Below are 111,142 nucleotides of genomic sequence, written 5' to 3' on the forward strand. Positions count from 1 at the left end.
TTTGCAGAAAACAGGACCCACATTATAGTGAATGGAAAATGGCAATCTTCGTGGTCTGTCTTTGTGTAAACAAAATAATACTTAGAAGACAATCATGGTACCAATAATTGCTTCTAACACACCAGATGCACACTATATATACAAGAGTATGTGGACACGCCTTCAAATTTGTGGATTCGGCCATTTCAGCTACACCCGTTGCTGACAGGTATATAAAATCGAGCAAACAGAAATGCAATCTCTATAGAGAAACATTGTCAGTCAGTTTGTCAAGTCAGTTTATCACATTTCTGCCCCGCTAGAGCTACCCTGGTCAACTGTAAGTGCTATTTATATTGAAGTGGAAACAACTAGGAGCAACAACGGCTCCGCCACGAAGTGGTAGGCCACACAAGCTAACAGAACGGGACCACAGAGTGCTGAAGCGCATAAAAATCTTCTGTCCCGGGGCCTCCCGAATGGCGCAGAGGTGCTAGAGCCGTCTCTACAGACCCGGGTCGATCCCGGCCTGTATCACAACCGGCCGTTATCGGGAGTCCCATAGGGCGGTGCACAATTGGCCCAGGCTCCTGATCTGATTCTAAGACTGTTATTCAAATGGAAAACCCAGACTATTTGCATTATACCCCCCCCCCCTTTACTTAGCACTGACATTCTTACATTGGCTCTGTACACACTCACACCTACTACACTGACACTCCAAGACACACACGCTCACACACACATACATATTGATGCCACACAGACACACACTTAGACACACTTTCATTCTCTTCATATACGCTGCTGCTATGCTGTTTATTATCTATCCTGATTGCCTAGACACTTTTACCCTTACCTACATTTACATATCTCAATCAGTGGTGGAGAAAGTACTCAAATGTCATACTTGAGTATAAGTAAAGATACCTTACTAGAAAATTACTAAAGTAAAAGTGAAAGTCACCCAGTAAAATACTACTTTAGTAAAAGTCTAAAAGTATTTGGTTTTAAATATACTTTAGCATCAAAAGTAGAAGTAATCACAAAAATATATAAAAAAAATAAAAGTATAAATAATTTCAAGTTCCTTATATTCAGCAAAACAGACTGCACAAAAATTTTTTTGACAGATAGCCAGGGGCACACTCCAACACTCATACATAATTTACAAACAAAACATTTGTGTTTAGTGAGTCCGCCAGATCAGAGGCATTAGGGATGACCAGGAATGTTCTCTTGATAAGTGTGTGAATTGGACCATTTTCCTGTCAAAATGTGACACGTACTTTTGGGTGTTAGGGAAAATGCATGGAGTAAAAAGTACATTTGTTTCTATTGGAATGTAGTGAAGTAAAAGTAAAAGTTGCCAAAAATATAAATAGTGAAGTAAGGTACAGATACCCCCAAAAACTACTTAAGTACTACTTTACACCACTGATCGCAATTACCTCATACCCCTGCACATTGACTCGGTACCGGTACTCCCTGTATATCCTCGTTACTGTTCTTTTATTGTGTTACTATTTCCATTTTTTTCTTTTTTAGTTACATTTTTTTCTCACTTTTTAACTGAATTGTTGGTTAAGGGCTCGTAAGTAAGCATTTCAAGGTAAAGTCTACACCTGTTGTATTCGATGCATGTGACAAATACAATTTGATTTAGAAGTATAATTTAGTTGCTAGTGGCAGCCAACACCGGTCGGGCTTCAAGTTGAGTTATTCAATGAGAGGGGCAGCACTAAGCTAACCAGCAAAGTCACTTCCAGGAGTAGCTCAAACTGAGCATGTTATGTCTACATGACTGACTAAATTTGGCTTCAGTGCGCTATTAAGTCTTCACATAGGAATGAATGGTGTCATGTAATCAATGGCTTTGTCCATTCATATATACAGTCATTGACTTAACTAAATGAGTCAGTGGTGATGTATCCATCAATATTCTCCAATAATGCCCCTGGTCGTAACTGCGTCCCCTCAGAAGGCTCGCTGGTGATGAGATTGGAGAGCTTGATTGGTGAGCTGGAGAAGTCACTGCTGTCTGTGACTCTGATTGGTTTCAGCTCAACGGATTGCTCCGCCCCCACAGAGGGGAAATAACTTCTGTTGGTGAGGCTTGTCTGGACTGAGCAATTCCAGACTTCTGTGGGTGACTGTGGACAGTACCCTTTTTGGTGCAGGTGTTGAGTAGAAAAGGATGGGCAGGAAGGAGAGAGGGAGGGCAAGGAGGAAGACATGGATGAAGAGTAGGAGGAAGGGTGCACAGGGCAGAATGAAGAGGAGGGAATGGTGGTGGAAGAGGAAGAAAGGCGGGGGAGTTTGGGGTGAATGAGAGGCATCCTCTCTGACATGGTTGGCCTGACGCTCAGGATCTCTATGTCACTGCAGACACAGTCCCCCACCTTGAGACACCGCAGCCTCTCACTGGTCTGTAGATGTGATGGACAGAATAGAGGATGAATGGAATCAGGCGAGAAGTTGCACAGTCATTCTATCAGATTGCAAAACAATAATTGTGACTATAACATATTGTACATCCGTTTATTGCTATCTGTTTAAGGTAAATCCAAATGAGAGAAAACACCACAGACAAAGAGGCAGTACTCATCAACTTCAGACACATGAGACATATGAAAGCCTGTACAGAACTGCACAGTACCTCATGTATTTGGCGGTCCAGTTCAATTGGTTTGATGTTCATCCCAGCCGGGTACCCAAACAGCTCCACTATACAACTCCTCAGCCTGGAGGATAGCCACAGAGGAGGTTAGACAGGGTTCACATTACACTTTGACTGTTAAGGATGACATAGTGGTATGGAGGACCAATGTAAATCTTGAAAAATAAATTGTACGTGATAATGTTGAATGGATAGTGTTTAAAGCATCTCACATTTTCCAGAATAGACACAGGAGGATGGCGAGCCCCAACAGCAGCAGGAGAGGAGTTAAGATCTTAGCCAGGAGAATAGAGGCTGTCACAGGACACAGCAGCACATACTGTAACACCGGGTCATTACTACTGGGCTCAGAATGTCATGATCTAAAATATAAATGTGCTTTCAGATTTAAAAAGAGTGAGCAACACACCACATAATTGTGTGCCTACGGGACATTAGGCTATATTTTACAGGTAAAATTTTATGTCAAAATATAGAATTCCACCTAAATAGACATACCCAAAAGTTATTATTAATCTAGAGAGAGCCATAAACAATACCTAGTAATTATTGTACTGCCAGAAAGATCAAAATCTCTCCTTTCTGGTAAAAAATATATATTCATTGTGGAGGTGTATTCACTTTTGAGGACACAAAGTACACCATATGAATTTTTTCCTCTTCAACAAAAGTGGGGGTATAGGGCATGAAATGATTGAAATGCTTTCTAAATATAGTAACAATAAAATTATAAATAACTTACTATAATATTTCCACTTCTCTTTTAATTGTCAAATAAATATGATCATACTTAGTGACAGTGCAAAATTGGCACCATTTCATATAACTTATGACAGAGCGGCATGTGAAGCGGGACAACCAGAGCTTTCACGGTGTGGTGTGCCATTCACAGAACGTTCTGTACACAGAAAAGTTGGTCTGAAATCAGTCCAGAACCACTCAAAGTCCCCAATATAAGGGACTTAACGTTTAAGAGGTTTTAATTAATACATTTCAATATGACCCAGTCTGCCCCTGCCCCTAGAGTGCTCCAGCCGGAGTTTGACTTACGGATTGTCTGGGTCTTGACAATTACAGTAGTATGCGGGCCTGGTCCAACATTAGTGAGTGCACTCAGATGGAAGGTGTACTTCTGGTGCTCCTGCAGTCCTACTATGGTTAGAGACTTATTGTGGGGGTCTGCCACTGTCTTGGTAAAAGGACCTAGATACAGGAAACACTGTGTCAGAGGAACAAATCCTTTCATGACTTCTTTTAAATTGAATTGCTTGTTACCCATGTTGACATTGATGATACCCACTTTGCACATGACCTGGTGACCTCTGAGACCCTGTCTTGTGCACGGTTACCAAGTAACCAGTGATGAACCCTGGGTGAGAGTGGTCATCCTCATGGTAATGCCACTCCAGTGTCACAGAAGAGGAAGTTGTTCGAATGGGCTCAACCAGACTGGGAGACTGGACAGGCTCTATAGGTTGAGAGAAAGGAGGAAGAGAGAGAGAGGGGAAGGGGTTGAACATGAGAGAGAGAGACATCCCCTACCACTTTCACAACCCATGTCTTACTTGTCACAATACATAATCACAACGTAACCCACTCACTGAGTTCCTGGGAGTAGCCAGTGAGGATCCCCAGTAGTTTGTCTCCTTCGTCAGTGCAGCCATATATATCAAAGGTGTACCTATGACCCGCTTTAAAATCCCCTGCAAAATATATATATTGTAACTAAAAAGGTAGTGCCAGTAGGTTTTAAGTTGAAATTGATTTTGGACAGTTTCCCTTTTCTTTGTTACTACTGTAATCACAGTATTACTACACAGCGACTTCACGTACGATGTTACCTAAAAGGGTAATGGTGGTGTGTGTAAACCTGTTGTGTGATACCTGCTGGTAGGGACACTGATGTGTTTCCCACTGGCACCCTCCTCCATTGCAGAGTGCAGGAAACTCCGCTTCCTACTGTGCACCACTCCACAGTGTACCCGCAAGTGACACCTTCCTGCTCTTTCCAGATGAGGTGGAAGCCTCCGCTGGCACTCCCACTCACACGCGTGGCATTCCAAAGATACTCTGGACAAAAGACAATAAGAGAGCTAGAGACAGTCTCACACACAGAACTGCTGTAGGCCCAAAGAAGAGCAACCTGTGTACAACTGTAACAGCAATAAGACAAGAATGTTGGTTCAGTTATCAGCACAGGTATCAGCACAAGAATTGGAAAATATGTTGGTACAGCCATTTTGGAACAGGTGTTGGCACAAAGCAGGCAGGTATAGAGGGCTTGCAGTTGACGTATGGTGCCTCCTGGCGGCCATGTTGGAAGACCACCGCATGAATTCTTACGACATCAACAGCTGAGTAGCTACCCCAAATTGCATGATAACAGTGCATAAACAAAATGTACACCGAGGAGATAAGACTCAAGAACTGTCAGAAAAGCAAAGAAACTGTTTTGCATGTCAAGACCTGAACCCAGACAGCTGTCATTACTGGGTCTGCTCCAATTGTTTCATCACTGGTAAGTCTGATTTCAAGTTTAATTGTTAGCTGCTATGCTAACCAGGTGTTAAAAACAAGACCAAGTTAGCCAAAATTAGCTAGCTAGAAAGCTTGTAGTCTAGCTATTAGCATGTGTCTCAAACATAGGCAGTGCATGAGTTTCAAGTTTTGGGGAAGCAACTTTTTCACCCAAAAAATTCACCTTTAATAAAGCATTGCATGCATCTATCATTGCACTTGCATACTAATGTAAGCATACTATTCCTAATTTGATAGAGTAGATTGGATAGTCATAATTGAAGCTTGGTGGTGCAGGCCTATAGGCTATATCAGAGTCGTTTCTTTCTTTTGCACAAGAAAAATGTGGCGTTTGATAAACATGCAATTTTACTATACTTTATATGAATGGAAACAACTAGCAGAATATTTTTAATACGGGAAATCACAGGGTAGAGGCCTAGGCTTACTCTGTTGACAACCCAGACTATTTGCATTGCCCCACCCCCCTTTACGCTGCTGCTACTCTGTTTATTAGCTATGCATAGTCACTTTAACTCTACCTACATGTACATATTACCTCAATTACCTCGATTAACCGGTGCACCCACACATTGATTGACTCTTGACCGGTACCCCCTGTATATAGCCTCACTACTGTTATTTTACTGCTGCTCTTTAATATATATATTTTTACTTAACACGTATTTTTCTTACAACTGCATGGTTGCTTAAGGGCTAGTATGTAAGCATTTCACTGTAAGGTATACCTGTTGTATTCGGCGCATGTGACAAATAAAATGTGATTTGATTTGACACTGACAACAGATCAATTTAAACAACCTTGTCATTTAATGCAACCATGTAATCTAGGCCTACGAAAAGGGGATACACAAATTGTACAATATGACGTCCATCTACCCTGGAGGAGGACATTATTGTCCCAAAAAAATTCAGTTGCACTGAACCAATGATGATTTGAACTTTATTCAACTGAGGAGGTTAAATGTATGGACATCACAGCATGGGACAAATGCCTCAATGGGATAAGACAACCTGCTGTGTTGCTTATTGGTTGTTCCAGCCCAACAATAGATTGAATCTTTATATGACACCAAAACACCTGAATGAATTAAACACAACCAAAATAATCAAGAAACCCTGATGGTATAGTTGAACTGAAAAAGTGATATTCTAACAGCTGGTGTGCTTTTCATTTCTTTATGGTAGGTTCACCAGCTGACCTCTATCAAGACACCCATGTCGACTGGATTCCCACGGTGAAGATGAGCAATGCTGCAGCAGCATCAGTTTTTACTTCTACTTCGCCCTTTTCTAAATATGGAAGGAGACGGTGTCATTGGCTGTGCTTTGGTCAATCTGAATGATTCTGTTGTGCCATTTGAGTAGAGCAACTTCAACTTGTCATCACAATAGAAGTGCCCCTTAAACCACATGAATATATAACATTTAATTTGGAACAACATGTAAAAACTATTGTTCATGATATTGTAAACATACTGTACTTTAATAATAGGCTATATTGTTGTATGGGTGAAATTAAAAGTATTTTGTCATCTCTGCTTTGCCCCATTGAATAAAAATGATTTCTTATAGCCCAACTATTTTCTTTCTTTATATTTTAAACACATGTAGCATAGACAATGTAATTGTTGTGGTCGTCTTATGCAAAGCATCTTCATTATCACAGTAGAACCTCCATGTGCCACTCAGACCTTCTGGGAGAAAAGTATCTGGCTTTACTAAGTGGTAAAAGTTGTGTGTGTGTTTTAAGATTAGAATCCCATTATCTCCTGCTTCCATACATTTCACTACCTAGATTGCAAGGGTTGGCTTTTCTATGCCAGCACAAGGCATGTACAACATCTAGTATAATGATTAGCCTCATACATTGTCTACTGGTATCATTTTTATATTGAGAAGATACACATTGTTTATATATTGTTGAGATACAGTGTATAAGTTCAGCTATTCTCTGCTTCAGATGCACAATGTCAAGGGGTGCATTGCAAATGTCCATAAGGCTAATGCCATCATATTGTAGGCCAGTGGTTCCCAACTCTGGTCCTCGAGTACCCCCGACAGTACACATTTGTATTGTAGCCCTGGACAAGCACACCTGATTCAACTTGTCGACCAATCATCAGGCCCTCAATGAGTTGAATCAGGTATGTTTGCCCAGGTCTACAACCAACATGTGTGCTGTTGGGAACCACTGCTGTAGGGTGCTGTTTGGGGTACTGGAGGACTGGAGTTGGGAACCACTGCTGTAGACCTATGGTTGCATTGGCATTACATCCCATTATCAGCTGTAAAATGAGTTCACATGGCTGGTATCCTGAAAAAAATGTTTGACACTCAAACTAGAGAGCTTACAACTGAACAAAAAGGGTTGTAATGTTCATTTGAGAATGCAACACAGAAACAGAGAAATTAACAAGATTCCACCCCCTCTTTATTGCAGGATGGTGATCTGTGATTAATCAACATTGACACTAGTTTATCTTGAATAATAGTTTTAAGGCAGCAATTTAAAAAAGTTCCCTTCAAAGAATCAACACTCATATAAATGTCAAAATGTACAGTAAGATAACTCATATGTAAAGGTTAGACATGTTAGTAACAAGAAGGCTATTATTACTAAAGCATTATTTCAGGTGAACAAAAAAAAGGGTAACAGTTTACTTGACACCCATACACAACACACTGTGTAATTCAGGCCGCTACTAAACCACTACCACATATCTACAGTACTAAATCCATGTGTATGTGTGTATAGCGCGTATGTAATCGTGTGTGTGTATAAATGTGTCTGTCTGTGCCTATGTTTGGGTTGCTTCACAGTCCCCGCTGTTCCATAAAGTGTTTTTTTTAATCTGTTTTTAAATCAAATTTTACTGCTTGCATCAGTTACTTGATATGTAATAGAGTTACATGTAGTCATGACTATGTAGTACTGTGCACCTCCCATAGCCTGTTCTGGACTTGGGGACTGTGAAGAGACCTCTTGTGTCAAGTGAACCTAGCACGCCCACATTCTCATCGACGGGGCTGCAGTGGAAAAGGTTGAGAGCTTGAAGTTCCTTGGTGTTCACATCAACAACAAACTAACATGGTCCGAGAACACCATGACAGTCGTGAAGAGGGAACGAAAAAACCTATTCCCCCTCAGGAGACTGAAAAGATTTGGCATGGGTCCTCAGATCCTCAAAGGGACCTACAGCTGCACAATCGAGAGCATCTGGTTGCATCACTGCCTGTAATGGCATCCGCTTGGCCTCCGACCGCAAGGCACTACAGAGGGTAGTGCGAACGGCCCAGTACATCACTGGGGCCAAGCTTCCTGCCATCCAGGATCTCTATACCAGGCGGTGTCAGAGGAAGGCCCTAAAAATTGTCAAAGACTCCAGCCACCCTAGTCATAGACTGTTCTCTCTGATACCGCATGGCAAGCGGTACCGGAGCGCCGAGTCTAGGTCCAAGAGGCTTCTAAACAGCTTCTACCCTAAGCCATAAGACCCCCCCTCTCCACACCACTGCCACTCTCTGTTGTCATCTATGCATAGTCACTTTAATTAACTCTACCTACATATACTGTATATACTACCTCAACTAACCGGTGACCCCGCACGTTGACTCTGTACCGGCACTGTATATATTGTTATTTTTTACGGATGCTCTTTAATTACTTCTTAATTTAATCTCTTATTCTTATCCGTATTTGGTAAGTAAGCATTTCACAGTATTCAGCGCATGTGACTAATACAATTTGATTCGATTTGATCTCAACTTGCTCAATTTCCACATTATTTATTACAAGATTTATTTGAGTTTTAGGGTTTAGTGAATGTTTTGTCCCAAATACAATGCTTTTAGTTTTAGAAATATTTAGGGCTAACTTATTCCTTGCACCCACTCTGAAAATAACTGCAGCTCTTTGTTAGGTGTTGCAGTCATTTCAGTTGCTGTAGTAGCTGACACGTATTGTGTTGAGTCTCCGCATACATAGACATTTTAGCTTTATGCAAAGCCAGTGGAATGTCATTAGTAAAAATGGAAAAAAGCAAGGGGCCTAAACAGCTACCCTGGGAAATTCCTGATTCTACCTGGATTATGTTTGAGAGGCTTCTGTTAAAGAACACCCTCTGTGATCTATTATACAACTCTTTAGCCACATTATAGCAGAGGGTGTAAAGCCATAACACATACGTTTTTCCATGATCAATAATGCCAAAAGCTGCACTGAAGTCTAACTAGACAGCCAACACAATAATTTTAGCATCAATTTCTCTCAGCCAATCGTCAGTCATTTGTGTAGGTGCTGTGCTTGTTGAGTGTCCTTCCCAATAAGCATGCTGAAAGTCTGTTGTCAATTTGTTTACTATGAGATAGCATTGTATCTGGGCAAACACAATTTGTTCCAGAAGTTTACTAAGGGTTGGTAACAGGCTGATTGGTCGGCTATTTGAGCCAGTAAAGGGGGCTTTACAATTCTTGGGAAGCCGAATGACTTTAGTTTTCTTCCAGGCCTGAGGGTATACACTTTCTAGTAGGCTTAAATTGAAGATGTGGCAAATAGGAGTGGCAATATCGTCTGCTATTATCCTTAGTCATTTTCAATCCAGATTGTTGGACTCCGGTGGCTTGTCACTGTTGATAGACAACAATACTTTTTTCCACTTCTTCCACACAGAATTCAAAAGTACAATTCTTGTCTTCCAAAATTTTGTCAGATTTACTTGGATGTGTAGTGTCAGCGTTTGTTGCTGGCATGTCATCCCTAAGTTTCCTTATCCTCTCTGGGGTATGTGGGATGCTAGCATCCCATCTGGCCAACATCCAGTGAGATTGCAGAGTGCCAGATTCAAATACAGAAATACTCATTATAAAAATTCAGAAAACAAAACATATTTTGCATAGGTTTAAAGATTAACTTCTTGTGATCCAACCACGGTGTCAGATTTTAAAAATGCTTTACGGCGAAAATATACCTTACGATTATTTGAGATCACAACCCAGTTGACAAATTATTACAAACAGTAACCAGCCAAGCAGAAGCGTTACAAAACTCAGAAAGAGATCAAATTAATCCCTTACCTTTGATGATCTTCATATGGTTGCACTCAGAAGACATTAATTTACTCAATAAATGTTCCTTTTGTTCAATAAAGTCTCTTTATATCCAAAAACCTTGTTTGCGCGTTTTCTTCAGTAATCCACAGGCTCAAACGCAGTCAAAACAGGCAGACAAAAAATCCAAATTGTATCTGTAAAGTTCATAGAAACATGTCAAACAATGTTTATATTCAATCCTCAGGTTGTTTTTAGCCTAAATGATCTATAATATTTCAACCGGACAATAACATCGTCAATATAAAAGGTAAACAAGAAATGCACTCCTTCGTGATTGAGCATGAAAAAGCTCTGTGACACGTCAGGCAGGGTCCACTCATTCAGACTGGTCTTACTCCCTCATTTATACGAATACAAGCCTGAAACAATTTCTAAAGACTGTTGACATCTAGTGGAAGGCATAGGAACTGCAAATTGAGTCCTTAGTCAATGGATACTGTAATGGCATTGAATAGAAAACTACAAAATCAATAAATAAAAACTACTTCCTGAATGGATTTTTCTCAGGTTTTCGCCTGCCAAATCAGTTCTGTTATACTCACAGACAGTATTTTAACACTTTTGGAAACTTTAGAGTGTTTTCTATCCAAATCTTCTGGGCCCGAGTAGCAGGCCGTTTAATTTGGGCATGATTTTCATCCAAAATTCTGAATGCTGCCCCCTACCCTAGAGAAGTTATCTTGCCAATGAAAAAGTAATTAAAGTAGTTGGCAATATCAGTGGGCTTTGTGATGAATGAACCATGTGATTCAATGAGTCTTTTTTCCCCAAAATGTCATTTAAGGTGCCCCAAAGCTTTTTACTATAATTCTTTATATAATTAATCTTTGTTTCATAGTATAGTTTATTATTATTTTTTATTTAGTTTAGACACATGATTTCTTAATTTGCTGTGCGTTTGCCAATCAGTTGGGCTGCCAGATTTACTTTCCATATCTTTTGCCTCATTCCTCTCAACCATACACTTTTTCAATTCCTCATCAATCCAAGGGTATTTAACAGTTTTTACAGTCATTTTCTTAAATGGGTGCTTGCTTATTAGTAGCTGGAATAAGCAATTTCATAAATGTGTCAAGTGCAGCTACTGGTTGCTCCTCATTATACGCCACACACCAGCAACTATTCTTTACACCATCAACATGTAAATCACTACAAAACTTATTGTATAACCTATATTAGACCCAGCCTTTGGAACTTCGGTTTTCCTAGATATGGCTACTATATTGTGATCACTACATCCTATGGATTTGGATACTGCTTTAAAGCACATTTCTGCAGCATTAGTATAGATGTGATCAATACATGTTGATTTAATTCCTGTGATGTTTCTAACTACCCTGGTAGGTTGACTGTCAACCTGAACCAGGTTGCAGGCACTTTGAAGTTTTTTCTTGAGTGGGCAGCTTGATGATAGCCAGTAAATATTTAAATCATCCAGAAAATATACTTCTCTGTTGATATCACATACATAATCAAGCATTTCACACATATTATCCAGATACTGACTGTTGGCACTTGGTGGTCTATAGCAGCTTCCCACAAGATTGGGCTTTAAGTGAGGAAGATGAACCTGTAGCCATATTGCTTCAACAGTATTTAACATTAGTTTGTCTCTAAGCTTTACGGGAAGATGGTTCTGAATATAGACCGCAACACCGCCCCCGTCGGAATTTCTGTCTTTTCGGTAGATGTTATAACCATTTATTGCTACCACGCTTTCTTTGATTTCCACAGCGAGTGACGTACCTCCATTATTGGTTGGTTGGGTCGAGAACAGCTCCATTCTCCAGGAAAGGGGAGATCTCTTCAGGTATGAAACCCTGTCGAGTGCCGGCCAGTCGGCTGTGGAGAGCTGAAACGGCAGCCAAACTGCCACCAGACCAGAGCGGAGTCCTGCTACTGCGGTGGAAGAAAATGAAAAAGTAGGCGGCCGTGGGTTCCCCAGTAGCTTGTGTAGGTTTGCTACTTGCTTGCTAAGAGTAGCTGCTTCACTCCTGTAATCCTCCGCAAGCAAGCAGTTGCTACATTGAAAGTCAGCATGGGTCCACATTGTCCTGGAACAAAGCAAAGTAAACACAGCTCCTGCAGTGCTGGAAACATTCAATAGCGGCTTCCATTTGAGACCGCCGAGCCAACTAGGTTAGCTGGGTATTTGTGTCTCTCCCCCTATGCAGAATCTGACAGGATCCCGGGACAGACAGCAGCACTCACAGCAACTTAGCCTAAGAGCCAAACGTATAAAAACACTGTCAGCTTTTTAACCGAGGTCTTTAGTTCAGTTTTCGGCATTCAACAGCGTTCTGTCACACCCAGATCAGTTTCACCTGTCCTGATTATTGTCTCCACCCCCGCAGGTGTCACTTGTGTTCCCCAGTGTATTTATCCCTGTGTTTCCTGTCTCTCTGTACCAGTTCGTCTTGTATGTTTCCAAGTCAACCTGTGTTTTTCCCATTCTCCTGCTTTTTCCATTCTCCTATTTCTAGTACTCCCGGTTTAGACTCTTGCCTGTTTCCGGACTTTGTACCCGCCTGCCTGACCATTCTGCCTGCTAGAGACATCCTGGATCCAGCCCTCATCACCGACTTCCACCGCCGACACCCCGGTCAACCAAGTATGCGCCCAGGTAAGACACCAGGTGGCGTCCCTTTTAGCGGGGGGTACTCTCACACCCTGATCATTTGGACCTGTCCTCCTTATGGTCTCCACCCCCTCCAAGTGTCGCTTGTTTTCCCCAGTGTATTTATCTCTGTTTCCTTTCCCTCTGTGCCAATTCATCTTGTAAGTTTCCAAGTCAACCAGCGTTTTTCCCGTTCTCCTGCCTATCCGCCACTCTATTCCTCCTGGACTCTGATCTGGTTTTGACCTTTTTGCCTGTCCACGACCATTCTCTTGCCTACCCCTTTGAATTAATAAACATTGTAAGACTCCAACCATCTCCCTCCTGTGTCTGCATTTGGGTCTCGCCTTGTGCCTTGATACATTCAACAACAAACATTCGTTGCACTCTGATGAAGAAGCATTATGACCATCATAATTATATAAGCGAGATAGGCCTCCCGTACATGTCCTTATGATGGTATCAGTCAAAAAAGAGGGTTTCCTGAAATCTGCTCCTACATTCATCCCAGTCATCAGCAACAGAGCATTAGGGTAGGTGCATGTCTGACATCATTGTATGCGCAATTACAATGATAATTTCAGAAAATGTTATATGACATAAACATACTGTTGACAAGTAGGCTATGGTGTAATGGAATGTTTTGCCTTGTGTGGTAGGTTTTGACACGTATGGAGGTGTCATAACCAGCCATAGAATTACTACATTGGTAGGTTCTGACACTCTTATGTAGGTGTCATAACCAGCCACAAAACAACAATATACAGTACCAGTCAAAAGTTTGGACACACCTACTCATTCAAGGGTTTTTCTTTATTTTTTACTATTTTCTACATTGTAGAATAATAACACATATGGAATCATGTATTAACCAAAAAAGTTTTGAACAAATCAAAACATATTTTATATTTGAGATTCTTCAAAGTAGCCACCATTTGCCTTGATGACAGCTTTGACACTCTTGCCACTCTCAACCAGCTTCATGAGGTAGTAACCTGGAATGCATTTCAACTAACAGGTGTGCATTGTTTAAAGTTAATTTGTGGAATTTATTTCCTTCTTAATGCGTTTGAGTCAATCAGTTGTGTTGTGACATGGTAGGGGTGGTATACAGAAAATAGCCCTATTTGGTAAAAGACCGAGTACATATTATGGCAAGAACAGCTCAAATAAGCAAAGAGAAATGACAGTCCATCATTACTTTAAGACATGAAGGTCAGTCAATACGGAACATTTCAAGAACTTTGAAAGTTTCTTCAAGTACAGTCGCAAAAACTACCAAGTGCTATGATGAAACTGTCTCTCATGAGGACCGCCAAAGGAAAGGAAGACCCAGAGTTACCTCTGCTGCATAGGATAAATTCATTAGAGTTGAATGCACCTCAGATTGCAACCCAAATAAATGCTTCACAGAGTTCAAGTAACAGACACATCGCAGCATCAACTGTTCAGAGGAGGCCTTCATGGTCGAATTGCAGCAAAGAAACCACTACTAAAGGACACCAATAAGAAGAAGAGACTTGCTTGACTCAAGAAACACGAGCAATGGACATTAGACAGGTGGAAATCTGTCCTTTGGTCACATGAGTCCAAATTTGAGATTTTTAGATCCATCCTCCGTGTCTTTGTCAGATGCAGAGTAGGTGAACGGATTATCTCCGCATGTGTGGTTCCTACCATGAAGCAAGGAGGAGGTGGTGTGATGGTGTGGGGGTGCTTTGCTGGTGACACTGTCTGTGATTTATTTAGAACTCAAGGTACACTTAACCAGCATGGCTACCACAGCATTCTGCAGCAATACGCCATCTCATCTGGTTTGAGTTTAGTGGGACTATTATTTGATTTGCACAGGACAATAACCCAAAACATACCTCCAGGCTGTGTAAGGGCTATTTGACCAATAAGTAGAGTGATCGAGTGCTACGTCAGATGACCTGGCCTCCACAATCACCCGACCTCAACCCAATTGAGATGGTTTGGGATGAGTTTGACCGCATAGTGAAGGAAAAGCAGCCAATAAGTGCTCAGCATATGTGGGAACTCCTTCAAGACCGTTGGAAAATCATTCCTCATGAAGCTGGTTGAAAGAATGCCAAGAGTGTGCAAAGCTGTCATCATGACTGGTACTATTTGTCAAATGAGAGTGTTATGACCATATTTTGACAGGTTATGACAAGTTATGTCAGCTGTTATGACATATTATGACATGGCTATGACTGTGTCATAACGTGTTATGACGCTGGGTGTCATGTAAAGTGTTACCAAAGAAAGTCAATACCAGATGTGGCCAACCTCTCTCCCTGATCTACTTGATGAGCATACTTCTATTTCAGCCCAGAAATAGCACACTTGATAATCAACCCTTTTAGGTTTGATAAACTGAATCAGGTGTGTTAGTGCGGAGCTGGAACCCAAGCTTGCACACCCAGCAGGGTTGGCCTGCTCCAGACTTTAGAACTGTATTTTCATTTACACAATTTGCTAACATAGGTACACATGTAACACTTGGTATACAAGGATGTCCCTTTATTCTCTTGGGACATTCATTGGGACCTCTTCACCTGCAAACAGGGTGAAGAGTGCTTTGTATCTGAGGTGCTTTGTATCTGAGGACAGAAAACTTTGTATCAGTGCTTTGTATCTGAGGACAGAAAACATCATAAAGAAACAGACTGCATTATACTCAAATGATACAAGTACTGAATGTTTCTATATCTCTCGTCCTTATAGTTTCTCACTAGGGACTGGAAGTGGATAATTTTTTCGTAACATCCTCCCACAAAGGTACCCCCCCTATCCAGAGTAGCCTACTCTCCCTTCTTTGACAGCTGTAACTGCTAGCTAATCCTTTCACCCTATCCAGTGGCTGTTAGCTAGCTAGCTACCAAGCTACAAATGCATTTCCCGCTTGTGTTTTTAAGTTACAATGATAAGCTCATTGTTAGATGGTGATATTTAATTCACTTAGCTAGCTATGCCGCATGTAAAGCTAACAGCTCATTTGGGTTAGCCTACACATTAAGTTCCTGTAGCTATCTTATAATACATAGTTTAAATATATATATATATATATATATATATATATATATATATATATATATATATATATATATTTACTTACTTGAATAGGTTCTCCCACTGCCTCTGTTTTCTGGGGGTCCTTAGAGAGATTAAATAAAAGGCAATCTTCCAGAAATTTCCGGTGGTAGCAAAACGCAGCCATTCTGTAGACGATTGGAGGACTTCCATCATATTGACTCTGGTCATCCAACATGGCGCCTGGTGTGTTTGCTAGTTGATTTGTGACGCAACTGCGAGCCCTCTATTGCCACAGGTGTTGATAACTGACCTATTCTCTCCACCGGAGGTATGGTGATGTGGCCTGGGGGGGAGGAGCCAGGCTGAATAACAGCCTGGATGATCATGTCACATTGACCTGGGCCAATGGAGATCTCAGTCTGTGTCTGCTCTCTGTCCTTCCACAGGATCCACTGGCACCCCTCCTGCCTCCAGCGTACCTTGTAGCCCTGGATTTTAACACTAGATGCCGAGCCACTTAATTGCTGAGGAGAAAGAGAGAGATGTTCATGTGCTGAGATTTGATCAGCACAATGTAAGACCGCGTTCAACACTCAATAAACCAATAATCTGAACTGTCTTTCTCTCCTTGTCTCCTCTCCTTCATCTCATCCAGCAGTAAGGCCTCACCGGGGTCCAGAGCAGAGTGACGTTGCGCTGACCATGGGACAGCAATCTGACCCTCCTCCACACATCCAGCCTCACCAGGGGGTCTGCACAAAGAAGCAGGAAGTGGGTTCATCAACCCATCAATAAACCTTCAAAAATAAATAACTTCACCACTCCACTATGATAGGACTCACAGGTAGTGAAGTACGTGGGTTGTGTCCACTCTCCCTCTAGGTTCCCTCTCACAGCACAGCGCACCCTGGTGGCATAACGGGTGTTGGGCGAGAGCTGCTCCAGGCTGACATCACAACGTTCGTCCGAGCCTCCATTGCACACCTGATGCTAACACAGCCACAAGACAGAATGTCACTGGGTTTATATCAGACCCATGTGGAACATTCATTAATGCAAACTGCAGCAAAACATTTTGCAATGGAAAACAGTGGAGCTGATGAGCTAGTGTGAGCTATATTGATAATTACATTTTGTCACCTGTCAATGATTGTTTTTCTCACCATGGATGTGCTCTGTAGGTCTGCTGCTTCAGCCAGGTGTGTCGGTCTCCTAGGCTCTACTGGGTCTGCTGTGACCTGGCAGAAGAGCTCCACCCCAGACAGGTTCCCCCTCACAACCCAGGACACGTTGGCTTCAGTCACCCCTGGACTCACTTTCACTCCCTCTGGGACTGGGAACACTTCACACACACAGCATGCAAATACAATAGATCTAGATACCACTGATGATCAAAACATTGTGACACTAAAGGTGGTATAGGAGCAAATGGAGACTTTTTTCCAATGTTGTGGGTGCACACCAATATTACTCATCGAATGTTAGCCATAAACAGTGTTGTAATATAAGAGCTGTATGACATTTATCTCAGTATTTCCTGTCCTCACCTCTGTCAGTGATGTTGAAGCTGTAGCTTTGTTTCTCCTCTCCTAGCTGGTTTTTGACTACCACTGAGACATGATACCACTCTAAGCCTGGGACAGCCTGGAACCTGCAGGACCACTCACCACACTTGATAGGATCCTCAACAGTGTTCCTGCACAAACACAGTGGAGAGAGAGGTAAGAGATGTGTCTGACACGGTATGATCATTATGCCTCCACGTGCTAATAATCTGTTGAGAGAGAGAACACCAGAGGAAGCTGGTGGGTGGAGCTATACAAATTTGTGTGTGCGTGTGTGTGTGTGGACTCACTTTATGTGAAGGGTGTGTGTGCGTTTGTAGGGTTCATACAGGTTAGCAGGTCTACCAGGGTTCCAGGTGCAGATAACAGTTCTCAGGTCCTCAGTCCCGCAGCTCAGGTTCTCCGGCCTCTGGGGAGAAACTAGATCACAAACATAAAATAGTGGTGAGGTGAACTAGAAAAGGTACATTTTTTGAAGAAAATGTTTGTTCTTGCTTAATTAAGTTGTCTTAAAGGCCCAGTGCAGTCAAAAACGTGATTTCCTGTGTATGTATATATGTATCCAAACTATGAAGTTAGAATAATACTGTGAAATTGTGCAAATTATAATAATGCCCTTTTAGTGTAAGAGCTGTTTGGAAAGACCGCCTGCATTGGCGTATGTGGAATTAGAATGGAGCAACTGACTTAACACAGTCATAAAACGTATTTACTTGACTAGGTCATTCCTACAATCCAGTGCCTTTTCTGTCCCCAGGAAATATCACCTCTTATTTCGTGTAAATGTGGATTCCAAAGGCCTTTAAATATAAAGTTAGGTGTCGTTCAGCATAAAACAAAAAGCTATGGATCTCAAATAGAATTGGATGCATTTTGTTTTTAGTGGACGAAGGCGTTTTTGCCACGTCCCCTCTATTCATCAACTTCTAAATTATGAGAAATAAGCCATTCAAAATATAATATTCAAAATCTTTCTTAATTTTTAATAATCCTACTCAAAATCTCTCTTATTATCCTTTTTTCATGATTATTGTATTTATTATTATTATTATATTTAAGATTTTCTGTGTGTCTTTGATTTCACTTTCCACCCTGTTAGTTTGTAGTAAATCCTTTAATTAAAAAAATAGCCCCCCTTGAATGTTTTGATACGTCTACCGGAAACCTCCTCTTTGTTTACACCTATTCAGCATTGTTAACACCCTCTTAAGACTTAGCCCCACCCATCTCTTTAAGGATTCATGTCAGGCTAAACAGAGTGACTAAGGTAGTTTAGTAAACAAGCAAAGCTTTCAAGACTAAAAGTGCTTTAAGGTAAAAATATACTTTATCTAGTCCTTGGCCTATATCCTAATCTGATTTTGAAAGTGTCCAGATAAAAATATGATATAAATGTTTTATAATTATTAGATGATGCTTACCTAGACATTGATTGGTCATGTGAAAGAAATGCTATAACCACCCCCAGCCACATCTAGCTAAATGGATAGGTCACTATTGTTTAGACATGTACACATGTCCATGAATACAATAGATGGCCGTAATCACCCCCAGACACAACTGGCTAACTTGATGGGATGTCTTTTGTTTAGACATGTAGCTAGCTAGCTCTCTTAACACTTCTTAGGGCTGAAATCCCGTTAACGGGATCGATATGACAACAGCCAGTGAAAGTGCAGGGCACCAAATTCAAAACATCAAAAGTCTCATCATTAAAATTCCTCAAACATACATGTATGTTATACCATTTTAAAGGTTATCTTGTTGTTAATCCAACCACAGTGTCTGATTCAAATATGGTTTACAGCAAAAGCACCACAAACGATTATGTTAGGTCACCACCAAACGACAATAAACACAGACATTTTTTTCCAGCCAAAGATGGCAGTCACAAAAAGCACAAATAGAGATAAAATTAATCACTAACCTTTGATGATCATCAGATGACACTCATAGGACTTCATGTTACACAATACATGTATGTTTTGTTTGATAAAGTTCATATTTATCAAAATATGAGTTTACATTGGCGCGTTACATTCACTAGTTCCAAAAACATCCAGTGATTTTGTATAGTCACATCATTCAACAGAAATACTGTTATACACATGGAATTATAGATATACCTATCCTTAATGCAAACTTTACGGAATAAGCAAACCATGCAATAATCTGAGACGGCGCTCAGAAAAAGAGTTACAATAGCCGCCATGTTGGCGTCAACATAAACAAGAAATTACATGATAAATATTCCCTTACCTTTGATGCTCTTCATCAGAAATCACTCCAGGAATCCCAGGTCCACAATAAATGTTTGTTTTGTTCGATAATGTCCGTTATTTATGTCCAAATACCTCCTTTTGTTAGCGCGTTTGGTATACATATCCAAACGCTCATTCTGGTCAGCGTTACGTCGGACAAAAACTTCAAAAAGTTATATTACAGGTCGAAGAAACATTTCAAAGTAAGTACAGAATCAATCATTAGGATGTTTTTAACATATAGCTTCAATAAACTTCCAACTGGAGTATTCCTTTGTGTCTTGATGAGCAATGGAACGCAAGTGGATACCATGAGGAATGCGCGTGATCAGAAAATGTCTGACTGCCAGTCACCTGATAGATTCTGCTCTCATTCAGTCCCACAACACAGTAGAAGTCTCATTCAAATTTCTATAGACGGTTGACATCCAGTGGAAGCCCTAGGAAGTGCAACATCATTAATATCTCAAGGGGATTTCAATGGGAACTGTGGTGAATACATACCAAGCTCAGATTTCTCACTTCCTGTTTTGATTTCTCCTCAGGATTTTGCCTGCCATATGAGTTATGTTATACTCACAGACATCATTCAAACAGTTTTAGAAACGTTAGAGTGTTTTCTATCCAATACTAATAATAATATGCATATATTAGCAACTGAGACTGAGGAGCAGGCCGTTTACTTTGGGCAACTTATTCATCCAAGCTACTCAATACTGCCCCCCAGCCATAATGAACCAAAATCCCAACCCATAGCTACAGTACAAACGGATTGTCATAGCTAGCCACCATGCATGAAATGCTGGAGAAAGATTTTGGATGTAGCTAAAGCTAACCAATGAGGTTCAGTTTTAGCAAGCTAGCTAACATTAGGATATAACAAGCAATGTCATACTCTGAACTCTTTCACCCGTCCTTGTGATCGTCTCCACCCCCTCCAGGCGTCGCTTATTTTCCCTGGTGTATTTATCCCTGTGTTTCCTATCTCTCTGTGCCAGTTCATCTTGTATGTCTTTCAAGTCAACCAGCGCGTTTTCCCGTACTCCTGCTTCTATTCTCTTTTTGCTAGTCCTCCCGGTTTTGACCCTTGCCTGTTTTCTGGACTCCGTGCCCGCCTGCCTGACCATTCTGCCTGCCCTGACCTCGAGCTTGCCTGCCACTCTGTACCTCCTGGACTCTGAACGGGTTTTGACCTTTTGCCTGTCAACGACCATTCTCTTGCCTACCCCTTTTGGATTGATTAATAAATATCAAAGACTCAGACCACCTGCCTCCCATGTCTGCATCTGGGTCTCGCCTTGTGCCCTCATAAGCAATGCAAATACATTTCTGAGAATCAAATAATATTACTACACAAATTATACTTGTAACGTTAGCTTGCGAGCCAGCAAGCTAATGTTCACTAGCTAGCTAACAGTACTCTTTGTATTTGTATTTATTATGGATCCCCATTAGCTGCTGGCAAATTAGGAGCTACTCTTTTTGGGGTCAAGCTAAAACAGTACAATACATTCACAACAGATTTCACAACACATTAAGTGTGGGCCCTCAGGCCTCTACTCTACTACCACATATCTACAACACTAAATTCATGTGTCCGTGTGTGTATAGTGCATACTGCATGTTATTGTGTGGTTGTATGCATGTGTCTGTGCCTATGTTTATGTTGCTTCACAGACCCCTCTGTTCAATAAGGTGTGTTTTGATCTGTATTTTAAATGAAATTTTATTGCTTGCATGAGTTACTTGATGTGGAATAGAGTTCTGACTATGTAGTACAGTGCATCTCCCATAGTATGTTCTGGACTTGAGGACTGTGAAGAGACCTCTGGTGGCATGATTTGTGGGATATGCATGGGTGTCTGAGCTGTGTGCCAGTAGTTCAAACAGACAGCTCGGCGCATTCAACATGTCAATGCCTCCCACAAATACAAGTAGTGATGAAGTCAATATCTCCTCCACTTTGACCCTGGAGAGATTGACTTGTTAACTCTCTGTGTGCATCCAAGGGCCAGTCGTGTTGCCTGGTTCTGAGCCAATTGCAATTTTCCTAACTCCCTCTTTGTGGCACCTGATCACAGGACTGAACAGTGGTCCAGGTGTGACAAAACTAGGGCGTGTAGGACCTGCCTTGTTGATAGTGCTGTTAAGGCAGAGCAGGGATTTATTATGGACATCTCACCATCTTAGCTACTGGTGTTCGGCGCCGACAGAGATGGCCGCCTCGCTTCGCGTTCCTAGGAAACTATGCAGTTTTTTTTTTTACGTGTTATTTCTTACATTAGTACCCCAGGTCATCTTAGGTTTCATTACATACAGTCGAGAAGAACTACTGAATATAAGATCAGCGTCAACTCACCATCAGTACGACCAAGAATATGATTTTCGCGACGCGGATCCTGTGTTCTGCCTTTCAAACAGGACAACGGAATGGATCCCATGCGGCGACCCAAAAAAATTACTCCGAAAAAGAGGGAAACGAGGCGGTCTTCTGGTCAGACTCCGGAGACGGGCACATCGTGCACCACTCCCTAGCATTCTTCTCGCCAATGTTCAGTCTCTTGACAACAAGGTTGATGAAATCCGAGCAAGGGTAGCATTCCAGAGGGACATCAGAGACTGTAACGTTCTTTGCTTCACGGAAACATGGTTCACTGGAGAGACGCTATCGGAGGCGGTGCAGCCAGCGGGTTTCTCCACGCATCGCGCCGACAGAAACAAACATCTTTCTGGTAAGAAGAGGGGCGGGGGCGTATGCCTTATGGCTAATGAGACATGGTGTGATGAAAGAAACATACAGGAACTCAAATCCTTCTGTTCACCCGATTTAGAATTCCTCACAATCAAATGTCGACCACATTATCTACCAAGAGAATTCTCTTCGATTATAATCACAGCCGTATATATCCCCCCCCCCCAAGCAGACACATCGATGGCTCTGAACAAACTTTATTTGACTCTTTGCAAACTGGAATCCATTTATCCGGAGGCTGCATTCATTGTAGCTGGGGATTTTAACAAGGCTAATCTGAAAACAAGACTCCCTAAATTTTATCAGCATATTGATTGCGCAACCAGGGGTGGAAAAACCTTGGATCATTGTTACTCTAACTTCTGCGACGCATATAAGGCCCTGCCCCGCCCCCCTTTCGGAAAAGCTGACCACGACTCTATTTTGTTGATCCCTGCCTACAGACAGAAACTAAAAAAAGAAGCTCCCATGCTGAGGTCTGTCCAACGCTGGTCCGACCAAGCTGACTCCACACTCCAAGACTGCTTCCATCACGTGGACTGGGATATGTTTCGTATTGCGTCAGATAACAACATTGACGAATACGCTGATTCGGTGTGCGAGTTCATTAGAACGTGCGTTGAAGATGTCATTCCCATAGCAACGATTAAAACATTCCCTAACCAGAAACCGTGGATTCATGGCAGCATTCGCGTGAAACTGAAAGCGCGAACCACTGCTTTTCATCAGGGCAAGGTGACTGGTAACATGACCGAATACAAACAGTGCAGCTATTCCCTCCGCAAGGCTATCAAACAAGCTAAGCGTCAGTACAGAGACAAAGTAGAATCTCAATTCAACGGCTCAGACACAAGAGGCATGTGGCAGGGTCTACAGTCAATCACGGACTACAAGAAGAAAACCAGCCCAGTCACGGACCAGGATGTCTTGCTCCCAGGCAGACTAAATAACTTTTTTGCCCGCTTTGAGGACAATACAGTGCCACTGACACGGCCTGCAACGGAAACATGCTGACTCTCCTTCACTGCAGCCGAGGTGTTAACCCTCGCAAGGCTGCAGGCCCAGACGGCATCCCCAGCCGCGCCCTCAGAGCATGCGCAGACCAGCTGGCCGGTGTGTTTACGGACATATTCAATCAATCCCTATACCAGTCTGCTGTTCCCACATGCTTCAAGTGGGCCACCATTGTTCCTGATCCCAAGAAAGCTAAGGTAACTGAGCTAAACGACTACCGCCCCGTAGCCCTCACTTCCGTCATCATGAAGTGCTTTGAGAGACTAGTCAAGGCCCATATCACCTCCACCCTACCTGACACCCTAGACCCACTCCAATTTGCTTACCGCCCAAATAGTTCCACAGACGATGCAATCTCAACCACACTGCACACTGCCCTAACCCATCTGGACAAGAGGAATACCTATGTATGAATGCTGTTCATCGACTACAGCTCGGCATTCAACACCATAGTACCCTCCAAGCTCGTCATCAAGCTCGAGACCCTGGGTCTCGACCCCGCCCTGTGCAACTGGGTACTGGACTTCCTGACGGGCTGCCCCCAGGTGGTGAGGGTAGGCAACAACATCTCCACCCCGCTGATCCTCAACACTGGGGCCCCACAAGGGTGCGTTCTGAGACCTCTCCTGTACTCCCTGTTCACCCACGACTGCGTGGCCACACACGCCTCCAACTCAATCATCAAGTTTGCGGACGACACAACAGTGGTAGGCTTGATTACCAACAACGACGAGACGGCCTACAGGGAGGAGGTGAGGGCCCTCGGAGTGTGGTGTCAGGAAAATAACCTCACACTCAACGTCAACAAAACTAAGGAGATGATTGTGGACTTCAGGAAACAGCAGAGGGAACACCCCCTATCCACATCGATGGAACAGTAGTGGAGAGGGTAGCAAGTTTTAAGTTCCTCGGCATACACATCACAGACAAACTGAATTGGTCCACTCACACAGACAGCATCGTGAAGAAGGCGCAGCAGCGCCTCTTCAACCTCAGGAGGCTGAAGAAATTTGGCTTGTCACCAAAAGCACTCACAAACTTCTACAGATGCACAATCGAGAGCATCCTGGCGGGCTGTATCACCGCCTGGTACGGCAACTGCTCCGCCCACAACCGTAAGGCTCTACAGAGGGTAGTGAGGTCTGCACAACGCATCACCGGGGCAAACTACCTGCCCTCCAGGACACCTACACCACCCGATGTTACAGGAAGGCCATAAAGGACAACAACCAACAAGATCATCAAGGACAACAACCACCCGAGCCACTGCCTGTTCACCCCGCTATCATCCAGAAGGCGAGGTCAGTACAGGTGCATCAAAGCTGGGACCGAGAGACTGAAAAACAGCTTCTATCTCAAGGCCATCAGACTGTTAAACAGCCACCACTAACATTGAGTGGCTGCTGCAAACACACTGACACTGACACTGACACTGACTCAACTCCAGCCACTTTAATGATGTAAAATATATCACTAGCCACTTTAAACAATGCTACCTTATATAATGTTACATACCCTACATTATTAATCTCATATGCATACGTATATACTGTACTCTATATCATCGACTGCATCCTTATGTAATACATGTATCACTAGCCACTTTAACTATGCCACTTTGTTTACATACTCATCTCATATGTATATACTGTACTCGATACCATCTACTGTATCTTGCCTATGCTGCTCTGTACCATCACTCATTCATATATCTTTATGTACATATTCTTTATCCCCTTACACTGTGTATAAGACAGTAGTTTTGGAATTGTTAGCTAGATTACTTGTTGGTTATTACTGCATTGTCAGAACTAGAAGCACAAGCATTTCGCTACACTCGCATTAACATCTGCTAACCATGTGTATGTGACAAATAAAATTTGATTTGATTTGTTGTATAATTTTTTTTGTGTGACCATGACAGTTGACAATCCAGGGTTACTCCAAGCAGTTTAGTCACCTCAATTTGCTTAATTTCCACATTATTCATTACAAGATTTAGTTGAGGTTTAGGGTTTAGTGAATGATTTGTCCCAAATACAATGCTTTTAGTTTTTGAAATATTTAGGGTAGCAGTGCAGACGTGGTTTGTTGTCCTCTCATTTACTTTTCTTATTTTTTTGTCTTTTTTGTATATATTTCCATTTATTTTTCAATCTCTTTTCCATTTTTAAATTAAATATACCTTCCGGTAACCTGCCTCACTCAATGTGACACGGATCCGCTATTTTTTAAAGACCTTATAGCCAGAACCTCAATCAGAAGCTAGCCATCAGAGGCTAACCAGCTAATTAGCTACTAGCTATTTACTCATTGTTAGCCATTGCTAGCGTCCTTTACCTTCTGCACTGGCACCAGACGTTTTTTTAGCCTGGATAATACCTGCCAGCCTCGGACAGTTTGTCTCCAATACAACGCCGAATTCCTGCCGTAAACCCTGGCCCATTACTCCTGATCATCACAGCTAGCTAGCTGCCACCGAGTGACCCAGCCCCGAAGCTAGCCCTGAGCCAGGCCCACCACCCAGCCTGCTCTGTGATCACCCGGCTACTCAGCAGTTGCCTCCCGGACTCTACCCCCAACATGGCTAAAATCTCTGGACATGTGCATCGGACCATCGCAGCTAGCTAGCTGCTACCGAGTGGCTAACACCCCATCAGTCCTATAATCTATGATAGATGCCCTCAATCTCACACAAATTCTCAAGGAACCCACCAGGTACAACCCTAAATTCATAAACATGGGCACCTTCATAGATATCATCCTGACCAACTTGCCCTCCAAATACACCTCTGCTGTTTTCAACCAGGATCTCAGCAATTACTGCCTCATTGTCTACATCCGCTATTATTCCGTGGTCACACGACCACCCCTCATCACTGTCAAATGCTCCCCAAAACACTTCTGCGAGCAGGCCTTTCTAATCGACCTGGACCTGGTATCCTGGAAGGATATTGACCTCATCCTGTCAGTAGACTATGCCTGGTCGTTCTTTAAAAGTAATTTCCTCACCATCTTAAATAAGCATGCCCCTTTCAAAAAATGTATAACTAAGAACATATATAGCCCTTGGTTCACTCCAGACCTGACTGCCATTGACCAGCACAAAAACATCCTGTGGCGAACAGATATAGCCCTTGGTTCACTCCAGACCTGACTGCCATTGACCAGCACAAAAACATCCTGTGGCGGACTGCGATAGCATCAGATAGTCCCCGTGATATGCAACTGTTCATGGAAGTCAGGAACCAATACACGCAGTCAGTCAGGAAAGCAAAGGCTAGCTTTTTCAAACAGAAATTTGCATCCTCTAGCTCTAAGTCCAAAAAGTTTTGGGACACTGTAAAGTCCATGGAGAACAAGAGTACCTCCTTCCAGCTGCCCACTGTACTGAGGCTAGGTAACATAATCACCACTGATAAATCCATGATAATCGAAAATTTCAATAAGGATTTCTCTACGGCTGGCAATGCTTTCCAACTGGCTACCCCAACCCCGGTCTACAGCTCCGCACCCCCTGCAGCAACTTGTCCGAGCCTCCCCAGCTTCTCCTTCACCCAAAACCAGATAGCAGATGTTCTGAAAGAGCTGCAAAACCTGGACCTGTACAAATCAGCAGGGCAAGAAAATCTGGACCCTCTCTGTCTAAAATTATCCCCGCCATTGTTGCAATCCCTATTACCGGTCTGTTCAACCTCTCTTTCGTATCGTCTGAGATCCCTAAAGTTTGGAAAGCTGCCGCGGTCATCCCCCTCTTCAAAGGGGTGACACTCTAGGCCCAAACTGTTATAGATCTATATCCATCCTGCCCTGCCTTTCTAAAGTCTTCAAAAGCCAAGTTAATAAACAGATCACTGACCATTTCGAATCCCACCGTACCTTTTCCACTGTGCAATCCGGTTTCCGAGCTGGTCACAGGTGCACCACAGCCACGCTGAAGGTACTAAACGATATCATAACCGCCATCAATAAAAGACAGTACTGTGCAGCCGTCTTCATCGACCTGGCCAAGGCTTTCGACTCTGTCAATCAAAGTATTCGTATCGGCAGACTGAATAGCCTTGTCTTCTCAAATGACTGCCTCGCCTGGTTCACCAACTACTTCACAGACAGAGTTCTGTGTGTCAAATCGGAGGGCCTGTTGTCCGGACCTCTGGCAGTCTCTATGGGGATACCACAGGGTTCAATTCTCGGGCTGAATCTTTTCTTTTTATATATCAATGATGTCGCTCTTGCTGCGGGTGATTCCCTGATCCACCTCTACGCAGACGATACCATTCTGTATACATCTGGCCCTTCTTTTGACACTGTGTTAACAAACCTCCAAACAAGCTTTAATGCCATACAACACTTCTTCCGTGGCCTACAACTGCTCTTATACAATAGTAAAACCAAATGCATGCTTTTCAACCGTTCAATGCCCGCACCCGCCTGCCCGACTAGCATCACTACTCTGCACGGTTTTGACCTAGAATATGTGGACAACTACAAATACCTAGGTGTCTGGCTAGACTGTACACTCTCCTTCCAGATTTATATTAAACATCTCCAATCAAAAATCTAATCTAGAGTCTTTCTATTTCGCAACACGCCTCCTTCACTCACACCGCCTACCTTATCCTAGTAAAACTGACTATCCTACCGATCCTCAACTTCGGTGATGTCATCTACAAAATAGCTTCCAATACCCTACTCAGCAAACTGGATGCAGTCTATCAGAGTGCAATCCGTTTTGTTACCAAAGCCCCTTATCCTGATGACGGGTTAGGGTTCCCATTTGGGAACGATCCCTTCCGACGTTAACTGGGACGTGGCGCATGGAACGCAAAAATATTCTTAGAAATATTTAACCTCCACACATTAACAAGTGCAATAGCTCAAATGAAAGATAAACACCTTGTTCATCTAGCCAGCAAGTCAGATTTCTAAAATGTTTTACAGCGAAAACATAGCACATATTTATGTCAAACCACCACCAAAGACACAGCTAATTTGAATTAGCCACGTTGAATAAAATATGCAATCAACAACCGCAGGATTAAAAGAAAAATAATTCACTAACCTTTTGAAAATCTTCATCAGATGACAGTAATAGGACATGCTACACACTACATTTATGTTTTTTTCAATAATATGCAATTTATATCCATAAATCTCTGTTTACAATGACACCATGTTCAAAAAATGCTACTCAAATGTCCGGAGAAATTATGATATCTGCCGGAGCTAACGTCAGATAACAAGCAATACACATCATAAACTTTGACTAAATATACATGTTCTACATATAGTTAGAAAGATACACTTCTTCTTAATGCAACCGCTGTGTTACATTTATTTTTAACGTTACAGAATTTGTTCACTAGGCTATAATATGAGACGGCGCTCAGAAATTTGCATTATGTCTCATCTATCTCGGAGTCCACAGAAACCCATAATTAACACATAAATATTCCCTTACCTTTGATGTTCTTCGATCAGAAGACGTGGAAGGAGTTATACTTACCAAAAACTGCGTTTGGTTTTCAAGTTTGTGTCTTTAGGTTATCAAACACGACAAATTCCGGTCGAAATGCAGGCAAAATTCTAGTGGATGCGCATCAAAACTTCAAAATTACATATTATATGTCGACTAAACTGGTCAAACTAAGTGCAGAATCGAGCTTTAGCATGTTCTAAACATACAAAACAATCCTTAGCGTGAACAGACAAACCTACATCGTTTGGTGAATCTTGGAACAAAGAGAGCTCCGGACCCGACGTGCGCATGAAAGTGCATGTATTTTCGCGTGACCCGGAGGTTTCAGCCCGCCAAAACTCGAGGGAGCACGCGATTCTCACAACGACAGGCCCCACTAAAAGGGGACATCGCGCTGAAGAGATAGGAACTGTTCCCAGATCTGTAGCTGGTTGGGAAGGGTGGGGGCGATGACATCAAAGTTGTCCCAACTTTTCTGTTGCCAAGAGAGAGTTTGGGAGAATGGCTGCCCTGAGAGTTCTGCTTTACATAGAGACATAATTTGAACGGTTTTAGAAGCTTTAGAGTGTTTTCTATTCAATAATAATTATTATATGCATATATTAGCAATTTTTGACAGATTTTTTTTCTGTTTACTATGGGCACGCAATTCCTCCAAAGGGGGCAGTAGTCAGCCCCTCCCACCACTGCGACCTGTATGCTATAGTTGGCTGGCCATTGTTACATATTTGTCACCAGACCCACTGGCTCCAGGTCATCTATAAGTCTATGCTAGGTAAAGCTCTGCCTTATCTCAGCTCACGGGTCCCGATAACAACACCCACCCGTAGCACGCACTCCAGCAGGTATACAGTGGGGAGAAGTATTTGATACACTGCCGATTTTGCAGGTTTTCCTACTTACAAAGCATGTAGAGGTCTATAATTTTTTATCATAGGTACACTTCAACTGTGAGAGACGGAATCTAAAACAAAATCCAGAAAATCACATTGTATGATTTTTAAGTAATTAATTTGCATTTTATTGCAGGACATGGGTCCTCAGATTATCAAAAGGTTCTACAAGCTGCACCATCGAGAGCATCCTGACCGGTTGCATCACCGCCTGGTATGGCATCTGGCCATAAGGCGCTACAGAGGGTAGTGCGTATGGCCCAGTACATCACTGGGGCCATGCTTCGTGCCATCCAGGACCTATGCAATAGGCGGTGTCCGAGGAAAGCCCATACAATTGTCAGAGACTCCAGTCACCCAAGTCACCCACTGTTTTCTCTGCTACTGCACGACAAGAGTTACCGGAGCACAACATCTAGGACCAAAAGGCTCCACAACAGCTTCTACCCCCAAGCCATAAGACTGCTGAACAAATAAATCACCACCGGACAATTTACATTGACCCCCTTCCTTTTGTACACTGTTGCTACTCACTGTTTATTTTCGCTGTATATTATCTATGCATAGTCACTTCACCCCCAACTACATGTAAATCAAATCCAAATCAAATCAAATGTATTTGACACATACACATGGTTAGCAGATGTTAATGCTAGTGTAGCGAAATGATTGTGCTTCTAGTTCCAACAATGCAGTAATAACCAACGAATTACCACAACTAACCTGTACCCCCGCACACTGACTCGGTACCGGTGCCCCCTGTATATGGCCTCGTTATAGTTTTTCTTATTGTGTTACTTTTTATTATTATTTTTATTTGAGTCTACGAGGTAAATATTTTCTTAACTCTTCTTGAACTGCACTGTATGGTTAAGGGCTTGTAAGTAAGCATTTCACATTAAAGTCTACACCTCTGGTATTAGGAGCATGTGACAAATAAAGTTTGATTCGGTGTAGTAACCAAAAAAGTGTTAAATCTAAATATATTCTATATTACATTTTTCAAAGTGGCCAACCTTTTCTTGATGACAGCATTGCACACTCTTGGAATTCTGGAATGCATTTCAATTAACAGGTATGCCTTGTTAAAAGTTAATTTGTGGAATTTCTTTCATTCATAATGCATTTGAGTCAATCAGTTCTGTTTTGACATGGTAGGGGTGGTATTTAGTAAAAAAAAATTGTAAAAGACAAAGCACATATTATGTCAAGAACAGCTCAAATAAGCAAAGAGAAATGACAGTCCATCATTACTTTAAGACATGAAGGTCAGTCCATCCGGAAAATTTGAAGTCACAAAACCATCAAGCGCTATGATGAAACTGGCTCTCATGAGAACCACCACAGGAATGGAAGATCCAGCATTAACTCTGCTTCAGAAGACAAGTTACCAGCCTCAGAAATAAATGCTTCACAGAGTTCAAGTAACAGACACATCTCAACATCAACTGTTCAGGGGAGACTGTGTGAATCAGGCCTTCGTGGTAGAATTGCTGCAAAGAAACAGCTACAAAAGGACACCAATAATAAGAAGAGACTTGCTTGGGCCAAGAAACATTTGATTTGTTTAACACTGTTTTGGATACTACATGATTCCATGTGTTATTTCATAGTTTTAGTCCCACTAAGAGCAAAGCAGATTGGAAGGTGTATCGCTGCAGAATGCTGTGGTAGCCATGCTGGTTAAGTGTGCCTTGAGTTCTAAATAAGTCACAGACAGTGTCACCAGCAAAGCACGGCCACACCATTACACCTCCATGCTTCACAGTGGGAACCACACATGCGGAGATCATCCGTTCACCTTCTCAACTGTCCCCCGGCTACATCATACAGTGCTGTTGAGGCTACTGTAGACCTTTGCAAAATAGTGTATTTTAATCAATTGTTCTGTGACGTGAATATATTCAGCATAGTTTTATCTAAAAATGACAACTTTTTAAATGTTTTACAATTGACATGTTTATGAAATTCACTGTGGAGGATGGTCCTCCTCTTCCTCCTCTGAGGAGCCTCTACTGGTTCCACCCTGTTATTGCTTTCCACACTGTTTAAATAATAATTTATACAATACCAATAATATTAATACCATCAAATTATTATTATACCATCAAATGTTTTTTTTTCTGTCAACTTGTAGACTCAACTCATTTTCTGGCAACTTGTAGAGATACTTGTAGAGGTCAACTGAACATGTAAAAAGGTTGACCAAGTTCTTTTGTTATTCACTATTATTTGAGAAAAATAGGCTGGTTCTGATAATAGCATACGTTTCACTCAATAATCATTGTTTTATAATTATTTTAACGGGGAAAAATTTGTGTTATGGGTTAAGGGACATTTGATGTCTTAGAAAAATCTAAATCTAGATATATGCTGTAGATGTATTGTTAACACTTTCAGATAGTTAGTGTATGTCCCTAACAGGGAGGAAATATCTGATGGTCAATGTTTAATAAACAATCTGCCTATAATTATTAGGATTTATGTGTTTGACCAACATGTTTTTCTAAGTTTCAAACATGTCCTTTTCCGACAGAATTATATATAAAAAAAAAATATATATATATATATATACAGTTGAAGTCGGAAGTTTACATACACCTGAGCGAAATACATTTAAACTCAGTTTTTCACAATTCCTGACATTTAATCCTAGTAAGGTCAGTTAGGATCACCACTTTATTTTAAGAATGTGAAATGTCAGAATAATAGTAGAGAGAATGATTTATTTCAGCTTTTATTTATTTTGTCACATTCCCAGTCAGTCAGAAGTTAACATACACTCAATGAGTATTTGGTAGCACTGCCTTTAAATTATTTAACTTGGGTCAAACATTTCACGTAGCCTTCCACAAGCTTCCCACAATAAGGTGTGATTTTTGGCCCATTCCTCCTGACAGAGCTGTTGTATCTGAGTAAGGTTTGTAGGCCTCCTTGCTCACACGCTTTTCAGTTCTGCCCACAAGTTTTCTATGGGACTGAGGTCAGGGCTTTGTGATGGCCACTTCAATACCTTGACTTTGTTGTCCTTAAGCCATTTTGCCACAACTTTGGAAGTATGCTTGGGGTCATTGTCCACTTGGAAGACCCATTTGCGACCAAGCTTTAACTTCCTGACTGAGGTCTTGAGATGTTGCTTCAATATATCTACATCATTTTCTGTCCTCATGATGCCATCTATTTTGTGAAGTGCACCAGTCTCTCCTGCAGCAAAGCACCCTCAGAACATGATGCTGCCACCTCCGTGCTTCACTGTTGGGATGGTATTCTTAGGCTTGCAAGCCTCACCCTTTTTCCTCCAAACATAACGATGGTCATTATGGCCAAACAGTTCTATTTTTGTTTAATCAGACCAGAAGTCATTTCTCCAAAAAAAGTATGATCTTTGTCCCAATATGCAGTTGAAATCCGTAGACTGGCTTTTTTTATGGCGGTTTGGAAACAGTGGCTTCGTTCTTGCTGAGTGGCCTTTCAGGTTATGTTGATATATGACTCGTTTTACTGTGAATATAGATACTTTTGTACCTGTTTCCTCCAGCATCTTCACAAGGTCCTTTGCTATTGTTCTGGGATTGATTTGCACTTTGTTCTGGGATTGATTTGCATTTAGTACGTTCATCTGAAGTAGACAGAATGAGTCTCCTTCCTGAGCAGTATGACGGATGCATGGTCCCATGGTGTTTATACTCTTGTACTATTGTTTGTACAGATGAAAGTGGTACCTTCAGGCATTTGGAGATTGCTCCCAAGGATGAACCAGACTTGTGGAGGTCTACATTTATTTTTCTGAGGGTTTGGCTGATTTCTTTTGATTTTCCTATGATGTCAAACCAAGAGGCACTGAGTTTGAAGGTAGTCCTTGAAATACATCCACAGGTACACCTCCAATTTACTCAAATTATGTCAATTAGTCTCTCTGAAGCTTCTAAAACCATGACGTCATTTTCTCAAATTTTCCAAGCTGTTTAAAGGCACAGTCAACTTAGTGTATGTAAACTTCTGACCCACTGGAATTGTGATACAGTGAATTATAAGTGAAATAATCTGCCTGTAAACAGTTGTTGGAATTTTCTTTTTTGTCAATCACTAAGTAGATGTCCTAAACGACTTGCCAAAACTATAATTTGTTAACAAGAAATTTGTGGAGTGGTTGAAAGAAAGTTTTAATGACTCCAACCTAAGTGTATGTAAACTTCCGACTTCAACTGTATATATATATATATATATATATATATATATATATATATATATATTGTATTTATAATTTTTCCGTAAAGGTTAGGAGGTCCAAAAGGAACCACAATGACCCGACTAACGTATGCCTAGGACAATGTGAAGTGCTTTAACGTTTGTTAAATCTGCTATAACATTGCTATGAAGGCCTTATGACAGAGGTCAAGATGGGAGAGAAAACACTCCTCCATACTAACAGCTGATGAAGTTGGAGCAGTAGTTGTTCCTCTTCTCTGTTGTATCCTCACACCAGGAGTACACCCCGGAGCCGGATGCTTGTGTGATGTTTAGGTTGTGGACAGCAATGGCTGTGACTCTGTGAGTGATGTTGATCAGGGGGTAGCTGGTGGTGGAGTTGAAGGTCATATTGGTGACGTGGATGCCTCTAGGAGGGACACAGCAGAACAAGATAGTGGAGCCCTCCTTTAACACCTGCTGGTAGGGAAACATCTTGGTCTTTTTCCAAACTCTGTCCACTGTGTCTTGGGCACCTGGTTGGGGAAGTTGGAGATGTAGATTATTAGGGGTCCAAGCCCTAGAGGAGCTAAAACTAATTGAGGCTACTCTTCCTAAAATGTTTATTCAAATGTAACAAATATTGATATGAATGATGTATGTACCCATGTGATTTTAAACATGACATAATCAAGTCTATATCTCATTACTCAAGGCTGCAGTGAGCAGGTCTGTGACCCTATCTGCTGTATGGTAGCTTGACCTTTCACCAATTAACATTATTTTATTTTCGTACTATTTCCAAGCATACCCAAAACAAACATTTGAAGTTACAATATGAAACTTCAGTCCAATTCATTTGTGCAATAAGCCTGGGGATGAGGTTAAACTTTACTAGTTTAGCCTCTTTTACATAAATATGACAAAATGAATCAAGTAAAAATCCACAGCCTCTAGCAAAAGTATTGATTGAGCAACTTTGATGAGATGATAGTTACAAAGAGAAGAGGAAAAGGAAGAGGTCTTCTTTGTTAAAAATAGCAACACACAGATCTGATAACATGACAAGTGTTAGAAGCATAGCCTTTTCTAACAGACATGAACAACTACATTTCTCACCATAATTTGTCTTCCATTGGCTCCAGTCACTTGGGTCTGCATGGCTGCAGAAACGTCGTATTCTGATTGAATGGTCGGCACATTGTAAAGGCAGAGTAGACACCCAGGTCCATGTTAACGTGGAGTCACTACCGAAAGGACAGCTACTCACTTTACTCTATATGATGGAAATCAGAAATGAAACACATCATGAAAACACAGTACAGTCAAATCTGACTGGTAGTACTGATTTTAACTGTCTTATCATGTTTATTGTCCTACTGTCATGTCTTTGTTTATTGTCTTCCTGTCAAGTCCTTTCCTGTGTACATACAGTGGATTCGGAAAATAATCAGACCCCTTCCCTTTTTCCACATTTCGTTACGTTACAGCCTTATTCTAAAATGGATACAATTTTCCTCATCAGTCTGCACACAATAAAACAGGTTTTTAGAATTGTTTGCAAATATTTACATAAGTATTCAGACTCTTTGCTATGAGACTCGAAATTGAGAACAGGTGCATCCTGTTTCCATTGATCATCCTTGAGATGTTTCAACAACTTGATTGGAGTCCACCTGTAGTAAATTCAATTGATTGGACATGATTTGGAAAGGCACACACCTGTCTATATAAGGTCCCACAGTTGACCGTGCATGTCAGAGCAAAAACCAAGCCATGAGCTCGAAGGAATTGTCAGTAGAGGACCGAGACAGCATTGTGTCGAGGCACAGATCTGGGGAAGTTACCAAAAAATGGGATTCCCGAGTGGCGCAGTGGTCTAAGGTGCTGCATCGCAGTGCTAGCTGTGCCACTAGAGATCCTGGTTCGAGTCCAGGCTCTGTCGCAGCCGGTGGCGACCAGGAGACCCATGGGGCGGCGCACAATTGGCCCAGCGTCGTCCAGGTTAGGGGATGGTTTGGCCGGCAGGGATGTCCTTGTCCCATCTCGCTCTCGGGACTTCTGTGGCGGGCCGGGAGCATGCACGTTGACACGGTCAGACACAACAGGTGTCTGGTGTTTCCTCCGACACATTGGTGTAGCTGGCTTCCGGGTTAATTGGGCATTGTGTCAAGAAGCAGTGTGGCTTGGTTGAGTTGTGTTTTGGAGGATGCATGGCTCGCGACCTTCGCCTCTCCCGAGTCCATACGGGAGTTGCAGCGATGAGACAAGACTGTAACTACCAATTGTTTGCCAAAAGGCACCCAAAGGACTCAGAACATGAGAAACAAGATTCTGTTGTCTGATGAAACTAAGATTGAACTCTTTGGCCTGAATGCCAAGCGTCACGGTGAAACATGGTGCTGGCAGCATCATGCTGTGGGGAGGTTTTTCAGCGGCAGGGACTGGGAGACTAGTCAGGATCGAAGAGAAAGATGAACGGAGAAAAGTACAGAGAGATCCTTGATGAAAACCTGCTCCAGAGCGCTCAGGACCTCAGACTGGGGCGAAGATTCACCTTCCAATAGGACAACGACCCTAAGCACACAGCAAAAGGCAACGCAAGAGTGAATTCGGGACAAGTTTCTGAATGTCCTTGAGTGACCCAGCCAGAGCCCAGACTTGAACCCGATCTAACATCTCTGGAGAGACTTGTAAATAGCTGTGCAGTGACGCTCCCCATCTAACCTGACAGAGCTTGAGAGGATCTGCAGAGAGGAATGGGAGAAACCCCTGAAATACAGGTGCTCCAAGTTTGTAGTGTCACACCCAAGAAGAATTGAGGGTGTAATCACTGCCAAAGGTGCTTTAACAATGTACTGAGTAAATGGTCTGAATACTTCTGTAAATGTAATATTTCATTTAATTTTTTAATTTTTTAATTTGCAAAACCATCTAAAAACCTGTTTTTGCTTTGTCATTATGAGGAATTGTGTGTAGATTGATGAGGGAGAAAAACAATCAATTTTAGAATAAGGCTGTAACGTAACAAAATGTGGAAAAAGTCAAGGGTTCTAAATACTTTCCGAATGCACTGTATACAGTAATACAAGACAATGGTTCTCCTTGGAAACAAACACATACATAATCAATCAATTGGACAAATGGCCTGAACTGTTACTCACGTTGTGAACGATAGTGAGGTTGTCAGTGCGTCCGACCTGTATTTCATAAGTATCACCGCTTTCCCTTGTTAAACCAGTGTGATTGACCAGCCACTTCACCACAAGGCTCTGTGTAGCAACATTAGCCCGCAGCTCAGCGATTATTGGCCGAGGAGGTTTACTGCCTGCTAAAACAACATATAGCTAGCTCACTTATAGGCATGCTCTCAATTTAACAATCCCATCTGTTTCTGTGTAGATCATACATTTCATCTGACTGTTAATTGCTATGTACACTTACAATACTATACAACTTTGAGTTGACCTTTGACTTCATACAAGAAAGGTCTTACCTGATTCCAAGCAGGATCCATTTAGATATACAGAGGAAGTTAAAAGGAACAGAAGCACATGAATAAACCAGGATATACCGCAGTGCATCCTCTAACCTTTCAGAGCAAACTCTGCTGTTCAAATTAATGATACTAGTAAAAGTACAGGTCTAATGTTGAAGGTTCTTGTAGCCTCTGTTCCTGCAGACCGGTGTTCATTCACAGTCCACGCTGACTGACTGTGAGTTGGCATCCAGGAATGAGTCAGAAGTAGTTATGATATTAACATTGGGCACTGTCATTGTCAGCTGACGGGCTCAGTATTGAGCAATAATATGGTTGTTTGAGTATGAGATGGGGGAACACTAGAGGGCACTGTGGTAAAGCAGCCTTCAGGACGAAATCTGTCCAATGGCAGCCTGTTGATGGTGTGAGTTGCATGAAGTTGCCCCTGGAAACTGATCTAAGGTCAGTAAATGATCTGGGGAGGACGTCATGATGTTGAAAATGTATTATTACTGAGTAATTGCATAAGCTATTATATTGATAGTATCCTGGCATGAATGGGAACAAGACAACATGGCTAGTTACCATGAGGTAGAGCCTATGTAAAACTGTGAACTATTCACACAAAATAAAAATGCTATACAATTGCTGGTTATGCATTTTATAGTATATAGTTAATATGGCACAAGGCACAGGTTTCTTTCAATTATACATATATTACAACTTAAGGGGGAAAACATCCATATTACACAACATCAACAAAAACATAACATTATACGATGTGTCTTCCGCATTTAACCCAACCACTCTGACAGTGCATGAATACGTCACAATAAATAACAAACAAACCAACATGTAATCTGTATTTTCTCTTTAGAGTAATAAGCAAGCTCTATTAAACACACTACATCTTGACAATGGACATTTGGCACATAGTAGAGTATGGGTGCTGAGGGTGCTGCAGCACCCTGCAAAAAATCAGGATAAAAATAAAAATATTAATAAACATTTCCACAAAAGTAGTGCACTTGGCCTTTACTAGTCCTGTATTAGCGGACCGATATAGCCATCTATAGCGCATGCAACAACAACAACAAAACCACAGCACCCCCCCACATCTTCCCAATGCCCCTAGTAGATAAAAACTCAAAGAGATCCCAAAAACTCCCCCCAAAATGTGCATGTCGTCAGTTAATTGTTTTGTTACATTTTTTAACAGCTGATTAGTGAACAAAATACTAAAATATAGTTTTTGAACAAACTACACCTTTAACACTTATGAGAGTGTGTCCTATGCAATCCTGTATTTCAACGAGGGAAATTAAGACCATCATAAAAGTGCAACTACTTTTGACAAGGGAAGCACAATAACACAAAGTGCACCAAATTAAAATACCTATAGTTTTAAGGAGCTTTTGGGCACAAAGGAAAATTGGTTTGAGTAGCCAACCTTTAACGTTGCAATGTAACAACAGGTTCCTGGAGGAACCATGTAGTGGAGGCGTGGCTTAGTAAGGGCGTGGCTATAAGATTTATATATTTTTAAATGTCATTCCTGTTCAAATCTATTGTCATCACATGTTAAAGTTGAACACTGACAGTTTTGTAGCTTCATTGAGGCACACAGAGATTTAGGAGTTCCTCGAGAGCCTATGCAATTCCCAAAGTTGGAATACAATTTATTTGACAATTTATTACTATATGTAATCAGCTATGTTTATATTATTATATTATTATATTATTATTATGATTCAATCTTGTCTCATTGCTGCCACTCCCCAACAGGCTTGGGAGGTGAAGGTCAAATCATGCGTCCTCTGAAACATGAACCGCCAAACCACGCTTCTTAACACCCGCCCGCTTAACCCGGAAGCCAGCCTCACCAGTGTGTCGGAGGAAACACCGTTCACCTGATGATCGAGGTCAGCCTGCAGGTGCCCGGCCCGCCACAAGGAGTCGCTAGATCGCAATGAGCCAAGTAAAGCCCCCTAGCCAAACTACTCCTGATCACGGCCGATTGGGATATAGCCCGTGATCGAACTTGGGCTGTAGTGACGCATCTAGCACTGCGATGCAGTGCCTTAGAACACTGCGCCACTCGAGAGGCCCTATCATATATTATTAAATTGATTCAGAATTGAACCCCTCCCATCACAAAAAGGTTACGGTTTGAACCTTTACACAGGGGTTCCTCAAACAACCTCTGAACTGGAAAGGTTCCGCTCAAAAAGGTTCTTCCAGGCAGGTTTACTTCTAACAGTGTGTACGAACAGGCACCTATTTCTGATTACATACAGGAACTCAAAAATTGGCAATATACACCTGTATTTTCATACTTTCAGTCATGGCAATAGCTAAATATGAGGACCAAAAACTGAAAAAGTATACAAAACAATAAGAACACCTGCTCTTTCCATGACATAGAATAAAAAGGTGAATCCAGGTGAAAGCTATGATCCCTTATTGATGTTGCTTGTTAAGTCCACTTCAATTCATGTAGATGAAGAGGAGGAGGTAAGTTAACAAAGGATTTTTAAGCCTTGACACAATTTAAACATGGATTGTGTGCATGCCATTCATAGGGCAAGACAAAAGATTAAAATGCCTTTGAACGGGGTATGGATAGTAGGTGCCAGGTGCACCAGTTTGAGTGTCAATAACTGCAACGCTGCTTGGTTTTTCAACAGTTTTCCGTGTATCAAAAATGGTCCACCCCCCAAAGGATATCCAGCCAACTTGTCACAACTGAAAGTATTGGAGTCAACACAGGTCAGCACCCCTGTCGAATGCTTTCGACACCATGTAGAGTCCATGCCCCTAAGAAATTGAGGCTGTTCTGAGGGCAAAAGAGGAGGTGCAACTCAATATTAGAATGGAGTTCCTAATGTTTGGTATTGTCACATCTTCTCCTGCTCCTCCCTTCTGGCATACGACGTCGCCGGGATACTGACCATCGGTCCTGGGATTCATTACGCACACCTGGCACTCATCATTACTTGCACCTGTTAATCATTATGATTCACACCTCGACTTCATAATTTCTTCCCCTTTAAGTCACTCTCCTATGTTCACTCACCAGTTGGTATTATTCTTGTGTACCGGAGTGTAGCCAATGTTGTGTTGTTTTATTAAACGTTTCAAATGCACCTGCGTCCCGACTCACAGCTCCATTATTACAGGTATACTCAGTGTATAAAGCTCTATTAATGGTCAACATCTAAATATTGCTCCCCAGCGTTGATCAAAGCTCAGAATGCTTATATCATTGATCTGACTGAATTCCAATCACGCCTGCCTCTTTGCGAATGAGTGGAATCATGAACAGTGGTTTGTCCATTATGTACGCCTGGATTTGCCTTTTTAGCAGCTCATTCTCCACTCTCTCAAACGGTTAACTCTGCCCTTTTGCGGCACAGGCCGAGAGCGACGTGAAATTAACTACCCCAGCTTGCAATCGGCTCAATAGGAAACTAGTCTAGAGACAATGTTGACAGTGTTTGTGAGATGTCGGACTAAAGGCAACTTAACTGTCCCGCACTCCAGCCGTGTCTACAGACATCCCCCAAACAAAAAACGATTATCAGAGAATGAGTGCACAACTGGTAAATAGTCGCTTATAGATATGTCAGTCAGGTGGCCATCTGCTGGCAGAGACTTATTGCAGTAAGTTGAAGGTGTCTGGCTAGTTTTACTTAGCCAGCTGGAAGGATGAAGTAAGAAGCTAACGTTAAACGGAGCCTACCTCAGCAGGAGAAAAAAAACACAAAGTTGTAACTTTGCTTTATAGAGTAAGCTACTGATACAGACAGTGATGTGAGGCTAAGGCAGGCTGCAAGGCGGAAGCAGATGAGAGAGGGAGCAAGCAGAGAGGGAGGTTAGTACAGTGGTTCCTAAAGTTAGGGTCAAGGCCCAAAGTGGTGTCCCCTGAGAAAATCTGTACTAATCTTATCAAACAAGCTATGAACTCAAATGTTTCAGTATAAACATTCAAATGGCATATCTTCCCTAAAGGCCTACATTAAAATGCAAACAATACAGTACAATACAGCTAAAAATGTAATGCTTTTTTGTTTCGTCGCTTCCGGACGAAAACTCAAACCCTAGTTACAGCCCTGCATTCACATTTTTTTGGTAAAAAACATTTACAAGCAAACACACACACACAAAGGCAGAGAGGGGGTACATTGATAGATGTACATAAGGCAGTTGGCACTGCACACTTCTCTCCCATCACTCCATCAGTCTTGTCATTCCTCAGAGGTACACAATGTTCTCCTCTCCCCCATCCTCACTGTTCTTTCCATTCAAAGGGAAGTAGGCCTGTGGGGTGAGGAGAGGAGTGAGGGATTCCTTGGTGGGGAAGTTCTCCTCGTCCAGACCCAGGCCTGTGACCCCTGACCCCAATGAACCCAACAACCCCAGGGTCAGCCTGTCCTGTGGAGGGCTGAAATCTAACAGAAGAAAACAAGGAACATTATCGGCCAATCCCAAATCAATCCCTTGCACCTGCATCAACCTCTTGCCCCTCTCATATGCATTTGGGTGGATCAGAATGGACAAAATATTTGTAAGAAATATGTCTATGTTGTTTTAAAGCTTAAATTACAGTGCATTTATGGGTTATTTTTTTTACTTGGGGGGGAATACATAATTGTTGGAGTACTGTGGATCCACCAATATCCCTGTGAGCCTCCCAGGCCCTTGTTGCCCAGGGTTAAGAACATCAATTATAGATTAATAATATTACATTGTATAACATTCTTTAAACGTATTCCACGTGTCCCTTGGCCAGAATTAATGTAATATGTTGTTAGTAATGTTCATATAATAAATGATAACAATAAATAAAAATATCTGTCTGCAATACCCACAGACCCCACTTTGAGAACCCCTGGCTTAAAATCCTCTGAGATCCACAAAGGTTTGCTGTCTATGACAGCATCATACTCACTGTTGTTGTTGGGCCCCTGATGTCCTGTGGTGAACCTCCTCCTAAAGGGGTTGTTTGGGGAGCTTCCTGACTGGAGGTGACTGTGCTGGGGGTGAGCATAGTGTTGGTGTGTCAGTAATTCTGTGGATGGTTTACTGTGGGCCTGGCTGAGCAGAGTGTTGAGGCTGTTATAGAGGCTGGGCCTGAGGCTCAGGTTGGGACTATGGAGGGGGCTGTCCTGGCTCTTTCTCAGGCCAGAGTGGAGGCTCTGGTGCTGGTGCTGGTTGCGGTGGAGACGATTCTGTTGGAGGGCATGAAGAAGAGCAGCCTCGTTGCCGTCCAGGCTGACTGACCGACTGTGGTTGGACACCTGAGGGGAGAGGAGGGGGAGTTGTAAATCTCAGCAGAGCACACTCACAAACACAGACACACACAATCCTACCAACCTTCACATTCGTTCATATTTCCAATTTTTCTCTCTGTCACACTTATTCACTCACTCCTTCCTTTTCTGTGTCTCAACCACCACCTCCCCTTTCCCTCCTTGTACCTTCCCCACCCACCTAATATTGTTCACCAGACACTTCCACCCAATGCTCAGAAGGTCTGGTAGATCAACGTGTCAATCCTGACCTTCGTTAACCCAAAGAAAGAATGGAAAAAAGTCCCAGTCCAATAGAAAAAGTCCTGATCCATAGCCATTGATTATACCAGAAGCTACAAATTAGTAATGAATCTTCAAGCTTTTCCTTTGTGGGTGTATATATCCAAACAGCATGCAGAACATCAAGGTGTCAAAAGCATGGTTTCAAAAGCTAGCTAGGAAGACCCTTCCTCCTCTGATTGGTTATCGGACGGTCACGTTGTCACCGAGCTCAGAGTCGCCGACTGCTAAGTCACTGAATGTATCCTTGTGTTTCCTGCCCCCATTGAAAACGACTGGTGACTGGTAGTTTGGTCGCTAGAGGTCTGTCCTGGTATTATTGGGCCATAATCAACCACCTCCTTCCAAACCTTCCCTCGAACATCACGTCTGATGCAACAAGGAGATTTCAGCTGTTTGAGGCCATTTTGTCATTTTTATTAGGATCATTTGTTTTCTCCCACAAGATTGACACACATTGACCACACAGATTTCGATGTATAGCCAGCAAGGCATCTACATTAAGTCAGCGAACTACTGTTTAGCATCTCAAATTTAGGGGAATGCTTTTACTGTCACACACACATGTTTTCTGATTCAGAGCCACGACTTGCATGTTCAGATATTATTATTATTTAAAAAAATGTACTCCCACATAGGCCAGATTTGAGTCATTGTTCATCCAGGCTTATTTGCACCAATTAGTCTTGGGAAGGTTACCACCCACCTGTTCCAGGTCCAGCGATATCATAATAGGCAGGGAGCTCTGGCGGTTGTGTCTCCAGCTCTGGAGCAACCTGTGCTCGGCTTCCACCCTGTCCCTGTCCCTCTCCATGCTCCTCTGACCCTCCCTCAGCCTCTCTAGGTTCTGCTGGTACTCCAACAGCTGCTGCTCCAGCTCTTCCCGCTCGCGGCGCAGGCTCTCAGCCTCCAGGTGGCACTGTCGCTCGCGCTGCTTCAACAGACTCACCTTCTCCCCCTATATGCAGAAGAATAGTATTGGCATCAGAGAGATGGGATAATAGCAAGTTAAAACCTCTCTGCGCACGGAACCCGCTAGCGGGCTGAAATTCCACAACATACGGTGATAGCTACATAAATATTCATATTAAACATTCATGAAAATACAAGTGTCTCACATGTATAGAAAGCCTAGAATCTTGCTAATCCAACCGCATTGTCAGATTTAAAAAAGGATTTACTGCGAAAGAATATGATGCGATTATCTGAGCATAGAGCCCCATAAAAAACAACTATTTCAACCAGCACAGGCGTAACACAATCACAAACTGCATTAAAATAAATTGTTTACCTTTGATGATCTTCATCTGTTTGCAATTCCAATGCTCATTGTTACACAATGAATGATCTTTTGTTTGATAAAATCCGTTTTTATAGCCTAACACGAAACGTTTTGTGAACCGCTTGTGTCGTGAATTCCGTCTCATTCCATTTTCGACGACACATTCCATGTAACTAACCCACACAGAATGTGACTTTTCCCGTCATATTTGGTTTCACTGCAATCAACTGGTTTATTTGTAACACAATCAAACGTGATCGGCCATTTTGCGGGACGTATTGACTGAAAGAAACCGATTTGATGACAAAAAGTCATAACATCATTGTGCACCAATGATTTTCCCGCTGTTTCGTTAATTGACTGTCTTTTAACCCAATGACCACTGATCGTCTTGAAATCTATCTGGGTAGATAGCCAATGAGCTGAGGTAAACGGCAATAGGTCAAGTTTATGTGTTGCAAGACCAACCCATACCGGAAGGAGAAACACATATTACGCACTGCATTGTTTGGTAAACGCACAGATTCAGCTGTTTATATATCAATCAGTTTGGCGACTAAGTCAGTGAAAGCTAAATCTAAGTCTAGATATACAGATGTACACACAATTTTAGAATAAATTGATTGGGAAAGTGAGACAGAGATTGTTGTAGGACGATTCATTTAGTGATTGTGGAGGAATATTTTTTTAACGGGAGAAGACATCGTTTTGGACTGGTAAGTTCTTACCATGCTAATGCCCTTGTTTGAAATTAATAATATAAAATATGTGATTTTTTCAAAATTTTAGAAGCAATATATAAACATGTAATGTCATGAAATGTGAGATGCGTGTGTCTGCCACCCCACTCCAACCCACATGAAATAACCTATTTGAGGCTGTTGAGGGGAAGGCAGGCCCACAACAATGGCCAAAGTGAGATGGAGACAGTAGATGCAGCTGGTCTGTTGTAATATAATAAAGACAGTAGATCTAGCTGTTCTGGGCTCATATGTGAAACTATTCTAACTGAACATTTTCTTTCACAGTGACACTGACTCCGAATGGGAGTCTTATCCGGTGTCCTGTGTGAATTTAAGTATGCTCTCTCTAATTCTCTCTTTCTCTCTCTCGGAGGACTCGAGCCCTAGGACCATGCGTCAGGACTACCTGGCATGATGACTCCTTGCTGTCCCCAGTCCACCTGGCCTTGCTGCTGTTCCAGTTTCAACTGTTCTGCCTGCGGCTATGGAACGCTAAACTGTTCATTTTTACTCTTGAGGTGCTGTCCTGTTGCACCCTCTACAACCACTGTGATCTCAACCCGGCACAGCCAGAAGAGGACTGGCCACCCCTCATAGCCTGGTTCCTCTCTAGGTTTCTTCCTAGGTGTTTGCCTTTCTAGGGAATTTTTCCTTGTCACCGTGCTTCTACACCTGCATTGCTTGCTGTTTGGGGTTTTAGGCTGGGGCTATATAAATGGATTTGATTTGATAGAGGACTGAGGGTCTTCCAAATATTGAAAGTGTGTAAATAGTTACCCATGTTATTTTGTCGATGTATATATATATTTTGTTTCATATTTTGTTATCAATAATTATATTTTTCCCAATTTTGTTTTCCATTTATTTTTCTCATTTTTTTTTTTGGGGGGGGGTTGTGTTAGAATACCATTTTGGTATTTTGTATATAGTTATTTGTTTCAAAATGTATACCTTCACCAATTTGGCCACTTGGGTACATTTGGGCTACTTGTGTGGGACACCTGGGTGACTTCATGATAAATGTCATGTAGCACACTCATTTTGGAAGTTATCATTCTGAAACTTTGCACAAGTACTGTTGCCCTCTTATATTTTTCACTGAAATTGTCCCCATCATCCTATCTGAATGTTTGTTTTATCTTGTTCATTTTAAAGATGATGATACAAAAATAACAATCATATGTTTTTTCCATTGTTTTATCTAAACCAGATCTATTGTGTTATATTCTCCTACATTCAATTCACATTTACACAAACTTCAGAGTGTTTTCTTTCAAATGGTACCAAGAATATGCATATCCTTGGTTCTGTGCCTGAGCTACAGGCTGTTAGATTTGGGTAAGTCTTCAGATGGAAATTGCACAAAGTAGGGAGGGAGCTCTAAGAGGTTTTAATAAAGGCTTAAAATGAACATAATGTGCTATGGCACTCATGTCACCCTATGTCATTCTTACAGTACCAGTCAAAAGTTTGGACACACCCACTCATTCAAGGGCTTTTCTTTATTTTTACTATGTTCAACATTGTAGAATAATAGTGAAGACATCAAAACTATGAAAAAACACACATGGAATGATGTAGCAACCAAAAAAGTGTTAAACAAATCTAAATATATTTGAGATTCTTCAAAGTAGCCACCCTTTGCCTTGATGAAACCTTTGCACACTCTTGGCATTCTCTCAACCAGCTTCCCCTGGAATGCTTTTCCAACAGTTTTGAAGGATTTCCCACATATGCTGAGCAATTGGTGGCTGTTTTTCCTTCACTCTACAGTTCAACTCATCCCAAACCATCTCAATTGGGTTGAGGTTGGGTGATTGTGGTGGTCATGTCATCTGATGCAGAACTCCATCACTCTCATTCTTGGACAAATAGCCCTTACACAGACTGGAGGTGTGTTGGGTCCTTGTCTTGTTGAAAAACAAATGATAGTCCCACTAAGTACAAAGCAGATGGGAAGTCGTATCGCTGCAGAATGCTGTGGTAGTCATGCTGGTTAAGTGTGCTTTGAGTTCTAAATAAATCCCAGTGTCACCAGTAAAGCATTCCTACACCATCACACCTCCTCCTCCATGCTTCGCAGTGGAAACAACAAATGCAGAGATCATCCGTTCACCTACTCATCTGTCCTCCAGCTAGATCATTGTGCTACTCTACAGTGTGCTGTTTGTGGCTACTGTAGACCTTCTTTGCAAAATAGTGTGTTTTAATCAATTGTTTGGTGACATAAATATATTCAGTGTAGTTATATCTAAGGACAACTTTTTAAATGTTTTACAATTGACATTTTATGAAATTCACTGAGGAGGATGGTTCTCCCCTTCCTCTTCTGAGGAGCCTCAACTGGTTCCACCCTGTTATTGCTTTCCAAAAATGAAAATAATAATTTGACAATACCATCAAATGTTATGCATTTTTTGGCATCTTGTAGAGATAGAAGAGGTCAACTAAACATGTAAAAATGTTGATCAAGTTCTTTTGTTATTCACTCTTATTTGAAAAAGAATAGACTGCAAATAACTAGCTGATTCTGATAATAACATATGTCTCACTCAATAAGCACCCCCACACCATCACACCACCTCATCCATGCTTCACAGTGGGAACCACACATGCGGAGAACATCCGTTCACCTACTCTGCATCTCACAAAGACACGGCGGTTGGAACCAAAAATCTCCAATTTCGACTCATCAGACCAAAGGACAGATTACCACCAGTCTAATGTCCATTGCTCGTGTTTCTTGGCCCAAGCACGTCTCTTCTTCTTATTGGTGTCCTTTAGTAGTGGTTTCTTTACAGCAATTCGACCATGAAGGCCTGATTCACGCAGTCTTGACAGTTGATGTTGAGATGTGTCTGTTATTTGGGCTGCATTTCTGAGGCTGGTAACTCTAATGCACTTTTTTAAATTTTTAATTTTTTTTATTTCACCTTTATTTAACCAGGTAGGCTAGTTGAGAACAAGTTCTCATTTACAACTGCGACCTGGCCAAGATAAAGCATAGCAGTGTGAGCAGACAACACAGAGTTACACATGGAATAAACAATTAACAAGTCAATAACACAGTAGAAAACAAAGGGGGAGTCTATATACAATGTGTGCAAAAGGCATGAGGAGGTAGACGAATAGTTACAATTTTGCAGATTAACACTGGAGTGATAAATGATCAGATGGTCATGTACAGGTAGAGATATTGGTGTGCAAAAGAGCAGAAAAGTAAATAAATAAAAACAGTATGGGGATGAGGTAGGTGAAAATGGGTGGGCTATTTACCAATAGACTATGTACAGCTGCAGCGATCGGTTAGCTGCTCAGATAGCTGATGTTTGAAGTTGGTGAGGGAGATAAAAGTCTCCAACTTCAGCGATTTTTGCAATTCGTTCCAGTCACAGGCAGCAGAGTACTGGAACGAAAGGCGGCCAAATGAGGTGTTGGCTTTAGGGATGATCAGTGAGATACACCTGCTGGAGCGCGTGCTACGGATGGGTGTTGCCATCGTGACCAGTGAACTGAGATAAGGCGGAGCTTTACCTAGCATGGACTTGTAGATGACCTGGAGCCAGTGGGTCTGGCGACGAATATGTAGCGAGGGCCAGCCGACTAGAGCATACAAGTCGCAGTGGTGGGTGGTATAAGGTGCTTTAGTGACAAAACGGATGGCACTGTGATATACTGCATCCAGTTTGTTGAGTAGAGTGTTGGAAGCCATTTTGTAGATGACATCACCGAAGTCGAGGATTGGTAGGATAGTCAGTTTTACTAGGGTAAGCTTGGCGGCGTGAGTGAAGGAGGCTTTGTTGCGGAATAGAAAGCCGACTCTTGATTTGATTTTTGATTGGAGATGTTTGATATGAGTCTGGAAGGAGAGTTTGCAGTCTAGCCAGACACCTAGGTACTTATAGATGTCCACATATTCAAGGTCGGAACCATCCAGGGTGGTGATGCTAGTCGGGCATGCGGGTGCAGGCAGCGATCGGTTGAAAAGCATGCATTTGGTTTTACTAGCGTTTAAGAGCAGTTGGAGGCCACGGAAGGAGTGTTGTATGGCATTGAAGCTTGTTTGGAGGTTAGATAGCACAGTGTCCAATGACGGGCCGAAAGTATATAGAATGGTGTAGTCTGCGTAGAGGTGGATCAGGGAATCGCCCGCAGCAAGAGCAACATCATTGATATACACAGAGAAAAGAGTCGGCCCGAGAATGTGGCACCCCCATAGAGACTGCCAGAGGACCGGACAGCATGCCCTCCGATTTGACACACTGAACTCTGTCTGCAAAGTAATTGGTGAACCAGGCAAGGCAGTCATCCAAAAAACCGAGGCTACTGAGTCTGCCGATGAGAATATGGTGATTGACAGAGTCGAAAGCCTTGGCAAGGTCGATGAAGACGGCTGCACAGTACTGTCTTTTATCGATGGCGGTTATGATATCGTTTAGTACCTTGAGTGTGGCTGAGGTGCACCCGTGACCGGCTCGGAAGCCAGATTGCACAGCGGAGAAGGTACGGTGGGATTCGAGATGGTCAGTGACCTGTTTGTTGACTTGGCTTTCGAAGACCTTAGATAGGCAGGGCAGGATGGATATAGGTCTGTAACAGTTTGGGTCCAGGGTGTCTCCCCTTTGAAGAGGGGGATGACTGCGGCAGCTTTCCAATCCTTGGGGATCTCAGACGATATGAAAGAGAGGTTGAACAGGCTGGTAATAGGGGTTGCGACAATGGCGGCGGATAGTTTCAGAAATAGGGGTCCAGATTGTCAAGCCCAGCTGATTTGTACGGGTCCAGGTTTTGCAGCTCTTTCAGAACATCTGCTATCTGGATTTGGGTAAAGGAGAACTTGGAGAGGCTTGGCCGAGGTTGGAGTAGCCAGGCGGAAGGCATGGCCAGCCGTTGAGAAATGCTTATTGAAGTTTTCGATAATCATGGATTTATCGGTGGTGACCGTGTTACCTAGCCTCAGTGCAGTGGGCAGCTGGGAGGAGGTGCTCTTGTTCTCCATGGACTTCACAGTGTCCCAGAACTTTTTGGAGTTGGAGCTACAGGATGCAAACTTCTGCCTGAAGAAGCTGGCCTTAGCTTTCCTGACTGACTGCGTGTATTGGTTCCGGACTTCCCTGAACAGTTGCATATCACGGGGACTATTCGATGCTATTGCAGTCCGCCACAGGATGTTTTTGTGCTGGTCGAGGGCAGTCAAGTCTGGGGTGAACCAAGGACTGTATCTGTTCTTAGTTCTGCATTTTTTGAACGGAGCATGCTTATCTAAAATGGTGAGGAAGTTACTTTTAAAGAATGACCAGGCATCCTCAACTGACGGGATGAGGTCAATGTCCTTCCAGGATACCCGGGCCAGGTCGATTAGAAAGGCCTGCTCACAGAAGTGTTTTAGGGAGCGTTTGACCGTGATGAGGGGTGGTCGTTTGACTGCGGCTCCGTAGCGGATACAGGCAATGAGGCAGTGATCGCTGAGATCCTGGTTGAAGACAGCGGAGGTGTATTTGGAGGGCCAGTTGGTCAGGATGACGTCTATGAGGGTGCCCTTGTTTACAGAGTTAGGGTTGTACCTGGTGGGTTCCTTGATGATTTGTGTGAGATTGAGGGCATCTAGCTTAGATTGTAGGACTGGCGGGGTGTTAAGCATATCCCAGTTTAGGTCACCTAACAGAACAAACTCTGAGGCTAGATGGGGGCGATCAATTCACAAATGGTGTCCAGGGCACAGCTGGGGCTGAGGGGGTCGGTAGCAGGCGGCAACAGTGAGAGACTTATTTCTGGAGAGAGTAATTTTCAAAATTAGTAGTTCGAACTGTTTGGGTATGGACCTGGAAAGTATGACATTACTTTGCAGGCTATCTCTGCAGTAGACTGCAACTCCTCCCCCTTTGGCAGATCTATCTTGACGGAAGATGTTATAGTTGGGTATGGAAATCTCTGAATTTTTGGTGGCCTTCCTGAGCCAGGATTCAGACACAGCAAGGACATCAGGGTTAGCAGAGTGTGCTAGAGCAGTGAGTAAAACAAACTTAGGGAGGAGGCTTCTGATGTTGACATGCATGTAACCAAGGCTTTTACGATCACAGAAGTCAACAAATGAGGGTGCCTGGGGACATGCAGGGCCTGGGTTTACCTCCACATCACCCGCGGAACAGAGAAGGAGTAGTATGAGGGTGCGGCTAAAGGCTATCAAAACTGGTCGCCTAGAGCGTTGGGGACAGAGAATAAGAGGAGCAGGTTTCTGGGCATGGTAGAATATATTCAGGGCATAATGCGCAGACAGGGGTATGGTGGGGTGCGGGTACAGCGGAGGTAAGCCCAGGCACTGGGTGATGATGAGAGAGGTTGTATCTCTGGACATGCTGGTTGTAATGGGTGAGGTCACCGCATGTGTGGGAGGTGGGACAAAGGAGGTATCAGGGGTATGAAGAGTAGAACTAGGGGCTCCATTGTGAACTAAAACAATGATAACTAACCTGAGCAACAGTATACAAGGCATATTGACATTTGAGAGAGACTTACAGCGAGGCATACAGTAATCACAGGAGTTGAATTGGGAAAGCTAGCTAAAACAGTAGGTGAGACAACAGCTAATCAGCTAGCATAACAACAGCAGGTAAAATGGCGTTGACTAGGCAACGGGGCCGACAGATAAAACATAAACAAGCAGAATGGAGTACCGTGATTAATGGACAGTCCAGCGTGCATCAGCTATGTAGCCAAGAGATCAGTGTCCAGGGGGCAGCGGTGGATGGGGCAGGGGAGCTGGACTGGCGAGTGTTATCCAGGTTGAAAAAAGTTAACAATGACTAAATAGCTTGTAGCTAGTTAGCTGGTTGGCTTCTGGAGGTTCTTGAGTGTGTTCTAAAAATTAAAAATAATTAATTAATTAAAAATAATAGCGATTCCGTGTCACATTGGGTGAGGCAGGTTTCCGGAAAGGTATAAACAGATTTAAAAATCAAAAAGAGAAAGTGAGTATGGGTCCGGTGCGTGTTTGGGACGCGGCGATTCAGACGGTTAACAGTTCGTAGGCCCGGGCTAAACAAGCTAGCAGTTAGCAGGCCTGTGCTAACAAGCTAACAGTTCGTAGGCCCGGGCTAAAAAAGGTAGCAGTTAGCGGACCGGGGCTAGAGAAGCTAGCAGTTAGCAGGCCGAGTTTAGCAAGCAGGGAGATAGCGAGGGCTAGAGAGTTGGCCTTTGGGGACGTCGCGATGGGGTGAGTCTGTTTATTCCTCTTCATGCGGTGACATCGATAGACCGGTCGTGGGCCCGGGTATTGTAGCCCAGGAGTATGCTACGGTGGTAGTACAGGTGCGCTGGCCGGGCTAGCTTCACGCTAAGTGGGTGGAAGCGCTAGCCAGGAGTAATCATCCGGGGTTGCGGTTTAGCTAGATAGCTAGTTGTGAAGATCCAGCTGAAAAATGTTCCGTTTGCGGTGGGAATCCGGGGATGAAAAATAAATAGGTCCGTTATGCTCTGGTTAGAGTCGCGTTGTTCGAGCTGGCGAGAGCTTTCCGAGCTAAAGGTTAGCTGAAGACCGGTTAGCTGAAGACCGCTAGCATAGCTGGTGGTTAGCTGGCTAGCTTCAGTTGAGGGGTTCCGGTTCCGAAGTAAATATAAATACTTTAGGAAAAATAGCTACATTGGGTGAGGCGGGTTGCAGGAGAGTATTTGGAAGCTTAGGTTTAGCAAAATGTTTTTGAAGAGACATGCTAAGAAAAATATGTAAAAAATGAAAAATATACGATATATACAAGGGACACGAGACAGGACGACTTACTGCTTATCCTCAGCAGCAGAGGTAACTCTGAATTTCCTTTCCTGTGGCGGCCCTCATGGGAGCCAGTTTCATCATAGCGCTCTATGGTTTTTGTGACTGCACTTGAAGAAACTTTAAAAATTCTTCAAATTTCCTGCATTGACTGACCTGTCTTAAAGTAATGATGGACTGTCGATTATTTTTGCTTATTTGAGCTGTTCTTGCCATAATATGGACTTGGTATTTTACCAAATAGGGTAATCTTCTCCATACCACTCCTACCTTGTCACAACACAACTGATTGGCTCAAACGCATTAAGAAGGACAGAAATTCTACAAATTACCTTTCAATAATGCACACCTGTTAATTGAAATGCATTCCAGGTGATTACCTCATGAAGCTGGTTGAGAGAAGGCCAAGAGTGTGCAAATCTATCATCAAGACAAAGGTTGGCTACTTTGAAGAGTCTCAAATATTTGTTTAACACTTTTTTGTTTACTACATCGTTCCATATGTGTTATTTCATAATTTTGATGTCTTCACTATTATTCTACAATGTAGAAAATAGTAAAAATAAAGAAAAACCCTGGATTGAGAAGGTGTGTTCAAACTTTTGACTGGTATGAGGGGCTTACGTAGTGTTCTCTTTGACCTAAATCTCCTATCAGATTGTGCCTTGACAGTACTATGTCACCCTATGTAATTCTAAAGTCAGTGTTATGACAAGATTATGCATTGTGAGTGCTTACCTGTTGTCTCTCCCTGGCCAGGCACTCTCTCTCCCAGCGCTGCTGGTCCTGTCTCAGCCTCCCCTGTAGCTTCTGAATCCCCTCCACCTCCTCTCTCCTCCTTTCCACACTCATCCTCTCTACCTCCTCCTTTTTCTTCTCAGTACTCCGCTGTTTCTCCTGCTCCTGGGCCACATTGCCATGGAGACAGGAGGGGGTGTGTGGGAGCGGGTGCTCTAGCTCCAGTAGGAGGAGCTTTTGAACCTCATACCAGCTGTCCTGGATGGTCACAGCTGCCTGCACACACCAATACATGGTATTTACAAACAGACCCTTTGGTGTAGGCGGATCTGAATTTATCAAAATAGGTTTAAGTAATTTGGTGATGGCTATAAGTAGCCTTCCAGGCTAAGGGATGCTACCGCCAGGTGGTTGTTTGGGCACTAGGGTTAAAGAGTGTGTGACGTTTCTCACCTGCAGACTGTAGAGCAGCTGGGTCAGGCTCTGGACACTCTCTGCCACCTGCAGGATAAAATATGCCATTACAAGAGGACAGACAAAACTATGAAATCTGTTGGCACTCCTTTGCCACACACACACACACACACACACACACACACACACACACACGTTCTATCCTCGTGGTGACCTAAAATTAACTTCTATTCAAAATGATATTTTCCTTAACCTTTAACACTAAACCTAACTCTTACCACTGACCTTAACCCGTAACCCGAATCTAAACCCTAAACCTAAACCAAACCCTTAACCCTAACCACTAACCCTTATCCTAATTGTAAATCTAATCCTAATTGTAACCATAACCCCTAAGCTAAAAATAGTCTTTGTCATCAAGGGGACATGAGAAATGTCCCCAAGAGGGAGAATTTTTTCTTGTTTGACATTTTGGGATTTTAGGTCCCCACAAGGACCCACACCTATCCACACACACCTTCATTGGTGCTCCATTGGTGTCTCTTCTCCTCAGCTCGGTTATAGAGTGCCACAAGATGGTGTCTGGCCCTGCCCACTCGCCATCCGACACCAGAGAGGCCGAGCTCACACTGCTCGGATAGTCCACTACAGTAAGAGGACACCAAAAACAGTCCATTTAAAGAAACAGTTCATGATTATAGTAGAATCGAACACTTTTGACATTCTTTCTATTTTGGGGTAAACTATTCCTTTACTGTGTGGTTGTGTGCCTCATACTCACTCTCTGTAGGTGATTCCTGGGTAATTCCATAGTCGTTGGGGGTCGTGGTTAGGGTTAGAGTTAGGGGGTTATTAGGGTTAGGGTTAGTGTATTGACTCACACTCAGCAGGTGACTCCTGGATCCTGCAATGGCTGTTGTAGCTGCAGTACTCTGGGACTCTGACAGGGGGGCTGTGGCTGGTCTCAGTGTGGGCCTCACTGGCCTGCAAGGTAGACATCAGCTTCTCCGCTGCATACAAAGAGAGCGCGAGAGAGAACAAGAGAGCGAGCGAGGAAAGAGAGAAGAGATATCTCTCAATATACTCTCTAATATAAAAGGAGAGGATGCAGCGCCTGCGTGTGTGGTTCTCACCCTCTTTGAGTGCAGCTGTGAGTAGTGCAGTGGTCTGCGGTGGCATTTGAGCATCAGGGTCTGGTTGGACCAGTAGGTGGTGCTGTGGCAGGGGCTCTGGTGTATGAAGGGTTAACTCTGTCAGCTCGGCATACAGCTGTAGCTTCTCCTCCAGACCACTGCAGATACGCTGGTCCTGACTTGCCAGGGTGTCTGAAAGAACGATATAGATCATGGATCACACTCAGTTTAAAGGGAAGTCCTGTAAATTGCAACATAATATTGGATGGTTCCTCAACCTGAATTTGGTCTATTGGCCAGGAGAAAATGTAATCTATGGTAATAAAGTCAGCTGAAGTTTGTAATGGCTATTTATAAGAAAATCAATTTTTTGGGGGAAAAACGCTACAAAGTGTCTGAAATGGAAATGGTTAAGTACATGCTGAATGTGTAGGGATGACTGATGTCTTACCTTGGAGTTTGTAGATCTTCTGAACTCTCAGCTCAGTGTTCCGTCTGACCTCAGTCTCAACACTTCTCTCTTCCTCCTCCTCAGGACAACTAACACACAGCACAGGGGATTAGGGACAAAATCATCCACACACACACGCACGCACGCACGCACACACACACACACACACACACACACACACACACACACACACACACACACACACACACACACACACACACACACACACACACACACACACACACACGCTCTGTTTGGCTCAGTCGGTAGAGCATAGCACTTGAAACGCCAATAGTCGTGGGTTTGATTCCCGCTGGGGCCACCATTATGTAAAATGTGTGACTGTATGTCACTTTGGATAAAAGTGTCTGCTAAATGGCTTATTATTGTTATATTATCAACACACAAACACTCACACACACTCCTCACCTCTCTACGGCCCGTCGTATGTGTCTCATCCAGGCGTTCCTCTCTTCTTTCGAGAAGGTGTGAACCTCGTACATCTCAGGCCCCACTGAGGAGGCAGAGATTAGGAACATCCCTCTCTCCTCATTGGCTACCTCTCTCACAATTAGCTTCTGCAGGGAGATGACTGGGGGCTTCTGGTCCTGGAGAGGGACAGTTTAAATAAGGTCATTTTCCGGGAAAGAACACTACTGGCATCCTGTCTGACTGATGGTTCTCCCTGGCTCCCTGTTTAGTTGAATAGTTCTTCATTTTTTCATTCTCCTTTTTTGTTTTGTCTACTTTTCAGCCTGTTCTCTGTGAAGTACCGGAGTTCTGCAAAATTTTTTTGGGGTAAACAGCTAAATGATGGGGTTGGAGAAGTGTATAGACTCTTAAATTCATAGACGGAACTATGGATGCAAGGACTGACCATACATGACATTAAAATGATAGTACCAATCCCAGTTTAGCCCTTTAAAACCTGTTACGGCTAGACGTTCCGCTAGCGGAACCCCTCGACAACATTCGGTGAAATGGCAGAGCGCCAAATTCAAATAAATTACTGTAAATATTAAACTTTCATGAAATCACACATGCAATACACCAAATTAAGGCTACACTTGTTGTTAATCCAGCCAACATGTCAGATTTCAAAAACTCAGAAATAGCGATATAATTCATGCCTTACCTTTGAAGAACTTATTTTGTTGGCATTCCAAAATGTCCGATAAACATCACAAACGGTCCTTTTGTTCGAAAAATTCAGAAAATTTCCATTTATTTGGTACGTTTGATCCAGAAAAACACTGGTTCCAACTCGTGCAACATGACTACAAAATATCTAAGTTACCTGTAAACTTGTTCCAAACATTTCAAACTTTCCTAATACAACTTTAGGTATTGTTAAACGTAAATAATCGATCAAATTTAAGATGGGATATTACTGTGTTCAAAAGCGGACGAAAACAAAGTGGAGCGTGCTTTCAGGTCGCGCGCCCCAACCACAACAATACACTAGACTCGACCCTCGTTCTGAACAGCCCTACTTCTTAATTTCTCAAAGGAAAAACATCAACCAATTTCTAAAGACTGTTGACATCTAGTGGAAGTGATAGGAACTGCAAGCAAGAGCCAGAGAAATCTAGATCCATAGAGAAAACCCATTGAAAAGAGAGTGACCTCAATTTCTTTTCCCTGGATGGATTTTTCTCAGGTTTTTGCCTGTCATATCAGTTCTGTTATACTCACAGACATTATTTTAACAGTTTTTGAAACGTTAGAGTGTTTTCTATCGAAATCTACCAATTATATGCATATCTTAGCTTCTGGGCCTAAGTAGCGGGCAGTTTACTTTGGGCACGCTTTTCATCCAGACGTGAAAATACTGCCCACAAGCCCGAAGAGTTTAAATTGCTCTTATGCCATGTACAGTTCATTTGGAAAGTATTCAGACCCCTCCCCCTTTCCCACATTGTGTTACTTTACATCCTTATTCTAAAATTGATTAAATAAATATTTTTCCTCATAATACTCCATAATGACAAAGCGAAAACAGGTTTTTAGAAACGTTTTCAAATGTATTACAAAGTAAAAACAGAAATACTTTATTTCCATAAGTATTCAGACCCTTTGCTAAGGGACTCGAAATTGAGCTCAGGTGCATCCTCTTTCCATTGATCATCTTTGAGATGTTTCTACAACTTGGAGTCCACCTGTGGTAAGCTCTATTTATTGGACATGATTTGGAATGGCACATTCGTAGATCTCCGAGACAGGATTGTGTCGAGGCATAGATCTGGGGAAGGGTACCAAGACATTTATGCAGCATTGAAGGTCCCCAAGAACACAGTGGCCTCCATCATTCTTAAATGCAAGAAGTTTGGAACCACCAAGACTCTTCCTAGAGCTGGCTGCCCGGCCAAACTGAGCAATCGGGAGAGAAAGGTCTTTGCCAGGGAGGTGATCAAGAACTCGATGGTCACTCTGACAGAGCTCCAGAGTTCCTCTATGGAGATGGGAGAACCTTCCAGAAGGACAACGATCTCTGCAGCATTCCACCAATCAGGCCTTTATGGTAGCGTGGCCAGACGGAAGCCACTCCTCAGTAAAAGGCACAACAGCCCACTTCGAGTTTGCCAAAAGGCACCTAAAGGACTCACCACCATGAGAAACAAGATTCCCTGGTCTGATGAAACCAAGATTGAACTCTTTGGCCTGAATGCCAAGCATCACGTCTAGAGGAAACCTGGCACCATCCCTCCGGTGATGCATAGTGGTGGCAGCATCATGTTGTGGGGATGTTTTTACAGCAGCAGGGACTGGGAGATTAGTCAGGTTGAGGGAAAGATGAATGGAGCAAAGTACAGCGAGATCCTTGATGAAAACCTGCTCCACAGCGCTCAAGACCTCGGAAGATGAACCTTTGGCCCAGTCTAATAGGAGAAAGACCCTATGCAGATAGCCAAGAAAATGCAAGAGTAGCTTCACGACAAGTCTCTGAATGTCCTTGAGTGGTCCAGCCAGAGCCCGTACTTGAACCCAATTGAACATCTCTGGAGAGACCTGTAAAGGGAGTAGTACACAGCGTTGTTCCAGATCTTCAGTTTCTTGAAAATTTCTCGCAAGGTATAGCCTTCATTTTTCAGAACAAGAATAGACTGACGAGTTTCAGAAGAAAGTGCTTTGTTTCTGGCCATTTTGAGCCTGTAATCGAACCCACAAATGCTGATGCTCCAGATACTCAACTAGTCTAAAGAAGGACAGTTTTATTGCTTCTTTAATCAGAACAACAATTTTCAGCTGTGCTAACATAATTGCAAAAGGGTTTTCTAATGATCAATTAGCCTTTTAAAATGATAAACTTGGATTAGCTAACACAACGTGCCATTGGAACACAGGAGTGATGGTTGCTGATAAGGGGCCTCTGTATGCCTATGTAGATATTCCATTTAAAAAATATGCCGTTTCCAGCTACAATAGTCATTTACAACATTAACAATGTCTACACTGTATTTCTGATCAATTTGATGTTATTTTAATGGACAAATTCTTTTGTTTTTCTTTCAAAAACAAGGACATTTCTAAGTGACCCCAAACTTTTGAACGGTAATGTAAGTGTCGAGATGGTGCGTTAAATCCCTGACGAAGACAATGTATCCCATTGAATCCATTCCAGCCATTACAGGGATGTGTTTGAGAGGTCATTACAAACATTGATGGGAAAAAAAATCGACAGGCACAAGCAAAAGAATGAAAGAGTCGCAGGAGTAAAATGGAAGCAATCAAGCCAGTGTTACAAGTGGATTTTGCACCCCTCAAACACAGGAAATAGATGGCTAAAAAAGACAGACCCTCGGGTGGGTGGGGCATGCGCGATGCCAGTTAGAGGTAGTTTCGCGAGCCAATCATGCTAGCATGCTAGCTGTCCCCATATACTTCCAGTCATTGTGCTAACACTAATGAATTCATCTGACTCTGGGGAAGTAGGCAAAGGGCTTGATTGTCAAAATCCCGAAGCATCCCCTTAACAAATCCTTTTTGTTACTTTTTTGGGGATTTTTTAGGTATGTAATCTAATTGCAGATAAGGCACGGGGTAATGAAATAATGAATGAAGTGTAATGTAACGAGATTGACCAAACTGGCATACCACGGCAGCAAATATGAGTCTCTGGTCCTTCTCCTGCAGGAACACCAGGACATCAGTCAGCAGCAGAGCCAGGGTGTCTGCAGAGAGAGTGGGTGAGGGAGAGTGTTAGACTAGACACTGTTGCGACCTAGGTTGGTGCCGCAGTATAAGCCACTGCCTCTGGAATGCATTCCGCTGCAGCATGGGTTCGAAATCGGGCCACTGCTATTTCAGAAACTCTCTCCTCTATCTTTCCACTTGATCTATCATATAAAAAGAGTGGGACTGCCACATTCCAAAAAAGAAAAAGAACAGAAAAAATAAATAATGTTATACACACACAGTGACCTCACCCTACCTTTCAGTCGTCCTGTAGCGGTTTTCCAGTAGACAAGTCCCTTGTGCTGCAGCTCCCTCTGTTGGTGTTTTCCTAGCAGGTCGTCCTTGCGGAACACCTCGCCGCTCTTCAGCTTGGAAAGGCTCTTGTTCTCCACGCGGCTCAACACCTCCTGCAGCTCCTGGGCTTTCTCGTACTTGCTCACACTCGTGTCCACTGCAGTGATGATGTCACGCACCTGAGTGAGTGCCTGCGACAGCTCAGTGTGCTCCTCACTGCCCTCTGGAGGTAGAAGGAACAAAACGCATCAATTCAGCGGCTAAAAACGATCTATACTGGCATACTTGACAAAGTTTCATTGTATAGTTGTATACATAGTGCAAAGAAGCACATACTTTCTCTCTCATGCTCTCTCCCCCTCTTGCTTTTATGCTCTCTCTCTCTCTCTCTCAATTTTGCTCTCTCTCTCTGTCTCTCCCTCCCTCCTTCCCCCCTCTTTGTAACTGACCGGGTGTATAGTGCAGTATCCTCTCCAGTAGTACAGGGTACTTGGTGATGCGCTGAGTCACTAACAGGATGAACTCTGGCACCTCCCTTCTTCTGACCAGAGAGTTGTTACTCTGTTGCTGAAGAAGAGACAACAACTGGTGTGTGTTGAGTGAAAGATAGACATTTTAAAGAGGAGCAGTTGCCAAACAACTTTTCCAGTTAAAAACGTCCTCAGTGGCATCGGTAGTCATAAGAAAAGTGTAATAACACACACAAAACCAAGGTAAAATCATCCTGTTCAGTCCCTCCTTAAGGACATTATTGACCAAACATAAAAACCAAGTTGGACTAAAAAAGAAAGCTTCCATCAGAAACATACTTTGAGAAACACCTGGAACTTCTTGTTCTGCTGCTGCAGCTCTTTGAAGACTTTGACAGCCTCCGTGTGGTGACTACAAAACTCTCCGTACACTTGCTTCATCTTCACAGCGTTGTCTTCTGAGAACTAACAACAGAAATAGGGAATATGAATAGGCCTTGAGCTGTCCAGAAGTGTGTAAATGTGGTGTTTGTATGATGTGGTGTTTGTGTTTGTATGTTAACAGTGAATGTGCATTTGTGAGTAATAAGCATACATGCATGTGCTTGCATCTGTTGTTGTGTATGCGTGTCAACCTGTTGCAACAGTATATCCCCTATACTGTGGATGCAGTAGTTGTGTGGGTGTCCGGGCTGGGCTGAAGCGTATCGCCGCTCCTGTAGAGATCCAAAGAGATTCCTGTGGAAGAGCAGGAGAGGATCCAGACAGGGAAAGATGCGAGCCACACACTCCCAGTCCAGTTGGAGCTCATCCAGCATCCCTCGACGAAACACCTCGGACATCACCGTCAGTGTCTGGATGTGGTGCAACTCTGTCTGCATCAGCTCTACACGGGGAGAGAGAGAGACAGACAGAGAGAGGATTATGTATAAATGCTTGTTCACGCACATACACACACAGGTGCACATGCACAAACACATGCACACACACACACATCAACACACCGTAGATATGAGACACTGAAATGTGTTCCCATTCCTTTGTCATGGGTACATGACCATTGTACATACACACACTCTCACACACACACACTAACACACCGTAGATGACATCCTGACGTTTGACGGTGTGTTTGTCGTGTTTTCTGCAGAACTCAGTTGTGACGGCCAGACTCCAGGACTCCACCTCAAACCCCACCAGGTCAGCCGATAGGTCGCTGAGCAGGGGGGTGTCGACCGACTCTGATGGAGATAGGTCAAATTATTAGGAAAGGCACTGCAATAGACTAGCGTCCTGTCTAGGGGTGTATTTGTGCTTTCAGCTGCCTCACACTACAGAAACAGGAGATGGAACAGAGACAGATCATGCCCTATGGGCCATTCTGGCTTGGACAAGGCTCCATCTGAGAAACTTAACACACACTTCTGCTGTTGAATCTTGTCTGTTTTGTATGTTTACAGTATGTGTTGATGATGTACTTTAATAGGTCTGGTCCTTCTAATACCCTGGTGTTGTGCAGTTGTACAGTTCAAGCCATTACCCTGTGTGGTGAGATGGTAGTCTGTGGATGATGCGGTCCCTGTGACCTGTACCCCCTCTTCATTAAGGGAGCAGCTGTTCCACACGTCACTGTCCACACTGACCCCCACAGCATCCTTCAAGCTCCTAGAGAGAGCGAGACGGGATCTATTAGTGAAGCTGGAGAGACCTGTGCAGTGTGTGTGTGTGTGTGTGTACTCACCTGTCTGTAGACTCAGAGGGGCTCTTAGATAGGGGAGCAGTCATATATTTTCTGCCTCGGGGCAGCATGGTGAGGAGGGAGGAGGAAGAGGTGAGGGAGGCAGGGGAACCCTCCCTCATCACTGAATATGGGGGGGACAGGAGAGAGAGGGGGAAGAAAAGGGAACATGTCAAAGATGACAACATTCACCCAGCTCCATTGGAGTTGTATATAACAACAACAATTCTACTAATTGTGTTTCAAATGATCAAAACTGAGAATGTTTCCTTCAGTCACCTGATCTGACCTTGACTTCTTAACTTGACCTCTGTGTCACAAACACCCATAACAGGGACAAAGCCTCACACTGTAGTTATAGCGCATTGGCGCATTCATTCAGTGTGTGAGAAATGCTCAATGTCCTCACACTGCAGGCACACGCACCTGGCCCCCATTAAACTTTAACACATTATCAGAGAGGAGGAGGGAGGAAGGGGGAGGGAGGGAGAAGGTATACCTAACTTACTCGGCAGGAGAGATGAAGGAGAAGAGGAGGAGGATGTTGATGAATGGAGATAGCAGAGGAGAGGAGGAATGGCAAACTTACTGTGTGGGAGAGATTTGGACTTTAACATCGCCACATTCTTCTCCAGAGGCCTCTGAGGACAGGATAATCAAATCAAGATTTATTAGTAGCACTTACTTAGTAGTTCATTATCAGTACATCTAATAGCCTTCTCTAATTTGCACATGAGATTGACTTATCAGTATGGGGGTGGTCCCGATAAATCTGTAGTTTATCATATGCAGTGGCGACGCGTCATTCAGGGCAGGTGGGGAATGTTATTTTGCCATTAATATGTGTCACATATCAGTTTGCAAAATAATAATTGTGTTCATAAAGCCGCACACAAACTAGGTGTCTTTTTTGCTTTCATGGGTAAGGCAGCTCAAAAATGCTGGTGTTTCAGCCTAGCTCAGTGCTTTCTGTGTTGGTGGGGCAGCCAGTGGAAAATACAAAGCGTAGGGGTTGGTAAAGGAAGAACCCCATGAAATGGACAAAAATGAATGGCATCTATTGGCATTGGGCCAACCATACACACAATCGCAAATACCACTCAATTGGGTGGTGGTCAAAAACATATTGCAAGATGAACATGTCAAATGCCAGGTGTTATAAACCAAAAATACAAAAGCTGGCGAGCGCGCTCCGCCGTAGGATTTCATATATGAAATGGTCAGAAAGTCAGGTCTCAAACGTGAAATCTTCAAAATTAAAAAAATACATTTTACCTCGTAAAAAGTGTGTTTTGGACCATTTTTTGAAATTTTTTCAATTTTTTCCTTTTTCTACGTCTTCCCTAAGGTGTCTACAGCCTTTAGACGTAGTTTCACGCCTTTATGTTGAAGAATGAGCGTAAACGAGCACATTGCGTAAGTGGCCAGCTGATGGCTCTCAGAGTGATTCTTGCGTAAAAGAGAGAGGTAGCCATTTTTCCTCCCGGTCCTACTGAAAAGCCAACTGTCCCGGTTGATATATTATCGAATAGATATTTGAAAAACACCTTGAGGATTGATTATAAAAAATGTTTGCCATGTTTCTGTCGATATTATGGATATAATTTGGAAATTTTTTCGCCGTTGTCGTGACCGCTATTTCTGGTGGATTTCTGAACATAACGTGACAAACTAACTGAGGTATTTTGGGTATAAAAATAATCTTTATGGAACAAAAGGAACATTTGCTGTCTAACTGGGAGTCTCGTCAGTGAAAACATCCGAAGATCATTAAAGGTAAATGGTTAATTTGACTGCTTTTCTGCTTTTCGTGACCAAGCTTCCTGCTGCTAGCTGGACATAATGCTATGCTAGGCTATCGATAAACTTACACAAACGCTTGTCTTGCTATCGCTGTAAAACATAATTTCAAAATCTGAGACGACAGGGTGATTAACAAAAGGCTAAGCTGTGTTTCGCTATATTTCACTTGTGATTTCATGAATATGAATATTTTCTAGTAAGATTATTTGACCGTTGCGCTATGCTAATTGTGTAGTTGCTGACAATTCTCCCGGATCCGGGATGGGTAGTTCCAAGAGGTTGAAAGTTAATTTGTGGAATTTCTTTCCTTCTTAATGCGTTAAAGTTTCTTCAAGTGCAGTCGCAAAAACCATCAAGCTCTACAATGACACTGGCTCTAGTCACAGGAATGGAAGACCCAGAGTTACCTCTGCTGCAGAGGATAAGTGCATTAGAGTTACCAGCCTCAGAAATTGCAGCCCAAATAAGTGCTTCACAGAGATCAAGTAACAGACACATCTCAACATCAACTGTTCAGATGAAACTGTGTGATTCAGGCCTTCGTGGCCGAATTGCTGCAAAGAAACCACTACGAAAGAACACCAATAATAAGAAGAGACTTGCTTGGCCCAAGAAACACGAGCAATGGTCTGTAATTCTTGTTAATCTAACTGCACTGTCCAATTTAAAGTAGCTATTACAGTGAAAGAATACAATGCTATTGTTTGAGGAGAGTGCATAATTAAGAACATGAAAAGTTATGACAAAATTTGGAACAGAAATGCAGTGGTTCATTGGATCAGTCTAAACCGTTGCACATACACCGATGCCATCTGGTGGCCAAAATCTAAATTGCCCCTGGCTGGAATCATACATTATGGCCTATCTCTTGCATTTCAAAGATGGTACAAAAAAATACAAAATAATGTTTTTTTTTCTTTGTATTATCTTTTACCAGATCTACTGTGTTATATTCTTCTACATTCCTTTCAAATTTCCATAAACTTCAAAGTTTCCTTTCAAATGGTACCAAGAATATGCATATCTTTGCTTCCAGGGTCTTAGACTTGGGTATGTCATTTTAGGTGAACATTTGAAAAAAGGGGCTAATCCTTTAAGAGGTTTTAAGCAAATCAGCCATATCAGCTATGTTTTTTTAAAGGCAGTAAATAAGGCTGTATGAACTGTTGCCCTGCTAGACAAGGCTTCGCTGATAGCCAGGTGTAGCAGTGGAAAGTTGGGACTGCTGTTTGGACAGCTCTATGCAGGCCCTAACAGTTTGTTGGCACCGTTTCTCACCGTTATAGTGCAATTAATGTATTGTTTAGTGCTGTGTTGTGTAGTGTAGTGGCTTTGCTGGCATGCATATTTTGGTTTGCCACACCAAGATGTACATGCTAAAATCGACACTGGCGAGTACATTTACAAGACAAAGCAAGACTGGATGCCATGTATTCTCCCAGGTCAGCTATAGTGTGAATAGGATCCTGGCATAGGTCTCCATGTTCTTTATGACGCGTTCAAAACATGTCTGAAACTCTGAAATTGTAGTTTCCGAGGGTCTATTCAAATCTATTTGAATGGCCCTCCAACTCTTAATTACAAATCGGAAACTCGGATAAGATCAGAGTACTCCCACTTCTCCGACATGTTGAACTCTGATATCACCTACCAAGGAAATTATCGTTGATGACAAAATGTTTTCGGCAGTTAATTATAAACAACAAAATGTTATTCATCAAAAACAGCCTATTTACATAAATATGTTTTAGAACACTATAATTTGTTTGTTTGCGAGCATGTTAGCCGTAATTCTCGTTTATGGTTGAAGTAACTAGTCAGGTGTTAGTCAATTGTCATTCTCTCTGAATTCAAAGCACATGAATGCAAACAACTTGTTGCTCTGAATTTAGAAGTTGTATTTCCGAACACATAGCATGAATGTAGCATTAGTTCTCAGTGATATACAGTACTCATGGGGTCAAATGTGAAAGAATATGTTCAGTAAGTGACCCATACCTTCCCACATGCTGCAGTCGAGTCACGACAGCCCTTATGGACACTCAGAGAGCAGTCTAGGGAGGAAGTGACATTTTATGACTTTCACTCAATATGTTAATTGTCACAGTAATCAGATACTAGTGATCAGCAGAGCCAATTGGGCACAGAGTTTGACCAAACTATCTTCCATGTTAGCATTAAAGATTTTATTTAAAAAATTCTAATTAGCAATCTTAATTAAGGGATTGGAATTACTATCAAATTGCCTTGTTATTAGACATGGCCAAAGACCTGAGCAATAGTCCCCTACAGGGAATACAGAGCGACAAAAAGTACAGTACTCACTGGTACACTGCAGAAACTCTTTCCCAGGGACAGGCTTGTCACAGGCCACATATACAGACAGCCCAGAGGGTCCTGAGGGAGAGACTGGCACAAACTGGTGTAGGTTAGTTGCTCCTGTCTTCTCCTTTCCAGTCTTCTCTTTTCCATCCTTCACCTGCAGTGCAGAAAGCCCCAGAGAAGCCAAAGCCATGGGTGGGGGGTGTTTTAGTGAGGAAGAGAGAGCTTGAGAGAGCGATTAAGGCACAGTCAGATGTTGCTATTACCTGCTACTGTTGTGTAGACAGTGACATATTCTATTGCACAGTAATATGTAGAGTTGAAGTCGGAAGTTTAAATACCCTTAGGTTGGAGTCATTAAAATTCCTTTTTCAACCACTCCAGGAATTTCATATGAATAAACTCTAGTTTTGGCAAGTCGGTTAGGACATCTACTTTGTGCATGACACAAGTCATTTTTTCCATCAATTGTTTACAGACAGATTATTTCACTTAATTAAGTGTGGGTTCTCTGGTGTACAATAAGATGGTTAGATGTCGTAAAACTCTTTCCACAGTCCTCATAGCTAAAAGGTTTATTTCCTGTGTGTGTTCTCTGGTGTGATACCAGGTTGCCTGACTGTATCACATTTCCAGTGGGTCAGAAGTTTACATACACTAAGTTGACTGTGCCTTTAAACAGCTTGGAAAATTCCAGAAGATGATGTCACGGCTTTAGAAGCTTCTGATTCTGCTAATTTACATTATTTCAGTCAATTGGAGATGTACAGTGCCTTGCGAAAGTATTCGGCCCCCTTGAACTTTGCGACCTTTTGCCACATTTCAGGCTTCAAACATAAAGATATAAAACTGTATTTTTTTGTGAAGAATCAACAACAAGTGGGACACAATCATGAAGTGGAACGACATTTATTGGATATTTCTTTTCTTCAGCAGGGACAGGGAAGATGGTTAAAATTGATGGGAAGATGGATGGAGCCAAATACAGGACCATTCTGGAAGAAAACCTGATGGAGTCTGCAAAAGACCTGAGACTGGGACGGAGATTTGTCTTCCAACAAGACAATGATCCAAAACATAAAGCAAAATCTACAATGGAATGGTTCAAAAATAAACATATCCAGGTGTTAGAATGGCCAAGTCAAAGTCCAGACCTGAATCCAATCGAGAATCTGTGGAAAGAACTGAAAACTGCTGTTCACAAATGCTCTCCATCCAACCTCACTGAGCTCGAGCTGTTTTGCAAGGAGGAATGGGAAAAAATGTCAGTCTCTCGATGTGCAAAACTGATAGAGACATACCCCAAGCGACTTACAGCTGTAATCGCAGCAAAAGGTGGCGCTACAAAGTATTAACTTAAAGGGGCTGAATAATTTTGCACGCCCAATGTTTCAGTTTTTGATTTGTTAAAAAAGTTTGAAATATCCAATAAATGTCGTTCCACTTCATGATTGTGTCCCACTTGTTGTTGATTCTTCACAAAAAAATACAGTTTTATATCTTTATGTTTGAAGCCTGAAATGTGGCAAAAGGTCGCAAAGTTCAAGGGGGCCGAATACTTTCGCAAGGCACTGTACCTTTGGATGTACTTCAAGGCCTACCTTCAAACTCAGTGCCTCTTTGCTTGGCATCATGGGAAAATCAAAAGAAAGCCATGACCTTAGAAAAATAATTGTAGACCTCCACAAGTCTGGTTCATCCTTGGGAGCAATTTCCAAACACCTGAAGGTACCACGTTCATCTGTACAAACAATAGCACAAAAGTATAAACACCATGGGACTACACAGCTGTCATACCACTCAGGAAGGAGACGTGTTCTGTCTCCTAGAGATTAACGTACTTGGGTGCGAAAAGTGCAAATCAATCCAAGAACAACAGCAAAGGACCTTGTGGAGATGCTGGAGGAAACCGGTACAAAGGTATCTATATCCAAAGTAAAACAAGTCCTATATCGACATAACCTGCAAGGCCACTCAGCAAGGAGGAAGCCACTGCTCCAAAACCGCCATAAAGAAAAGCCAGACTACGGTTTGCAGCTGCACATGGGGATCTTACTTTTTGGAGAAATGTCCTCTGGTCTGATGAAACAAAAATAGAACTGTTTGGCGACAATGACCATTGTTATGTTTGGAGGAAAAAGGGGGAGGATTGCAAGCCCAAGAACACCATCCCAACCGTGAAGCACGGAGGTGACAGCATCATGTTGTGGGGGTGCTTTGTTGCATGAGGGACTGGTGCACTTCACAACATAGATGGCATCATGAGGCAGGAAAATGATGTGGATATAGTGAAGCAACATCTCATTACATCACTCAGGAAGTTAAAGCTTGGTTGCAAATGGGTCTTCCAAATGGACAATGACCCCATGCATACTTCCAAAGTTGTGACAAAATGGCTTAAGGACAACAAAGTCAATGTATTGGAGTGGCCATCACAAAGCCCTGACCTCAGTCCCATAGAACATTTGTGTGCAGAACTGGAAAAGTTTGAGCGAGGAAGGAGCAAGGAGACCTACAAACCTGACTCAGTTACACCAGCTCTAACAAAATTCACCCAACTTATTGTGGGAAGCTTGTGCAAGGCTAATTGGAATGTTTGACCCAAGTGAAACAATTTAAAGACAATGCTACCAAATACTAATTGAGTGTATGTAAACTTCTGAATAACTGGGAATGCGATGAAAGAAATAAAAGCTGAAATAAATCATGCTCGACTATTGTTCTGACATTTCACATTCTTAAAATAAAGTGGAGATCCTAACTGACCTAAAACACGGAATATTTACTCGGATTAAATGTCAGGAATTGTGAAAAATGGAGTTTAATTGTAGTTGGCCAAAGTGTATGTAAACTTCCGACTTCAACTGTATGTATAGCTAAGTTATTGTTTGTCATTGTATTCCTCATGTTATTATTTTTCTATTTTTTCTCTTTGTTTCTCTCTGCATTGTCGGAAGGGCCCTTAAGTACGCATTTCACTGTTAGTCTACACCTGTTGTTCAGGAAGCATGTGACAAATAAAAGTTTATTGGATTTTTGTGTTCTTTTCAGTGCACATGGGTATATGACTGATTGAGTATAATGGGATGTGTTTTGGATCCTGGTCCTGCGCTGGGGGTCTGTAGATTATTTTTGAGGATGTTTTCATTGTGTCCTGTTGCTAAGCTGTATGGAAAGGGAATTTTCCCTTCCCCGAGCAAAGGCACCATTCCCGAAAAATGGCTCCCAGCAGAATAGTAATCCTGACAGAGGTGTTTAAAGGTTTGTGTGGGAGAGTCCAACAGGTCCAGTAGCACGTCTGGTGTGGATTATCTTAAATTTTTAACCCAAGAACTGGATTTTGCTGTAGTACTACAGTATATTTTGTTGTAACTTGGAGAATAACCAACAGAGTGTTTGTTGTCTCTCTCACTTGGGTGTACGTAGGTTGAATTTGCCCCTAGATGCTGATCTTGGGTCATTCTTGCATTTCTGCTATTTGTGGTTAAGGTTATGATTGGGGGAGGGGAAGCTGATCCTAGATCTGTACCTAGGGGAAACTTCACCCCGCAGCGCTCACCTTGATCTTGTTACGTGGGCTGGACATCCTGCTCTTCAGGAAGCTGAAGGTTCTGCTGACTTTGTATTTCTCTGACTCAACTTTGGAGGGAATTATGTATTTATCCCACTCCTCGTCCTCAATTCTGTTTTTAGGAAAGGAATTTCAGTATTACATTCCATAGTACAGTAAAGCTAGGTTTTAGCCTGGGTTACAGTCTGTTTCTGGCTTGACAGTGAGCCATGGAGTTGGTAAGAGCACACACAGATCTGGGACCAGGCTAGCTAGGTTGATCTCATTAATCTAGACCAGGAGTGGTCAACTCAAACACCTTAACACATGACTAAAACTATTCAGGGTGTAGAGATTGAAGACCATGATAAATTGATTGGCCTCCAGGATTGGCCACCCCTGGTCAAAAAGACCAGCACTCTTAGTAACATACTTGGAAAGTTTGGAATAACCCAACAGTTTAAATTATGCATCGATGCTATTCAAGGCATGACCTTGACACATAATGTCAGCTATTCATAACACTACTAGTAGGTAGAGTAGACATTCCAGGTGATAGGTATTCTGTTAGAGGCAGGAGGACAGTTAGAGTACATGCAATGCAATACACAGTCTTTCCATGTCAAAGCAGAACTGAGCCATACTGATAACATCTGGTGTAACAGACTTCAAAGAAAAGGGCTGCCTCCCAAATCGCACCCTATTCCATATATAGTGCATTACTTTTAGACAAAAGCCCGTTGGGATCTGGTCATTAAGTTGACTGCGAATGTGTTCTCAGTCAATTTACCTGGTAAAATAAGGTAAAATAAATTAATATATAGATATAATAAAAACTTTTGGATAGTGTTAAGACAAGTGTATCATGGCTGGTTAAGAAGTTGCGGTATGGTTCAGTTTTGTAAAGAGGTAGGTGTCATATTGAGTTGTTATTAGATTAGTTTAAAACATTTTTAGATCGGGTGAACAAGTCAGAGTAGGGTGAAGTTGCCACTAGACACTGATCATAGGTCAGTTTTGCCTTTCCCCCACTAATGGTTAAGGTTAAGATTGTCTGAGGGTAATCTGATCCTAGATCTGTATCCAGTGGAAACTTCACCCTGGAGCATACCAGGCTTAGTCCAAGAAAATGGTGGGCCAGGGTTAATGGGTTATTATAGGTGGGTCGTGCGCTACTCATGCGTGGCATGGGAGCCAGATTAGTGAAATGGGACATACTCTTTAAGGAACTCTGAGAGGGTGAGGTGCTGGAGTGATGATGACGAGCTGCCTTCGTCCTCAGCAGACTGGACCCTCTTACGGAAACCCACATCCCTATGGTGAAACACACTGAATGACTGAGTTCTGGAGGTCACTGCTTACCAGGTCTGTCTTGAACCCTTTTCAACAGATCTTGAGGCTACTGCACAGGCCTCATGGCCTGGTGGTCTAAGCACATGTACGCTAGGGTTGAATATTTTCCAGGTATTTTACAAATGTTCCATCCTGAGAATAAATCACTTTTCCCGGTATTTCCAGCCAAAACCATAACTGTCATTCTGAAGCATATTACATTTAAATATGTCTGGATTTGATTAGAGCATTGGTCACCAAACTTTTCTGAGTCATGATCACTTTGAGTACCGCTCAGATTTTTTAAACATGACTTAAAAAACATAAACCTATGCAATATTAATCTACTAAAAACAGTTCTATAGCAATAAGGATTGTGTGTCACATTCGTCATAATAACTGGACCAAAGCGCAGCGTGATCTGGGTTCCACATCTTTATTGCTGTGTGAACCTCAAAGCAAAACGAAAAAATAAACAAACAAAACTAAACGTGAAGCTACAAATATGCTCACAGGCAACTATACATAGTCAAGATTCCACAAAGCACAAAAGAGGAAATGGCTGCCTAAATATGATCCCCCAATCAGAGACAAGGAAAAACATCTGCCTCTGATTGGGAATCATACCAGGCCAGCATAGACATATAATCACCTAGATGACCCACCTTAGTCACACCCCAACCTAACCAACATAGAGAATAACAGGCTCTCTATGGTCAGGGCGTGACATTGTGCAGTAGGCTATAAGCCCAATACATTATCACTACATATTGGCTATGATTGAACTGCCCTGCCAATGTTGTTCTCAGTCCATTTTTTAATTATATTTCAAAATGTTAAGTATATGATCACACTGGTATGGATAATTTGTTGTATTACTTGTGAGGCACAGCTGAGTGAGCGTAATAATTTGCTTCTTTTTTTTTACTGGACTGATGGCCTGCATCTGATGGGAGGGAGGGAGAGCGCAGCAGTGAGGCTGCCTCTCACCCGACTCACTGTCCCTCCTCTCTCCCTTCCTCCTCATCTCAGAAAAGGGGACACAGTCTTCCAGCTGATGGTGAAACTCAAGTCGCATTGCATTATTTCTGCCTCATGCACCAATTCATGTTGTTACTCGTATGACCAGAGAAAGTGAAATATTCCTTGATGTGAAAAAATACACAAGGTGTTAATAATAACAACCCAAGCTTATTGAAACACTTTGCTCTACTCATTCAATCAAATGCACCTACTGCCAACAGCGCAAAAAATAATCATTAGGACCGCAAGGCTTTAGCGTTGTTGTTTTTTACAGAAATGTTTGGTGATCAACTTTTAATGCCTTGTAGATCGAGCCACCAAAACAATAGTCACAAATTGCCATACCCCTTAATCCTGGTTGATGTGTCAACAATCATCTGCAAGTTAATAGCAGTCTGCAGTTCACACAGTAAGTAGGCTAATGGGAAGACAGGCAGCCTACTAAAGTAGATTGACCTAGTTAGCAAAAAAACTGTACTAGACAATAACAGATGAAGACAAAATGTATACGTATCACTCCTGGATATATCAGGAGTCGTCAAGCTATAGAATGAAGCACACTGAGATGGAGATGGAGGAAAAGAGGTGAAACCACTCCACCTCCAATACAGCCACGGATTACCAAAACTGATTACACACCTGGATTGTGCAACATTTACCCATTATTATTTTCGAAATTCTTCAAGCTCTGTCAAATTGGTTGTTTAACATTGCTAGACAACCATTTGCAGGTCTTGCCATAGATTTCCAAGACGATTTAAGTCAAAACTGTAACTTGCCCACTCAGGAACATTCACTGTCTTCTTGGAAAGCAACCCCAGTTATTGTCTTCCTGAAAGGGGAATTAATCTCCATGTGTCTGGTGGAAAGCAAACAAAACCAGGTTTTCCTCTAGGATTTTACCTGTGCTTAGCTCCATTCCATATCTTTTAAATCCTGAAGAACTCCCCTGTCCTTAACGATTACAAGCATACCCATAATATATACCCATTTTAAATTCAGACTTCAATACAACAAAATGTGGAAAAAGTCAAGGGGCAGGAAGCATAAACGTAACCACATGTAACAGATAGATTTGCATTAGTGTATGCATCAAAGGTCCCCATTCAAAGTTACACCTCACTTTTCTATTTTTCGAGTTATTACATAAAGCCAATCAGAATTCTGAAGAATGCCAACGTCATGTCGGAAAATGTTTTTCTGGGGTGTGATGTAATATAGAGGACCCAACAAGCTAGCCTATTCCCTATAATATAAACTCCAACAAAAATATAGTAATTTACAATGTGTAACTTCAAATTAAACTAAATTGTATGACTACTGGTTTCAATTACATTTTTTGATAACTTACAAGCAACTACTTTATGAATTTATTGTTACAAATCAACTTGCAAGGTTGTTAGCCAACTAGCCTGCTAACGTTTGCCCTACCAGCCTAGAGCCCAACTACAGCAGACCACACAACACAACACAACTAAAACATAACCACAGATCAAAAACAAAGAGAGAGCAAAGACATACAGATTTAAGGCTAGGGCCAATTCAATGACATCACTTTTAATAGAGCGCAGGCTGAGTTATCAATCAATGTGAGGGGCTCACGAGCGCTTCACGGGGCCTAGGGAGAGTCAGGGAAATCCGTTAACTAGCTATATAGTGAGAAAAAAAGATTGATTCCAGATAGGGATGTGACGATACGAGTATCACGATATTTGTTCCATGGCAAAAATGAAAACATGAAGCAGACAAAACTCGTTCGCCCTGAAAAGAACTGCTGTATGTAAAATATTGTGTGCTACAGCTAGGAAAATAAATAAATGCGATTTTGGATGACAACATAATGATGTTTGTTTCCAACATTAGGGCTGTTTTCTTAATAAAGTTAAATCCGCTTTGTCTCAGTCACCTAGCGTGCAGCACTAAGCCAAGGTTGAAAAAGTTACAAAACTACCGTATCCTTTTTCACAGAGAACAATGGCGAAAAATACAAATAAATAAAAGGAGAACCGATGAGGACTCCTAGTACAATTAGAGCAAGCAGATATGATTTTCTCCTTCGTTTTGAGCCCAAAGCAAAAAGGCACCAGAGCGGGTTCCCACAAGATAATACAGAGCATGAGGTGTGAAGAGCATGAGGTGTGGCTAACATTAGCTAGCTTGAGTTAGCTACTGAGCAAGCATATGAAGTCAGTAACCCAGAGTAGATCCTCCACATGATGTTGAGAAATAGCGCATTGTGGGTATTTTAGAAGATATACGGAAATAAGTTAATAAATATGTAATAACCCCAAAACATTATGTTTGTACTTATAAGTAACCAGATAGTAACTTATACTTAGTAAGTTGTAGTCACAAAGTCTTTGACCACACACTGGTGAGGTAAAACTAGAAATGCTTCCTACCCTTTAAAGCAACAATATTTGGGTGATAGGGTGTTTTAACTTTGCAGCTGCATGGCATGGCATGTTATAGAAGGGTCTAGAGACCTTTATTATGATTCACTTCCTCATCCAACATGAACAAATGCTCGAAAAACACCCTAATAACGCCCTTTTAGAAATGACAAAGCTCTCAGTATAGTGATGGAGTTCCTTAGATGTTGTGCTTGTTTCATTACGAACTATATCTGCAATGTTTTATTCCATTTTGTGCGACTCAAGCCATTTCCCCTATACAGCGGTGCAGGCCGGGTGTGTCCGTATACAACATCTAAAGACCTGCATCACTATACTGAGTGTTTTTGGAGCCTTTGTTCATGGTTTTTCAAGATATTCAATGCATTTCTATGGGCTACAGCAACAAAGGCCTAATTCAAAATCAAATGGCTAAATTATTAATTTTACGACCATCTTAAAACAATTCCATAAGTTACTGTACCTTAGTACATAAAATGGATAAAATAGTCTTCCCCCCTCATCAATCTACACACAATACCCCAAAATGACAGAGCAAAAACAGGTTTTTCGAAATTTTTGCATATGTAAAGTTCGGGGTCACTTAGAAATGTCCTTGTTTTCGAAAGAAAATGACATTTTTTGTTCATTAAAATAACATCAAATTCAATTGAAATACAGTGTAGACATTATTCATGTGTAAATGACTATTGTAGCTGGAAACAGCAGATTTTCTATGGGATATCTACATAGGCGTACAGAGGCCCATTATCAGCAACCATCACTCCTGTGTTCCAATGGCACATTGTGTTAGCTAATCCAAGATGATCATTTTAAAAGGCTAATTGACCATAAGAAAACCCTTTTGCAATCATGTTAGAACATCTGAAACCTGTTGTTCTAATTTTAAACAAGCAATAAAACTGTCCTTCTTTAGCTGTGTATCTGGAGCATCAGCATTTGTGGGTTTGATTACAGGTTCAACATGGCCAGATACAAAGTACTGGGGCATGGGATCTATTGGGGCAGTAAGCAAATTGAAGTGGGTTTCGGGTGGCAGGTAAGGTAGAGGTTATATGATCCTTGACTAGTCTCTCAAAGCACTTCGTGATGACAGAGGTGGGTGCTACGGGGCGATAGTCATTAAGTTCAGTTACCTTTGCCTTCTTGGCTACAGGAACAATGGTGGCCATCTTGAAGCATGTGGGGACAGCAGACTGGGATAGGGAGAGATTAAACATGCAAGTAAACACACCAGCCAGCTGGTCTGTGCATGCTCTGAGAACGCGGCTATTGATGCTGTCTGGGTCAGCAGCCTTGCGAGGGTTAACACGTTTAAATGTTTTACTCACGTCAGCCACAGACAAGGAGAGCCCACAGTCCTTGGTAGCGGGCCGCGTCGGTGGCACTGTGTTATCCTCAAACCGTGTGAAGAATGTGTTTAGCCTGTCCGGAAACAAGACGTTGTTCTTGGCGACGTGACTGGTTTTCCTTTTGTAGTCCATGATTGTCTGTAGTCCCTGCCACATACGTCTTTTGTCTGAGCCGTTGAATTGCGACTCCACTTTCTCTATACTGACGTTTAGCTTGTTTGATTGCCTTGCGGAGTGAATAACTACACTGTTTATATTCTGCCATATTCCACATCACCTTGCCATGGTTAAATGCGGTGAATGCTACCATCTATTCACGGTTTCTGGTTAGGGTAGGTTTTGATAGTCACAGTGGGTACTACATCTCCTATATACTTCCTTATAAACTCAGTCACCATATCCGTGTACGCGCCTACATTATTTTCGCAAGCTACCCGGAACATATCCCAGTGCACATGATCAAAACAATCCTGAAGTATGGATTCCGATTGGTCAGACCAGCTTTGAATAGTTCTTAGCACGGGTACTTCCTGTTTGAGTTTCTGCCTATAGGAAGCGAGGAGCAAGATGGAGTCGTGGTCAGATTTGCCAAAAGGAGGACGGGGGAGGGCCTTGTAAGCATTCCGGAAGTATGAATAGCAATGGTCGAGAGTCTTAGCAGCGCAAGTAGTACAGTCGGTATATTGATAGACTTCGGCAGCCTAGTACTCAAATTTGCTTTGTTAAAATCCCCAGCTACAATAAATGCAGCCTCTGGATATGTGGTTTCCAGTTTGCATAAAGTCCAGTGAAGTTCTTTGAGGGCGGTAGTGGTATCGGCTTGAAGGGGGATGTAAATGGCCGTGGAAATGACGGTGGAGAATTCTCTTGGGAGATAATATGGTCGGCATTTGATTGTAAGGTATTCGAGGTCGGGTGTACAAAAGGACTTGAGTTCTTAGAATTACACCATGAGTCGCTAATCATGAAACACACCCCTCTGCCCTTCTGCTTCCTGAAGAGATATTTATTCCTGTCTGAGCGATGTACTGAGAATCCTGCTGGCTTTACCAACTCCGACAGAGTATCCCGAGAGAGCCATGTATCCGTGAAACAAAGTATATTACATGCCCCGATGTCTCTCTAGAAAGAAATCCTTTCTCTCAGCTCATCTACTTTGTTATCCAAAGACTGAATATTAGCAAGTAATATACTCCTAAGTCGAACCAGCAGGCCACCTCAAGTGACTCTCCTCCGCCTGCAATATTTTGGGTCGGCCTCTGGAATAAGTTAAATTGCTCTGGGGAGAGTGAACTAAGGATCTGCTCCAGGGAACATCATATTCCTGGTCGTTCTGGTGAGTTACCGCTGCTCTAATATCCAAGAGTTCTTCCCGGCTGTACGTAATAACACAAAACATTTCCTGAGCTAATAATGTAAAAATAGTACACAAAAAAAAACTAAATACTGCAAAGTTTCCTTAGAGCTCTGTTGGCACCATCCCTTTTACTGAGCTGCGTAAAGACAGACTGACAGGGGTGAGACAATTAATTATAATTTGTCTTACTGTTCTTTTGTTGTTTGCAGGTGCTCTATCCTTCTGACCCTATGCAGCCAGGTCCCATCTACTTTTTAACTCCTCGCAAGTGCGGCTTGTTTGATGTCTGCTGGGAAGGAATACCACAACAAGTCAACAACTTGATTTATGAAGGCACGTCATGGTGTTGTGAAGGACAGCACTGTCACAGGGGTCCCCATCCCATAGCTGGTTGGATTGGAGGATGATACGGTGCTGGTGGAAAGCTACGGCTGGCAACAACACCTGACTCAATACTTCAGGCCGCTGCCACAGATCAACCAGTACCAGCACTTCAGGTGAAAATAATTTTCATTGCATCGTATGAGGTTATTCTTCTTATATAAACTTGGGAGCTGAATTGATGTTGTGCAAAGTTGTAATGTCTTCAGATTTGTTGTTATTCCCTGTTTTACATCTTCGATTCTCTGGAACCTGGTGATGTTGTCGCCAAGGAGTGTTCGTACTCAGTCTGGACGAGGTTTCAGCTTCTGCGCAATGCTGACATTCTTCCTCCCATAGATGGTCAGCCTGTACAAGCACCACCTGGACTGGACACACCTAGGAGTTTTGCGCCAAAAAAGCTATGGACATCACATGCCCTAAACCAAAGTCAAGGGCAGGACATTAACAGGCTCTGTTAATATAGATTCCCTTGTTCATGCGTGGTTCAGACGGACCAGTCATCAGCACTATCTGCATTGCCTCTATTCAAATGAATCTCTCCTAAACACCTAACACACACATCAACATACGTTGATGCTACTATTTTTTTTAAATCCTGATGCTCAGCCACTTTACCCCTGATTTTATGAATGTAACTACCTCGTCTATCACTGATATTGTTATTGATATTGTTCTTGTACATACTGCATATTATTTTATTTATATTGACACCATCTATTTCATATATTGCTACTATGCAAGTAACCATTTGGCTGAGCAGTTTACACCTTCTGTAGAGACCCATCCACTTAGCAAGACTTGCATATTGGCAATAATATGGACATCATCCGTCTGTGTTAAAATGGAATACCATTTTAGAATGTCGATGTTGTAGAGACGGAGTAAGACTGTCTGTGTATTAACTGAGATAATGTATGTAGTTTAACTAGCTATACCATCATCCCATATGCTCTCTGTGCTGTTAGCAATGCATTAATGTTTCTTCAACGAGACGTTATGAGACGTTATAGTGAGATGAACTGAGACGCAAGTATGAGTCATCACGAATGATTTTAAAAAAAACGTACATGGAAAAGACTCTTTACAAACAATCTGATAACGTCACCAGATAAATAAAACATTATGGACAAGTAAATAATTACAAGTAAATCAACAACTATATCTGTTTCAAATGATGATGCATGTTGTTATTGTTTTAGTATCACTTCCAAAACTACAGCATTCAAAAAGTTGTGTATGAGTTCAGATGTTTAGGAAAGCCCTGTTTGTGGTGTCTGTGTGTGTGTTATTTTGAGGTTGTAATCCGAGTTTATTCTGACCCGTGGGCCATGTAACAGGGAGTATGTCACATCCTGCCCAGCCAGTCACTGACCACAGGGCTAAACTAGAGAGGCAACTAAGACCGTGTTACACACACACAGGCACACGCACAAATGTGCACACACACACACAAACAAGCACGCATGCATACACACACTAGAAAAGTGGGGCATTGAAAAGACTCTAAAATAAATACAGTAGAATGAAATATTGTCCATACCTCTTCTCTCTGGGTGTCTCAGTCAAGTTGAAGTCTCTATGCTCTGGAAGGGTAACAAGGAATGACAGTAATGTGAGTAACAAGGAAAGTGAGACTCACCAGGAGTCCCCATCAACTAATAAACACCAGAAGCAAATGGCACCCTATTTCCCATATAGTGCATTACTTTTGACCAGGGCAGATAATACTCTAAGTAGTGCACTACATAGGGACTATGGTGCCATTTGGATCACAAGCAATGATCAATTATACCTAGGTCAGATTTGCTAAGACTGCAAATGTATGGTAAATGTTAATGTTTTAGGGATAATATTGCATCATATACAGTATACCTTCTTTCTTCACAGATGACATACTCACAGATGGAATACTTATTTTAAATTGGTGGGGGATCTACAAAGCTAACATATCTAATTATTTTAAGATGGTCATCCCATGGATTATTATCTATTTGATTTAGAATTTTAGGACCCCAGTAGGTATTAAAAAAATAATTGGGAAAAAAATATTGAATTTGGCCTATACTACTACATCCCATCGAAATGTATTGAAGATCACATTCATAAATGGCAAAACAGACAGTCAGAATATAAATCATAGGGAATAAGGTTTTGAAGTGTCTGTCCTACATCTAGGGGATATAAGAAGCTCAGGAAATATTTGTGTTTTGGACACATATTTAACCCCCTTTTTTGATGCTACAAACCTACAGTTGAAGTCGGAAGTTTAGCCAAATTCAATTAAACTCAGTTTTTCACAATCCCTGACATTTAATCCTAGTAAAAATTCCCTGATTAATGTCAGTTATGATCACCACTTTATTTTAAGAATGTGAAATGTCAGAATAATATTAGAGAGAATGATTTATTTCAGCTTTTATTCCTTTTATCACATTTCCAGTCAGTCAGAAGTTTACATGCACTCAATTAGTATTTGGTAGCATTGCCATTATATTGTTTAACTTGGGTCAAACGTTTTGGGTAGCCTTGCACAAGCTTCCCACAATAAGTTGGGTGAATTTTGGCCCATTCCTCCTGACAGAGCTGGTGTAACTGAATCAGGTTTGTAGGCCTCCTTGCTCGCACACACTTTTTCAGTTCTGCCCACACATGTTCTGTGGGACTGAGGTCAGGGCTTTGTGATGGCCACTCCTTGACTTTGTTGTCCTTAAGCCACTTTGCCACAACTTTGGAAGTATGCTTGGGGTCATTGTCCATTTGGAAGACCCATTTGCAACCAAGCTTTAACTTCCTGACTGATGTAATGAGATGTTAATTTCATATATCCACATAGATGGCATCATGAGGCAGGAAAACTATTTTGTGAAGTGCACCAGTCCCTCCTGCAGCAAAGCACCCCCAAAACATGATGCTGCCACCCCTGTGCTTCACGGTTGGGATGGTGATCTTCGGTTTGCAAGCCTCCACCTTTTCCTCCAAACATATCAATGGTCATTATGGCCAAACAGTTCTATTTTTGTTTCATCAGACCAGAGGACATTTCTCCAAAAAGTACGATCTTCGTCCCCATGTGCAGTTGCAAACCGTAGTCTGGCTTTTTCATGGCGGTTTTGGAGCAGTGGCTTCTTCCTTGCTGAGCGGCCTTTCAAGTTATGTCGATATAGGACTCGTTTTACTGTGGATATCGATACTTTTGTACCTGATTCCTCCAGAATCTTCACAAGGTTCTTTGCTGTTGTTCTGGGATTGATTTGCACTTTTTGCACCAAAGTATGTTCATCTCTAGGAAACAGAACGAGTCTCCTTCCTGAGTGGTATGAAGGCTGCGTTGTCCCAGACGCTTCTAAAGCCATGACATAATTTTCTTGAATTTTCCTAGCTGTTTAAAGGCACAGTCAACTTAGTGTATGTAAACCTCTGACCCACTGGAATTGTGATACAGTGAATTATAAGTGAAATAATCTGTCTGTAAACAATTGTTGGAAAAATTACTTAGATGTTAGATGTTCTAAACGACTTGCCAAAACTATAGTTTGTTAACAAGAAATTTGTGTGGATGAAGTGGATGAAGAACAAGTTTTAATGACTCCAACCTAAGTGTATGTGAACTTCCGACTTCAACTGTACCTTCATATTTCCATAATGTTTTATTAACCGGTAGCTGGTTACCGTCAGACGAGTCCAGTGACTCTTGTGGGGGTCGTAGAACAAAACGGAGAACACGATCGTGTTTGTGAGAATCTCATCTTTTTAAACAGATGAGACGTTTTTGTGATATTCGGGATGTCTCATGTTCTTAAACACCACTGTAGCTCGGCCACCTTCCACCGCAGATGAGGAAGGCCGACATAGGCGGATGCAGTGGATTTAGACCAGTCCATGCAAAAATATATATCTATAGCTTAATAAAGTGATAGATTTTGATGGGGATTTTTTTATTTTGTTACTTAGATTGACAAACATTGACAGTTTGAGTATGTCATCTGTGAAGAAAAAGGTCACATTAGGGCTACAAATACAATCACACATCTGTCTATGTTAAACTTTGGCAGGCGAGTGTGTTGTGCACTTCCATTAACCTGTCAAAAGTAGTGCACTATATAGGGAACAGGGTGCCATTTGGGAGGTAAACTAGAACATTTATAAAGCCCCAGGTCCAGCAGACCCCTACAGAGTGAGAAGAAACACATACAGGAAAGAGCTGCTGAGGAAGAACAGGTCACAGAAAGAGAGAACAGGAGGAGAAAAAGATAACAGACAAACGGTAGCAATTCCAAAACATTTCCCCATGAGAGAAACAAAACCATCTCCCCATAAAGAACCACAGCATTTCCACGAAACAAAACCAAACCAACCCTCAAAGAGAATTACTGTCAAGCCTCAAGGTACAAAACACATGTACTGCATCCCAAATGGCAACCTATTCCCTATATAGTACAGTAGTATAAACCAGTGCCCTATGCTAAATAGGAATAGGGTACCATTTGGGACAAGCCCATGTTCATTTCATATCCTGTTATCATTGTATTAGACTGGCCTCAAGTTAATGTGAGGTTTATATTCAAAATAGGATTCTGACAGGACCATGCACTTTGTAACCATAGCTACACTCCCACCATAGCCTGGGCACCAGTCTAGTTCCTGTTTCAGCCAGTTTGTCTTGATATGATAATGATGTAGTTAACTTCTTGGATTGTAGGCATATCATTGGAAGATTGGCCATAAGAGACTACATTTACCAGGGGTCCGCCCGGTGTCCTTTGTCTAAATTGGTGCGTAATCTACAAGCTGCACGCAGTCATCCAGTGATTGAGAGGAGAGAGAAGGCTTTCAACGAACGATATATCATGAAGAGATATGTGAAAAACACCTTGAGGATTGATTATAAACAACGTTTACCATGTTTCAGTCGATATTATGGAGTTCATTTGGAAAAAAGTTTGGCGTTTTGAAGACTGAATTTTCGTTTTTTTTTGGTAGCCAAACGTGACGCACCAAACGGAGCAATTTCTCCTAAACAAATAATCTTTCAGGCAAAACTGAGCATTTGCTATCTAACTGAGAGTCTCCTCATTGAAAACATCTGAAGTTCTTCAAAGGTAATGATTTTATTTGAATGATTTTCTGGTTTTTGTGAAAATGTTGCCTGCTAATGCTAACGCTAAATGCTACGCTAGCCACGCTAGCTGTTACACAAATGCTTATTTTGCAATGGTTGAGAAGCATATTTTGAAAATCTGAGATGACAGTGTTGTTAACAAAAGGCTAAGCTTGAGAGCTAGCATATTAATTACATTTGCGATTTTCATGAATAGTTAACGTTGTGTTATGCTAATGAGCTGCGGGGATAATTACACTCCTGGATACAGGTTTTTTTCATAGCTAAACGTGACTCCCCAAACGGAGCGATTTCTCCTAAACAAATACTCTTTCAGGAAAAACTGAGCATTTGCTATCTAACTGAGAGTCTCCTCATTGAAAACATCTGAAGTTCTTCAAAGGTAATGATTTTATTTGAATGATTTTCTGGTTTTTGTGAAAATGTTGCCTGCTAATGCTAATGCTAAATGCTACGCTAGCTGCGCTAGCTGTTACACAAATGCTTGTTTTGCTATGGTTGAGAAGCATATTTTGAAAATCTGAGATGACAGTGTTGTTAACAAAAGGCTACGCTTGAGAGCTAGCATATTAATTTCATTTCATTTGTGATTTTCATGAATAGTTAACATTGCGTTATGCTAATGAGCTTGAGGCTGTATTCACGATCCCGGATCCGGGATGGCTCGACGCAAGAAGTTAAGACTGCTGAATGTAGAAGTCAGGCACCCAGGCTACATCACTGCAACAATAGTGACGATATGGTCAGCCCCATACATCAGCAAGCGCAACCATAGATTCATATAGCAGAACTCGGGAGACCGGTGTTTCTAAAAGGGCTGTTCAAGACTGTACTTACTAACTGGGTTGAGGAGAGAGTTTAGAGAGAGAGAGAGAGAGAGAGAGAGAGAGAGCCTGAAGAAGGGAGCAGCCACTGCTGCTGAATGCACAACCTACACAGGATAAAGACACATGATGGCTAACTGAGTAGGAGTTACACACACACACACACAGCGAGAGTTCACTGTGTTGATCTCAGGTCCTGAAGAGATACAGAGAGAACCCAGCTGCAACGTTATCCTAAACAGGCTTCTGTCTGACAAATGGCGGATGGCCCTGGGAAGAGAGAAGTCAGGGGTCAGGGGTTTACGGTGACTGACCTTCTGTCAGGTCAGAGATCGCTGCATCTCGGGTGAACAGGGGGCGTGAAAGCTGGGTCTTGGGGGAGGAATAGGAGTAAGAGCGCAGACGAAGCTGTGGGTCTGACTGATCCTGAGCGAAACACACAAGAACCATAGATTATTAGGGGAGGGAGTATCACTAAAATTAGAGAACGTAAGTGATGCTTTCAGCCACATTTAACCAGTAACCGAATGTGGGGACAACTAAAACAGCACAATACAATCACACCTTGGCAGGTGAGTGTGTGCAGTCTGAGTGTATATCTGTGAAGTAACTTGGCAGGTGTGTACCTGGAGTCGGGGTGTATGTGTGTGAAATACCTTGGAAGGTGTGTGTGAATTGTTAGAGTGTGTACGGTTGAAGTGCAACAAGTTGTCAAAGGAGTCCCTCTCGTCCCCAGAGCTAGTATGCAGGTCGGAGCGTTGCCAGGGAGATGAGAAGTTGGGGAGGGAGGGGGGAGACTGGCACAGGGTGTCCTCCTCCCAACTGTCACACTCTACTGGTCCCAGACTGGAACTGAGAGAGAAAGAATATATATATATATATATATATATAATAATAATATATATATATATATATATATATACACACACACACACACACAGACACACACACAGTGGGGAGAACAAGTATTTGATACACTGCCAATTTTGCAGGTTTTCCTACTTACAAAGCATGTAGAGGTCTGTAATTTTTATGATAGGTACACTTCAACTGTGAGAGACGGAATCTAAAACAAAAATCCAGAAAAATCACATTGTATGATTTTTAAGTAATTAATTTTCATTTTATTGCATGACAAGTATTTGATACATCAGAAAAGCAGAACTTAATATTTGGTACAGAAATCTTTGTTTGCAATTACAGAGATCATACGTTTCCTGTAGTTCTTGACCAGGTTTGCACACACTGCAGCAGGGATTTTGGCCCACTCCTCCATACAGACCTTCTCCAGATCCTTCAGGTTTCGGGACTGTCGCTGGGCAATACGGACTTTCAGCTCCCTCCAAAGATTTTCTATTGGGTTCAGGTCTGGAGACTGGCTAGGCCACTCCGGGACCTTAAGATGCTTCTTACGGAGCCACTCCTTTGTTGCCCTGGCTGTGTCTTTTGGGTTGTTGTCATACTGGAAGACTCAGCCACGACCCATCTTCAATGCTCTTGCTGAGGGAAGGAGGTTGTTGGCCAAGACCTCGCGATACATGGCCCAATCCATCCTCCCCTCAATACGGTGCAGTCATCCAGTCCCCGTTGCAGAAAAGCATCCCCAAATAATGATGTATCCACCTCCATGCTTCACAGTTGGGATGGTATTCTTGGGGTTGTACTCATCCTTCTTCTCCCTCCAAACACGGTGAGTGGAGTTTAGACCAAAAAGCTCTATTTTTGTCTCATCAGACCACATGACCTTCTCCCATTCCTCCTCTGGATCATCCAGATGGTCAGTGGCAAACTTCAGACGGGCCTGGACATGCGCTGGCTTGAGCAGTGAGACCTTGCGTGCGCTGCAGGATTTTAATCCATGACGGCGTAGTGTGTTACTAATGGTTTTCTTTGAGACTGTGGTCCCAGCTCTATTCAGGTCATTGACCAGGACCTGCCGTGTAGTTCTGGGCTGATCCCTCACCTTCCTCATGATCATTGATGCCCCACGAGGTGAGATCTTGAATGGAGCCCCAGACCGAGGGTGATTGACCTTGAACTTCTTCCATATTCTAATAATTGCGCCAACAGTTGTTGCCTTCTCACCAAGCTGCTTGCCTATTGTCCTGTAGCCCATCCCAACCTTGTGCAGGTCTACAATTTATCCCTGATGTCCTTACACAGCTTTCTGGTCTTGGCCATTGTGGAGAGGTTGGAGTCTGTTTGATTGAGTGTGTGGACAGGTGTCTTTTATACAGGTAACGAGTTCAAACAGGTGCAGTTAATACAGGTATTGAGTGGAGAACAAGATGGCTTCTTAAAGAAAAACTAACAGGTCTGTGAGAGCCGGAATTCTTACTGGTTGGTAGGTGATCAAATACTTATGTCATGCAATAAAATGAAAATGAATTACTTAAAAATCATACAATGTGATTTTCTTGATTTTTGTTTTAGATTCCGTCTCTCACAGTTGAAGTGTACCTATGGTAAAAATGACAGACCTCTACATGCTTTGTAAGTAGGAAAACCTGCAAAATCGGCAATGTGTATCAAATACTTGTTCTCCACACTGTATATAGTTGAAGTCAGAAGTTAACATACACTTAGGTTGGAGTCATTTGAACTCGTTTTTTAACCACTCCACACATTTCTTGTTAACAAACTATAGTTTTGTTAAGTCGGTTAGGACATCTACTTACTGATTGACAAAAGTAATTTTTCCAGCAATTGTTTACAGACAGATTATTTCACTTACAGTGAATTACATCACAATTCCAGTGGGTCAGAAGTTTACATACACTAAGTTGACTGTGCCTTTGAACAGCTTGGAAAATTCCAGAAAATAATGTCAAGGCTTTAGAAGCTCCTGTTAGGCTAATTGACATCATTTGAGTCAATTGGAGGTGTACCTGTGGATGTATTTCAAGGCCTACCTTCAAACTCAATGCCTCTTTGCTTGACATCATGGGAAAAGAAATCACCCATACCTCAGAATTTTTTTTGTAGACCTCCACAAGTCTGGTTCATCCTTGGGAGCAATTTCCAAATGCCTGAAGGTACCACGTTAGTCTGTACAAACTATAGTACGCAAGTATAAACACCATGGGACAATGCAGCCATCATACCACTCACGAAGGAGACTCGTTCTGTCTCCTAGAGATGAACGTACTTTGGTGCGAAAAGTGCAAATCAATCCCAGAACAACAGCAAAGGACCTTGTGAAGATGCTGGAGGAAACAGGTACAAAAAATATCTATATTCACAGTAAAACGAGTCCTATATCAACATAACCTGAAAGGCCGCTCAGCAAGGAAGAAGCCACTGCTCCAAAACCGCCATAAAAAAAGCCAGAAAACAGTTTGCAACTGCACATGGGGACAAATATCGTGCTTTTTGGAGAAATGTCCTCTGATCTGATGAAACAAAAATATAACTGTTTGGCCATAATGACCATCGTTATGTTTGGAGGAAAAAGGGGGAGGCTTGCAAGCCGAAGAATACCATCCCAACCGTGAAGCACGGGGGTGGCAGCATCATGTTATGGGGGTGCTTTGCTGCAGGAGGGACTGGTGCACTTCACAAAATAGATGACATCATGAGAAAATTTATGCGGATATATTGAAGCAACATCTCAAGACATCAATCAGGAAGTTAAAGCTTGGTCGCAAATGGGTCTTCCCAAGCAGACTTCCAAAGTTGTGGCAAAATGGCGTAAGGACAACAAAGTCAAGGTAGTGGAGTGGCCATTACAAAGCCCTTACCTTAAACATATCGAAAATTTGTGGGCAGAACTGATAAAGCTTGTGCGAGCAAGGAAGCATACAAACCTGATTCAGTCACACCAGCTCTGTCAGGAGGAGTGGGCCAAAATTCACCCAACTTATTGTGGGAAGCTTGTGCAAGGCTACCCAAAACGTTTGACCCAAGTTAAACTATTTAATGGCAATGCTAACAAATACTAATTGAGTGTATGTAAACTTCTGACCCACTGGGAATGTGATAAAAGGAATAAAAAAGCTGAAATAAATAATTCTCTCTACTATTATTCTGACATTTCACATTCTTAAAATAAAGTGGAAATCCTAACTGACCTAAAACAGGGCATTTTTACTAGGATTGAACGTCAGGAATTGTGAAACACTGAGTTTAAATGTAATCTTAAACTTCTGACTTCAACTGTATCTAACATGCTATTGGTTGCAAGAATTTTGAATATTCATTTTTGACTCCAGCGTCATTTTGCACATCAGTTCATAAACCATGTGCCATGGAATCGGTACATCGAAAATCTCTTCCCAAATATTTTCCAATCTACATGACACAGCTGTCAATTTTTTGGTCATTAAATGAAACTGGTATACTTTTTTATTCATCACAATTTTCTTTAACCAATTATGGTCTTTAATGCATTGCCGACAGACAAGTTCCACTTTCCTATTCCATTTTCATACATTTAGTTTCTACTAGACTTAATGAATATTCATACATTTGTCTTTCGTAAAAGAAGCTGAAACCACAAGTCCTTTGATGCAGAATGATCGCACTGTTCAGTGTCTGCTCACCTCGGCATCTTGACCAAAGAGAATGGTTCATTGTGACTTCCTGTGACTTTCACCCCTACTGCTGTTACAGCTACTGTGCTGGATACAGTAATGGACCAAAAAGCTTATTCTACATTTAAGTTAGTTTTGGTTTTTGATTGACACCTTTAGAGGAATTACATTGCAAAATACATTAACATGGAGATCTTCGAGACCCCAGTAAGTATGCAACAATAACATATTATAAAACCCCCCCAAAATATTTTTGGTCGGCTTTTGACCTTACTTAACTATAACTAACCAAGCATGGTAGAGCAGAGCGCGGGTGTTTGGGTGTGATACTTACCTCAGTACACAGGTCTTCTCAGGCTGACTGGTTCCTCTGTGACTGAGCCCAGAGGAGAGGGAGACGGACGGCTGGATCCTCCCCCTATTTCCACCACCAGAGAAAGGAAAGGGGTAGGCCAAGGGAGAGGAAGGAAGGGGGAAGGCCTGGTCCCTGTGAGGAGCCATGGAGCCAGGGAGACTTCCAAAGGAGGAGTCCCAGGCAGGGTTGTTCCTCTGTGGCACAGAGCTCACCTCCTCCTCCACTGGAGAACGGTACTTCATATCCAGGTCATCCACCTGAGCAGGGGCACAGGTGAGAGGTCAGTGTCTGGGACAAAAGCAGTCCAATCCCTGGTTATGGCTGGTTATAACCTGGTTATGACAGCTCACCTGGTCCACCAGCATCTACGTGGTTGTAACCTCGTTGTGGCAGATCACCTGGTCCACCATATTCTACCTGGTTAAAAACCTGGGTACGACAACTCACCTGGTCCACCAGCATGGCATTAGTGTGCATCTGGTCCTTCCCTGGTTGGTGGATCATGGCTGAGAGTCTGGAGGCAGCAGCCAGAGTAGAGGACAGAGCCTGGGCCCTCCTCATTGACTGGCTCTTCTCTACACACCGAGAGAGGGGGAATTTTATATTACATTATTAGTTACCTTTCCTACTAGTACAATACAACTTCATTAATCCCAAGGGGCAATTCATTCTGGGGTACTTCAAAGGGTACTTCAAAGAGGACAAACACAACACTGACAATATAAAAAAACAAATATAAACACTAAAGGTATCAGTTACGGTCAGTTTAGTACAGTATGTAACTACAGTATGTTCCTCTCAATATGTGAAAGTCCTGTTTTTCCATGTGGTTTCCAAAGAAATGCCTTGTCATGTTTCACAAACACAGGATGTGACATCATACATCCTGCATGGTAGCTTGTCTTTGTTTGGGAACAGGAGGCTGACACCCAGTGTTTCTGCATGACTCCAACGCAGACTAGGGCTGCACCTCAATAATGTAGGTGGCCTCTCCTCACTTCCCTTCTCCTCTCATCTATGGCCTCCTACCCACATGATATTGATATTAATGGCTCAGAAGGTTGTGCACAACAGGGTCACTGGTTCCCTTTCTTAATTTGGTCTTTTTTTTGGTGCGGTCCAGACTGGCCTTGATTTCAACGTCAACTGACATAAAACGGCCAGAACGGCCTTGATTTAGCCCAAACATACAGTAGATGTCTATGATTGGTTCAGATTGGGTCTGGTTTCACAAGTTTGGACAGCACAGTACAGCAAAACAAATGTCTCAAAAGATGGTATGGGCAGGCAGGCAGGCATAAGCTATGGAAAATGAACACAATTGCATTTTATCGTTGGCAAATTGAATGCACAGATACCGTGACGATATCCTGAATCAACAGCCTGATCAACTCTATGCTAAAGAGATGTGTTGCACTGCATGTGGAAAAAGTGGTCACAGTAGACACTGCTTTTCTGATCCACCCCCCTACTTTAAAAAAAAATCTGTGGTATCTGTGACCAACAGATGCATATCTATATTCCCAGGAAATCCAAAGATTATAGACTAATTAATTAATTTCAATTGACTGATTTCCTTATATGAAACAGGTAAAATTGTTGCACATTGTAGCGGTTTTCATGCGGTGAAGGAGAGTCGGACCAAAATGCAGCGTGTAGATTGCGATCCATGTTTAATGAACAAACGTAACACGAATCTAAATACAAACACTACAAAACAATAAACGTAACGAAAACCGAAACAGCCTATACTAGTGTAAACTAACACAGCGACAGGAACAAGGACACGAAGGACAATCACCCACGAAAAACTCAAAGAATATGGCTGCCTAAATATGGTTCCCAATCAGAGACAACGATAAACACCTGCCTCTGATAGAGAACCACTTCAGACAGCCATAGACTAAACTAGAACACCCCACTAGCTACAATCCCAATACATACACACCACATACAAAAACCCATGCCACACCCTGGCCTGACCAAATACATGAAGATAAACACAAAATACTTCGACCAGGGCGTGACACACGTGGTCTGCGGTTGTGAGGCCGGTTGGACGCACTGCCAAATTCTCTAAAACAAAGGAGGAGGATGCTTATGGTAATTCACATTAAATTCTCTGGACACAGCTCTGGTGGACATTCTTGCAGTCAGCATGCCAAGTGCACACTCCCTCAAAACTTGTCACATATGTGCACATTTTAGTGTGGCCTTTTTTGTGTGTGTCCCCAGCACAAGGTGCACCTGTGTAAAGATCATGCTGTTTAATCATCTTCTTGATATGCCACACCTGTCAGGTGGATGGTTTATCTTGGCAAAGGTGAAATGCTCACTAACAGGGATGTAAACAAATGTGTGCACAAAATTTGAGAGAAATCAGCTTTTTGTGCTTATGCAACATTTCTGGGATCTTTAATTTCAGCTCATGAAAAATGGGACCAATGCTTTACATATTGCGTTTATATTTTTGATCAGTGTCAATTAAGAACGGGCTGGCATGCTTAAGACCTTTGCTCTATATACCAATTGGTTTCATACAACCGCTCTCAACACTGCGGCAGACTTCCTCGTTGGTTTTGGGTCAAATTCAGGCATAACACATAGCGGAAGAGGCGAAGCGAAAGGTTTTACGCAGCCCAAAGTCTGTCCACAAAAATAAATAATAATATTTTTTGAATGGAGGTCATTAAGTGTAGAATTTGGTCAATAGAAATGTAATTGCTAATTTGCTATGTGAGGCTGATTTGATCTAAAATAATTTTCGAAATGGTTAGGTTGTTACGAATGCACTGACATAAGTTGATTCACATGGCATTTCGGGGTTGTGCCTGTTGTTATGAAGATAGATAGAGGACTCATGGATATAACATGTTTTAGCATGGACATTTTAGAGGAGTCAACTGGGTGGGGATTCCTATGAGTTGGGAGCAATAAGCCAATGAAGAAAATGTACTACCTTAACATGTAGATAGCCTCAATAGTATCTGCTAAATGACCAAAATGTAAATGTAAATACAAACAAAGCAAATCATGTTGGGAATTATTCCAATGAGCTCAGCTCCAAAACAAGTACACATTTGGTCGTTGTGGCGCAGATCCAAATCTGAATTAATCCAAATGTCCAGGCTATGTTTAAACAGTTTGAACATCACATTACAGTACGGCACAGTTTAGTACATTAGAGCAAAATAGAGTACAGTACAGTACGGCATGGTACGGTACAGGACAGTCAAGTTTTATTCAGTAGAGTACAGTAGAACACAGTACAGTACAGGTCTGTTTTATTCAGTACAGTAGAGTACAGTGTATTTTAATTCAGTAGAGTACAATAAGGTCCAGTACAGTAAAGTTCAGTAGAGGAGAGTCCATTAGAGTAAGGTAGGGTACAATACAGTACACTATACTTGACCTTTCTTTACTTTACAGCTCTACTGTTCTCTACTATCTCTGGCCCCCTCCCAGTTAGGGGGGAGTGATGAGCTCTACAGCACTCACAACTCAATCGCTGGTTGAAAACTGTTTTCTGCCCCTCCCAAAAGATAGAATTTGTAGATAATTGGCCCTCTTTCTGGGACTCACCCACAAACAGGACCAAGCCTGGCCTGCTGAGGAGTGACGGACTCCATCCGAGCTGGAGGGGTGCTCTCATCTTATCTATCAACATAGACAGGGCTCTAGCTCCTCAATGAAATAGGGTGCAGGCCAGGCAGCAGGCTGTTAGCCAGCCTGCCAGCTTAGTGGAGTCTGCCACTAGCAGTCAGTGTAGTCAGCTCAGCTATTGAGACCGTGTCTGTGCCTCGACAAAGGTTGGACAAAACTAAACATGGCGGTGTTCGCCTTAGCAATCTCACTAGAATAATGACCTCCTCCATTCCTGCCATTATTGAAAGAGATTGTGATACATCACATCTCAAAATAGGGCTATTTAATGTTAGATCCCTTACTTCAAAGGCAGTTATAGTCAATGAACTAATCACTGATCATAATCTTGGTGTGATTGGCCTGACTGAAACATGGCTTAAGCCTGATGAATTTATTGTGTTAAATGAAGCCTCACCTCCTGGTTACACTAGTGACCATATCCCCCATGCATCCTGCAAAGGCGGAGGTGTTGCTAACATTTACGATAGCACATTTCAATTTGAGCTCTAGTCATGAAATCTATGCAGCCTACTCAATCACTTTTTATAGCTACTGTTTACAGGCCTCCTGGGCCATATACAGCGTTCCTCATTGAGTTCCCTGAATTCCTATCGGACCTTGTAGTCATAGCAGATAATATTCAAATTTTTGGTGACTTTAATATTCACATGGAAAAGTCCACAGACCCACTCCAAAGGGCTTTCAGAGCCATCATCGACTCAGTGGGTTTTGTCCAACATGTCTCTGGACCTACTCACTGTCACAGTCATACTCTGGACCTAGTTTTGTCCCATGGAATAAATGCTGTGGATCTTAATGCTTTTCCTCATAATCTTGGACTATCGGACCACCATTTTATTACGTTTGCAATTGCAACAAATAATCTGCTCAGACCCCAAACAAGGAGCATCAAAAGTCGTGTTATAAATTCTCAGACAACACAAAGATTCCTTGATGCCCTTCCAGACTCCCTCTGCCTACCCAAGGACGTCAGAGGACAAAAATCAGTTAACCACCTAACTGAGGAACTCAGTACCCTAGATGCAGTTGCACCCCTAAAAACTAAAAACATTTGTCATAAGAAACTAGCTCCCTGGTATACAGAAAATACCCAAGCTCTGAAGCAAGCTTCCAGAAAATTGTAACGGAATGGCGCCACACCAATCAGCAGTAATAAATTCATGAACTTCTTTAAGGCTACCCTGGGGCGGATCACTGATGTGATCTTCCTGTCTGGGTTGGCTCCCCCCCTTGGGATGTGCCGTGGCGGAGATCTTTGTGGGTTATACTCGGCCTTGTCTCAGGATGGTAAATTGGTGGTTGAAGATATCCCTCTAGTGGTGTGGGGGCTGTGCTTTGGCAAAGTGGGTGGGGTTAAATCCTTCCTGTTTGGCCCTGTCCGGGGGTATCATCGGATGGGGCCACAGTGTCTCCTGTCCCCTCCTGTCTCAGCCTCCAGTATTTATGCTGCAGTAGGTTGTGTCAGGGGGCTAGGATCAGTTTGTTATATCTGGAGTACTTCTCCTGTCCTATTCGGTGTCCTGTGTGAATTTAAGTATGTTCTCTCTAATTCTCTTTTTCTTTCTCTCTCTCGGAGGACCTGAGCCCTAGGACCATGCCTCAGGACTACCTAGCATGATGACCCCTTGCTGTCCCCAGTTCACCTGGCCGTGCTGCTGCTCCAGTTTCAACTGTTCTGCCTGCGGCTATGGAATCCTGACCTGTTCACCTGTTACGGTTTTCTTCAGGTGAAAGAGAGGAGGACCAAAATGCAGCGTGGTAATTTTGATACATGTTTAATAAAACAAATAAACACGAACAATACAAAACAACAAACGTAACGTGAAAACCTAAACAGCCTATCTGGTGCAAACTAACCCAGAGACAGGTACAATCACCCACGAAACCCTCAAAGAATATGGCTGCCTAAATATGGTTCCCAATCAGAGACAACGATAAACACCTGCCTCTGATTGAGAACCACCTCAGGCAACCATAGACTTTTCTAGATAACCCCACTATACCACAATCCTAATACCTACAAAAAAAAACAAGACTAAACACACCACATAATAAACCCATGTCACACCCTGGCCTAACCGAAATAATAAAGAAAACACAAAATACTAAGACCAGGGCGTGACAGAACCACCCCCCCCCTCCCCCCAAGGTGCGGACTCCCGGCCGCACACCAAAACCCATAGGGGAGGGTCCGGGTGGGCGTCTGTCCACGGTGGCGGCTCCGGCGCGGGACGTGGACCCCACTCCAACAAAGTCTTAGTCCGCATGCATCGCGTCCCTTGATTGGCGACCCTCGCCGCCGACCTTGGCCTAGTAACCCCCAAGGACCCCACTGGACTGAGGGGCAGCTCGGCACTGAGGGGCAGCTCGGCACTGAGGGGGAAGGGGGAAGCTCGGCACTGAGGGGGAAGCTCGGCACTGAGGGGGAAACTCGGCACTGAGGGGGAAACTCGGCACTGAGGGGGAAACTCGGCACTGAGGGGGAAACTCGGCACTGAGGGGGAAACTCGGCACTGAGAGGAAGCACAGGGGAGTTGGCTCTGGCAGATCCTGGCTGGCTGGCTGCTCTGGCAGATCCTGGCTGACTGGCTGCTCTGGCAGATCCTGGCAGACTGGCTGCTCTGGCAGATCCTGGCAGACTGGCTGCTCTGGCAGATCCTGGCAGACTGGCGGCTCTGGCAGACTGAGAGGAGAGCAGACAGGCAGGCTCTAGTCCTGGCCTGGCTCTGGCAGATCCTCCTGGCTGGCAGATCCTGGCTGCTCTGGCAGATCCTCCTGGGCTGGCAGATCCTGGCAGACTGGCGGCTCTGGCAGATCCTGGCAGACTGGCGGCTCTGGCAGATCCTGGCAGACTGGCGGCTCTGGCAGATCCTGGCAGACTGGCGGCTCTGGCAGATGGCAGACTGGCGGCTGGCAGACTGGCGGCTCTGGCTGCTCCATGCAGACTGGCGGCTCTGGCTGCTCCATGCAGACTGGCGGCTCTGGCTGCTCCATGCAGACTGGCGGCTCTGGCTGCTCCATGCAGACTGGCTGGCTGCTCCATCTGGCGGCTCTGGCTGCTCCATGCAGACTGGCGGCTCTGGCTGCTCCATGCAGACTGGCGGCTCTGGCTGCTCCATGCAGACTGGCGGCTCTGGCTGCTCCATGCAGACTGGCGGCTCTGGCTGCTCCATGCAGACTGGCGGCTCTGGCTGCTCCATGCAGACTGGCGGCTCTGGCTGCTCCATGCAGACTGGCGGCTCTGGCTGCTCCATGCAGACTGGCGGCTCTGGCTGCTCCATGCAGACTGGCGGCTCTGGCTGCTCCATGCAGACTGGCGGCTCTGGCTGCTCCATGCAGACTGGCGGCTCTGGCTGCTCCATGCAGACTGGCGGCTCTGGCTGCTCCATGCAGACTGGCGGCTCTGGTAGCGCTGAACAGGCGGGAGACTCTGGCAGCGCAGTAGAGGAGGAAGGCTCTGGCAGCGCTAAACAAGCGGGAGACTCCGGCAGCGCAGAACAGGCATGAGACTCCGACAGCACTGTAGAGGAGGAAGGCTCTGGCAGCGCTAAACAAGCAGGAGACTCCGGCAGCGCAGAACAGGCGTGAGACTCCGACAGCGCTGGAGAGGAGGAAGCGCACTGAAGGCCTGGTGCGTGGTGCTGGCACTGGTGGTACTGGGCCGAGAACACACACAGGAAGCCTGGTGCGGGGAGCTACCACCGGAGGGATGGTGTGTGGAGGTGGCACAGGATGGACCGGACCGTGAAGGCGTACTGGAGATCTTGAGAGCAGGGCTGGCACAGGACGTGCAAGGCTAGGGAGGTGCAAGGCTGGCGGGAGGTGCACAGGAGGCCTGACATGGCGTGAGGCTGGCACAATCTTCACCAGCCTTGGACAAAACACGCACCTGCCCCCAGACAGCTGACGGGCTTCCATCCATGTATGGAGCGCCTCTCCGCTTTCGTGGCAGCTTTGATTCCCAGGTGCCATCAAATTTCCTCCCCCAGAAATCATGCTGCCGCTGCCTGTCACCACGCCGCTTGGTCCTGTTGAGGTGGGTGAACGGTTTTCTTCGGGTCCATGCCTACAAAACAACAAATGCACCAACACAGCAACTCCTAAATATGGTTCCCAATCAGAGACAACATAACTCTCTGATTCCTCCAGATTTCCCCATTAACTCCTTCACAGTCTCTGTTTCAGGGCTGACATCACCGGCTCTGTCTCTGGTCTCCTCCTTGGCTCCTCACGAAAACAAACACTCCTGAGGGGAGTTGGCTCATTTGAACAGCCATGTCTGACTCCAACCGGCACAGCCAGAAGAGGGTTTTGGCCTAGGTTTCTTCTAGTTTTGGCCTTTCTAGGGAGTTTTTCCTAGCCACTGTGCTTCTACACCTGCATTGCTTGCTGTTTGGGGTTTTAGGCTGGGTTTCTGTACAGCACTTTGAGATATCAGCTGATGTACGAAGGGCTATGTAAATACATTTTATTTTGATTTGATTTACTGTATTATACTGTACTATATTATACCTTTCTTTACTGTACTGTGTACTGAATTGTGATGTAGTGCTCTTCTGTACTGCTGTGTTCTACTGTACTATGCTGTACTGTACTGTGCTGTTCAAACTTGTGAAACAAAGATAAATCTGAACCGAACATAGATGTCTATGCTTGATCCAGATTTGATCCGGACCGGACCAAAAATCAACGTCCTTGGAATGATACAGAGAAAATGTATAAATGCTCACTAGCTTTGTCCTCCTTCCCAGGATCATCCCCCATGCTCGAAATAACTCAACCGCTAGTTTGCCTGTCTGTAAAGAGAAGCGCAGGCTGTAAATTGATCCTGCTGCTCTGATTAGATAGAGATAAGCTGTATCCGTTCACTTGCTTCATATTTCAACCGGTAACTTCTCATCGCACTTCATTCAATTTTACACGCAAAAACTGCAGTTTAGACATTTGACCACAACCACACTTCGGAAAAAAAGGTTATGGATAGAACAAAAAAGGGTTATTTTGCATGCTTCATATATAGCACCCCTAATGATTCTATATAGAACACATACTGTAGGGTTCTTTGATCATAACCCCAGGAGTTCTTATTCACTGAACTAAAATTGGTTCCATATAGGGTAGTGATACATGGGTTGACTCATAACCCACAGTCCTGCAGTTAAATATGCTGGGCGGGAATGTTTAGGGTCATGAAAAATGATGTGGGCAGGTGGGTGGCAGTCTGTTTGAATACAAAGAAAACAATACCTTAAAAAATCCATAAATGTGTAATTCTTGTGCAATTTATGTATTTAAGCTACATTTAGTTTTTTCTTTCATTATTTTAGGCTATCTGGCATTAGTGTGTAAGCCTAAACTTTAGGGCCTAACTGTACACGAGCCAAATAGCCCACATGACAATTGCCAAATGATTTTGGGAATGTGCAGAAAAAGTTAACGTCATCCACAGGGGCAAAAAGGACAATGTCAGAGTTTAATTCAAAAAGAGAAAAGCGGTGCTTGCTATGTTATGTGACATGATTGTGACTGTCGAATTGCTATACAAATTCGACAGTCACAAGACTTCAAACAGGCCTATGTCACGTCAAGGGAACTGTAGCTTACTGTTCAGAAGGGTCAAATGAAAACTGAAATATGGACACTGACTCTAGGTCTATAACCTTTTGCATAGCCTTAATATTAACTCCTGCAGAATTAAGCATTTCTTGCAGTACAAATATACACTAAATGTAGGAAATTATTTGACTCGGGAGAATGTTTATGACTACCTCATCTCTGCACCCCACACATACATCTGTAAGGTCCCTCAGTCGAGCAGTGAATTTCAAACACCGATTCAACCACAAAGAACAGGGAGGTATATCAATGACTCGCAAAGGGCACCTATTAGTCAGTGGTGTAAAGCGCTTAAGTAAAAATACTTTAAAGTACTAATTAAGTAATTTTGGGGGGTATCTATACCTTACTATTGATATTTTGGACTACTTTTACTTCACTACATTCCTTAAGAAAATATTGTACTTTTTACTCCATACATTTTCCTTGACACCCAAAAGTACTCATTACATTTTGAATGCTTATTAGCAGGACAGGAAAATAGTCAAATTCACGCACTTATCAACAGAACATCCCTGGTCATCCCTACTGCCTCTTATCTGGCGGACTCACTAAACACACCTGCTTCGTTTGTAAATTATGTCTGAATGTTGGAATGTGCCCGTGGCTTTCCGTAAAAAAAAATTTTTTTTAATGGTGCCATCTGGTTTGCTTAATATAAGGAATTTGAAATGATTTATACTTTTATTTTTTGATACTCAAGTATATTTTAAACCAAATACTTTCATACTTTTACTCAAGTAGAATTTTACTGGGTGACTTTTACTTGAGTCATTTTCTATTCAGGTATCTTTACTTTTATTCAAGTATGATAGTTGGATACTTTTTCCACCACTGCTATTAGTAGATGGGGACAAAAACCTAAAAAACATTGAATATCCCTTTAAGCATGGTGAAGTTATTGATGGTGTATCAATACACCCAGTCACTACAAAGATAGAGGTGTCCTTCCTAACTCAACTGCCGGAAAGGACGGAAAGCGCTCAGGGATTTCATCATGAGGGCAATGGTTACGATAGGAGAAAACTGAGGATGGATCAACAACATTATAGTTAATCCAGAATACTTACCGATATGACAGAGTGAAAAAAGGAAGCCTGTACAGAATACAAATATTCCAAAACATGCATCGTGGTTGTGAGGCACTAAAGTAAAACTGCAAAAAATGTGTCAAAGAAATTAACTTTATGTCCTGAATACAAAATGTTATTTTGGGGGCAAACACAACATACCACTGACTACTATTCTTCATATTTCAAATCATATAAAATCAAATTGTATTGGTCACATACATACAGGCCTCCAGAGTGGCGCAATGGTCTAAGGCACTGCATCACAGTTGCACATCACTGCACCCACGTCGTCCGTGGGGCGACGCACATTTGGCCTAGCGTCGTAAGGGTTAGGGAGGGCTTGGCCGGTAGGGATATCCTTGTCTCATCGCGCACCAGCGACTCCTGTGACGGGCCGTGCGCAGTGCGCGCTAACCAAGGTTGCCAGGTGCACGGTGTTTCCTCCGACACATTGGTGCGGGTGGCTTCCGGGTTGGATGCGCGCTGTGTTAAGAAGCAGTGTGGCTTGGTTGGGTTGTGTATCGGAGGACGCATGACTTTTAACCTTTGTCTCTCCCGAGCCCGTACGGGAGTTGTAGCGATGAGACAAGATAGTAGCTACTAAACAATTGGATACCACGAAATTGGGGAGAAAAAGGGGTAAAAATGTAAAAAATAATAATATATATATATTTTTCAATGACACTGCTGCAAGGTATACAGTGTTTCCTCCGACACATTGATGTGGCTGGCTTCTGGGTTAAGTGGGCATTGTGTCAAGAAGCAGGGCGGCTTGGTAGGGTCATGTTTCAGAGGACACATGGCTCTTGACCTTCGCTTCTCCCGAGTCTGTATGGGAGTTGCAACAATGAGACAAGACTGTACCTACCAATTGGATGCCACAAAATTACGGAGAAAACATATTTTTTTGTATAAACAACTGACCACACCACTACTGACGGCAACAACACAATTACAGACCATAACTACTGCACACAACTCCAGACACACAACTACTGACCACGCAAATACTGAACCACACAACTAATGATCACAACCACACAACTACTGACCACAACTACTGACCACAACCACAACTAATAAACCACAACTACTGACCACAACACTACTGACCACTAATGACCACAACTACTGACAAGAATGACTGACCACACTTATTTATCACAACCACACAACTACTGATCACAACTACTGAACCACACAACTACTTACTAAAACGATTGACCACAACTATGGACCAAAACTACTGACCACAACCACACAACACAACTCTCACATGTTCAGACTATCCTATCAATCAACCAAAATCAAACTTCAACTTCAACTAAAATAAAACTTAATTTACACTGAAGTTTGGAATCGGAACAGAAATATATTACGCAGATCTCACGATACAGCTGTTTTAGTAATGGCATCAACGACTTTTTCTATACAAAACAGCCGTTTTGAGCACTTTCCGAACAAGTTAGACAATGAAACCTTTCAAAACTTTCAAATTATAACAGTGGGATGGCACATTTTAAGCATGAGACAATGAGCAAACACAGTAACTTGACGAAAATCAGCTACCGTGCCCACTTTTCCTAACAACGTAGCAAAATCTTAAAGGCTATGACACCTTTGTCTCCTTCTTTGCTATTCAAATCTGAAATAAGAACGGAAATATCTACTACTAGCCAATAGGTACAGCTGTTTAAGTAACCACATCAACTAATTTAGGTAACTTCCCACTGTTGAATAACTGCCATGGAACATTTTAGAACTTTCAAATTATAATAACGGGGGAGCACATTCTAAGCATGAGACAATGAGTAAACATTGTGACTTCGTCTACCTTGACCACTTTTCCCAACAATGTTTCGTAGACAAAAATGTAAAGGGTATGACACCTTGCTTTACTTCTATTATATTCAAATCTGAAATCAGAACAGCAATAACTACTACCAATCCCCCCAACCTCCCTTCAACAATACATTGATTCCTTTATCGTACCAATCAGTCCAATTCAACCTCCTTTCATATGTTAATCCCTCCATCCATTATTATTATGGTGCTTGCAAAGCAAAACCCCCCACTTAAATCTTCAAAAAACTTACATCTTCAACTTACTTCTGATTTATTATTATTATTATTGTTTAACAGGCTACTCCTTAAGAAATGCTATTCAAACTTTAAAATGTGTAGACTGGCTCGGACCAGTGGGCTTACATAATTTTTTTTATATAGTTTAACTACTGACCACAAACATTTAACAAATCATTGACCACAACCACACAACTACTTACAATAACCACACAACTACTGACCACAACTACTAAACCATGAAACTACTGACCACCACTACTGACCACAATCACTGACCAAAACTATTGACCACAGCCACAAAACTACTGACAACAACTGACCACAAATACTAACCCCAACAACACAACATACCATAGCTACTGACCACAACCAATGACCACATCTTCAGAAGAAAAACTCCTGACCAACCACACAAATACTGACCACAGAAACACAACTAGTTACAACAACCACACAACTATTGAACAAAACTCCTGACCAAAACCACTGACAACTACAATGAAACTACTAACCTCAACCACAGAACTACTGAACCACACAAATACTGATCACAACTACTGACCACAAACATTAATCAAAATCACAGACCACAGCCACACAACTACTAACCAAAACAACACAACTGCTGACCACAACTACTGGCCAAAACCACACAACTACTGACCACAACCACAAAACTACTGACCACAACCACACAACTACTTACAATAACCACACCACAACTGACCACAACTACTCACCAAAACCACTGACCACAACTACAGACAAATACAACTGACCACAAGCATTGTCCAAAATCCCTGATCACAACTACTGACCACAAGCACATAAATACTGACCACAAACAGACAACTACTTACCACAAACAGATTACTAGTGACCTCAAATCTACTGAACCACACAACTACTGACCAAAACTACCGAGCACAACTACTGACAAAAACATTGACCAAAATCCCTGACCATAACTACTAACCACAAACACACAACTAATGGCCATAACCACACTACTGAACAAAACTCTTGAGCACAACTCCTAACCACAAAAACACAACTACTGACCACAACCACAAAACTACTGACCAAAACTACTGACCACAAACTTTGACCAAAATCATTGACCACAACTATTGATCACAACTACCTCCAGTAGTAGTTGGCAAACCCTAAGAACCGCTGCACCACCTTTACCGTGGTTGTAGTCAGCCAATTACGCACGGCTGAAATGCGGTCATTCTCCATCTCCACCCCTGACTCGGACAGGCGGTACCCTAGGAAGGAGACGGACTGTTGGAAGAACAGACATTTCTCAGCCTTAACGTTCAGGTCATGCTCCAACAGTCGACCAAGCACCTTGAGCACCAGAGACACATGCTCGGCGCATGTAGCGGAGTATATTAGAATGTCATCTATATACACAACTTCCAGTGCAGGTCCCTGAAAATCTCATCTGGAAAGGATTGGAAGATGGGTGGAGAATTCATCAACCCGTAAGGCATGAAGAGGTACTTATGGTGCTCAGAGGTGGTACTAAATGCCGTCTTCCACTCATCCCCCTCCTGGATATGCAACAGGTTGTATGCACTCCTGAGAACCAATTTGGTGAAGAAGCACGCCCCATGCAATGACTCGGTCACACTGGCTATGAGAGGCAGCGGGTAACTATACTTCACTGTGATCTGATTTAAACCCCTGTAGTCAATGCACGGGCGTCCTTCCATCCTTCTTCTTCACAAAAAAAGAAACTAGAGGAGGCAGGTGAAGTGGAAGGCCGAATGTATCCCTGTCCCAGAGATTCGGTGACATATGTTTCCATAGTCACCGTCTCCTCCTGTGACAGAGGATACAGATGACTCCTGGGAAGTCCTGCGTCTACCAGGAGATTTATCGCACAATCCCCCCCGTCGATGGGGTGGTAGTTGAGTCGCCTTTCTTTTACAGAAGGTGGAGCCAAATCGGCATATTCAGGGGGATGTGCATGATGGAGACCTGGTTTGGACTCTCCACCGTAGTTTAACCTATGGAAACACCTATACACCTCCCTGAACACTGATGTGACCATCCCTTGAGGGCCTTCTGTTGCCACAAAATAGTGGGGTCATGATAGGCCAACCAGGGAAGCCCCAACACCACAGGAAAATCGATCAGAAAGAGACTAATTCTCTCCTCATGACCCTCCATGGAATGGACGGACCCCGATCCGGACGTCCGCGGGTGGCCAACAGGTTATCCAGCCGGATGGATAAATCCACCAGCTGGTCGAGGGTAAGGGTGGTGACCCTGCAGGCCAGCTCCCGATGAACGTCCTCACTTAGACTACACCGGTAATGGTCGATCAGGGCCCTCTCATTCCATCCCACGCTGGAAGCCAGGGTTCTGAAGTCCAGTGCGAATTCCTGTGCGCACCTCATCCTCTGTCTGAGATGGAACAAGCGTTCCCCCGCCGCTTTCCCCTCAGGGGGATGATCGAAGACCGTCCGGAAGCGGCGGGTGAAATCCTCATAGCGGACCAACGCTGCGTCTATACTTCCCCATTCAGCTTTGGCCCACTCAAGCACTTCCCCCGACAGAGAGGGGATGAGGGCGGACACGCTCTTGTATCCCGAGGGAGCCGGGTGGACGGTCACCAGGTAGCAGGAACCCCTGGTACCCGGCAGCCGTCCCATCATATGCTCTCGGGAGCGAGAGCCGAATCCCACTGGGTCCATTTGACGGAGGAGTGGACAGCGGTGTGGGTTGTGGTGTTGCTCGGGTGAAGTTGATGGGGGTGTGGGATAACCCCCTCTCTCCCATCACTCCATGGTGAGCAGCACGCAATCCATGGCTGTGCCAGATGTTGGAGCATCGTCACGTGCTGCTGGACGCCTTCCTCCACTGGTACCGGAGGACTGGGTGCACCTGCTGACACCATATTAGTTGTTGCGTGATTCTGTCAAGTGTCAGTGTGCAGCGGTGAGGATAGTATCAGGCGCAGGACACAGAACTGAGTAAAATAACATACTTTACTCGAAAAGAAACAACCATAAATTTCCACGCAGGGAAAACACCATAACACAGCTGTCTAATAACACTCAACAAGGAACAATCACGCACAAAACATATTGGGAACCAGAGGGTTATATAGGGAAAATAATTCAAATGTAATGGGAACCAGGTGTGTACAATCAAGACAAAACTAATAGAAAAAGAAACGTAGATGTGTGGCAGCTGGAAAGCCGGTGACGACAACCGCAGAACGCTGCCCGAACAAGGAGAGGCACCAACTTCGGCAGAAGTCTTGACAGATTAATTATTAGCTACAGGAACTAGCCACAGTGCATTTGAACTCAAATGAGCTACTTACGTAGCTAGCTAATTTACATACTGTATAGATAGCTAGCTAAGTTAATTACATATGATCAGCTACTAGGCTGGACACATGATATTTTTAACAGGGCGCCAGGCTGCCCTGCATCATGCATTCCTGGCATCAATTACTCACATCTGCCTTCCCTCGTCACACGCTTCAGCGATATTGGACTCTGTACTCACTTATCTGGTTAATACCTCCCCTACATTTGTCAGTTTCCCTGCTCTATTCCCTACTGATACATTGATAGTTTTTTCTTTGTTTTCTTGTATGCTGACGCTGTTACTGTCTCGTTCCATGTCCGTTCCTTATTAAATGTTTGGCTCCCCGTACCTGCTTCGTCTCTCCAGCGTCATCCATGTGACAGAGAGAATATAATGAAGTCTATTTCTTGTGAGGTTTTCTGTCCTCAGATACAGAGAGCTATGAAAGCGTGTATGCAGATTAAGAGTTTCCAATGAAGAGCAGCGGTTCTCAGTCCTGATCCTGGGAACTCAAAGGGGTGCACGTCTTTGTTGTTGCCTTAGCACTACACAGCACATTCAAATGATCAAGTCATCATCAACCAGACGGGAAAAGAATTCTAGATCACCTGTACTCCCCACATAGAGACGCGTACAAAGCTCTACCTCGCCCTCCATTTGGTAACTTAGACCACAACTCTATCCTCCTGATTCCGGCTTACAAGCTAAAATTAAAGCAGGAAGCACCAGTGACTCGGTCTATAAAAAAAGTGGTCAGATGAAGCAGATGCTAAACTACAGGACTGTGTTGCTATCACAGATGGGAATATGTTCCGGGATTCTTCCGATGGCATTGAGAAGTACACCACATCAGTCACTGGCTTTATCAATAAGTGCATCGAGGACGTCGTCCCCACAGTGACTGTACGTACATACCCCAACCAGAAGCCATGGATTACAGGCAACATTCGCACTGAGCTAAAGGGTAGAGCTGCCGCTTTTTAAGGTGCGGGACTCTAACCCGGAAGCTTACAAGAAATCCTGCTATGCCCTGCAACGAACCATCAAACAGGCAAAGCGTCAATACAGGGCTAAGATTGAATCGTACTACGCTGGCTCCGACGCTCGTCTTGTGGCAGGGCTTGCAAACTATTACAGACTACAAAGGGAAGCACAGCCGCGAGTGGCCCAGTGACACAAGCCTACCAGACCAGCTAAATCACTTCTATGCTCGCTTCGAGGCAAGCAGCCCTGAGGCATGCATGAGATCATCAGCTGTTCCAGGCGACTGTGTGATCACGCTCTCCGTAGCAAACGTGAGTAAGCCCTTTAAACAGGTCAACATACACAAGGCTGCGGGCCAGACGGATTACCAGGACATGTGCTCCGGGCATGTGCTGACCAACTGGCAGATGTCTTCACTGACATTTTCAACATGTCCCTGATAGAGTCTGAAATACCAACAGGTTTCAAGCAGACCATCATAGTCCCTGTGCCCAAGAACACAACCTTCAACCTGTCTAAATGACTACAGACCCGTAGCACTCACGTCCGTAGCCATGAAGTGCTTTGAAAGGTTGTTAATGGCTCACATCAACAGCATTATCCCAGAAACCCACTCCAACTTGCATACCGCCCAAACAGATGATGCAATTTCTATTGCACTCCTTTACTGCCCTTTCCCACCTGGACAAAAGGAACACTTAAGTGAGAATGCTATTCATTGACTACAGCTCAGTGTTCAACACCATAGTACCCTCAAAGCTCAACACTAAGCTCAGGATCCTGGGACTAAACACCTCCCTCTGCAACTGGATCATGGACTTCCTGACGGGCCGCCCCCAGGTGGTGAGGGTAGGAATTTATTTGCAAATACATTCATAAAAAATCCTACTATGTGATTTTCTGGATTTTTTTTTTCATTTTGTCTGTCATAGTTGAAGTGTACCTAAGATGAAAATTACAGGTCTCTCTCATCTTTTGAAGTGGGAGAACTTGCACAATTGGTGGCTGACTAAATATTTTTTTTGCCCCACTGTAGAATGAGCATGAACTTTCCAGTTGAGGGCAACTAGAGCTCCAACAGCCAACAGAGGCAAAGACAAAGACGGCAGTTAGAGCCAGGTTTCTAGAGTTTCCAGTAAAACAAAGCGTGCCCTCAAACCAGCTTACAGACCCCCGGGAGAGAGATGGAGATTGAGGGAGTGAGAGAAAGAGAGGAAGGGGGCAGAGCTGACACGGGCCTTTTCCAAGGTTCTGTTCTGTTTAGAAGCTGTTGTGCTTCATTTGAGAAAAGAACCCCTTGGAAAAACACAAGATTTAAACAATGATCACCTGTGGGGCTTGTTTATCAAGACTGTAAATACCTGATTTGACTGTGAAATCAAATGAGTACACAGTGTCACAATATCAATATCACAATATCATAGAGTGAATAGTTACAATTGCTCAAGACCAGCATACATCATGGAATTTGAAATGGGAGAGTGCAAAATAACAAAATCTTGGATAAAAGATAGCTATAATTATTTCACTTGAACTGTTCTTGGGAATAGGTAAATCGTTCAAACAACCTCTAAAGTCCAAGCAACTATTCTGTGCTATGACACCTGTGCAGTCAAAACAATCCTGATCATTACAATGTGTGTGTTTAAGCGTTTTCACAAATTTCTCAGTCGGAAAGCTCAAATTCACAAATAATTAAGAAATACACTTTTGCACACCTGATGTTACCTCACAGATGCATGGGAGAGGTGCAAAAACAACCAGGAAAACTGACTTCTACAAACTTTGCATACACAAAATGAACACTTAAATTGGACATATATCATAATTTAGTCCGCCAGTAATGTTTATGCAGATAACATTTCATTAAGAAGAATACACTGTGGGCTGGATTCCATTCACCTAATCTTCATATGAATAACAGAAATAACACCTACAGCATCATCTTACAGTATCATTCTCAATTATGAGGCAATAATGTGTGTTATCGCCTATCACATCCAGCAGTGCAACAGGAGGAGAAGAGATTTCAGCAGTGATGAAACAGACATGGCAGTAACTTAATCTCTCCCAAAGCTGAACTGTTTAAATCATTACAGAGAGAATATCTTGACACCAAAATACTGTGATTCTACAAAACTCTTTCCATACACTACAGATAGACACGTGCATTTCTAACAGTCACCAGCCCATTTGATCCCCTTGAGGCCCCCACACCGGCTTCTCGAGGCCCCTATTATCAGCCAAGTCATGATCATGCTGTGCAAACCCCACAATTTAGACAGGACTACCAGCCCTTCTGGCATTTGTCAAAACTGACCTTATTCTGGTGGAGTTCATCTAGAACAAAACATGGGATTACATTATCATACATTAAAAGATTACTTACACCTTGAAAACAATCCGCTGAAAAGGCAGCGCACTAAATTCAAAAATATTTTTTGAAATATGTAACTTTCACACATTAACAAACCCAATACAGCAAATGAAAGAAACATCTTGTTAATCTACCCATCTTGTCCGATTTCAAAAATGTTTTACAGCTAAAGCACAACATATGATTATGTTAGATCGCCTCCAAGTCGTAAAAACACACAGCCATTTTTCCAGTCAAAGATAGGAGTCACAAAAAGCAGAAATACTGAGAAAATGAATCACTAACCTTTGATGATCTTCATCAGATGACACTCATAGGACATCATGTTACACAATATATGTATGTTTTGTTCGATAATGTGCATATTTATATCCAAAAACCTTAGTTTACATTGGCGCCTTACGCGCAGTAATGTTTTGATTCCAAAACATCCGGTGATTTTAGCAGAAATACTCATAATAAAACATTGATTAAAGATACTAGTGTTATTCACATAATTAAAGATAGACTTCTCCTTAATGCAACCTGTGTAAGATTATTATTTTTTTTTTTTACAGAAAAAGCATAATCTGAGAACGGCGCTCAGAACCCAAAAGAGCCAGAGGAATAGCCGCCATTTTGGAATCAACAAAGTTAGAAAACAACACCATAAATATTCACTTACCTTTGATGATCTTCACCAGAAGGCACTCCCAGTTTGACAATAAATGACTGATTTGTTCCATGAAGTTCCATCATGTATGTCCAAATAGCCACTTGTTGTTAGCGTGTTCAGCCCAGTAATCCATCTTCATGAGGCGCGAGCATTTCATCCAGACAAAAACTCAAAAAGTCCCGTTACAGTCCTTTAGAAACACATCAATCGATGTATGGAATCAATCATTAGGATGTTATTAACATAAAACATCAATAATGTTCCAACCGGAGAATTCCTTCGTCTTCAGAAAAGGCACTGGAATGAGAGGCAACTCTGTCGGGAGCGCGCATCATGAGACCGCATCATATGCCAGACCACTGCCTCAAACAGGTCTCATGAGCCCCTCCTTTATAGTAGAATCCTCATTCAGCTTTCAAAAGACAGTTGACATATAGTGGAAGCCCTAGGAAGTGCAACCTCATCCATATCTCAATGGGTACTCGGTGGGTACTCAATGGGTAAAGCTTTGAAAAACTACAAACCTCAGATGTCCCACTTCCTGGTTGGATTTTTCTCAGGTTTTCGCCTACAATATGAGTTCTGTTATACTCACAGACATCATTCAAACCGTTTTAGAAACTTCAGAGTGTTTTCTATCCAATACTAATAATAATATGCATATATTAGCATCTGGGACAGAGTAGGAGGCAGTTCACTCTGGGCACGCTTTTCATCTAAAAGTGAAAATGCTGCCCCCTATCCCAAAAAAGGTTTTAAGAGGTGTAAGAACACTCAAGAGCAGCCTGATTTTCTCCTGCATTCGGAAAGTATTCAGACTCCTTCACTTTTCCACATTTTGTTACGTTACTGCCTTATCCTAAAATTGATAAAAGTTTTTTCCTCATCAATCTACACACAATACCCTATAATGACTAAGCAAAAACTGGTTTTAGAAATGTTTTCAAATGTATAAAATTAAATAAATTTCCATTTATATAAGTAATCAGATCCTTTACTCAGTACTTTGTTGAAGCACCTTTGGCAGCGATTACAGCCTTGAGTCTTCTTGGGTATGATGCTACAAGCTTGGCACACCTGTATTTGGGGAGTTTCTCGCATTCTTCTTTGCAGATCCTCTCAAGCTCAGTCAGGTTGGATGGGGAGAGTTGCTGCGCAGCTATGTTCAGGTCTCTCCAAAGATGTTTGATCGGGTTCATGTATGGGCTTTGGCTGGTCCACTCAAGGAAATTCAGAGACTTATCCTGAAGCCACTCCTATGTTGTCCTGGCTGTGTGCTTAGAGTCGTTGGAACTTCCTGTTGGAAGTTGAACCTTCTCCCCAGTCTGAGGTCATGAGCGCTCTGGAACAGGGTTTCATCAAGGATCTTTCTGTACTTTGCTCCGTTCAATCTTGGTTTCATCAGACCAGAGAATCTTGTTTCTCATGGTCTGGGAGTCCTTTAGGTGCCTTTTGGCAAACTCCAAGCGGGCTGTCATGTGACGTTTACTGAGGAGTGGCTTCTGTCTGGCCACTCTACCATAAAGGCCTGATTGGTGTAGTGCTGCAGAGACAGTTCTCCTTCTATAAGGTTCTCCCATCTCCACAGAGGAGGTTCTCCCATCTTCACCTCCCTGACCAAGGCCCTTTTCCCCTGATTGCTCAGTTTGGTCGGTCGGCCAGCTCTAGGAACAGTGTTGTTAGTTCCAAACGTCTTCCATTTAAGAATGATGGAGGTCACTGTGTTCTTGGGGACCTTCAATGCTGAAGAAATGTTTTGGTACCCTTCCCCAAATCTCTGCCTCGACACAATCCTGTTTTGGAGCTCTACGGACCATTCCTTTGACCTCATGATTTGGTTTTTGCTCTGACATGCACTGTCAACTGTGGGACCTTCTATAAACAGGAGTGTGCCTTTCCAAATCATGTCCAATCAATTGAATTCAGCACAGGCGGACTTTAATCAAGTTGTTGAAACATCTCAAGGATGATCAATGGAAACAGGATGCATCTGAGCTCAATTTAGAGTTTCATAGCAAAGGGTCTGAATACTTATGTAAATAAGCTATCTATTTTCATTTGTAATAAATTTGCAAACATTTCTAAAAACCTGTTTTCACTTTGTCTGTACGGGGAATTGTGTGTTGCTTGATGAGTTTAATTTATTTTTTTTTTTTTACATTTAATCCATTTTAGAAGTCCGTAACGTAACACAATGTGGAAAAGTTTAAGGGGTCTGAATACTTTCCAAATGCACTGTAAACTTCACAGAAATGAAGCACAGAGCAGGATGGATGAAGCTAAGAGGTTACTTTGCTGATAAAATCATTGAGAACAAAAATTACCATTAAAAAGCTTTGGAAATCATTCAAGGAACTAGGCTGTAGTACTACTACGAAAAACAAACTAAAACAGTATTGGACTGAGCATCAGGGCGGAGATGGTATATGACAAAGCAGAGGTTGCCAATGAATTTAACTCTTTTAATTTACTTCTGCTTGGGGGGTGTGAACATGGTCACTAAAGTGCTAAGGAAGGTTTATACCAGAAACAAGTTTTTGTCTAGAATGTCCAAGCTGCTTGATAAGGAATCTTTGAGTGTGTGCCA

General features: G+C 42.7%; 2 protein-coding genes across 4 annotated transcripts; both read right to left on the reverse strand.

Moving 5' to 3' along the window:
• Positions 1-1,568: 1,568 nt before the first annotated feature.
• On the reverse strand, positions 1,569-38,146 carry osmr (oncostatin M receptor). 2 transcript variants are annotated; one of them, XM_024418418.2, is made up of 17 exons: positions 37,614-38,146; positions 37,282-37,445; positions 35,237-35,393; positions 34,360-34,653; positions 17,821-17,950; positions 17,513-17,661; positions 17,129-17,307; positions 16,808-16,955; positions 16,635-16,717; positions 16,276-16,489; positions 4,544-4,729; positions 4,261-4,362; positions 3,960-4,127; positions 3,710-3,862; positions 2,872-2,953; positions 2,639-2,723; positions 1,569-2,408 (listed from the first exon to the last, which is right to left on the reverse strand). In XM_024418418.2, exons 1-17 carry the CDS (start codon positions 37,699-37,701, stop codon positions 1,884-1,886), a joined length of 2,907 nt encoding a protein of 968 aa, XP_024274186.1. In that variant the 5' UTR covers positions 37,702-38,146; the 3' UTR covers positions 1,569-1,883. The 2 variants fall into 2 exon arrangements, with proteins under 2 accessions (XP_024274186.1, XP_024274185.1); XM_024418417.2 differs by having other exon boundaries at positions 37,282-37,448.
• A 97-nt stretch (positions 38,147-38,243) lies between these two features.
• Positions 38,244-89,357, reverse strand: LOC112249548 (rho guanine nucleotide exchange factor 28). 2 transcript variants are annotated; one of them, XM_042320840.1, is made up of 28 exons: positions 89,214-89,357; positions 88,746-89,023; positions 84,536-84,731; positions 84,194-84,305; positions 79,477-79,519; positions 71,293-71,388; positions 70,084-70,207; positions 66,528-66,681; positions 66,201-66,256; positions 62,989-63,040; positions 62,403-62,523; positions 62,202-62,326; positions 61,762-61,902; positions 61,297-61,547; positions 61,001-61,126; positions 60,641-60,758; positions 60,154-60,414; positions 59,817-59,893; positions 56,151-56,329; positions 55,722-55,810; positions 55,271-55,462; positions 55,019-55,147; positions 54,655-54,782; positions 54,177-54,224; positions 53,724-53,999; positions 43,899-44,150; positions 42,550-42,898; positions 38,244-42,049 (listed from the first exon to the last, which is right to left on the reverse strand). In XM_042320840.1, exons 1-28 carry the CDS (start codon positions 89,325-89,327, stop codon positions 41,853-41,855), a joined length of 4,284 nt encoding a protein of 1,427 aa, XP_042176774.1. In that variant the 5' UTR covers positions 89,328-89,357; the 3' UTR covers positions 38,244-41,852. The 2 variants fall into 2 exon arrangements, with proteins under 2 accessions (XP_042176774.1, XP_024275119.2); XM_024419351.2 differs by lacking the exon at positions 71,293-71,388.
• Between the last annotated feature and the right edge of the window lie 21,785 nt (positions 89,358-111,142).

The sequence above is a fragment of the Oncorhynchus tshawytscha genome, linkage group LG04 (genome assembly GCF_018296145.1).
Source record: "Oncorhynchus tshawytscha isolate Ot180627B linkage group LG04, Otsh_v2.0, whole genome shotgun sequence".
Lineage (NCBI taxonomy): Eukaryota > Metazoa > Chordata > Actinopteri > Salmoniformes > Salmonidae > Oncorhynchus > Oncorhynchus tshawytscha.

What these genes read in the sequence shown, in the direction of transcription:
- LOC112249548 (XM_042320840.1), bottom strand. Translation starts at nt 89,327, where the DNA reads ATGAGGAGGGCCCAGGCTCTGTCCTCTACTCTGGCTGCTGCCTCCAGA. An exon ending in AGAGTTTCTGCAGTGTACCA is followed by an intron (nt 66,257 to 66,527) that starts GTGAGTACTGTA and finishes CTTCCTCCCTAG; the next exon opens with ACTGCTCTCTGAGTGTCCAT. An exon ending in CCAATGGAGCACCAATGAAG is followed by an intron (nt 54,225 to 54,654) that starts GTGTGTGTGGAT and finishes TTTATCCTGCAG; the next exon opens with GTGGCAGAGAGTGTCCAGAG.
- osmr (XM_024418417.2), bottom strand. Translation starts at nt 37,701, where the DNA reads ATGCACTGCGGTATATCCTGGTTTATTCATGTGCTTCTGTTCCTTTTA. An exon ending in ACCTACAGAGCACATCCATG is followed by an intron (nt 16,956 to 17,128) that starts GTGAGAAAAACA and finishes TGGCTGTGTTAG; the next exon opens with CATCAGGTGTGCAATGGAGG. An exon ending in ATCAGTGTCCCTACCAGCAG is followed by an intron (nt 4,363 to 4,543) that starts GTATCACACAAC and finishes TATATTTTGCAG; the next exon opens with GGGATTTTAAAGCGGGTCAT.